Source organism: Gossypium hirsutum, chromosome D06 (genome assembly GCF_007990345.1).
Source record: "Gossypium hirsutum isolate 1008001.06 chromosome D06, Gossypium_hirsutum_v2.1, whole genome shotgun sequence".
Classification (NCBI taxonomy): Eukaryota; Viridiplantae; Streptophyta; class Magnoliopsida; order Malvales; family Malvaceae; genus Gossypium; species Gossypium hirsutum.
Genome location: NC_053442.1, coordinates 1,718,127 through 1,860,756, shown reverse-complemented (window position 1 = coordinate 1,860,756; position 142,630 = coordinate 1,718,127). Strand labels below are relative to the sequence as shown.

At 31.2% G+C, this 142,630-nt stretch overlaps 15 protein-coding genes across 37 annotated transcripts; 10 read left to right on the top strand and 5 right to left on the bottom strand.

The window, feature by feature from the left end:
• Positions 1–7,014: 7,014 nt before the first annotated feature.
• Positions 7,015–8,410, top strand: LOC107941568 (heat stress transcription factor B-4). 2 transcript variants are annotated; one of them, XM_016875134.2, is made up of 2 exons: positions 7,015–7,486; positions 7,588–8,410. In XM_016875134.2, exons 1-2 carry the CDS (start codon positions 7,238–7,240, stop codon positions 8,308–8,310), a joined length of 972 nt encoding a protein of 323 aa, XP_016730623.2. In that variant the 5' UTR covers positions 7,015–7,237; the 3' UTR covers positions 8,311–8,410. The 2 variants fall into 2 exon arrangements, with proteins under 2 accessions (XP_016730623.2, XP_016730624.2); XM_016875135.2 differs by having other exon boundaries at positions 7,050–7,465.
• A 7,995-nt stretch (positions 8,411–16,405) lies between these two features.
• On the top strand, positions 16,406–19,342 carry LOC107944611 (protein ROOT INITIATION DEFECTIVE 3). Its single transcript, XM_016878419.2, has 8 exons — positions 16,406–16,807; positions 16,871–16,984; positions 17,073–17,206; positions 17,293–17,440; positions 17,810–18,009; positions 18,318–18,445; positions 18,655–18,890; positions 19,016–19,342. The coding sequence occupies exons 1-8, from the start codon at positions 16,604–16,606 to the stop codon at positions 19,184–19,186; spliced, it is 1,335 nt and encodes a 444-aa protein (XP_016733908.1). The 5' UTR covers positions 16,406–16,603; the 3' UTR covers positions 19,187–19,342.
• A 14,296-nt stretch (positions 19,343–33,638) lies between these two features.
• On the top strand, positions 33,639–34,565 carry LOC107941575 (transcription factor HEC2). The gene has a single exon (XM_016875142.2). It carries the CDS (start codon positions 33,860–33,862, stop codon positions 34,472–34,474), a length of 615 nt encoding a protein of 204 aa, XP_016730631.2. The 5' UTR covers positions 33,639–33,859; the 3' UTR covers positions 34,475–34,565.
• A 14,099-nt stretch (positions 34,566–48,664) lies between these two features.
• LOC107944685 (uncharacterized) lies at positions 48,665–52,821 on the bottom strand. 16 transcript variants are annotated; one of them, XM_041094951.1, is made up of 8 exons: positions 52,576–52,821; positions 51,686–51,809; positions 51,469–51,558; positions 50,732–51,310; positions 50,263–50,626; positions 49,985–50,066; positions 49,477–49,719; positions 48,665–48,955 (listed from the first exon to the last, which is right to left on the bottom strand). In XM_041094951.1, the coding sequence occupies exons 1-7, from the start codon at positions 52,768–52,770 to the stop codon at positions 49,525–49,527; spliced, it is 1,629 nt and encodes a 542-aa protein (XP_040950885.1). In that variant the 5' UTR covers positions 52,771–52,821; the 3' UTR covers positions 48,665–48,955; positions 49,477–49,524. The 16 variants fall into 16 exon arrangements, with proteins under 16 accessions (XP_040950885.1, XP_016734003.1, XP_040950880.1 ...); XM_016878514.2 differs by having other exon boundaries at positions 50,732–51,382; positions 52,576–52,811; XM_041094946.1 differs by having other exon boundaries at positions 48,665–48,903; positions 50,732–51,382; positions 52,576–52,811.
• A 7,285-nt stretch (positions 52,822–60,106) lies between these two features.
• Positions 60,107–65,573, bottom strand: LOC121218173 (trimethylguanosine synthase). 5 transcript variants are annotated; one of them, XM_041094941.1, is made up of 11 exons: positions 65,333–65,573; positions 65,158–65,212; positions 65,017–65,071; positions 64,778–64,863; positions 63,176–64,116; positions 62,748–62,914; positions 62,436–62,667; positions 62,214–62,349; positions 61,406–61,500; positions 61,179–61,302; positions 60,107–60,687 (listed from the first exon to the last, which is right to left on the bottom strand). In XM_041094941.1, exons 1-11 carry the CDS (start codon positions 65,413–65,415, stop codon positions 60,610–60,612), a joined length of 2,052 nt encoding a protein of 683 aa, XP_040950875.1. In that variant the 5' UTR covers positions 65,416–65,573; the 3' UTR covers positions 60,107–60,609. The 5 variants fall into 5 exon arrangements, with proteins under 5 accessions (XP_040950875.1, XP_040950876.1, XP_040950879.1 ...); XM_041094942.1 differs by having other exon boundaries at positions 61,179–61,263; positions 65,333–65,560; XM_041094944.1 differs by lacking the exon at positions 60,107–60,687 and having other exon boundaries at positions 61,177–61,263; positions 61,406–61,496; positions 65,333–65,561.
• A 2,568-nt stretch (positions 65,574–68,141) lies between these two features.
• LOC107910223 (protein DCL homolog, chloroplastic) lies at positions 68,142–71,209 on the bottom strand. 2 transcript variants are annotated; one of them, XM_016838007.2, is made up of 3 exons: positions 70,686–71,209; positions 70,501–70,615; positions 68,142–68,468 (listed from the first exon to the last, which is right to left on the bottom strand). In XM_016838007.2, the coding sequence occupies exons 1-3, from the start codon at positions 71,048–71,050 to the stop codon at positions 68,295–68,297; spliced, it is 654 nt and encodes a 217-aa protein (XP_016693496.2). In that variant the 5' UTR covers positions 71,051–71,209; the 3' UTR covers positions 68,142–68,294. The 2 variants fall into 2 exon arrangements, with proteins under 2 accessions (XP_016693496.2, XP_016693497.2); XM_016838008.2 differs by lacking the exon at positions 68,142–68,468 and adding an exon at positions 69,217–69,348.
• A 4,416-nt stretch (positions 71,210–75,625) lies between these two features.
• LOC107910224 (serine/threonine-protein kinase tricornered) lies at positions 75,626–80,988 on the top strand. Its single transcript, XM_016838009.2, has 12 exons — positions 75,626–76,554; positions 76,763–76,937; positions 77,105–77,188; positions 77,447–77,688; positions 78,085–78,313; positions 78,423–78,587; positions 78,671–78,802; positions 79,008–79,121; positions 79,215–79,262; positions 79,379–79,457; positions 79,691–79,747; positions 80,496–80,988. Exons 1-12 carry the CDS (start codon positions 76,370–76,372, stop codon positions 80,552–80,554), a joined length of 1,569 nt encoding a protein of 522 aa, XP_016693498.2. The 5' UTR covers positions 75,626–76,369; the 3' UTR covers positions 80,555–80,988.
• A 2,086-nt stretch (positions 80,989–83,074) lies between these two features.
• LOC121218172 (cold-regulated protein 27) lies at positions 83,075–86,168 on the top strand. The gene is made up of 5 exons (XM_041094940.1): positions 83,075–83,320; positions 83,785–83,973; positions 84,914–85,094; positions 85,538–85,650; positions 85,747–86,168. Exons 1-5 carry the CDS (start codon positions 83,210–83,212, stop codon positions 85,756–85,758), a joined length of 606 nt encoding a protein of 201 aa, XP_040950874.1. The 5' UTR covers positions 83,075–83,209; the 3' UTR covers positions 85,759–86,168.
• Positions 86,169–86,976: 808 nt separating this feature from the next.
• Positions 86,977–89,392, top strand: LOC121218171 (coenzyme Q-binding protein COQ10 homolog, mitochondrial). The gene is made up of 4 exons (XM_041094938.1): positions 86,977–87,525; positions 87,795–87,990; positions 88,821–88,952; positions 89,041–89,392. Exons 1-4 carry the CDS (start codon positions 87,209–87,211, stop codon positions 89,161–89,163), a joined length of 768 nt encoding a protein of 255 aa, XP_040950872.1. The 5' UTR covers positions 86,977–87,208; the 3' UTR covers positions 89,164–89,392.
• Positions 89,393–89,684: 292 nt separating this feature from the next.
• Positions 89,685–92,509, top strand: LOC107910227 (sterol carrier protein 2). The gene is made up of 4 exons (XM_041094939.1): positions 89,685–89,972; positions 90,177–90,237; positions 90,711–90,813; positions 92,277–92,509. Exons 1-4 carry the CDS (start codon positions 89,853–89,855, stop codon positions 92,356–92,358), a joined length of 366 nt encoding a protein of 121 aa, XP_040950873.1. The 5' UTR covers positions 89,685–89,852; the 3' UTR covers positions 92,359–92,509.
• A 4,087-nt stretch (positions 92,510–96,596) lies between these two features.
• LOC121218170 (protein CYPRO4) lies at positions 96,597–99,433 on the top strand. Its single transcript, XM_041094937.1, has 2 exons — positions 96,597–98,330; positions 98,887–99,433. Exons 1-2 carry the CDS (start codon positions 96,693–96,695, stop codon positions 99,166–99,168), a joined length of 1,920 nt encoding a protein of 639 aa, XP_040950871.1. The 5' UTR covers positions 96,597–96,692; the 3' UTR covers positions 99,169–99,433.
• Positions 99,434–100,206: 773 nt separating this feature from the next.
• On the bottom strand, positions 100,207–105,379 carry LOC107910229 (protein WEAK CHLOROPLAST MOVEMENT UNDER BLUE LIGHT 1). The gene is made up of 3 exons (XM_041094936.1): positions 105,291–105,379; positions 102,175–103,134; positions 100,207–102,091 (listed from the first exon to the last, which is right to left on the bottom strand). The coding sequence occupies exons 2-3, from the start codon at positions 103,021–103,023 to the stop codon at positions 100,379–100,381; spliced, it is 2,562 nt and encodes an 853-aa protein (XP_040950870.1). The 5' UTR covers positions 103,024–103,134; positions 105,291–105,379; the 3' UTR covers positions 100,207–100,378.
• A 2,275-nt stretch (positions 105,380–107,654) lies between these two features.
• LOC121218169 (UDP-glucuronate:xylan alpha-glucuronosyltransferase 2) lies at positions 107,655–111,221 on the bottom strand. 2 transcript variants are annotated; one of them, XM_041094934.1, is made up of 3 exons: positions 110,992–111,221; positions 109,782–110,388; positions 107,655–108,806 (listed from the first exon to the last, which is right to left on the bottom strand). In XM_041094934.1, exons 1-3 carry the CDS (start codon positions 111,184–111,186, stop codon positions 107,863–107,865), a joined length of 1,746 nt encoding a protein of 581 aa, XP_040950868.1. In that variant the 5' UTR covers positions 111,187–111,221; the 3' UTR covers positions 107,655–107,862. The 2 variants fall into 2 exon arrangements, with proteins under 2 accessions (XP_040950868.1, XP_040950869.1); XM_041094935.1 differs by having other exon boundaries at positions 110,987–111,182.
• A 16,096-nt stretch (positions 111,222–127,317) lies between these two features.
• LOC121218715 (polcalcin Syr v 3) lies at positions 127,318–134,876 on the top strand. The gene is made up of 2 exons (XM_041096403.1): positions 127,318–127,603; positions 134,806–134,876. The coding sequence occupies exons 1-2, from the start codon at positions 127,318–127,320 to the stop codon at positions 134,874–134,876; spliced, it is 357 nt and encodes a 118-aa protein (XP_040952337.1).
• A 1,281-nt stretch (positions 134,877–136,157) lies between these two features.
• On the top strand, positions 136,158–136,851 carry LOC107921954 (calmodulin-like protein 5). The gene has a single exon (XM_016851749.2). It carries the CDS (start codon positions 136,255–136,257, stop codon positions 136,561–136,563), a length of 309 nt encoding a protein of 102 aa, XP_016707238.1. The 5' UTR covers positions 136,158–136,254; the 3' UTR covers positions 136,564–136,851.
• The last annotated feature ends 5,779 nt before the right edge of the window (positions 136,852–142,630 follow it).

Here is a 142,630-nt window from a genome sequence, read left to right as displayed (position 1 = left end):
TTCGGATTTTGCTAGCCTTGGTTGCGCAATATGATCTTGAACTAGTTCAGCTTGATGTGAAGACCGCGTTTTTACACGGTGATTTGGAAGAGGAAATCTATATGACTCAGCCAGATGGATTCAAGGTTGCTGGAAAAGAAAATTGGATTTGCAAACTGACAAAGTCGCTTTATGGATTGAAGCAATCTCCGAGGCAGTGGTACAAGCGATTTGATCAGTTCATGAAAGGGCAAAGGTACACAAGAAGTAAATTTGATCATTGCGTGTATTTTCAGAAGCTACAAGAAGGAACTTTCATATACTTGCTCTTATATGTTGATGATATGCTAATAGCATCTAAGAGCAAAGTTGAGATTGAAAGATTGAAGACTCAACTCAATCTCGAGTTTGAGATGAAAGATCTAGGAGAAGCTAAAAAGATTCTCGGCATGGAAATATGTAGAGATAGAGCTCATGGTAGAGTTAGCTTGTCTCAGAAACAGTATTTGAAGAAAGTACTACAGCAGTTTGGTATGAACGAGTAGACCAAACCTGTAAGTACCCCGTTGGCTTCTCATTTCAAGCTTTCTGCACAACTATCTCCTTCGACGAATACGGAACAAGAATACATGTTGCAAGTTCCGTATTCTAATGCAGTGGGTAGCTTGATGTATGCAATGGTGTGTACAAGACCCGACATTTCACAGGCAGTTAGTATAGTGAGCAGGTATATGCATAATCCTGGAAAAGGACATTGGCAAGCTGTGAAATGGATTCTACGGTATATTCAGAAGACCGTGGATGTTGGATTACTGTTCAAGCAGGATAATACACTTGGTAAAGGTGTTATTGGGTACGTTGATTCTGACTATGCCGGTGATTTGGACAAGCGAAGATCAACCACCGGTTATGTGTTTACACTTGCTGGAGGACCAATAAGTTGGAAGTCTACACTACAGTCTACAGTTGCATTGTCAACCACAGAAGCCGAGTACATGGCTGTAACAGAGGCTGTAAAGGAGGCTGTTTGGTTACAAGGTATGGCTAAAACCTTGGGGTTGGTTCAGGAGCATATTAACGTGTATTGTGATAGTCAAAGTGCTATTCATTTAGCAAAGAATCAAGTCTATCATGCACGTACAAAACATATCGACGTACGATTCCATTTTGTGCGGGAAATTATTGAAAAGGGGAAAATTTGTCTTCAGAAGATCAAGACTGCAGATAATCTCGCAGATATGATGACCAAGGTGGTAACAGCAACCAAGTTCGAACATTGTTTGAACTTGATTAATATCCTGCAAGTTTAACAGTTGAAGAAGGCACTATCAAGTATTGTTGTCAAAAGCAAAAAGAATTGTGTGAAGATAAGATTATCCTAATCAAATCTTCAAGGTGGAGATTATTAGAATATACCCCATACCTTGCCCATACCTTTCCCATACCTACCCATACTTTGGAAAGGTCAAAGTTATGGGCACCAAATATTTATTTAGTGTTGGGCATGGGAAAATAGCAATTTTTGGTCCCTAAGTGAATAGTGACTTTGCAAGGTGGCCCTTGAATCTCAACTATAAATAGGCCAACCATTGCTCATTCTCATCATCCCCACACTTGCCATTCTCTACTTAAGGCAATTGTTCTCTCTCCCTATTTGTAAAGTTTCACTTGTATTTTTGGAGTGAAATATATTTGGTAGTGCCCGAGGACGTAGGCAAGATTTGCCGAACCTCGTTAAAATTCTGGTGTTCTTTACTATTTATTGTTCATATTTTGTGAATTTGATTGTAGTGATTTATTGTGCTATTAAATTACGATAGAGGGATATTCTGGCTAGGAAAGACTTGGTACTTAAGTGATCCTCGTGATCCACCTCTCTTTCCTGGGAATTGAACTTAGTGTGATTTTTTAGTACAATAATTTTACTCTTTCACACGCTTCCGCGCAACAATTTTATTATGGTAGATATAAAAATAATAGAAAAAATATAACTAGCCAAACATTATATTATAGGTAATTCGCAAGTAAATTTATCATTCAACTTTAAAATAAACTTGTTTAAGGGTCAGGTAGTTAGCTTGATTCAGGAGAGATTATTGTGGTTGATATGGTAATATATGTAAATAATATTTATATAAAAAGATTTTGACTGGGTTAGGTTTATTTTAGATAATTAATACCAAAAAAACATGAAACATTAGATGTATTTCCAGTACTGTCACATGTAATTTTTTGTATTTTTTCTGTAGATACAAATTTTTTATATTTTGGTTATATTTACCACTTGCATGAAATTGCATTGGGAAGTACGTAATATAACTAATAAACTATATGATAATAAATAGCAAACAGTCAAAAGAACATGAAAGTCTTATAATTTTCGGTCTTCTGCTATTAAAAAAATGTATGGATTATGATTTTTATTCAATTGGATTTTGTTTTTAGTTTTATATTATGCGTAAATTATGAATTTAATTTATATTTTTTAATATAATAATTTTTTGAATTTTGAAATTGCAATTTTTATTAAGTGGTGGTTGTTAAAGTATGTTATTTTCAAAAAATTTACGCGGTCAATATGTTATTACTTGTGTATTGTCATTTCAATTTACTATTTTCACATAATACTCGTAGAAAAGTCACATCATTAATGGAATGAACAACTACTATTTTGGGTCAATATTGAAATTTCAAAAAGTATAAAGACTAAAATTATTAAATCGAAAAATAGGCGCTAAATCTACAACTTATATATGCATAGTATTAATAATAGAATTTGACCTAACATATGCTTCTTGAGGGGAATTGACTCTTTCGGGAGAAGTCTTAAAAGTGTTGTCCATCAAGCAGTCGATCGGTCCCCCAACAATTGAAGGTATTGTCCCCTGGCAGAGGTTTTGTCTCACATACTTGGTTGAGAGTCAGAGTGCCATGGGCATGTGCTTGAAGGTCTAGCTCACAAAGCCGGGAGCGCCTCAGTTGGTGGACTTACAAGACTCAAGAGAGATGTCAATATAGTTTGTATGAATAATGATGGAACTCAACTAGGTGTGCAGGGACTCAAACAACCAAAACTAAGGTATATAGTGTTGGTAATGCAAAGAAATTGATATATATATTAAATAGTATTTAACAAAGTCAGAATCTGATTGTTTAGATTTTCTAGGAAATTGACTCTGTAAATTTACCGTTTTGCCCTTCAAAAAATAATATAAATAAGAGGTCATCCTCTTTATTTTTGATAGAACACAATAAGAGAAAAACAATCTCTCTTATCCTTCTGTTCTCTAAATTATGGTGTTTTGCAAAATTACACAAGAGGGAAATTCTATCTAGGAGATTGGGTTTTAATCAAGACCATCTGTGACCTCTCCAATCTTTCCTGGAAATTGAACCTAGTGTGGTTTCACTGGTTTTCTTCCAGTTTATTTTTCAATCAGATTTCCGACCAGCTGCTTTTATTTTTTCGGTTTTGATTCCTTTGAGAAGAGCAATAGGAATTGTGTTCCACCTTCTTTATTCAGGTATACGAATGTTGGAGTACTGTGTTAACCTTGGGAGGCGACATCCACTATACGATTATACTAATCAAAGAGAATTTACTTCTAAAACAATGATTCTTTCACAACACAGTGATTGCTTTATTTATTTACACTCAACTTAATTTCATATTTACACTTGTAGTAATATATTTTCAACATATAGGTCACTTACCTTCAACCAAGGTACCCCTTAAACTTGACTCTGTAAAACAAGCCCTACCGAGCACATACTTACAATACACTAATTCTCAACAAAATATTAGAATCAATATCTTCGATTATTAAAAAAACCAATCTAATACTAAAGTATTGACCCATCAAAAGATTCCAAAAGAATCACCCACTAAGTAACAACATTCAAATTATAATTTCACGTTTTTAATTTACCAAGATGAAAATTTGTGCAGTATATTCTTCATTCTCATTAAATGCCTCTTTTAAATTTACATAGTTAAGAACATACCCTGAAATTATCCACCTTTCACCGCTTTTGTGTTTCCTCGGTCTTTGATTAATATCATTAATTTAATTTGAAAACGTACGAATTGTATGAATCTTGAAAAATAAGGAAAAAAAAAACAAGTTATAAAATATTATACATAAAAATAATCATTAATGAGTTGAGTACATTGGTGAAATAATTACTCATCATTTTTTTTTTCTTTTTCTGGCTTTGGACCTACTCTCTTTATTGCCTTATCACAAAAACGAATCCGTCTCTCACACTTTTATAGGATCTCTCACACTCCACTCATTGCCATATAGTTTTCATGCAATCCTTCTTTAAATTTTGACCCTTTGTTTGCAGTAAAAATCCCCCATCACAATGGTAAATTATAAATGTTCGGTGAATATCTTTATAATAAAATTTATTTTTTAATTCTTTTTTAATTAAGTTGATGTTGAATTAATTTACGGTACTAATTCAATTAAAATATTTATAAGTAAAATAGATTATAATGTATATTGTAATTAGTAATTTTTTTTGTATTCTTTATGTCAGTCTTACAGCTTAAGTTTAAGTTTTTATGTCTGTCCCTCTTAATAATGTAATCTTCAAAGTTCGAACTCGCGTTTTCCTTTTGAATATACAATATGTATTACCACTACACTCACTACTAATATCGAATCATAAGAGTTCAAATTTTTAATAGAAAATACTAATTGTGTCGTTGATTGTACTAAAATTTTTTATTAAAAAAATTAACTTTCAACTTATTAAGTATATTAGATTAAATTGAAACTTCGACCAAATACAAAAAGACAAATAATATGTTTTGATCTTGATGAAAATATATATATTTGAAGAGGTGACAATTACAATTAATACATTTGAATGATTATAAAAAAAAAAGCATTTTAAGCCAATGAGAATTAAACCTTAATAACTATATACTCGAAACCTATATACAATTTACATAAAGTGGAAGTTAAATTTGACATTTATTGTAAAATGTAGCATGAAGGTTTTTATACTAAGAGTTAGATTGCATTTTACTCTCTCTACTAAAAAATGAGTAAATTAGTCCTTATACATTAGATCAAAGAAAAAATTTGTCTTTCTGTTAATAATTCTATCCATTTCTATTGCTAAAAATTTATTCTTATATGTCAACATGAGGTACACATGACGTGTCACGTGTAGCTATCTGGTTATTTCATCAATCACGCCATTTTTTAACAATAGAATTTAATGAAAATTTTAACAAAATGACTAATTTTTTCTTTAATTTAATGTACAGAGACTATTTTTTTTAGTAAATGAAACAAAATACAATTTAACTTCTATTACAATAACCTCATACTTTTTTATCTATATTTTTAAAACCTCAATTTTATTATGAGATAAACTTTTTTTGTGTGTGGTAAAAACAAACAAAGATTACATCAAATTAAATTGATCGAAAGCACCCTTAGTTTTATCTTGATTTAGAGCTTCTAAGGCAACATGAGAGACTTCATCATAAGTCTATAAGCCTATCCTCCCACCTAAACTCAACTTAGCCAAACAGTCAACAACTCAATTATATTCTTTGAGAACATGCCGAATCAACCATCACCCTTCCATTCTCATTATTCGATGTACTCTCTTAAACAACGTAATGTCCAACTCCACCAACAAATTATCCCATAAGACTTGAACCACCACTATGAGATAAACTTTTAGGTGCAATAATTGAATCAACTTAGAGACACATAAGCAAAAGAAGAAAAAGAAAAGCCAAATTTAAGATGAAAAAGGCAAAGCAAACAGAAAAAAGAAAAACAATTGCAAGTAACTAGTCAGTAAAGGCAGCAGTGAACAAAGAGCATCTATATTTACATAATATATATGTATATATGTTTTTGAAGTTTGGAATATTACGAAAGCAAAGAGTAATGTTAAGAAGAAGAAGTCGAAAGAGAAAAAAGAAAATGGAAGAAGAAAATTAAAGAATAAGAAGAAATGTCGTCAACGACAACAGCCTTTAAAATCCCATCACGTACTTCCATGTTGTATCCTTTGCCTTTTTTCATATATATACATACACATATATACATATAAACATTATTATATATTAAAATTGTGTTGGCTTCGATGTTATATTAAACGACACAAGGAAAGCTACAAAATGAAAATCAAAAAGGAAATTAAAAAGAAATAAAAAGTGAAGGCTCGTTTGACGTGAAGTGAAAGTGTGAAATGCCCTTTCCTTTCCTTTCCTTTCTTTTCTTTTTTATCATGCTCATGCATTAGAACATTCAAAAGGTTTCTATGGTTGTTACCATATTACCCTAATATACTTTTCCATGTAATCATTAATTTGATTATTTGTTTATTGTGTAATATGTTGTTGATTGAGATGGTAGTAAAATTTCGAAAATTTTATTTTAAATGCTCTAGACTTGAAGTTAGGCTTTGTTTTATGTCAAAAACAATGGTTAACAAGCCATTTTTTTAAAAGCAAATTATGAATTTTTATCTTTGTTAAAGAAGTTCAGCATATCTTTTACTTTACAACCTAATTTTTTAAATGAACATTTTATTTTTTGAAAAATAATTTTTGACAATAATGATGAACATTAATTTTATTTACCATTGAAGTTGAAAAAAGAATTTTCTAACCCGTAAATAAGTAGCTTCTCAAACCAAAATTTGATTTTAAACCGAGATTTTAAACAAGCCAAAATTTTTAACTTTTACCTCTTGAAAAAGTGAATTTCAATGAAATTACATTTTTTTATCCCTGTTAAATCTTCACTTCACAATATCATATCTAAAATGAATATTTATCTTCCCTAAATCACTTTTTGATATCGGTAAACAATATCAAATTCCTCAAGACACTTTTCAACTTCAATAATAAACTAATCCATTGTAAAACTTTTTCATTCTATTTTTTTAACCCTAATGATAAACTGACCTTTAGTTCTAGATGCAGTTGGAGGTAAAAGGAAAGGGCTACATTGTAAATTCAGAAAGGCAGATTGCATGTACCCATCCCCTTATGCCTCACATTTGAAGTGGGTGTGCGCGGGATCTACTGTCAGACCATAAACATAGGAAAAGAGGTGAGTTGTAAGGGTCACGGGTTTGCCTTGAAACCCCTTTTTTTACATTCTCTCTCACTCACTGCATATCCCAGTTTTCACATAATTAAATAGTAACAAAGACAAATCCAAAAAAACCCCCATTAAAATCTCCCCATCACCATCCTCTTCCTCTTGGCTTTTCAATGGCTTTAATGCTTGATAATTGTGAAGGCATATTACTATCACTTGACTCACACAAACCAGTACCAGCTCCATTTTTAACCAAAACTTACCAACTTGTCGACGATCCCACCACCGATCACATTGTTTCATGGGGTGAAGATGATACTACTTTTGTTGTATGGCGGCCACCCGAGTTTGCTCGTGATCTTCTTCCTAATTACTTCAAGCACAATAATTTCTCTAGCTTTGTGAGACAACTCAACACTTACGTAATAACAAAAAAACAAACTCAAACCCCTTTTCTTCTTTCTATGTTTTGTAATGAATCTGAAGTTTTCATTGTTGTTTTTTATTTTTGGTTTTGTTTTAGGGTTTTAGGAAGATTGTACCGGATAGATGGGAATTTGCCAATGAGTACTTCAAGAAAGGTGAAAAACACTTGCTTTGTGAGATCCATAGAAGGAAAACAGCTCAGTCACAAGTGACGGCGGCGTTAAACCACTACAACCACCACCACCGTCATTTACACCCACAGTCACCTATGGTTAATAATACTCATTATGGTTACCTTCCATTTCCAAGCCGAGTTAGCATTTCACCACCTGACTCAGATGAACAAACAACCAACTGGTGTGACTCACCACCACTTTCTTCAACCACCGGCGGTGGAGGAAGCTATAACAACAGCTCGGTTACAGCTTTATCAGAAGACAATGAAAGGTTAAGAAGAAGCAACAATTTACTCATCTCTGAATTAGCACATATGAAAAAGCTTTACAATGATATCATCTACTTTGTTCAAAACCATGTTAAACCAGTCACTCCAAGTAATTCATATTCTCCTTCTTTGCTCCTTTGTGCCCCAAACCAGCACCACTTTGGGTATTATCCAAATAGTCCAACACCCCAAGTTCAAGTCTTAAATGAAGAACCAAACAACAACAAGACAAAGCTCTTCGGTGTCCCTTTACAATCCAAGAAAAGGTTACACCCTGAATATGGTGGTTCAACAGCAGCTAACATGGAGACTCATAAGGCTCGTTTGGTCTTAGAAAAAGATGATATAGGGTTGAATCTTATGCCTTCTACATGATAGCTTCTTTTTAGGTAAAAATATCATCCAACCTGTACTAGTTAAAGATTGCATTTTATCTTTTCTATTTAAAAAATGGATAAGTTAATTTTTATAGCAATTTCATCCTCTCAAAATTTTCATTCATTTGTACTATTAAAAATTAATGTAGTTAATGGAGTAATCAAACAGTGACATGTAATATGTCACGTGTACGTTAGTGTACAAAGATCAATTTTTAACTATAAATATAAATAAATTTTTTAACAAAAAGATCCATTTGTATTTTTATCTAATTGTACAAACCTAAATTACTCAATTTTGAATTAGAAAGAAAATGCAAACTCACTTTGGGGGGGGGGGGAGAGACTATCTTTGTATATAAATTTAGTGCCCCTTCTTCTTCACGCCAACATCAATGCAGGTGATTTGAAGTTCAAAAGGAATCTCAAAACACTTTTATCTTTGATGCTTCTATTTTTCTTTAGTTTCTCATTGGTGCAATTTATTGTTCATGCTCTTGCTTATAGTTCACTCTATTTATGATTCTGATAATATATGTATGTTACAGTTTCATATACATATATACACCTGCATTAATACAGGAGAGAGGGAGAGAGAGAGAAAAAAAAAAGCTGAGGAAGTCTCTGGCTATATAGCCTGCATTCATAGACAACTTCTCAAGGGGTGGTTCGTTTCCATTAATGACTGATAAGTACATCCATGCTTTAATACTAAAGAAAAGATTTCTTAGTTCATGTACTAAAGAAAAGGTCTAATTAGATTTTATCGTGGTAAAAATATCATGGAGATTCTTGTATTAGAAGTTAAATTATAATTTGTTTTTTACTTAAAAATGAATAAATTAATTCTTGTAAATTAGATTAAATAGCAAATTGATCTTTTGTAAATTAGATTATAACTGACGGAATAGTTATACAGTTACACGTGGAGTGTCACATGTACATTATATTGATGTATATAACCAGTTTTTAACAATAGAAATAGATGAAATTTTAATAGAAAGATTAATTTTTTCTTTAATCTAATGTACAGAGACTAATTTACTCATTTTTTAATAGAGGGGACAAAATACAATTCGTCTCCTAATACAAGAGCGTATATTATACTTTTACCGTTATGGATTCAAATTTCACTCTACGACACGGTTAAATGCATAAGACACTTCACGTATTCACTATAACACATAATCTCCATTATTATGATTATGGTTTTGATTTACAAAGTAAAAGGGTGAATTCAAAAAATTCCAAAAGAGTTGAGGTAATCGATGAAAGCGAAATAAAAGAGAGAAAAACAGACTAAAAATGTTGGGTTTGAAATGTTTGTATCAACGGGGCTTCTATACTTCTGAGGACCAGAAAAACCTTTGTCTTTTCCTACTTTAAGTATGTGATCAGTGGGTTCAACACCCATCTTTGGATCCCTCTCTTTTTTCCATTAATTGCAACCTCTCTTTCCTCTTTCTCCTAGGACCCGAAACCCTTCCCAAAAACCACAGTTCTTTTTGGTTAAATTCTTTTTTTGGTCCTTCTAATATGCTCAAATTTAGATTTTAGTTTTTATACTTTACGTTGGCATAATTTGGTCTTGGGTTAATGTAACTTTTAACCCCTGAATTTAGTTACTAGGTCTACTTCGGTACCTATATATTTTTGGTTAAATTATGGTTTAGGTCCCTCCCTTAAATATAGAACTTAATCATTATATTCTGGTATAATTTGGTCTTGGGCTAATGCATGTTTTTACCCTTAAATTTAGCAGCTAGGTTCACTTTAATACCTGTACCTTTTGTTTTCCAATTTGATACTTAAATTTAGTAACTAGATCCACTTTGATACCTGAACTTGAATTTTGTAAAAGTGTAAGGGTGTGGCAGTCTAAAATTGTACCACATCATTACCTAAAAATTTAAATATGTATATAAGCTAAAAAATAAAAAATAAAATTAGATTTTTTAAAGTTTCAAATGATGAGTGTCATATTATCACACTTTTAAAGAACCCAAGTTTAGGGACTAAAATGAATCTAGTTATTAAATTTAGGTACTAAAATGAGTAAAAAAATACATAAACCAAAGTGGATCTGATTACCAAGTTTGAGGGATCAAAAATTATATTAACCCTTTGATCATTAATTTTTATTAACTTCATTAGTCAGTCCATAACTCATTAAAATATTAATCTTGGATTTTTTTTTAAAGCTACACATTTCAATTCATTATGTTGACTTGGATTTTTTCTATATTGAAATATGTATTTTTAAAGAAAATTTTACATCAGCATTTTAAGTGAAATAGTCTAACTTTTTTTTAATTAATTGAACTAACATAAAAGGATAAAATTACACTAAATCAAAATACAGAAATTAAACCTCAATTTTAAGTATAATAGAAGGACCAAAACCAAATTTGACCTTTCTCTTTTTATGTCATTTTACTTTCCACTTTGTCCGAATTCCTATACTAGTAAAGTTTTTAACATAAAGTTTGACTAGCCATTACAACAAGTTCCTCTTTTTCTTTTTTTTTTCATGCAGTTATTAAATTACTTAAGACAGAAAACTATGTGAGACAGTGATGAAAGTATGTAAAAGAAACATCCATTTAAGTCCCCCATGAGAGAGAGACACAAACACATTTATATAAGTATCAATATATAATCAAAATGTGAAGCCAATTATCACACTTTATTGCTTGAGTGGGAATGTGAACGCTGAACCAATTCAATTGTTTGCTGAATTAGCGGATGTGAAGCCTGTTCAAAATGTCACTCCATTAAGTCAACAATATGGAGTTCAAGACTCGTCTACGAAGGTTCTAAGAGCGTCTCTTGAGAGGCAATCGTATGTACATGAGTTTGACTTTAATCTGAATGTTGGATGGGCAAAACAATGTGATTATGGAGGGACATTGACATGGGCCAAAAATCCACATCATTGTCTGACTATGCATAACAACCCTAAATCGAGTCCTTGTTTATAGATACAACCGGAGGTGATTAGTATCAATAAAAATTATCTCGATAATGATGGTCATTCTCATCACGAGGATGAAGATTTTAGTAACCCCGATCTGGATGAGGGCCCATATGATATTGATGATAAAGGCACGAACGAGAGTGAAAATGTACATGCCCCTTTGGTCAGGAACCTAAGTCGTTGCATTGTCATACGCAATGACCTTGGGGCTCACATGTTGAGTGTAAATCCCGATGTGGCGAATGCACTCAAGCTTTCTGAGTACCCAAATATAATATTTTCTTACCGGTTGGCGGCACATTTCGAATCGAAAGAATTGTTCGTAGGTCAACAATTTGCGAACAATAAGGACTACGTATTTGCCATTAAGCGGTATAGCATGAAGGTGTTGGTGGGCTACAAAGTTGTTAAATCTACACTGACATTATATGTTGGGGAGCGTTGGAGGGTGTTGTTGAGGTGATCGGATGGTCACGGGCCCCCCTCCACGCCTTTTATTTTTTTAGATTTTTTTTGTTCCTTTTTTTCCCGATTTCTTTTTCTCCTCTCTTAGTTTTTTCTTAAACTGGTTTTTTTCCATCGTTAATACCAGTTAAAATATTTTCAACCTATTAAATTATTTTTTCACCTATTAAAAAATTTTTAACTTGATTGTAGTAATAGTGAAAAAAACTTTTAACTTGATAGTAGTGATAGTGAAAAAATAATTCACTGAATGGTCAGGATCGTTATTCCATATATTTTGATAGTGAAAATAAATTTTTTTAAACAACAATCGCTCTTTTTTGAGTGAACTAGAAAGGTTTTTTTAATAGTTATCATAATTCTAGTTACATGAATAATGGATCGAAATATGACAATCTCTACTATCATTTTAACTTGTATGATAATGATATTAACTATAGTTCGAATAATCACATGACACATTGGTGGCCATGGGCTCCCCATATTTTCTTTTTTTTTTTCTCAATTTTTTTCTCGATTTCTTTCTCTCTACCCTTCCTTTCATACATCACTTTAATAACTATAATTGATGTCATCCCGAGTCATGTTTTAGCTTTTCTCCACCGTCATAGCCACTTCCTCCATCGCTGATCTTCTTGCCTCCATCTCTGGCACATGTTTTAGACAATGAGGTTAAGGATACTACTTTGATGGAGAAAAAGAATAAATTGATTAAACCTCTTTTTTCATATGATTATGATCTCAAACTTATGAATGAGGTTTATAAAGCATCATCTTATGGTGGCGTTAAACTTAACCACATAACCATCGTCAAGAGGCTTTCCATGCATAAGTTTGAACACTATACTTGAACTTGTGACTAATAACCACTACCAACTAGGAGCCCAAGTTACAAAGTGACATCTTCTAAAGTGATGGTGCACTCCCCACACGATAAATGAAATGTGTGGGTCTCCTAGTGCCACCGTATCACCGTGAACACAAACATACCTTCAAACTATCACAATTTCTCCCTAAAACATCAACATAAATAAATTGTTCTCCCCCAATTTCGAACATATAACACAAAAAAAATTCTCTTTTCTCCGGTTCTATTGAACACTGATCTTTTTTTTTTCTCCCCTACTACTAACCACAAATCTTTCTTCATTTTTTTCTTCTCTTCAACAAAAAAATAATAATTTTCAACAAAAAAACTAAATACTTCAACATATACAGATTTTGTATTGGGGATGGGTTATATATAGTGGGTGGTACCGCCTAATAACGTGGCGACACTAATTAAAATTTTTTTTTAAATTCACCAGTGTCGCTTGACAGACCAACAATACCCTTTAAAAAAATTTATTCCCCTAACAGTCACCAGTACCACCTAACAAATCGGCTACACCAATTAAAAAATATTTTTTTCTTTTTTTCCTTCACCATGAATACCCGTATTTTTTTACAAGTATATCAAAAAATACATACTGATGCCGCTTGACATAGTCACGGCACCAGAAAAAATCATTTTTTTAATCTGATAATTGGATAATGATTAGGGGGAAAAAGAGGGTGGTGTCATCGGTTGGTCAGGGGATACCAACTTCCACTGTAGCAAACGAATCATTCTCGTATATAATATTTCCTTCAGGTCATTTTCGTATTTAATTAATATTTTAAGATTATTTTTATAAAAAAAACATATATAATTCTTACCATATCTTTGTCGTGCCTGTGATTTCTCAAATAAATAAATATTAAAACCCTAACCCTAATAAACCTATTGTTTGACACTATATATATGCCTTTTGTCTCTCATCTAATTTTTCTAATTCTAAAATATGTTAAGGGTATGGCACGTGCCCTAGAAAGTTTCAAACGGAATATATAAAGAGGAATAATATAGAATTAGAAATTTGAATTTATATAAGAAATCAAATTCCTTGAATTTGGATTTAAATTGATGTTATTCAAATTAATTCAATTTCGAAATTGAAAGAATCTATTCCTAAAATCATCTGACCTTAAATTTAATTGATTAGAATATAAAATAATCCGAATTTGACTCAAATTTGAAATTCAAGAGTGAAGTCATAATTTTTTTAGGGGCGAAATTAAATTGTATATTGTTAATAAGGGTTAAAATATAATTTTACCATTTTAAAGTTAATATCTTTATACTTTTTTAAAGGACTAAATCAAAATTTTATCATTTTTGAGCTAAAGTGTAATTTTATCATTTACTAAAATAAAATCTTATAAAATTTAAAGGTCCAAAACTATTTTCTTTTCATTATAAGGGCCAGGGCCCTTGCTAACCCCCTAGTATTGCCCTTGCCGAAATTGATTTGAACTCAAAATAATCTGAAAAAATAAAAATTTGAATTGACCCACTTTAGATTGACTTGACGCAAAATCAATCTAATCCCAATAAATATTAAAATACAAGTACAAATATAAAAAGAAATATAATAAATATAATTATGTTTACATTTTGTATGGGTATTGAAATTATATATATTAGATTATGACAGACCCACAATACAAGTAAAAAAATTATGTAGAATATATATTTATTAAAATGATAAAGCTAAATGTTTAAAACCATGATATCTTAGGTTTAAATCCCACCATATATAAGATTTTATTTATTTTATATAAACGATTTTCAAAATGCAAAAACACTATCGTAATAATATAATTTATTTTGTAAAATTAGTGAACTTTTAGTCATTTCCAAATTAAATTGATATATAATTAATTCGTGACACCAACTCAATTAAAATTTTAAATAATTTTATATATTATGGATCTGCTTTTTTTTTTTAATGTTGCTTAATTGTCATATTGGACCAAAAAATTATTTTCATATTTTGGTTTAAAAGAGAGAAAAAAAAAAGAGAGAGAAATTGACAGAAATTGGATATTATAAAAGAAAAAAAAACATAAATTCCTTTTTTTTCTCCCTCTTCTTATTGTTTTTCTCCTTTTGAAAAATCTTTTTTTTTGTAGAAATAAAAAAACTACACCTAGTAATTAGGAGTAATTAGGAGTGAACAGAAATAATGATCCCTCCATGTAAGGAAATATTAGCATCCTCCTCTAGCAATCGTATAATATACTGTTATACTTAAGTCCTATCATATGCGAGGGTTAATTGCATTATAGCTCCCAAAAGAAGTCCCATTTAGGGTTCACAGCATATTGGGCCGAAAATAGTCGAGGGCAACCCTAGTTTTGATTTTCGAAATCTGGCCCAAAGAAAATAAAAAGGATTAATTGCACTATAGCTCCCCAAATAAGGTCTAGTTTTAAATTGATACTCAACTCCAAAATGTTTTGATTTAATTATTAAAATTTTAGTATTGTATATCAATTAAATCATTCTGTCAATTTACCCATCAACTTGGCCATTAAATTTCAATTTAGATTTGATTTTGAGTATACCGACCTCATGGAAAGCTTGAATCTAATGTATTAAAAAAACATGTCATTAAAATTTAAGAGAGGTATTTTTTTTTTCTTTCAAATATTAGATCTAAGTTGTTTATACTATTAGTATACATTTGGTTTAATGTTGATCCATGTGTTTTAATCTATATTCCATGTAGATCCAAGCTAACATTTACTGTCACATATATGGTTAGGTTGACAGAGAGATATAATTGATACGATATTAATATTTTGAGGATTTAATTAAAATATTTTAAAATTTTAGGATCAATTTAAAATTTAATTACCGATGTGCGATGGAATTAACACAAATTATATAAAATGATTAATTGCAAATGCATTCTCGAACTATGAATTCAATTGTAAATTTAAACTCTAAACTTCAAAACACTCCAATTGAATTCTAAACTAAAATATCCATCCAATCAATGACGTTGTCTTGTTTAAAAATATTTATTAATCTATACGTATTTAAAAACGAACCACACGAAATTCAAGTTATCATAACGTCAAAGCTGATGGTTAGATTCACAAAAAGAATTTGATTAGTACCGTATCTTAGTTTGAAGATTCAATTGAAGTGTTTTGATATTTAAAGACTAATTTAAAATTGGGTAAACTACACTAGTATTCACCCAAATATTAATAGTTTTTTTTAACCCAACTATTCAATTTTGTCTTTTTTGGTCACCAATTAACTAACATGGTAGCTTTTGAAATTGATATAATAGCAACTTTAACCCTCAAAGTTTATACATTGTGCCAATTTAGTCTTGATTCTAAAAAAATCTAACCCTCAAATTTACACACTGTATAATTTGGTATTTTTTTTTTTGCATTTTTTTCTTCTCTGTGACCCTTTCACCTAAAAATCTAACAAAACAAAGTTATCAATTAAATATGACTGAAAATATACAAAAATAAAAAATAAAAAAACTCAAAAATCCAAGATAATAATTTTAATATTTTCTCATTCTTTTAAAACTAACTCTCATTGTAAAAAAACAGTAAAAAAATCGTCATTGTAAAAAAACAGTAAAAAAATTGAATCACACAATATGTAAATGTTAAGGGTTATTTTTTTATAATCAAAATTAAATTAATTAATGGCTAAAAAAAGTTAAATAGTTGAGTGACCATTTTGTAAATTTTTATAGAAGAATAAAAAAATTTTACAATTTAACCTATAATTCGGAGTTCAATGAATTAAAACGATGTCTTTGATCATTAAAGATATAAAGGGAAAAACGATGTCGTTTCCGTTCTGAACATTCTCGCTGTCGCAGTGTCAAGCCTCTCCTTCTCCCCTGTACCTAAAACCCTAAAAGACAAAACAAAACCCTATTATCATTGGTCGTTGTAATGAACCAAAACCCTAAATTGTAAGAACCAAGCGAAGCTTGTCCCAATAACAATGAATGTAGTGATAGCATCATCTTCAATCGACGGCGGCATCGGTTGCTGGGACCTACAGACAGGGGCAGAGCAACTCCGTTACAAAACTTGCGCCTCCCCTCCACACGGCCTCACCACCGTCGGTTGCCGTTTCCTCGCCTGCTCTCAACTTCGTGACCCCTCCGCCACCTCCGGTCACCTCCTTTATTGGTCTTGGTCCAAGGTACGCTCTTTTTAACCACCCAAAAATTTCCCCCTTTTTTTTTGCTTAATTTTTTTTTTACAGCCTCAAGCCCAAGTTAAAAGCTTTCCCGCTGAACCCATTAAACCGCTTATTGCTAATAGCGATGGTACTTACATAGTTGGTGGAGGTTCATCAGGTGATATTTACATTTGGGAGGTATAAACCAATTCAATCCCTTTATTTAATTTTAAGTAATTTATTTGTTAATTAAAGCTTAAACATTTTTGGTTCGTTTTTTGTTTAGGTTGCTACGGGTAGGTTATTGAAGAAATGGCATGCTCATTATAGAGCAATTACATGTTTAGTTTTCTCTGAAGATGATTCACTTCTCATTTCCGGGTCCGAAGATGGATGCGTTCGAGTTTGGTCGCTTTTCATGTACGCCCATACTCGTGTGTATCGTATTTGATTATTGTGGTTACTAATTGCTAATAGTTTGTGCTTTTGATTTGGATGTAAATTAGGATATTCGATGATGTTAGACGGCAGCAGGTTAGTCATCTTTATGAGTATAGTTTTACGGAACATACTCTGCGTGTAACAGATATTGTTATTGGTTATGGCGGAGGGAATGCGATCATCGTGTCGGCTTCCGAGGACCGAACTTGTAAGGTTTGTTCTGTAATATCTTAAGAGATTGGTGATTGGGGTGTTGTTTTGAACTATATGCATTTGAATGAAAAGATAGATACTTTGAATGGCATGTCATTGGCACCACCCAATTTATCTATTTATCGCCTTTTTATCAGTAAATTGTGTTTTTGGATTGGTAATTTTGAAGCTAGAAGTATTCCAAACCAATGTGAGATTAATGGTGAAGGATACGTTGACGCATTTGCTTAGCATGATAGTAATTCGCAATTCTTTTGTTGGTTTTTTGACAAATCTTCCATGCGTGTAATAGAATCTTATTACGGGGAATATCAATTGATTTGTTTTGTAATTACCGGATGTTCCTGATTTAACGTTCACTGCTAGTAGGTATGGAGCTTATCCAAGGGAAGATTATTACGAAACGTTGTGTTTCCTTCCATCATTGATGCAATTGCAATAGACCCTGGTGAACATGTCTTCTATGCTGGCAGCCGAGATGGTAAAATTTATATCGCTGCTCTTAATGCCGAAAGTTCCCCTAGCGACAACTATGGATTGCACATCATCGGTTCACTAACTGATCAAAGGTGTTACTTTGTTTTCTTCAGACTTTATTATTTGTTTATTTGTTTTTGTTTTGCCCATCTTTTCAATACTCCCAAATAATCCCGGGAAAGCCTATGTTGCTTGTTGTTGTTTAACTTCATACTTTCTTTTAGTTCTTAAAGTAGAGGTGCTATGGCTTGTGCTCTTAGCTTCGCACCCTAAAACTAATCCCCTAGATTGAAGATGGACTTTTGAGATACTTCTGATTATGCATCAAAAAAAGGAAAAGTTGCTCGTGTTTGAATAATATCGGTGCCTCTAACAGTTTTACAATCATTTTTTTGGACAGTAAGCCAGTTACATGCTTGGCATATAGTGCTGAAGGAAATTTGCTATTTTCTGGATCAGAGGATGGCATGATTCGAGTTTGGGATGTGAAAACGCAAAACATTACTCGCATGTTCCGACATTCCAAAGGTAAATGTTTCTTGTTTTCCATGAAAGGTACTAATTAGATTGCATACTTCTTGTTTCGGGGATTAACTTCTATGCATGCTCGGTTCATTTTCATATCTTTTTGTTTAGGACAAATCTCATACAAAGAGGCATAAATTCTGTTTCTTCATGTGATGTTCTTTATTATACACACCCGAAGCATGTAACCGATGTGCACTTATTATATTCAGGCCCTGTGAACAATATCGTCATTGTTAGACTCCCATACCCCCTTGGTCGGGCAGAATCAAAATCACAACCTTCCTCAAGAAAGCATGAACTTTCACTCCCACCTCCGCTAGAAAAATACGCAAATTCAAGCGATGAAGACATGGACAACAAGGCTATTGTTATGCTCCCAGATACTATCGACCTCCCTTCATACCTCAGTTCTCAGCTAATCAATGATCACATTAAACAACTTCAGGTTCTCTTTCTTGCTCAATTTTAGTAGTACGAGGCATCGATTTACCATTACCGGCCTGTAATTATCGTGGTTTCGACTCAAAAACCTTGTTTGATAAAACCCTTGTCAACCATTTGTTTTTGCAGCAACAAGGGTCTTCGGCTGTGGCCGAAATGGAAGCGAAGAGACTGAAGGTTGATTGTCAAAGATCAAAGGAGATGTTTCAACAACTGAGAAAAGTTTATGATAACTTACAGGAATTTTGTGTCAATGAGCTCTTAGATGAACAAACAATGGAAGGATCCAAAGGGAATTAACTCAGATACCCCTCAAACCCTTTTCTTTTTACACTTTTTTTCTTCAAATTTTCATTGTTGAATTTCTTTCCAATTATAAACAAGAATCCCATAGCAAATTTTTGTACCTTAATTGTGAAGCATATTCTAGAAAGATTATATGGATTTATGACAGCATGTGCAAATGTTCATATTTATGTTCCTGCCATACAGTCACATTTGGTTGGTCGGAATTTTCATGGCAACAAAAATACAGAAGTGAGTGCACATCATGCAATGTTTGTTTGACTGCAAAGTTATTGTAAACATCCATTTGACACTTATTTGAGCATGCATGCATACATATATTATATCCAACTGTAGATGCGTATATAATCGTTTTCATATTTCATTTGGTACATGAGTTTGGTTATAATGTGCAATTTGATATTTGAGTTAGTATAAAAACATAAGTACTTAATTGGGACAAAAAAAAAATACTCAACTATTAGATTGAACAGCCAAACTAAAATACTTAATTTGAATAAAAAAATTTTGATACCAAATCGAATATTGGGACAAAAAAGAACAAGTCTTCACTTGAGCTGGCCATTAACCTTTATTATTTTCACATTTATTACTTTTGACTCAATTTTTTATATTACAATCTAAATTGCTTTTTATTGGATTGAAAAACTAATTAAACTAGCATAGACGTACTTAACTCACGTAGTCCACTGTTTACTTTATAAAAATTGAAAAAATATTTAGAAATTCAATAAATTTAAAATAAATCATAAATTTTTTTTAAAAAAGGTTATCTACAATCACAATGAATCATGTAACAATTCAATCAACTTCCGTCTAACAAAAAATAATTTAACTAAATTTAAAAAATTGAAAGCTAAAATGATAAAAAAAAAAGTATGAATTTTTTTAATAAACGTTAAAAGACTAGATTATCATTAGGCTGGAAAAAGATCCCATGCAATTGCAGATTTATGATATCCATTAAGCTGTATTTAAATCAAGTGGTAGGTCTGCAAGAATCAAAGCCAACATTTTGATGGGCCCAGCAATGGTGGCATGCAGCAGCCAATATTAGACAAAAATAGGTTCATTGTTTTACTCCTTAATTATGAAAAATAGGTTCCATCACCTACTTCTCAATATTTTCTTTTTCAGGCTTTTTATTCCCTTGATTATTTTATTCTAATAAATAGCATTATCTTTATTTATCCAATAAAATAGCATATCATTTGTTACAAGGAAAATACCGTACAACACTACCAAATACTAATAAGTAGAAGCATTGTTATACATACCCAACAATTAGTCCCCCATAATGTACAAAGTTTATATTGCAGTCAAGTTGAAGGAGCTCCCTTAAGATAAGGTCTCCTCTATGCATCTTTTGTCTCTTTAATATCAACTCATTGAGTTAATCACATCATCCTTATAGGGTAATCATGTAAGGAGAGCCCACATTAAGCTCCTCCTCCAAGTCACAGAAACATTATTAATGGCTTATGGCACCACCACTGTGTGAATCACCTGCATCCTCTTTCATCAAATCTTGCATCAAGAGTTGGCATTGTTTGTGGGAACTCAGATGAGATGTCATGGCTTTACCACACCAAGATATCCTGAGAGCTAATTGTACTGGTATGACCAAAACCAATACTATAAACAAGTGGGACGGGGATACCAGCGCTATCCTGCTCATGGCCAATATACTCATTAGGGTTACCGCAATGGCTACTTGTACAATAGCGCTCATCCTACCCATTAGTAACATTATCAACAAAACTATGTACGTCCCCAACCATTATATTATCAGAACTATCCAAACCAATAAAGCCTTATGTAAGGAACAATTTGCCACCACTCAACCAATAATCCCACCGTACAAAACAACACGCCTACAAGCCAACAATACACAAAGTTACAGGAACAGCTCAGGCTCCTCCAAGAACGTATCCAACAACAATAAGAAACATTCCAAAAGCGATTTCAATAACAAGACAAGATATTATAATAGAATGCTCAGGTAATGCACGAACTTCAATCAATTATGACATCAATGCCAACTAGACTCAAAGATGTGGCGTCCTCAGTAGCAAGGCATTGATGCGATCAAAACGGAAATGGTAAAGCTAGTAAGGAACATGGGTCTCTGAGAATTAAATTAAGCTAGCAAGGTTCTCCCTTAAGACACCACGTAAAGCCCCTTAGAAAAGACATGCGGGTCCCACGAATGGTGAAGTCAGAAGACAGAGAATGGGTCTCATACTCAAATGGACCTTTAGCCCCCCAAAAAAGCTGAAAACCAAGTGGCATCTTCCTTTAAGCTACCTAAAGAGACATATAACGAGATGAAAGACCCTATGGATCGCATCATCCAATACAAGAACCATATGCGTGCCATGGGCACCGATGATGCCCTCAAGTGTAGGATCTTTTCCATAAAATTCTGAGACTACTATACTAGGATATGGATACCTATCACTACCAACAGGATTGAAATGTGGTTTTGGAGAACTGGCACACCAGTTTATGACACATTTCAATTAGCAAATAGTGTGGCAATAAGAAATCCTGTAACCCTATGGTTGTGAAACAAAAGGTTAAAAGGTTAATGAAAGTATGAGACGCTACATTCGTTGGTTCAACACAACCACTATGAGCATCAAGAGCCTAACAAATAAATGGGCAATTCAAGCTTTTATTGCAGGGGTGGGTCATGAGGATTTGAGGTACGTATTGACAAAAAAAACAACCTGAGAAGTTGTCTCACCTCTATGAAAAGGCACATCGATACACCAAAGCGAAGGAGTTGAACTCCTCAAGTCAGGAAATCACGAAAATCGGCTCAAGGCGATTCCACAATAAAAAAGTGTTACAATATGCGGAAAGTCCAATTACGAGATAATTGTAATACATACTTTTACCTTATTTAATTAATAAATGCATTACCATTATTATATCCGGTACATGTTTTTGTGTATTAAATAATTGAATAATAATGTTTTTGGAATAATATAATTATTATTAAATTGTCCTCAGTCAAATATTATTGTGGGCCGGGACAACAATTATATATTGAGACTAATGTATAGTTGATTAATGATAAGGCGTTACCATCAGTATGAGATGACAAGTCCAATGCATGAGTACATATTAGAGAACAATGTACTATATCGAACAGTCATGAGAACACTCTTGAATCATGTGAATGTCACATCACTTATCATAATGATAATGATAAATATGATCTTTAGACTTAAGGGTATCATAGTTCTCATAATATATTTTAACACAGTCAAATTTATTTTGTAACTAGATGTAAAATAAAAGTCGTTGAATATGCTATAAACTATGTAATGGATTGTAAGTGACTAATATAAGAATTATCCCACCTACCTAATGAAAGTTATAACTTAAATCGTATAAAGTAAGACTATATAATATAAAAATGCACTCACAACACGATCATCCGTCATGGTAATTAAAGATTGGAACATGAATTTTTTTTCATTTTTTTTATAATTAATTCACATACAAATTCATTAATAATTTATTCAGCTTACATGCTAATAATTGATCGTCATTGATGTATTGAGAATCATGTAAACGAAAGAGAAGTAGAAGTAGGGACCATATTGAATAAAATAATAAATCTTACTTTTTCTTTCTTTTGCTTCACTGAACTTTGCTGCCTATACAATTCCCGATGAGGGAGCTGGTGAAGTGGGAAGAAGTAAGAAATATTATAAAAATAATAAATGTTATTATATTGTTTTGTTTGTTATGTAGGATTGATATATTGATATATTATATTAAATATAAATTGATAATTAATATAGAAAAATATAAATTCAAATTTTAAAAATAACATTTTCGAAAAAAACAATTATAAACGAATATAAAAAATAAACAAAATTAATATAAAGAAAAGCATTATAAAAAGAGAAAAGAAGAGTTATGTTATGTGGGGAATAGAAGAAGATAAGAGGTATATTTTAATAAAATGTTATAAATGCAAAGTAAAAGAAACCCAACAACAAATTCTTTATCTTTTCTACCCATCTTGTTGCATATAACATGTCTCTTTATTTATGTTTCTTTCTCAATATTAAAGCAAAGGTAATATATATACATATACATATATCATCTAATAATATTTTATTATTTATATTATTACAATTTTGCCTCATGCTTCGTGTTAGGTTGGTTATTTATTTGAGTTAAATTACATAATAAAATTTGAAGGTTAAGATATGTTTTAAGTCCCTGTATACTTCATACGTTTGGAATTTAATTCCCTTAATTTCTTTTTAGGAATTTAGGCTTTACTTGGTAGAATGGAAATAAAATTGGAAGATGAAATTTTGAAGGGGTAGAAAAATATGGAAAAAAAAATAATTTCCTATAAGTGTGCATACTAAGAAAGACTATTGCTTAGTAGAGTTGAAAAGTGAAAGGAAATAAAATAAAACATTAGGACCAATTTTATAAATATTTTGATTTTTATGCATTAAGGTGAAAAATGATCATCTTTCCTATATTTTTTCCTCACTTTTCTTCCCTGCCGAGCACACTCAAAATTTATTTTCTTTCCACTTTTCTACTCATTCATTCAACCCTTCCACTTTTCCACCCAACCAAGCACAAAGGGTCAGCATTCGACCTAATTAAGTAGAGCCGAGTAAAAAAGCTCCGAGTTGATCTAGTTGATGAATCGTATTTTATCATTCTAACTCAAGATATGTTTGTTTCACGGAAAATAACTTACAAAAAATGTTTTATACATTTTCTTTTGTTTGTTTCATGGAAAACAACTTGGTCAACAAAAAATAAGCCAATTTTCTTAAAAAGCGCAAGTCATTTTTCGAAAAAAACTCCTTTATGAGTAATTTTATTTTTATATAAAAATTAACTTGAATCAGCCTAATACTATTATATTAATAATAATTTTTTTATTTAATATTTAAAAATATTATAATATTAAAATAGAATATTATAATATTCAATATTCTTAAATATAAATGATTAAGTGAGTCCCGATGATCTAAGGATAGATGGAAGTATAAACTTGAAAATTAAAATTTTGAAAGTTTTTGGAGAGAAACTTTGCTCAAGAGAACTCTTAGAAAAATTGAATTGCGTCTTTCATTGCTAAATTGAGAGTCTTTCTTTCCTCTTTACAACCTCCTTGTTGGGAATCTAATTCATTACATTAGTATAAATATTTTTTCTCCCCCTACACAATTGCTATTTTCCAAGCTATTATTACAACTGCAAAGAATATATATATTCTCTGAATTACAAAACTTTTGTTGGAAATCTTTACTGTGTATTTTCATCTTTTCTTGAGAGAATTTTTGTAGAGAATGATTACTATTCATCTTCGTATTTTCTTTGCAGGGAATCGTTGCTATTCATCTTCGTGTTTTCTTTGCAAAGAATCATTATTGTTCATCTCCGTCTTTTATCTTCCAAGGAATCTTTACTATTTGACTTTCTTGGACTAGTCCAAAATAGATATATTTATAATTTTGCTCTTTAAATTTATCAATAACGACTTTATCTAATAAGTGAATAGTTTCATATTCCTTTTGAATAGGTAAACTTTTTCTTTTGTTTTTATAACATAACTACAAAAAGACATTTAAAGTTTCAAATGTTGCTTTTTTAGAAATTTGGTTTGTTGGAACTCTTGGAAGAGTCCAATTATCACACATTTGGGGAACATTTTTGTAATGTTCTTATTCATTGATAGTGTTATTGAAGGTTTAATCAAATTCTTGGGAATGATTGGAGGTAAAGCTTGCAAAAAAAGTTAGTTCTCTTAAGGAAAGAAAACATCTTTTTGTTTTCATATTTCTTACACGGAATTCTACTATAAAAAATTCTAAATTACTAAAATTGCCTATAAGGATACTCTATCCTTAACATGCCTAACCTATGACTACTTGGATTGTGTATCAATACTCAGCAATAATAATAATACATTAATAAAGATAGTTAAATCAGAATTCAAAAATATTGAAAACAAATTTGAAATTTTTTAAAACTTAGATTTATTTGTTCCTCGGCTCTAATACCAAGCGAGTCCGAGGATCTGAGCATTATGTTTCTAGAAAGCCAAATAGTAAATATTTTTTAGAAGACAAAAGCATAGATGAATAGTAATGATTCTCTGCAAAGAAAAGATGGAGATGAATAGTAACAATTCTTTGTAAAAAAAAGACGAAGATCAACAGTAACAATTCTCTCCAAAAATTCTCAAAAGAAAAGCAACAGATACACAATAGAGATTCATTGCAAAAGTTTTCTAATTCAAGGAATATATTCTCTACAATTGTAATAATAGTTTGGAAAAAAGAAATTGTATAAGTCGAGAAAAAATATTTGTAATAATGTAAGAGATTAGATTCCCCAACAATGGCATTGTAAAGAGACAAGAGCCCTCTATAAAAGACTCAATTTGACAATAAATGGCACTACTCTATACATGACTCAATTTACCCAACAATTTTCTAGAGCAAAGTTTCTCACAAAAACTTTAAAATTTTTAAGTTTTTGTTTTTAAAATTTGAATTCAAAACAAATCAATTTTTTGTCTTCAAAAATTTAAATTTCAATTTTTTACTTCCATCCATCCTCATATCCTCAAGACTCGTTTGGTATAAGAGTTAATGAGGAATAGATAATTCTAAGTTTTGAAAATCTTCAAATTTATTTTCAATATTTCTGAATTATGATTTAACTGTCTTTATTAATGTGTTATTATTTTTGCTAAGTATTGATGCATAGTTCAGGTGATTATTAATAAAATGGACAATTTATTAATTTATTAATAAAATTGATACCCTAAATATGTATTTTTAATAATATAATTAGTTATTAATAAAATTAATAAAATTTATTATTTTAGTAAAATATTTAATATTAAATTTTTATTTTAATAATAAAGCTTAACAATAACAACTTTAAATTTTAAAAATATTCCTAATATATTATTGAAAAATATTTATGTTAATACTTTAATAATATATATTGAAATTTGTAAATATTTAATAATATTTTTTTAATATAAAATATGAATATTTTAATTATATAAAAATGAGTATTCACTCTCATATAATATTAAGTTTATATATGACATTTATTATTATAAATTAAATTTATATTGTTTAAAGGAAATGCTAATATAATATTTTATAATAAAGATACTTATATTGTGGTTGTTTCACTAAAAACAACTTTTAGAAAATGATTTTAGGAAAACTTACCAATCAACCAAAAATATTTTACATAAAACCATCCAAACATTAGAAAACATCAACTTTTTCCAAAAAATCAACCCATTTTCTATAAATCATTTTCTAGAAGTTGTTTTCAATGACAAACACAGCCTCAATGTGAATTTTTTTTAATAGAGTCGAGTGAAATTAAAAATAAATATTCATGTCAAATTAAAATCTTGTTACAATATAATAAATAATTTCATTTTAGAGCACATAAATTTAAAATCATATATATTTGAAAACTCTTTCAAAGTTCAAAACCAAATAAGAGAAAAAATTAAGTTGTTTTAGTATAATAAACTTGAATTGATAATTTATCTGTTTATATACTCAAATTTATTATTTTGGATTTTTTTAAAATAAATTTTTTATATACTATTTATAATATTTTTTTATAATTTTATAATCTTCTTAAAACTTTTATGAAAATTTGGAATTTTTATAAATATATTTTTTTTAATTTTAGTTGAGAGGGGTCAATTTGCTCATTTTCAAAATTAGCAAAGACCAAAGGGGCATTTATACCAATCTATTATTCAAGGTTTTCGAGTTATTCGAATTGTAAAATTTAACTCGACTTGAAGTCGAAAAATTGGATTACTTATTCGAGTTGATTCGAAAAAACCAAATGACTCGAATAACTCGATTCTGTTAACTTGAAATTTGAAAAAAAAATTAATTTTTTCGAGTCAATTCGAGTTTTGCTCATCCCTACCAAGCACACCCTTAGTCTTTCTATTTTTCGGATTTAAAAATTCAGGTTTAATTGTTACCACTATTAAATTTCCTGGTGAGACATTTTAAAATTTAAAAAAATCACTTGGTAGTCATGTAATAATAAAAATAACATTGAAAATCCTTATTAGAATTTGTTTTCTTAAAAACACTCATTCAAACTTGTCATGATAAAACAATTTTGATTGGAATAGTGTTCTTGAGAAAAAGTTACTTCAGTATTTTGATTGAAATAGTTTGCAATATTAACTACTTAAACTAACTAATGACATTATAAAAGTGGAGAGACCAAATTATGTTAAAAATTAAAATAATAAATTAATATTACATTTCAGCATAGTCTAGGGGCCAAAATTGAAATTTGACCATTGTCTTATAATGTCAAAAAAAATGCAAACCTAATAGAAATAGGAAGTTACATGTCAATCGGCATTCAAATTATATATAACCACAATATTTTAATCGAAAAGTTAACAATATTAACTATTTGAGTTAATTAATAACATTATAAAAATATAGAGACTAAATTATGTTAAAATTAAAGTATAAAAATTAAATTTCAATTTTAAGCATAATAGCTTGACCAAAACTAAAATTTAATCATTTTTCTAAATTTAAAAGAATAGAGAGAAAAAAAATAGATGGCATGGGTGCCCACTTATCAACCGCCAGTAGCAGTGACTAATTCACTCAACGCGGGTAAATGATTGACTATGAAATATGCTCCATTCGCATGCGCAAAAATCAAATCCTCATCCACATGATTAAAGGATGGGGTGAGCGACCACCACACCATACTTCATGGTTGAACTAATTATCCTTTAGTTTTGCTTAACTAATTTAATTCATATATATTGAATAAATAATTTTTTCTCGTATTATTATATTAATAACCAAACGCGTCATATATTCCTTAACGTATACATGGTAAGCATATACATAAAGTTAATATCTTGTACATTGACAATATATTTTTTTATTCTATAAGTAAACTTAAAAAATTAGCATGTCTTATCAACTCTCAATATTACTTATAGAATCTAAAAACTTCACTGACATCCATATATATATATATATATATGTGAGGATACCTTCCCAATAAAAGCTTTATCATGTATGAAATGTTTTAGTAAGCTTTTCAGCTTTTGCATGTGAATAATCAATTAATTACTCAAAAGAAATGTTGTTGAATTTAAGTTTTAAGATACTAATTTTAATAATAAGATTTGTTGTAGTGAATTTTTAATTTTATACATAACAATAAAATAAACTGTTGTTAAATATTAAAATATTAATAATAACTTTAAAATATCGTCATGTATTTTATTTTTCTACTTATTAATCGTTACAACACAGTTTGTTGTTGTGAATTTTTAATAAAATGCGTAATGACAAAACAAATTGTTAAAATGTTAAAATTTTAGCAACAATCTTAAAATACCGTTATTTTAAGCCATAATAATTTAGCTGAAAAAACTTGAGCATCAAACCTGGTTAATCAATCCCAAAAACACCTTAAATAACTCAAGCCCAAAATTAATCTGAAAATTTGTAATCTGATTCAAAATCAACTTACCACTCAATGCATTGAAATATGTTCTACAACATGGTTGTGTCCCTATCGTGTGTGGTTATCGTGTGTTAGTGTAAGTACTAACTGCACATGCACACACTACATCCAAAAAGGGTTGCGAGTAGCAATACAAAATCCAAAGGGTAATATAATACTAAATGAAGATAATAAAAAGAAAAAAGAAAATTGATTAAGATTAAAAACTCGACAATTTTAATATTATGTTAATAGAATTCAACTCGAAATTTTTATATTTATCTAATGTCTACTTCTATACATCATTCAAACCTTTAAATAGTAGGAAATTTATGCTTGAATGTATTCAAATTCATGTCCTATTTATTGTTACAATAGCAAGTAAGTTAATTGAGCTAAAGCTCAATTCAAATTTGAAACCTTTGTTAAATTATTAAAGGGTTAAATAATTTTTTTGGGGCTGAACTTGACAATTACTTTTGTATTACTATCTAAATTTTTTTTATCCAAGTTAATCCTTGAACTTAGTAATTATTCTCACAGTAGGACCTAAATTTTTTTTCCAAGTTAATTTAGGTTCCAATGTGACAGTAATTATCAAATTTCGAGACTAATTTAAATTAAAAAATTCAAGCCTTAATTTAAACCAAAAAAAATTAAATTCGAATATAAAAATAATTGTGAAATTTAACTCTAAATAATAATTTAACGCAAGCATTAAATGTCAAGTTGGTTGATTGATTATTTATATTCTAATTTTACATGAATGAATAAAAAATATATATCAATTTGCTAAGGAAAAACCTGTGAAGTTTTTTTCTCAGAAAAAGCTTTACCAAACTCAAGAAAAAAAATAACATCCAAATCTAAGCTGTACACCATATCCAAAAAATAAAAATAATACAAGAAAAACAATAAATAAAGAAAAAAAATTCTCCAATTTGTTAGTAGCACTTTTGGGGATCATCTCATCGTATATTTTTGTGTGTACATTTAGGAACATTTTTCTATGACAAAAATGTTTCATTTTTGTATGCGAGTTATATATAATACAAATAATTTTATAAAAAAAATTATACTACGAATTAATATGTGATGTATTGATAATGTATATGGTATAATATTAATTTTTTATCGATTGAGTTTTAATTTAGTTAGCATTGATATTATTATCAGTGTTAGAAGACATGAATTTGAGCGCGTTAAAACACATTTATTTCTACATTTAAGAGTTGAGAAGAATTATGAATAGTTTTATATGTAAATATGTTCAACTTCATCGGCTTGCCTTCCTCCAAAAATGGTAAAATATTGTTATAGGTTATGATCATATTTGTTCATTTTGTCATAATGTTTAGAATTATTCAAACTCTCTCCCTAACCTATAAATAGAAAAATAATATACTTCAACGTACTTAAGCCCACGTTCTTTGTATTGATAATAATTTTTATGGCAATCGAATTAAAACTTGACAATTAACTAATATTTTAATTAGACGATGAAATCAATTAAAAAATAAATCATTGATGAAAGACGGCTGGCGAGAGAAACGAAACCTGATCCATCTCGGAAAGCGTTCTCCTTTTTCTCAACGGAGAGAGTGAAAGGAACAGCTGACATTGTTCATTATTTCAAAAGAGAAGATAAAATTAAAGGTCAATTTATGATTTTGGGTCCCTCTATTGTGGTTGAATTTTGAATTTTGTCTCTATACTTTAATTTGATATTGTTAAGGCAGTTTTTGAGCAGTACCAAAGAGTAGTGCTCATTAGTATCTAGTACTGCTTAGCTCAGAAACTTGCCATACTTTGTGTTGGAAAATGTTAGTAACAAAATCATTCTACTATAATCTTTGTTGATAATCTGGATAGATGCATGTCCATCTATGATATCCAAACATATATTGAAGATTGGTTTTGATTAGATTAAGGAAATCGACTTCCCTACTTTGAAGAGATTGGATTGGATTCAAGACCTATGTTAGACTTATTGAAGATATTTTAAGAGTTGATTATCTTGTTATTTTAGTGGAAGATTTATTGTAATTTGATCTAGCATGCTAGCAAATCTCGATTTATTATAAATTAAGGAGATTTGTATAAGTAATGTACTAAACTGAGAGCAATTACTCATGTTCATTGAGGATTGAATGCAAAATCAAGTGTGTCAGAAATAATTTGTTGTACGATGTATTAAGATAGTGAATTATTTCTCTAGGCAAAGCCCTGCAAGCATGGAGAAATCAAATTGTATAAACATATCGAGTGTTCATTGTTTTCTTGCTTTGTTCGTCACTAGTGATTGAAGCAATTGAAATTACTTCTAGCACTACTCAAATTAGCTTGCAAATATCGTGTTAGAACTTTTAGACATAATTTGATCATTAATATTTATAATATCATTAATTAGTCTAAATAATTAGCTATCCCAAATAAATTTCACACAAAAATAATGTTAGCATGATACGATAAAAGTGATGTTTTTAAGAAAAAATCATATCAATATTTTAACAAAATTGATTAATAGTGTTATTTATTTCAACTAACTAATAATATTATAAATATCAAAACATCTCAAATTAAAGTAAATAAATTAAATGGATAAAAATAAATATTTAACAAATAAAAATGGGGAGAAACATATGGGATAATAATACAGGAATGGGCCCTACACCAATGGACCAGCGCCACGTGGGCATCCATCCCCACTGGCACCTTATTACACCCACCACCGTCACAACGGGGTTAATGAAACTCATTAAAAGGAGTCTTGCTCTGTGGGTTTTCTGACATCTGTCATGTGAACTGTTGGTTTTATTATTATTATTAAGTTTCAAAGTGCGGGTTCAATGTTAAATCATTTTACATGTTTAAAAGGAGAATTTAAAGTCGAATCATGGAAATAATTAAGAACGAATTTTGAGATTAAATTTTGATAAATTTACTAAAATTTTAGAAGTTTAATGAGAATTTATTTTAAAAAATTTGAAGGTGTAATTAAAATTTTTAAATTTTTTATAAAATTAATGAATTTTTCTAAATTTTCTTAAAATTTAAAGGGAAAAATCATAATATCCCCAAATTTTGGAAGGCCTTTGCCCATATAACGAAGGAAGGGGGAGTTTGTACTATATACTGATATTGTATTGTTCTGGTCTTAAATCAGTACCAAGTAGACCATATTCCGTTTCGATTAAAATTTTGATAGATTTTGTCAATTTCAATGTGTTTCAATATGTTATAGTCAATATCAATTTATACTAATAGGTATCAACCCATAGTGATTAAAATGAAATTTTAATATTTTAGATCAATTTTTTAATTTTATAATTATATTTAAAATTAAAAGTTATTAAATTATTCAACCTAGTTGTTTAAAGCTTATATATGTATTAAGATAGGAATTTTATATTAAATACCATCATGATCACATGAACATTGATTAGGTTAATATTCCTTACTATACTTTGACAAGTGCAAAACATATTTTCCATATATAGTATATATAATCTAGAGAAAAGGACACAACAATAATATATTGAAAATCTCTAATTTATTGATACAATGATGATTAATTAGAATTAAATTTTTAATTGTGCAGATAAAAGCATGCTTCTTGGTGTTTGATGTTGTCCCATAAATAAAAAGAAAACAAACAAAAATGCTCATGTAAGATTTTTAAAAGAGTGTCAATATATTCACACTAGACATAAAATGATTGATGATATTTTTGAAAATTTTAATTGGATTAAACTCGAAATTATTTCAAATGAATCATTAAAGTATTAATATTTTATCAACATAAAGTGTTTTTGTTAGCTTAATTATTAATTTAAACGTTAACTGTTAGTTTGAATCTAACATGAAACATATTTAAGAACACATTAATATGTGTTGTTTGAGTCTTAATTCAATTGGGTATGAGCATTATCGTCAATACAGGAGGACGTGGGTTCGAGTACGCTGAAACGTATTATCCTCCTATTTATGGGTGGGGAGGAATTATAGGTAATTCTAGACATTGTGTCAAAAAAAGAAAATATGATCCGAACCTATAACGAAATTGTTAAAAAAAACACATTAATATGTGAACGTGTATGTATCTATAACAAACACATCAAATTATAAATGCAATAGGTATGCACAAGGGTTAGCACTAAAAGAAGGTAGGTAGGGGCATTGGCTTTTTTTAAATGAAATTTTTGTGTTTTAACTTTTCTAAAATTTAATATATATATATAAATTAATATGTAAAAAATTACATTTTGGCTCTCATAATTTTTTTAATTTAATTTCGATCCCTCCAAAAGAATTATTAATTTCGCCCTTAGATACACACATATTTAAAATTTGACCCATTTATTTTAATATGTTTCATTTCATATTAAAATAAATGTTGAATGCCCTAGCTACTAGTATAGAAAAACCTAATTTATAGGATACTGATATTTTTTTTATTTCTCAAGGTATCTATCGAAACGAGTTCAGTAATTAATCCTCCGCATTCTGTAAGTCCATTAAGGAGGTTGACGCTGACCGCGTATTTTAAAATTGCTCCATACCCAAGGCCGAGAATTGAACCCTCGACCATTAGTTAAAATAAGAAAGAACACTTACCATCTCACCTAACTCTTGTGATTGATAGGATACTAATATTTGAAAGGACTCAATTAAAACATTAAAGTCTACTATGTCATAGATTTAAATCCTATCATGGGTAATAATAAATTTTCGATAATCTATCAACTGAGTTGGTATCCGATGATGATAGAGATATTTATTTTTAAATAATATTCAACAAGTTGGTGTTATATATAGTCATCCCACTAGATTGATAGCATGTTCCCAATATATCATTATTTTATTCCTTATATTTAATATTTTACGCCTTTGGTATTAATTAAAACTTTTGTATTTATGTTTTTCATTCACTGCAAATTTTCTGATAGAACCCCATAGTCTTATAGTTATACACTCTCCTCTTTTATCTTCCCCATCCCTCTCTGCCTATCAATTTCAAACCTCTGCTTTTAAACACTTACACTCTTTTACTTTCCTCTTCTTTTGGATCAAAATTATAGACTTTTTTTTTCTTTTTGATTTTAACAAAAAAAAGCCATGGAAATTGATCATTTAAAGTCTGCAACAACACAAGACCAGATGGAGACGATGATGATGCAAGCGGAGTATAATATCTACAACGACGTCGTTCAATTACCCCTTGCAAGTCCAAGCACTTTCGTCGAAAACCCACCATTTATCACCGGTTCAACGCCGGGTCAACCACCGTCCACCGCCGTTTGTCCCGGTTTACTGAAGAAGAATTCGATGGGTGCAATGAGGGAAATGATATTCCGAATAGCAGCAATGCAACCGATACATATAGACCCTGAATCCGTCAAACCACCGAAGAGACGGAACGTGAAGATATCTAAAGACCCACAAAGTGTAGCGGCGAGGCACCGGCGAGAAAGGATCAGTGAGAGAATAAGGATATTGCAAAGATTGGTCCCTGGTGGGACAAAAATGGATACCGCTTCAATGTTGGATGAAGCTATTCATTACGTTAAGTTCTTGAAAACACAAGTGCAATCATTGGAAAGAGCTGCCACCGTTGGCGGTGGTGGGATAGGGTTTCCTTTAGGTATGTCAAATGGTGAGAGTTTTTTTAGCATGGGGAAAGGGTTTCAATTGCATCAAAATGATGGTGTTCAACAATTTGGAGATGTTTAGTGTAAAACTTGTATAAAAACTCATAATCTTTTTTCCTAATTAGAGAGTTTTAAATGGAATGTTCAAGGAGGGAACTGATCATTGATTTTCATGTAGTCCATCTTGTGTTGGTATTCAAAGTTGAAATCTATGACTAGATAGCTAAATTCCAAACTTTTCATAAAATTGGTTTGGACTTTCTAACCATGCATCTCTACCGGCAATAATTCAATTTCATGCTCATATTATCATATTCGTTTTATAGTATATGTTGGGAAATTTGTGATTATTTCTTCTAATAATCTCTTCATGTAACTTCATGTGTTGGAGATATTTACCTCAGCTATCTCTATTGTCGTGAACTTCACATCCACTTAAGATTTGCCCCTATTCTCTTAAATCAACGTTCACTACATTGCGCCTGGCATGAGCTAGGTAGCCCTTCTTCCAATCTTGTTTGAATTCCAACACCATTTGCATTCCCATTAACAGCAACACACTGCTCAAAACCAATCTCATTATTACCCTTCTCCCATGAAGCTAGACGATTCATCTTCATCTAAATTTTCTTAATTATACATTCATTATTTAATTGTATCAATCCCATGCTCTTTATCTTTTGAAATTGGGAAGGAATATAAAATTAAAATAATTTAATTATATACATGACAAGTATAATTATATCGAAATATTTAACGGTCGAATCATTAAAATATTAATAAAAATAAAAGAGTGTAAAAGATTGATGAGAGTGAATCCTTACTTTTTGAAATTTACTTTCTTTACCTTTAGTTTTAAGAAATTACTTCATTTATTTATCTTATTTAAAAATTAAATTACAATAATCTGATTATTTTATCAATTGGGCTTGTACAGGTGTAAGTAGAATTTTTGTTTTTTTACAAAATTTTAACTTTCACCGTTAACATGTAGATTGTTTTTGGGGCCAAATCATGACACAATCAATTATTAGGCTTTACTTCAAAATTATCCTTGGCTCAGGGGCAAATTCTATAAGAAATTGTACAAGGATCAAAACTAAACGATAAAATTTTGAGAAATTAAAATATAATTTTATAATGTATTAATTTATCATTTTTATCATATTTGAAGGGACTAAACATAATTTTTTTCATTTTGAGAGGCCAAAGTGTAATTTTATCATAAATTAAAATTTAATTTAATCATATTATAACAAACTTAAATAGTAATTTTCCATTTGAGGGGGACTAAGACCCTTGTCTATTCCCTCAAATTCACCCCTATTCCAACCCGAACAATATTGGTTTTAGACCATAAAATAGATGAATACACCTATGGGTTATACAAAAAGAAGTAAAGAGTAACATTTAGTGCACACTAGGTGTATGTGTTTTATAAATCACCAGTGAATAATAATATCACACCTCATCATTAAATAAGATTTAAAATGCTAACAATTTTATTTAAATATAAATTAATCGTTAAATAGTTTTAACTATTATAAATAAATACTAACAGTTATGGAGGTCAAGAGTTAGGATATTGGGTTTATGGTTTAAGATCCTATGCTAAGGATCAAGGTCTCACACTTAGGTTTTATAGTTATAGCATTTATTTGGGATTATTATTTGATACGTTGACGGTGAAAAATTATAATTTGAAGTAGGGTTGAGAAATAAATAGTACATGCGACAAAATTTCAATCTTATTTGTGAAATTAAATAAAAATTCATTTATTTATAACAAATTATTATTTTTTAATTTTATTTAATGATAAGATGTGATTATCATATTATTATTTATTAATGGTGCGTAGGTTAACAATGCACCGATATCCTCTCTAAAAACAAAATTCATTCAACAAGTGCACTTTCCAAAATTCAAGTTTACATTCTCATCCTTATGAAATCGATTATCGACATTTTTACTTAAAAGAAAATTCTAGATAACCCCTTTTAAGAAAATACCACCTTATATATTTTCAAAAAACTTTCATTTTCCATGAAAATGAAACAAAAATCATCAATGTTTCTTAATTTTTGAAGAGATATACAAAATATATTATATAAGATGACATAATCCCCTTTATATGTACTAAATTTGATTTATACCAATCAATAACCTTATATATTATATAAGGTTTCTTTATCGATTCACTAATTGAATTGGTCTCATTTGACTCATTATAATAAGTTACTTTATAATAATTAGTTATGTTTAAAAAATCGATGTTTCTTTTTCTAAAAACATTGCTAGGTTCCATGTTCAAGATTTTTTTTTTCATTGTTATTTATGTAAAGATATTGGATTTATTTATACTCGATTTAAGTTTAATGTATTGTTTTTTTTATAAAATACCTATTTTTAAGTATAATTTCTCAACTTATAAATAGAAGGAAAACGCACTTAGATGCACCGAACCCATATTCTATTGATTGTTGCAATTATAATGGTGTAAATTAAATAAGGCTTAATCAATTGAATTTAGCGTATTATTAAAAAAATTATAGTTATATATGAGTATAGTTTTTAAATATTTTTGGAATAAAATTAATATATTTATATGAGTTAAAATATATTATAAATCTCTAAACTCTTCGTAAATTTGAAATTTAATGTCTGCATTTTTATTTCTAGAAATTTAGTTCATTTATTTTTTTCAGATTTCAAAATTCAAATCTAACTGTTAACACTGTTAAAAGTTATGCTGTTAAATTCAAGTTCGTTACAACGTCGATTTTTTAATTACATTGCTACCAAATAAAAAATCTTTTGTATTTCAAAATATCATATCTATAAATTTAAAAAAAATTAATAATATTAATAATTGAATCTGAATTTTACTTGTAAAAGGTTTTATGGAAAATGTTTTCTGCATTTTCCTGTGTTTGTTTCACAGAAAACAGCTTGGTCAATAGAAAATGACTTACAGGTCAACGGAAAATAAGCCTTTTTCAGGAAAATAGCTCCTTAATAGATAATTTTACTTTTATATAAAAATTAACTTAAATCAAGTTTAATATTATTATATTGATAATAAATTTTATTTTTATTTTTAAAAATATTTAAAATATTTAAAATATTAATATAAAATATTATATTTTTAATATTATTAAACATACGTATTTAATTATTTATATTTAATCATATAATAAATTATTAATATAATTAATATAATTTATTATTTTTAATAAATTATTTAATATTTAAATTTTATTTCAATAGAAAAATTTAAAAACAATAATTTTAAATAATATTATTCACATATTATTAAAAATATAAATATTAATATTTTAATACTAAATATTTATTACAATTATAAATATATTAATAATAAATGTTTTGTAGCATGAATGTTAAAATATGTCATAAGTCTATATATTCTTCACAAATTTACAATTTAGTTTCTGTACTTTTATTTTCAAGAATTTAGTCCCTCTACTTTCCAGATTTGAAAACCAAGTCCAACTGCTGACATTGTTGATTTATTTTGTCAATTTTGTTAGTGTCACATTTTTAAATAAAAAATACTCAGTTGGTAGTCATGTAACTAAAAAACAATCGTTGCAATGAACCTAAATTTAACAAAATATTTTTAATATATGTAAAAACAATGAAAAATATAAAATTATAGATATAAAATAAACTCAATATAAAATATATTTGTTTAATTGAAAACGACTTTTATGAAATATTTTTAAAGAACCTGCCAAACAAAAGAAAATACTTTACACAAATTCATCCAAACACTAGAAAATATTAACTTTTCTAGAAAAGTAAGTCATTTTTCAAAAATTATTTTCAGTGAAACAAACAGAGCCTTAAAATAATAATAATAATAAACAAAAAACGAAATTCTTAAAAGTAAAAATAAAACACTAAATTCTAAATTTTTAAGAGTGCAGAAATCTATAAAATATTTGAGCGTAAGCGAGATGGTAATGCAAGGCGAATACAGCCACGTGAAAGACTGACAAAGCGGTGGAAAAGGCAACACGTCTTCACGTGATATGCAAATCTACGTGGTCAACTAACTGTCCTACGTGTCACTCTCTCTATATATAGGATATTTAGAAATATATCTTATTATAGGCACATGTTAATAGTATTTCTTAATGTAATTGTTTTTAAATAAAAAATAAAAACTATGTAAATTTAATCTTAATATAAAAAAATTATAATACTAAATACATATTAGTAGTATATATAATATATGTTTTATTATGAAATTTGAAAATATTTTATTAAAATATGCCAATTGCTAAAATAAATCCAAGAAATTTGGATTGAAAATATTATAATAAATAGATATGTAAATGTTTTATTATAAAATTTTATATTACCAAATAAGTTAATTTATGAAAAAACGATTATAATTAACAATAACACAAAAAATAACAAAAAGAATTTTAGTATAAAAAATAATAACAATAAGATTAATTTAAAAGAGTCTTGTTATACCCCGTTTAGGACAAGACACGTGGCAAGCCTATGAGATGTTTAAACAGTAAGTTTGCCAACAATGAGCTCGGAGGATACCTGAACAATGAATGACCTAGCCTTCATTAGGAACATGAAATTTTTCAGTCACCAAACATCACGTGGACTCAACTGTTTTATCCCATCAAAGTCAGAAGGGAGGACAATATTTGCCTTGTCACAGACATTCTCGTTGCATCAAGATGTCCGCCCACGTGCTCTATGGTAATGGCTAGATGGCAAGTCTAACACGTTAACGCTATATTGCACAGGACCCTCGCCTATAAATATCCCCTAGAACGATGAAGATGGGATCGGCCCTGCAAGAATACTAAGCCTATAAATATCCTCTCAAGATTCTCCCAGCTCTTGACCTTCAAACTTTTTCCTCTGTCATTCTCCATACCCTTCGCCTCTCCGCCTTGACTGGGTGAACTGGCCTTCTCAGCAACCATTCTCTTCTCTTCTGCATCCTTCACTTGCTGTGTCCAATATCAACAAGTCTTGTAAATATTTAAGTTATGTTTAAAGTAAATTATCCAATATAATTTTAAAAGGTAAGGAGTAAAAGAGTAATTTATCCAAAGTTAAAAATAAATATTTAAAATGATGAGTGTCATATGTTAAAAAATTGTAATGTGAACTACACTTGTTTATTTAGGACATTGTAATATATAATATATATGATTCATTTCCTTATTGAAATTAGAAATAATAGTATTATTTATAAAAAAATACTTGTATTATTTAAATAAATTGTGAATAAAAATATGAATTTTATATTTTAATTTATTTTAATTTCATTTTATCTTGACTATAATTATAATTTTAAATGATATATATTATCAAATTTATTATTAGTTAACTTATTGTGTGCATAGCATGGATTTAAAATTTAACATAATTATAAAAAAAAATAAAGTTTGTATTGTAATAGCCTGATTTTCAGTGGTGTCAGAAACAGTGGTTTGAGGCCACCAAATTCGGCGAGTAAGCTCGTAAATTTTATTATTTAATATTTATGAATCAAATAGGGTTTTAAAAAGATTTTTGAATTGGTAATTTATATTTTATAATGATTTATTAGGTTCGAGTGGTAAAACCCTAGGTCTGTGGTTTTAGAAAATGAGATATCGAGATCTCATTTCAATAAACCGAGCCATAAATATTTTTATAAATATTTACGGAGTGTCATTAAGGTAGTATTAAAGTTTCGTTGAAAAATTTTAACGTTTCGATAGTTAATTAATTAAAAAGGACTAAATTAAAAATTGTACAAAACTTGCTAATTATAATAATTAAGTGACTAAATAGCTTAATTAATAAATGAGAGAGGACTTAAGAAACAATTATGCCTAAAATAAATGGATGAGGCCGCATATGAAGGAAAAATAATAAAATGAAAGGATTCAATGAATAATTGTAAATTTGTTGAAATTAAAACAAGATTAAAAGGAGAAAAAGACATTTTATCTTGACCTTTCTATTTTTCATTGACGAAAAATCATGGGAGTTTAACTTGGAGGTTCTTCCATTTTATACTCTTGCATGTAAGTTCAATTTAGCCCTGTTTTCAATAATTTTTATGTTTTTAGATCGTTGCAACTCGGTCTAGCTAACCCATACCTTCGATTTTGAAACTGTTAAAGATTTTGAATGTTACCATTGATGAATATATATGATTTTAGATGTTAAATGATGAATTTGAGATATTGGTTGATATTTAAAAGTATTTTGTTAAGTAATTTTGATGAATCCAATTAGGTACTAACTTGTTGAAATAGTAAAAAACACAAGGGTTTGTTGTGAAATTATTGCAAAAATGGGCTCTATTGAATGCCATGAATATTCGGATAGCTTGGATTTGTGTTAAAAATGGTTAATTTGCATGTTTTGGGTTCAGAGACCAAATTGAATAAAAATAAAACTTTAGGGGAAATTTTGTAAAAATATAATAAAATGACCAAATCATATGAAATGAATTGTTTTATTGTCTGAATTAATATTTTTAGTGAAATTATTAATTTAGATTAGGATCGGATGGAAAATCAAAAAATAGATAATTACCAAAATGCCCTTAAATCTTGGTATTTCTGCAATTTAGTCAGGTAAGTTCATATCAACTGTATTCTATATAATTTTGATTAAAGTGAGTGTTAATAGGTGATTATATTGTGATCAAATTAGTGTATATTTGTTAGTCTGCAAGTGAGTGTTAATAGGTGATTATACTTGACTCTCATGAGCTTCCTGATTAACAGCTCTCTTGAGCTTCCCGATATTTGGTTCGCAGGAGCTTCCCGATATACAGCTCATATGAGCTTCCCATTATGTGGCTCGAAAGAGCTTCCCGTTTACAGCTCGTATGAGCATACATGCATATGAATTGATGGATTACAGTTCTGTCACTTCATGTGTACTACCCGAGTATCCAACGATATTCTAAATGGTTCAAAAGGAAATGTTCTGTTACGAGACGATATGAGTTCGATACGAACTAATACAAGTAAATATATGAAATGCATGGAAATGGTGGTACATGATATATGGATATAATGATATGGATGATATATGTTTATGAAGAAACGGTAAGAGAATGATATGTATCATGACATGTATATATGTGAATATCTTTGATATGTTGATACATGGAAATTATGTAAGTTGAGATGAGTAATAAACTCAAGTGTGACATGTTGAGAAAATAAGTTTACCGGTGTTGATTTTATATGAAATATGTTCAAGTACACTAATAATTGTTGTTGTTTGATGCTTAGGCAAGTGTCAAGCTATTGGTTGAGTGGTAATATGTTTATAATATGTTCAATAAGCTAATAAAAAAACACTCCATAAATATGCTCCAAACTTTTTCTAGTTTAGCTTTGAATAGAAGCATGAGAAATCAAAGACATGAGTGCGCAATGTTAGCTAGATTGATGCAAAAGGGTTGGTTGCCTCCTAATTTGAAATATCAATGGTCACTAAACTATTAGTAAGTTTACATTTTGGTCACTCAACTTCAAAAAGTTACAAAATGGTCATTAAACTATTCAAAAATTTTCATTTAAGTCACTTGTTAAAATGGTTGTTCTATTGCCTTTACTGTTCGCACCACTTGCATTGATTGAAAAGCTATCCTTCCTCTTCTCTTATACACTTTAGTTTTTTTTCATGAAGTAGCTTTGAACGTCACAAATCTACAAACTAAAATCTAAATAGCTTTCTTCTTCGATCTTCGACACTGACCGTCAGATCGACTTGAATTTAAAGTATGTTCTTCTTGTCAATGGATACTAATCCATCATATCGACCATTAAATCGTTGCTTGGAGCTCACTAGCCGAACTTATAAAAAAAGTTAACAACCTAGTGATTTAAATAAAAACCTAATAGTTCAGTGACTTAAATGAAAATTTTCAAATAGATCAATAATCATTTTGTAACTTTTTAAAGCTCAAAAACAAAAACGTAAATTTACTAATATTTTAATGACCTTGACTATAATTTATCCAATATCCATTAGGATGATTGGGTTGGTTTTGATATAGGTGAATATGAGTTGAATCAATCTCAATTTTAAAATTTTTAGATCAATTTGAATTAAAATCTTTTCGGGTAACGATGATTTTAGGTTTAAGTCATTTTAAATTTGTATCATTTGGGTGTTTAAGGTCAAATTATCTTGGGTTTAGATTGTTCGGAAGTAGTTCAAGTCATATTTTAATTTTAGGTCATTTTTTAGTTTAAATAAACATGTTCGAGTTATTAACTTTTTATTATTAAATTAAATTCAACTAAATTTTAATTGAGGAATTGAATTTTTGTGTTCATATCAAAATTGTTAGGTTTACTCCTAATGCAAGATCCCAGTGGAATAATAATAAGGGATAAATTTTAAAAGTATACTCGAACTTTGATTCAATATGTAATTTCACATATGAACTTTAATTTGGTGCAATTATATACATGAAATTTTGATCGTGGTTTAAATATATACATGAAACTTTAATTTGTATTCAATCATACACATTTAAAGAAATAAATACATCAACTTATTTTTATATAGGATATATATAATTATTTTTGTATGCAATATATAAACATAAAATAATGATATAACAATAATTGTGTTAATAATTTGTAATAATTGAATCAAAAAAGCGTGTGACATATCCCATTGAGTTCCTACATTTTCGCACCTTGAGTCAACCCTTACCGAATTCAAATTAAATAATAAAAAATAATTTTAAAATTTAAATTTAATTATAAAAATATATTAAATATCAATTAAAAATATTATTTTATTATTATTTAAAATAGTGAAATGAAGGGACAGAACCAACCTGAAAACATATAAGAATTTATGAAACTGAGCCTTGATCTGTCCCACAAATACCTCTGCTCCTAACTATACTGTATTTTTTAAGACAATGGGCTTTTAATAGAGGTGCTCATGGGCCGGGTGGCCCGGCCCGGCCCGACGGTCCGCTCGAAATATGGGAGGGTTTGGGTAAAAATATAGGCTCAAAATATGGGCTTGGGCAAAAAAACGAGGCCCGATTAAAAAACGGGCCGGGCCTCGGGCACAACTTTTTTGGCCCGGGCCCGGCCCGGCCCGAATATAATAAATATTTTTATTTTTTTAATTTTAATTTTAAAATACTTTTAAAATACTTTTTTTTAATTTTTTTAATTTTAAAATACTTTTTTAATTTTTTTTAATTTTAAAATTTTTTTAAAATACTTTTTTTAATTTTTGTTTTAATTTTTAAAATAAATTTTTGGTATTTATTTAAAAAACGGGCCGGGCTTATGAATTTTTTCCCGGGCCGGGCCTGGGCAAAATTCTAGGCCCATATTTCGGGCCGGGCCCGTGCCAAAAATATTTTATGGGCCCGGCCCGGCCCGGCCCAGCCCATGAGCACCTCTAGCTTTTAATATCCTGCAATGAAATATATCTTTGCTATACCAAAAACTTTTAAGATTTTTCTTTTAGTTTGGATTCAATTTTTATAGAAAATGGCTAATTTTATGTGATGTCCCCAAAATTAGGGGTCAAATTTCAAATTAACCCTTAAACTTCAAAACATTCTAATTGAATGATTCAAAACCATCTAGTTGCAACACTTGTATGTTTGAGGCGCATGCCGCAATTAGTTTTGTCTCACTAGTTGACAACTAATGGAAAAGTTAATGGAATGACTAACTGGATGAACTAATTGGAAAGGTGTTGATCATTTAAGGATTTAATTAGAATATTTTAAAATTTTGAGATCAGTTTAAAATTTAACCTATAATTTGAGGATATCCGATGTAATTAGAATTTGTCCTTAAAATGAATTGAATTTTAAATTAAACTTGGATTTTCTATAGGCTATTATTTAGTTTATTTATTATTGAAATTTACGTAGTACATGCCCGATTAGCTAGGATTAGAATCAACTCCATACAAAGCACAACAAGTTAAAAATCAGAATATATCTGACAATGACTCACCCCACGCATTGTGGGATTTAAACCTAAATAATTTTGGGAAAAGCCCACACATGTTATTTGTGTATAGTGAGATTCAAACTTGGACACAAGGGTGAAGCAAAAAAATATGTTGGAGGGTCAAGATTAAATTATATATTTTTATGAGAGTTAAAATACAATTTCATTACTATATTGACTTATATCTTTATAATTTTTTTTAAAAAAAAAAACTAAAGCAACAAATTTACATTTTAGTGGTGGCCAAAGCAATCGCCTCCCTTCCCTTCACCTCTACTTAGATATTCAAAGTTCTAATACTTCAATGTTTATTAAGGGCGAAACTAGGGGTTGGCAGGGGCCTGCCCCCTAAAATAGAAAATTTTCTATTTAGACATTTTGAAATTTTTAAAATTTTAAATTAGTAAAAATAAAATTACACTTTGCCCCCTAGAAATAATAAAAAAAAATTAATTTAATCCTTTAAATATTTAAAGATATAGGTTATGAGAAAAATAAAAGTACATTTTTACTATTGTAAAAATTACAATTTAATTTCGACCCCTAAACAAATTTTCTAGTTTTGCCCTGATATTTATCAACCCTACCAATATCGAAGTATCATTTAAACCAGAATTTTTGTTATTAATATTTCTCCTTTTGTCATCGTGGACATTGTTCAATCTAGGGAGTTATGTATATGAGAAAGAGATATAAAAGAAATATTTTTTAGATGATATAATGAAATATTGCCAACCAAGTTTCAGATGACATTATTTGGTCACGAAAACAAAACATTAAAATATGTCGGTTGGCTGGTCGGATTAGAATTTTAATGAGGAAAAAAGGTCCCCTCCAATGGAACAATAAGGACACAATCTAATCCTTTGGGACAATATTCTTTAACAATTTGTCCTATTTTGAAGGGTGGGATGTATCATGGAAAATTTTGTCCCCAACGGTTGCTTCTAGAGATGTGAAAGCAAAATTTTCGATGGTTAATAACTGAAGATAAGATTGAAAAAGGGATTTGATTTCATCAAAAGGATGATATCGTTGACGATGAATGTTTTTAAAAAAAAATAAATATGTTATAATAAACGTCGACAATGGAACAATTGTAAAGTAATAAGAAAAAAAAATGAAAATACACAGATTTTACGTGAAAACTCTTTTGGAAAAAAACCACAGGTAGAGGAGAAAAAATTCACTAATATTGAAAAACGAATGATATAAAAAGAGTTTCAACTACATCTATTTAAGGGCTGAAAAACTTTGTTCTAATCAAAATCAAATAGAAGAAGAATAGTTCTATACGGATTCAACTTGTGTTGTATGGTCCGTACCGCCAATCGTAACCTCAATCCAGTTTTGTGCTTAATGAGAATATGTGGTGTGCTAAAAATATTTATTTTGGAGAAGTGATATAAGTAAAATTATATCAATTAACCATACAACGTATCGATCACTATAAGCATAATTAATCATTACAAAATATAAATATATATGGTATAAAATTTAAATTAAAATAATTTAAATTTTGTTAAACTAAAATACCTGACCAATAAAATCAATCTTACAGATTGGTGGTCCAAAGGTTATATATATATATCCCTTTTTAGGTGAACACAGGGAATTGTATTTAACTTGGATGAAATGTGTCCATTTTTGTCTTTATATCTTCTTTCCAGAAGGTCTATTCTAAGAATTAATTATGGAGCAACCCCATTTGCTACAAAGTATTTTTTTTATAGAGTTGGTAACTAAAATTATAACTTTTCTTTTAGCAAATTAAATTTGTAATACAGTAAATTGGATCTATACATGCATAGATAATATGAAATTTATCAAAAATAATTCAACCAAGTTGAAAATTTTCAAGCTCAAAAGATTAGTCAATTTGCGGCGAATTTTTGGATGGAATCTATGCAATTATTTGCTGAGATGTCTGCATAACGTTTGAAGTGCTATCTCTTAGCTTTGAAACGCACTTTGAATCACTCAATTTTGAGTTTGGGAACTCAAGTTATGGCTATTTTAGCGAAGACTGCGTGGACAGAATTTTTGGACGGGATTATTATGGGAAATTATGAGTTTCAAACTTCAATTCGAGTTTAAATCATATTGTGTTCGACTTTTAGGCTTAATTTTATTATATGTGCGCACAATATTGAGTTTTAAACTTTTAAGATATTTTTAAATATTTAAAGTTGTGTAAGAGTTTTATGTTTTTTAGTCAATAAGAAAGTTTAGTTTTACTAAACTTACTTCTTATTTAGATTAATCAGGTTTCAATGTACTTAAAGGTTTTATTTTGATGTAATTAACTAATTGATATAAAGATCTTTTCATTATAGATTATAAAGATACCTTGATTGAGATTTCTTTTTTGTTTATTTTATAAGTAGGTTTTCTTCTTGGTTTAAAAGCCGTGGGAGAACTCTTCACCTTCCAATTTACTAGGGTTCGACTTAAAGGATTGGTTAGAGCCATTTGTGGAGCTTGTTGAAAATCATTCTTCAAAAGGTTTCATAGAACATCAATTTGTCATCACCATTGGTTGTTTTTATTGAAACTTTCATTCCATCATCCATCTTATTTTCATTTTCTTCCATTATTTATCATTCAATTTGTCAATGATTATTTCTTAAAAGGTTGATTAGAACTATTAATTGAATTTGTTGAGATTTATGTTTAAAAAAGGTTCAATTAGATACTTATCATGATCAAGCCTCAATATGGCATATGAGATCCAAAAACATTGTGAAGTCCATAGTTTTCACTTTTCACACAATTATAAGATTAAGGTTATATGATTCAAGATTTAAATTATATTTTCAAAATTAAATCGGTGGTTGAATCGATCAAGTCATTATTTTGTCAATTTAACTAGTTCAACCAGTTCATCTAGTTCTATTAAATAAGTCACTCAAAGATTTAAAAAAAATATTGATTCAAATCAATTTTTGTTCGGTCCGTACTGATTTCTGAATCAACTAATCGAATCGCTTTCTCTAGACTAATACCATGATTGGTTCCCTATCAGCCAATTTGGTCCGATTCAAACAACATTGGTTTAAACCTTAAACCCTGTCAAATTAACCAGTTAAGGACAACGAGAATTAACCAATTCTCAATCTTGATCCCCAAGTCCGTCTCCGGTCAAGGCATAATTCTAGGTATCTCATTGAATCTCGTCATCTTCCCCATCTTGCCGTTACTGTGCTTTTTATTCTGCAAGTTACCTCCATTCTCTTTAAATTCCCCCATTGACTTCTACATCAGAACGCACTCGAATTACCAACTCCGACGCTCTCATATAACACACTTTCTTCTGGCAGATTCATCCAAAGTCTAAACCAAACTTCAAAGCCCAAATATCTTGCATCCAACCCAACTCCATCACCATAAGACGTAAAAGAGAAAAATGTTATGGTTTTTATTCAATAATGATTCCAACCCAGATTACAATTTGGGTTCAAAAACATTATGTTTTGAAAATTGTTTATTAGAAATACATATGTTTTGATTTAAAATTAATTCTTGATTATTGAAATTAAAAAAAAAACTACAAAAATAGTCACTTTTATTTGCTTCAAATTACATTTTAATCATTTTAATAACTTACGTTATCGTTTTGTTACGAAGTGGTCACTTTACCATTAAACTCCGTTACCTCCCTAATGACGATCCTATGTGACAGTCCAAATGGATTTTAAGTACCAACTTGGATGTCCTATGTAACAATCCAAATTAAATTTATTTTATTAAAAACCTATTTTCATCCCAACAACTAGACCTTCAAGTTGGCATTTAAAACCTATTAAGACTGCCACGTAGGACTGCCATTAGGAAGGTAACGGAATTTAACGGTAAAATGGCCACTTTGTAACTTTGTAACAAATCGATAACGTAAGTAATTAAAACGTAACATTTCAAACATAAATGATTAATATGTAATCTGAGACAAACAAAAGTGACTATTTTTATAGTTTACCCTTAAAAAATCATCTTTTATCTAAAGATATATTGTATTGGAGACCCACCCTAGAGTTTAATAGCAAATGAACAAATAACGAGAAGGGAAAAAAAACAAACTTTTATAAATTAATTTAATTTCTTTCCATAATTTGAACCGAAAATTTCTCACAAATGAGAAATACAAATAAACTCTAATAGTGAACAGTACGCTCATTTAGGATTTTATGAATACAGATATAGGCCCAAAATGTGGAACATCTAAGTCTTATGTAAAATTACCATGAAATAGATGAGAAAATTTTATATAAAGAAAAAAGATGCTATTTTCATTTCCAAGGCAAGCTGCCATAGTAAGGAAAGAAACTTAAAAGGTTGATTACATGCATACATATACATCATATATATACATGCATGCATACATACATGCATGCATGCATTCAAGGGTTTTTATTAGACATACTTGCAGTAAATCTTGAAGTCCCAGGACATGCACAAACTGCAGTGAACCAATTTAGCTTCAAGTATAATAGTTGCTTCCTGTACAATATTATTCATATATTATCTCCAGGTTGGTCTTTTGTTGTTCAAACTGGTAAGAGATATAAGACAGAAACAATGTAAGCCTAAATCATCATGTGCTTTGTCATTTGTTCGTCATAAGTTCGAAAGTTAAAATGCCAGATAACTAAGACTTGAAGCACTCGTTTACATGGAAGGCTTAAGTTCCGGTTTTAGCACAATTGATTCAGGGAATTACTCTTTAAGAGGTGATATCTAACAAATTTGGAGTTCAAAGCATTAGAACCCCTTTCTTCGAGGCTGCAGGTCTCTAGGGGAAAGCAATCGATTGGTTCGATTAAGAAAACACAAAAACAACTTAATCAGCAAACCTCATACTTTAACCGATTGGCTAACTGACTTAAGTCTTAACTGACCTAACCAAACGGACTTAACATTGTTCAGTTCAGTCACTTGAGACAGTTAAGCCTTATCAAGGGGTGTGCCACACTGAATGTCATGTTAATGCTTTTTTTTGCAAAAACTTTCTACTTGAAAAATGCAAAGCAAAAATTTCAGAAAGAAACAGAGGTTGCGAGCATAACAAGTTACCTTGCATTTCAGGCCCGATTGAACGGGTAAAGATAGCTAACCGAGACATTAGAAAGTAAGGCAGGTGAAGCAATCAGTCAATGAGGTTCCATGGAACGGTATAGCCTTACGGGAGGTCCTTGTAACTTGATGGGACTGATTGGATAACATCGAACTTCTCATTTCTTGGGCTCTCCTCTGAGCTGATCTCAGTTTATTCATTATCTTATCCATTGACGAGGATCTCTTCTTTTCCAGCTTCATCTGAAACACATTGTTGCGTCAGAAATGATGACGATAATAAGTTCTCAGGTCATGCTAGATCTGTTTCTTTTTTGCCACAGATTATTGAGTTGGCAATCAACATCGTTGGTTTTTTAGCAGTTTTACCTTAAAAAAGTATATTCTACTTTAGATAAATGGATCCAAAATGATTCAAGTATCATACAGTTTTTTTTACTTTTTCGTTAAATATCTCCTTTCCAATTACTTCAATTGTAAACGGAGAAGTATTCAAGTAAAAAGCAACCTCTAGTTTCCTTATTGCTGCCTCAGCTTTTGCCTTCTGCAGATTCTCCCATGCAGTGATTTTGGCTTCTTCTCTTTCGTATCTGCAAAAGTGAAAGAAAGACGTCAAAATATGAACATTGATCAAATATGTTCTGTAAGCATTTCAATTTATGTTCTCTGATATTGGTCAACTTTTTGGCACCTAAAGATGAACATTCCGAAAATTCTTTTCATCTAAATAGGCTATGTGCTCCATTAAAGTAATACGTTGGTTATGGTTAGGCAAAACCATCTTACGTAGAAACGCACTTTGCTGTCTCAGTCACATCCCAGGTTGGTGTACGAGTGTCAGCGGCTTTCTTTCTCCAATCATCAACGATTTCTGAGCTCTTCGCAGTGTTTCCAGCTCTATGCTTCTTTGACCACCTAGTCATGGTGACTCTTTCATCTATCTGTACATCTCTCACTTCTGATTTAGAGGCATGGATGCTTTGCAGTTCCATGATAGGTAGAGGAGACGGGGTGGAGAGAGAGAAAGAAGCCGATTCTTTGGTTGATGAGCAAGTGCTACCCTGTGGGCTCATTTGGGTTGCCATGTCTCTTCTTGAAACCGTACGAGAAATATCAGTGGCTGCATCCTTGACCATGTCAAGATTTTCATCTGCATCTTTGATGAAAGTACAGTAGGCTTAGAAATTATCATGATAAGAGCAACTTATGTCTTAATAGAGCGGAGGAATTTTGTATCATAAGGATAGATATGCACCTTGAGAAGGCAATGATGGTGGACTTACGACCTCAGAGCATCCATGCACACTAACAGAACGGGCCATGCAAGGCTCAGTTCGAACAGCAAACCCACCACCATGGCTACGAGAATGAGCTACCAAACCATTTGCTGAAATTATACCGGCTGAAAAAGGAGAACCAGCCATGAAATTCCCCATGTTACCCCCATCAAAGATGTACATCGAAGGCGAATACAAAGAATTGTAAGCAGCCCCAGGAGGACCAAGTGGACCACTCTTTGATTTCGGTCTTCTTTGAGGATGCATGACAGATTGTTTCACACCACTATCCCCTGGACTAAGAATCCACCTTTCAGCATTTTCCCACTTTGAAGGTAAAGTCCTTCCATTGTTACAAGGCAACATCCCAGCAACATTCCCCTGCCTCTTTACACCATTGTTGTGCAATGGTACACGTTCAGAACTCGAACCCTTCTGCATCCCAGCACTCAAGTTATTGTGATGATGATAATTGGGAGTCCCGGGACTAGGAAAGGCACCCGATTTCCGTGTTGAAACAGAGCTTTTCTTCATAGTCCCCAACCGTGGAGACGAAGCTGAGACATTATTTAGATCTAATGAAGTGGGTATTCGTGAAGCTTCAGATCTAATCTTCCTATCCTTACAATCTATATAAAAACAATTCAACAAAAAAATGAAGCTAGAACTATTTAAGGTAAAAGAAACAATTTCAAGAAAGAAACTAAAAGGGTACCTTTAGTAGCAAGAGAGAATGAGTTTCTTGCTGAATCTATGAGTTGATTTTCGTCCTTTACATGAACTGTATCGTTTTCATCTTTTTCAACTAAAAGTGAAAAGGGGAAAAATAAAGGAGTGAATTTTGAAAAACATTTTGTTCTCTTTCGTTGCTTTCAGTTTCAACTTTAAAGAAAAATGGTAACGATAAAAAGGGGAAAAATATTTGCGTGCACCTTTCACTTTCTCTCCTTTTCTGGAGAAACGACTGTGATTAAGGACTGCGTTAGCTTTGTTTGTATTTGAATCTGGTCCACTCAAACTCTCATTTTGATCTCCTCTTTCATGTCCTGCCAAATGCTGCAAACAAAAATAGCATTTCAAACACTATTTCTCTCTTTTTTTGCCCCTTTTTTTCAGGAAAAAAGATTAAAAATCAAATCAAATAATAAAGAAAACAACATGCAAATTAATCAACAATGATCGATCACACAATGCACTCATGCATTACACTGAGAAATTGAATTAAAGAGGAAAAAGAATCAACACTATTCCTCTTTTTTTCCTCCTTTTCCCTTAAAAAAATTTTAGAAACAGATAAAAAAGAGAGAATAAAATAAAATAGCATGCAACTTGATCGACAATGATAGATCACGATGTACATTGTTACTTACGGCTTCCTCTGCTTATGCATTGCACTTAGAAATTGAAATAAAGAAGAAGAAAAATCAACACTATTCCTCTTTTTTCCTCTTTTTCCATTAAAAATGAACAAAAAAAAACTTTAAAAAAATTAAAAATAGCATGCAATTTGATAAACAATGATCGATCACGATGTACACTGTTAGTTACACAGCTTCCTCTACTCATGCATTGCACTGAGAAATTGGAATAAAGAAGCAAAAAAAAAACACTATTCCTCTTTTTTCTCCCTTTTCTCTTAAAAAATTGAAAAAATACTTAAATCAGATTCAAAAAACAGCACGCAAATTGATCAACAATGATCGATCACGATGCACATTGTTAGTTAACAGCTTGCTCTACTTATGCATTGCAATGAAAATTTGAAAGAAACAAGAATGGAAAAAAAATAGAATGATAAGTTGAAATTTTTGAAGAAGTTTACTAAAGAGAGTTCGGAAGCTAGAGAATCATGGTCGTGAGCATCGGAGGCGAAAGAACAGCGATCGACACTAGCTGAAGCTGAAGAGAAGAGGCTGAAATTGGATTCCGGAGTGAATATAACTGAGTCGGGACTCGCATCCCGAGCTCTATAACTTGATCTAATGGTGCTTTGTTCTTGAAACCCTTGCTCCGCCATTTTTTTTTTCTTCTAAGCTTGTTTCTCTTCTTCTTCTTCTTCTTCAAATGTCGCCTATTGTTAATCTGCTTATATGATTTATTTATGGCTTAATTGTGCTCTCAGTGCTTTCCCTTTTTCATCATTTGAAATTTAGTCCTTACTTTTAATTCCGTCTTTAAAATAAATAAAAAATTTGTTCATTTAACCAATTTAAACTCAAGTGGATGTCATGTGAGGAAATATATTATATTGACTTTCATTCTGATCGTACAGCAGAATTTTACAATTTAAATAGAAAATCTTCATATCTGAACTTATTGGTGAAATATCACAAAAATCCCTATATTAAGAGTTGAATTGTACTTTACCTCTTTTATTTAAAAGGTGGGTAAATTAGTTTTAATACATCAGATCAAAAAGCCAACTGATCCTTTTCGTAAAAAAAAAGTCTTTTGTTTTTACGTTAAAACATGGCTTAGCTGATAACATAACTAGACAATTATATATGATGTATAACTAGTTTTTAATAGTAGAAATTGATAGAATTTTTAACAATTTGACCAATTTGTTTTGTGATCTAATGTTCTAATGTACAAGAATTAATTTACTCATTTTTCGAGTACAGGAAACAAAATATAATCCAACTCGTAATATAACCATAATACTATCACATTTACTTATTTAACCTTCTTCACATGCAATATTCGCAATATAATCAAATTTTATTTTAAAAATGTTACATAATTCAATTTAAATTGTATTAAATCATAATCTAAACTTCAAATATGTGAAAGAGAACATGCATTATGGGCGTAATTATTTAGTATTTTTCTTTAATTGTAAGGGTAATATGGACTTTGGGCTTCCTTTTATTGATAAGGAAAAATGGATGGGTGATATTATTATTTATTTATTGCTGTCGTGTTAAAGACAAATTAGTACGAAAAAAAGGGTCCTTCAATAATAATAATAACTAACGGAAAACGGCACCGTTGGAGGAGAATTTCGGTAAAACTATCATGAAGGCTCATATTGTCCCCCTCTATTAAAAGAATAGACAAATTAGCTTCTATACATTAATTTAAAGAGTAAATCAATTTTTTCGGTTAAAAAACTCCATCCATTTGTACGATTAAGAATGAGTGTGGTTGACGGAATAATCAAACAGTGATACGTGGTGTGCCCAGCCCGAAGGCCCGTCTGAAACGTGGGGGGTTGGACAAAAATATAGGCCCGAAAAATAGGGTTGGGCAAAAAAAATAAGGCTCATTTGGAAATTGAGTTGGACCTCGAGCAAGCTTTTTTTTGCCTGAGTTCAACCTAAATTTGCAAAAAAAAAAACTTGTTATTGTTTTGTTGTCATTTCACTATTATATTGCTACTATTTAGTTAATATTGTTTAGATATTATATAACTCTAATTTTATTGTTAATTTTGCTACTATTTTTAAGGCATTTACTTATTAAGTTGCATCTATCTTAGTGTTATTTAAGTATAAAGAATTTTTCTAATTTAGTCTTTATACTTTCATTTCCAGGAATTTATCTCTCAATTTTTTAAATTTTAAAATTCAGATCTAATTTTTAAACTGTTCAAAATATTTTGCTAAATTCAAGTTAATTACAATGCTATTTTTTTAATTACATTGCAACCAAGTGAATATTTTTTTATTTCAAAATGTCATTTAGTCCCTGTACTTTTAAAATTTCAGAATTTAAGTCTAATTATTAACACTAGTAATTTTTTTAAAAATCTAAAAAGTGTAAGGACTAAATTTCAAATTTTTTAAGAATAAAAGTACATTTGGCAGATTTTAACCATAAAAAACTGAGTCATCTTAGTACATCTATTATGAAAAGAATATAATGTTTTTATTTGGACATGAAATAAAATTGAAGGAATTATGGGGTGGTGGTGATCAAATCAAATCACTTTTAATTTTTCCTTTTTTGACAATTTGGTCCCACCCATAAAATGTGGCGTATTACATGGAGCTATCATCTTCTCAATTTCTCGGTTGACATAAGGGGCATTTCAACAGTTTAAAAATAATATTTTTAAATCGACAGTCAAATCGATCAAATTATTTATTCGTAGATTTAATTAATTAGGTTGATTCAATTGATTTGATTGCAAATTATTAAAAATTCAAAAAAATAATAAAAAAGTAAAAAAAAAATCTGAACTAATTTTTTACCTGGTTCAATTGATCTATATCAATTTTCAAGTCAATCGGTTTAAAATTTCTTTCCGAATCGATACCCCGATCAATTTTTGATCCAATTACTCCATCCGACCGATTTCCAATTCAACTAATCTATTTAGCTAATCCGATATACGACCTAAGATGATGAATATCTTAATGGAGTGGAACAATTATCGTAATGATAAAAAAAACCTAAGATGTTTGATTATTAAAATATCAATTTTTTAATGTTAAACTTGTAAAATCATTAGTGGAAAAAATTAAAGATCGTGAAGCCACAATAAATATACGACTTGACTTGAATACCTTGGTACGTTTAATTAGGGGTGAGCAAAATTCAATTCGATTTGAAAAATTTGATAAAAATTTTATATTTTGAATTAAGTAGTTTGAGTTATTTGAGTTAATCAAGTTATTCGGATCAACTCGATTAAAAAATTAAGTTTTTTGATTTAACTCGAATATGAATTACGCAATTTGAGTTATCTGAATAAAAAAAAAAGATAAAACTACGTCGTTTTGATAAATATTTACTTATTAAGTTAAAAGGCAAAACCATTATATTGTTTATGTAGTTAAATAATCTTGTACTTCGTCTACTAGTTAAATAATCGGTCCATGTAAATGCAACATTAAGTATAAATAATAATATTCGTTAGCTCGACTCGACTTGGCTCGAAATTTTTTGATTCGATTCGAAAAAAATTCACATTGAGTTCGATTGCTAAAATAAGATTTGTCAACTCGACTAACTCGAATTTTTTTTACTCGACTCGATAGAATACTTACCCTTATATTCAACCAATTAGAAGTATTTTTTAATATATATAATTTTTTTAAATAAAATTTTTAAGAGTTTTAGTTAAATTATAGAAAATTACAGTAAAATGTGAAGAATTAAAATATATATATATAAACAGTACTAATTTTTTCAAAAATTGTGAAAAACCCCACTAAAAAATTTGAATAGTCAATGTCGATTAACGGTGATCAACGATAAATCAACACCAAGTAACAGTGGTCAAAGTCAACAATAATTTTAAAAAATGTTTAATTATTTTTATTTTTGAATTTATTTTTGAATTTATATATTTTTGAATTTTTCATTTTTTGAGAATTTATATATATATATTTAATTTCAATACATACGAACACCGCGTGTCCAATTATAATTGCTTAAAAGTGTCATGTGTTGAATTCTTATTACTTAAAAATGCCACGTAGTGCGTTCTAATTAGGCCAATACCAATTGGGTTTTTTAACACCATTAGACTATGCTGATTAACAGAATGTCTTTAATACCAATTTAAATTAGTGTTTTTAGATTCGGACCAATAGTCGAACCGATCAAGTCACTAATTTTCAATCTGATTGATTCAAACGTCAATTCGTTTTCAATTAAAAAGCTCATAAAATTTTAAAAAATATATAAAACTCGATTCAATATGTTGAATTACCATATTAATAAATTTTTATCTCAATTCAACTGATTGTTTTTTATTAATTTATTCTCGATCTAATCTAACTAAAAAAAGCAAATGCATGCCAACCATTTATTTTATTTTTCTTCTTAGATTCTCTTTCTAATCTAACAAAGATTTTTTGTGTAGGAAAAGCAATACTCAGAGCTATTTATTACATAAAAAGGACGTATCATAGCACAAACAAATGAAAATTCTCCTTTCACTATCCATTCCCACACCAAAATTTCTACTCCACCCTTTAAATTTAATTATACCCAATTTGTCAACTCAAAACTTTACTGCAAATCATTCCACCTTCTTTTACTTGAATATGTAAAAATAAGATGTATTTCTCGATATTTATAGGTGTCGAGTTAAAAGTATAGTCAAATCATCATAGAATATATATCTTATATATTAGGAGAAAAGTATTGTAATGTGTAAGATCTCAACACTTATAGGTGTCGAGTTTAAAGTGATGCCTTTTGATTGATTTTGTTTGTTGGGTTAAGCGACTCGTGTAATACAAGGAATAGGTTTTTTAGGGCTACTTCGACATTCATTAGTGTGTAGGTTAAAGTATGGTTAGATCACCGTATAATTCATGTTTTGTATGTCAAGAGAAGTATTGCAAAGTACAATGTGCTGAACCTTGATACTCATTGGTGTTGAGTTTATGGTATGTTGACATGGTATTAATTTGTACATTAAATCGAGTTCTTATCTCATCCCATCGAAAATCAAGTCTCACATGTTTCCAAAAAGAACATTTCCCATCGATCATACTTGTTACATCGAAAATAAAATCAATCAACGAGCTGGTGAAGAGGTATGTTGATATTATATTCTTATTCAATGTAAGTGATTATTTTTGTAATAAATATAATTGTATTTATTGCATATATTCGTGGTATTTGAGCGCTATTTTTTATTTAAGGCGCAAATGCCAATCATTTGCTTCCATATTGAGGAGTGACAACATTCTTATTAGGTAAAAGATTTAAGTTAATGTAAGATATATCGAGTGACCCACAAAATCTCAATTGGCTTCACATGATATATTTAAGGGAGCAAGATAAATATTATTCAAACGAGCATAGACAATGGGTTTTGCTGTGAGACCAACTAGCTCAGCATTCCATTTATAGTGAAATTATCTAAGATGGTAATTTCCAGACCTCTTAAAGCATATATGAAATGATTTTTGCTGATGGATCAAGCACTGGACAACTATATATGTATATTGAAAATCTAATTCAGTTGTGAAAGTATTTGGAAGTTTTTAAGTTGATATAATGGGAGGAGAAACGCGTTTCAGTACGTTCAAACCCACATCCTCTTACACTAACAACAATATCAATGCTAATCGAGTTAAGACTCAACCGGCTAGACAACTATATGTATTATGTAATTGACATATGTATAAGTGATAAATGGAATGAAAATGGAGAAGTTAGATTACCAAAATTGAATAAAATGAATGCATTGGTAAGTGGTGAGAAAGTAGCCATGTTTGTGAGGGTTGGGCTCTGTGGGGAAAGTTGGAAGGCAAGGCTTTTAAACTATTTGTTTTTAGTCAGTTTGGTCCTGTTTTTGCAGTAACCCACGTGAGGCTTCACCAATTTCAGAATGCATGCTATTATTATTGGTCAGTGAGGTTAGGTTTTGTTTCATTAAAAACCAATAATGGACCCCCCCAAACCCTTTTTAGCAAGATGCCCATTTTATAACATAAATGCCTCTTTATAACATAACAACAAATTGCATAATAATACCCCACATTTTGACTCAAGCACTTCATACAATTTGCACGTCAAGCACTTCATAATTGATTCTCACACCCATGAGTTCCTTTTATTTTATTTTTAAAAAAATTATAAGAGTAAATTACACCCAAGGTCATTAAACTATTGATAAGTTCACATTTTTTGATCATTCAATTTTAAAAAATTTCCAAATAATCTTTGAATTATTCGAAAATTTTCATTTAACTATCTGAAAGTTTTTATTTAAGTCAATAGGATGTTAAGTTTTTTTTTTCTTATAAGTTTGGTTAGTAAGCTCCAAGCAATGATTCGATGATCAGTACAATGAATCTATACCCCATCAACAAGTAAAAGAATATACCTTAGATCCAAATCAATTTGACAATCAGTGTCAAAGATCGAAGAAAAAAGTTGTTTGAATTTTGGTTAGCAAATTCGTGACGTTTAAAGTTGTTTCATGTAAAGAACTTAATTGTAAAAGAGAAAGAGAGCTTCCAATTGGTGCGGATGGTACAAAGAGAGAAAGTCATACAGCAGAGATTTTAACAGCTTGGTAATTTAAATGAAAACTTCCAGAATAATTCAATGACCAATTTGTAACTTTTTTAAAATTAAGTTATCAACATGTAAAACTTATTAATTATTTAGTGACCCTAGATATAATTTATTCAATAAATTTTTTTAAATCTTTTTAAATTCTTCGAGTGATGATATAGTACAATCTGAATCCGCTAACATGATTACACTTCAAAAACAATAATGACCCAACTCCTCTTTTTGGGCGAATGGCGATTTTATAACATAAAGGAGAGTTTCTAACAACAATTGCACAATAATACCCCACATTTTGACTCAATAATTGATGCATCCATCTCTCACACACGCACTTTCACATGTACTAAATTATGCAACATCCCGAGGGATATGAATGAAAAAAATTGTAAAAATATATTTATAAAAAAATTTTAAGAACTAAACAAAATTATAGTTGAAATGAGGTTTTGAAAATTTTGGTTTAGATTTATTTTAGGTTTAAATTATTTTAATAGATCTTAGGTTAATTTATAATATTATTCAATTACAAATATATTTTTTAAAAAGTTAAACTAATTTGCAAGTCTTTATGCCATTTATTAGAGGTATTTATTTATTATTTTAATTTAACTAAATTAACCGATCAAATTAAAATCGACTTGGTTAACCATTAAAAGTTCCAATTTGATTAACAAAAGAACTTTTACAATATTTCACGAATAGATAAATTTAATTCGGTTAACGAAATTAATCGAAATTTGATCATTTTAACTAGATATATAAAATTATCTATTGAAGAATTACTTGAAGATGTTAATTTTGTTAACTTCAATTAATCGAATCAACTGATTAAACACCCCTACTTTGGAAAATAAGATGATCTTTAGTCTCGGGTTTGGAAGCAATAAAAGTAAAATTCAACATTTTTAAAACACGATAGTTGATAAATTACTTCTTGTTTTTTTTCCTTAAATTACGTTAAAACACGATAAAACATTTTTTAATATTCAATTTTACTGCTAATTATAATATTAACTATTTGCTCGAAAATTAAAACTAAGCTGCTCACATTTTATAGTAGAGGTGAAATTAACTAGGAGATCACTGTATTATAGGGACCGTATCAAATTAGCCCCTCTATTATTAAATGAATCAATTTAACCCCTATACTATTTAATGAAATCTTTTTATTTGAAATTAAATTGCAATTGGAAAAAAAATTCGAGACTTCTTTTTTACAGCAAATGTTAAATATGATACAATTTAAACTTATTTGATTCTTTTTAATAATATAGGGACTAATTTGATGCAATCTCTATAATACAGGGATCTCCTAAGTACTTTAACCTTTTTAAAACAATAATGCAAATGAAACTACTTCTGACTTTGCATCAAAACCACTTACCTTAATGTATTGGAGTACCGTATACACGATTTTCGGCTCTCAGTACAACACCGTGTGCCCTAAAAGTGGCTGAAGAAATGAAGGCCAAGGATGGCCGGTTGTTAAAACCAGCATAAAGAGATGAAAATATCCTAGCCTAATCATAAATCAGATAACTAAGACAGAATGGTCGACACAAGATTGTCAGCTTTCCGATGTTGTCCAAGGCATATAGTCTCTATACATCACCCTATATCTATTCCTTGGTTGACATAAATATACAGCTGTGTAAGTCATAAGGCGACTAACTTGGTGGCCTACATTGTCGGTGAGCTACGTTTTTCATTTTTGTAGAGAGAATATCAAAGCACTAGCATTACTTCCAATATCGACGTAATCAAAATTGGGGTCGAGGCGAAGGGAATCAACAAGCTTATGATCCATAAAAGACTGTCCTCATTCTCCTTCGTCACTTAAAAAGATAGCTGCTGATTTTATTGTCCTTCAAATGCCTTCAAATGCCGTATCCGTGAAGTAAGCAGTTATCCCCTTCAACTTGCCATTCAAAAAGTTTTTCTCAACCTAAGATCAAAGATATTCGCCTTGAGCAACAAGAAACTAAAAGATTGAACAGCCGAAAATAAAGCTAGTGAACGATTACCCGTCTAAACTTTTAATATGATTATATATATAACTTTGCAAAACTAGAATTGGAAAAGAAAACTGGGAATAATATGTAGAAATCCTAATTAAAAACGGATTTGTGTATAAAGCACAAACCGGAAAATTAGTAAGTAGACAACCGAGGCTGTCAAGGATTGAACTTGCTCGCTAGAACAAAGACCTCAATTTTGATGACATCAACTTATCACCTAAAATTTGTGAGCCTGATTTATTCTTGCTACAGATTATCGAGAAAGTTCAACCCTAAGAAACAACTGTAAACCAAACATCATAGCTCTAGTCAACATATCTAATGAACACATCAAGAATCTCCTATCTTACATCCCGTGGTAACCTACTAAGAGTATATATATCGATGAAGAGCACTAATGAATAAAATTTACAGTTACCTCTAATGACCAAGGAGGCTGTGCAGACAGGGACAATTCAGCCAATTGGTTGAGATCTACATTTCTAGGGAGAAACATGACAATTCTGCAGGAAATTTTCTTCGCAACGTTAAACAGGAAATATCTGCGGAAGAGTAATCAAAATGGAATTAAGACAACTATTAAGAGACGCCAAAAACAAAATTTAAATAAATGGGAAACATTTTAGTATCGGAAAATGCAAGTACCCGTCATGTGGCTTCAGCATTGTCTTCAGGTCATATATCTCTACTTTAGCGTAATCAGGACCTCCCCAAGGAGGAGATAAGAAGACAGTGTCTGCCTATGGCACCAGGCACGTGGATGATAAAAGTTATAGAATCAAATAAAAAACCAAAACAAATGCATCGAAAAAGACACCTATCAGCACGAAACAAATACATGGATGTCAACAAGTTTGGTGAATGTACCCAAGAGGTCCCTCTATTATAGGGATTAGATCAAATTTGTCCCTTTATTATTAAATGGATCAATTTAGTCCCTGTACTATTATAAAGAACCAAATAAGGCCAAATTGGAATAGAGAACAATTACCGTTTAGAAAACATCATTTACTGTTTAACAGAAATAATATTTTTAAAGTTTTTATCATTCTGTAAATGAAATCTTTTGGTCAGAATTGAACTGCAATTTAAAAGAATAATTTTAAAGACATTTTTCACACGGTAAATTTTAACTCTATTACAATTTGGACTTATTTGATGCTTTTTAATATTATAGGGATTAAATTCCATTTAATAATAAGACTAATTTGATCTAGTCCCTATAATACAGGGACCTCCCAGGTATTTTAACCCAATAAATTACTAGTCAGCATCTTATTCAAAGTCTAATTATCTCTAATGTATCAAAAACTAAAACGTTGCAAAGGACACCTATTGACATAAAAGTGTCGAGTTCAAACCTTGGGAAAGCATGGTTGGTTTACGGAATGGAATTACTTGCCATATAAAGTAAGAACCAAAACTAAAATATGCAATAAGCTAAAATTGGTACCTTCAATTTAGGTGCTATAGTGAAAAAATCTCCGGTTACAAAGTCTATTTGGTCATTGACGCCATAGACAGTTGCATTCTGATATGCATAATCTATCTTCTTTGGATCAATGTCAATAGCAATAACATGTGCACTCCTGAAGAATCATGTGTTACAAGAAAATAATGGAAAAAAATATCACCAAACCAAGCAAAGGGGAAATAGAGTTTCGATAGTATTCACCTCTGGGCCAATTGAATGGCGTTCCCACCAACTCCGGTAAAAGAGTCGACCACAATGCCACTCCCGCAACGGGATGCATGATGCCTAGCTATAGACTCTGGAGTTACAGAAAACCACCCTTCCTCGTCCATTTTAATACCATCATCAAATCTGGAGAATAGTAGGTATCTCTGACACCAATATTTACCTATAATGGCGGAATGCTCCTCGGACATTCCTTGAAATTGAAGTTCTGTAGAAAGGAACAAAACACAGTGAGTTAAAACGAGTTCATAGATAAAAAGGAAGGAGAACAAAAATTGCTGTATAAACCTTCATCATCCCGAGATAACTTCCTCTGAGATCGTTTTCTTGTTTTCTTTTTCCCTTTCCTAGTCACAGCCTCAAGCTCAGTATCCACCTGACCTTTTGCTAAAGCAACAGTCTCTAGAACAATTTCGTCAGCATCAGATATTGTTTCAGTGGGTGTCTTGGTCACACTGCAAGAAAACTAAGACCTCAGCGACCCAGAATGGAAACAATTAAAGCTAGGACCTATTGATTTTGTATTTATATGGTTAGTTTACATATGCACATAAAACAAATTAGATGCTTCATATCTGCTACGAGAACCAAACTGTTTAAAGCATGTTTCCTCAGCCATTATCATGCAAAAGAAGCAGTGAAATCACAGTTTCAGAAAAACAACTGCAGACCTACACTAAACCTGAAACTTATGTGCGATAAAAGAAGGTAATAACCTGTCAAGATTGTCCTGGACATCTGATATTAATTCTGATGTAAGTTCACCATCACAAAAGTCACTAGTCTCACAATGTTCACCAGCAAGCTCAAAACTCTTGCTTACAGAAGGTATTGTCAAATTAGAAGCAGCAGCAAGTTCGGTCCCGTTTGAAAGCTCATCAGATAACAGCTTCTCTAATCCACCATCATGTACGGATTTCTCAATGGAGTCGATAGCCATTTCATCTGACTTATTATTAAGGTTAGCAAAAACTAGATTTTCCATTCCCGGGGGTGGATCCCACGTGGAAGCTTGAGTTTTGATATTATAAAAGTAGTTCCTCGAGTAGAAAGAGTCCCAATACACCCGCCAATCACCAAAATCACCACCATATGTATGGTCATTACAATCAGAATCAAGCCCTTCTGAATTTGTAGAAAATGACTTGGGAACAAGTAGCTGCTGAGTGCCACTACAAGTACAAACCTTCTCAACCTTTTCGTGCTCCATCGAGCTTCCATCTTCTTTGTTATTACAATGATTGATACCTGGTTCCATTAAGCAATATTCTTGTAAAAGTTCAGCACCTAAACTAGTTGAGCTCACCATATTTATATCATCATCCTTAGACACAACATCACTCTGCCGTGCCAAGTTACATTCCCAAGCATCATTAGTCACAAGGTCAGAAATCCCATCGTTGTTTTGTTCCATCCCAACCAAGCTTGATGAATCTTCTTGCTTATGACCAAGGCATAGGGATCCATCAACACCCACTGCAACATCATGATAAGATGATTCACAAAAAGAACTGCTCGAGTTATCATGAAAAATAGGAGATTCAATCTCCATCTCACTCACTTTGGAAAATTCCATCACTTCTTCAATATCTTTATGACGATTAGAATGCTTTGGACGTGTACCCTTCTTTCTGCTAACAGTCATTTTACTACTTGTCTGCCACAATATTAAAATCATCAATAAGCCTCTATAAAGAAGTACCGACTGTCGTTCTACTTCAAAATAAGGTTCCTCTAATGTTACACAGCAAAACCAATAACCCAATTTCAAATTATTCAAGCACTGCTATTGCAGCAACTCAGAGATTGTGGATTCGAGCACGCTTAACTGCGTAATATCATCAAATTTAATTAGCTTGGGTTTACAGGTAGTTTAGAATTGTCAAAAAAAAAAGAAGTACCGACCATCGTTCTACTTCAAAATAAGGTTCCTCTAATGTTACACAGCAAAACCAAAAACCCAATTTCAAATTATTCAAGCATAGCTATTGCAGCAACTTGGAGGTTGTGGATTCGAGCACACTTAAGTGTGTAGTATCATCAAATTTAATTAGTTTGGGTTTACGGGTAGTTTAGAAAATTGTCAAAAAAGAAGTACTGACCATCGTTCTACTTCAAAAAAAGGGTTCCTCTAATGTTTACACAGGAAACCAATAACCCAAATTTCAAATTATTCAAGCATTGCTATTGCAGCAACTTGGAGATTGTGGATTCTAGCACGATTAAGTACATAATATCATCAAATTTAATTAGTTCAGGTTTACAGGTAATTTAGAAAATCATCAAAAAAGGAAGTACCAGGGGGGCTTTGAATTTACCTGCTTGTTGGTGTGGAAGGAAAGGGGGAGCCCCAAAGCATCCATTTCTTTAGCCAATTCAATATCCTCTACTGAAGTACTGAAATCTGAACTAACATAAGAAGGCATTTGATCAATAAAATTACTGTATATATGCACACCATCATCCCAATTTTCACTACCAATACTTAAAATAAACAAAACTAAATCCAATATAGCTAAGGATAATAAAATTCAAAAATAAATCACAAAACACTTGCCACAGCTCCCATGAGAAATGCTTGAGCAGTTCTTATCATTTTTTGTACATGATTTCTGCATTTAAACAATAACAAACACATTAAAGGGTAACCCTTCCCAAAAAATTCAAACGAAAAAAAAATTAGAGAAAAGAAAATTACAGTGGTGTCGGATAATAAGAAAGAAAATTCCCGAGTCTCCTTAGAACCATAATCCCTGCTTAGTGAACAAGTTGAAGTTAACTAAACTGTTAATCTTTCTACCGAAGTAGAATAAATTTGATCTAATTATTAGCTGAAAAAAAAAGATGGGTAAGAAAGAGGGAGAGAAATAAACCATAAGTGAACTTGAGTGAGCTTAAAGAGAGAACCCAAAGCTTTGATAGCTGGAGCTTCGCATTGGTTTTCGATTGTGTCCATTTTCGATGCCCAAAATCTCCGGCTTTTCTTACACGATGACAGCTTCTCCGGTTGGCTTTGAACTTTTATAGCACGCCGACTACTCCAATTACAATCTTAAAACGATTCTACGCTATTTTAGTTGATAGGGTAAAGTACCTCGTAAGTCCGACTAGATGAAATCAGTTGCATTTAATAATTAACTTAATTTTTATACTTTTAAAAATAAATAAATTAGTTCATACGCTAATATTTTCTGTAAGAATAATATCTTAAAAATATTTTTTATTTAAATTAAAATATTTCATCTATAAAATAAAAAACTTTAAAAAAATTAACTTTTTAAAAAGTAAATATTTTTTTAATTAATAAAAATTTATTTTTATTCTAATTTGACCTTATTTGATTATTTTTAATAATATAAAAATTAAATTAATTAATTTAATAATAAAAAAGATTGATTTAATCACATCCCACCTCTCAAATACATTCACCCCATTTTCAATCTATCAAATAAATTATTAAAAGTTTTATAAAATTATAAAATAGTTATAAAATTTAGTTTAAATCTAAATTTTAAATCTAATTCAATTAATCTGTACCGATTCATGAATCATCAATATTTTCTCTTGTTATGAACTAGTATACTAACCAACATTGAATTATACTTGCCTATTTTGAGCTCTTAATTATTTTCATTTATAGTTTTTTTTTTGTTCTTGCATTTTCTTTTAAGAAATTATTGTTTTGTTGAATATTAGAAACTGAATCTTTACAGACAGAAAAGTGGTCAATTTTATTAATAGTTATTTAATTTTGATGAAATTTACCTTTTGAAATTGTCAAAAATTTATTTCTACACAAGTTAATACGAGTGTATATATTTTTAAAAATATAAATGGCTTGTTAGGGTGATTCGCATTGCAATCATATGCTGCAACAAGAGTCGATCGAGGTCGCAAAAAGCTGTAGAACAAGTTGTAGAGACCGATCTCGAATTGAATAATTTTTAATTAAATTCGATTTAATTTTATTATAAAAATTAACAAATCAAACCCACCTAAATTAAAAATAAACTGAATTCAAAATACCCAATCCTGCACTCAAATGACAAACCAAAATCATCCACCACAGAACAACTCAAGAGTTAATTACTTTTTGGAGCATAAACTTGGGACAATGATTCGCACATTCACATTTGAACTTTTTGTTGAGCTAAATTAATTTCTTTTAAGTTCAGCATTTATTCTTAAGATTTACATTTGATAATTATTCTCAAATTTTCAGTCCAAATTATTCACTAAATTTACAATTGCTTCCACATTGAGATATGACTTTTTTTATCCAATTTTTTTTCAAAGAAATATCGGGAACTAATTTAAACAAAGAAGAAGTCAAATCAATGTGAGAACAATTGACAAGGATTAACTTGGACAAAAGAAATTTAAGACTCAGTGTGAGAATAATTGTCAAATTCAAAAACCAAGATAAAAAAAATTCAAACACTAACGTGAAAACACTTGTCAATTTCAAATCCCAAATAGTGCCTTAACCTAAAACCCAAATATCTTATATCTAAAATGACCTCAACATAAAATGATCTAAATTTGAAATTAATCCAAAAATCTTAAAAATCAAATTGATTTACCCAAATTAACCCAACTCAACATAAAATCAACCGATTCGATATCGAGAGATATAAATTTGAATGCTACTATAAAGCAAATCCCCATAATATCCTCGTAGGGAACTTGGTTACCTATGTCCAATGAGACATCCTCCACAAATAGGGATACCACTAAAATAGATATTACAATTGGGAATCGGTAACCACGTTCTTCGAACAAAATCCTATTTTAAAAACTATGCAAGCAACTGTTTGCTGGTTCGAAGTCTGCGACATCTAAGGGTAAGTTTGGTTCGGTTCGATCATTTTTTTGAATTTTTCAAATCGTCCATGATAATTCGGTTCAGTTCAATTCATTCATATTATTAAGCCACGAAAACTGCAGCCATATAAGAGGTTAGAGAGTCTACTTCTGTCCTCTTCCTTTGCCTTCAATCTAGGCATGTGCATACCAACATAAATCTGCCATCAATGAAGGTCCTCTAACAGAAAATACATTTTCTCATAACAGAAAGATTGATATCTTGACATCAGCTATAAACAATCTAGATTCATTTAAATGACCTAAATAATAAGCAGGTTAAAAATATGCCCCAAGTCTTTATGCTCTTCATATATTAGGAATTTCATCCCTCTACTTTTCAGATTTTAAAATTCAACCCCAATTGTTAACACCATTTCGCTAGTATGACATTTTGAAAAAAAAAATACTCATCTGGTAGCCATGTAACAAAAAGAAATGTTGTAATGAACCTGAATTTAACAAAAAATTTTAATGATGTTAACAATAAGACCTAAATTTCGAAATTTGAAAAGTGGTGAGACTAAATTCCTAATAAAAGTACAAGGACTAAATTCCAAACGTATGAAGAATACAGGGACTTGGAGCATATTTTAACCTAATAAGCACTGCAGAAGTTTGGCAGCCAAAGCAGTATGTGGGTGTGCATTTGTGTGTGTGCTTATGTTTTACTATGAGACAAATAGCATAGCAAAACAACAAACAAAGACTGCAAAATTCTATTCCTTGACAAACCCACATTGGCCTTAGACAAGCTACCAGTAAATTCATTCAGCAGCACTTGTGTATATAATCTTTTTCTCGAAACAATGTCCGGCATTGAATTTTCATGAATTTTCAATAATTGCTTTAATTTCTACAATGTTATCAGCTAATAAATAAGACATATTACAAACAATAAGAACAAAATTCACAAGATCTTCAGGATATAATGACATAAAAGTTGCTGACAAGTTCAGAGTATTACCCTTATCAACTACGTCTACGCCGTCGAAAATGTCTGAGAATGAAGCTGTCTGCATATAGAGGATAGTTTTTTCTAATTAGGCCCTTGATGCATTTCCAATAAGAAAAGTCAACCAGTTCTCCATCTTTTCGAACTATGAACAAACATCTCGAGCCTACAAAGTCGGGATGGTAACCAACCTGTGATTCAAATATGAGAAGCACTGATCATTTACTTAATCAAAACAAGTTAGTCAAACTGGCCATGGTACCACTTAATTTAACTAGTGTAAACCCTAAAATCAAGTTTTAATTAATTAAGAGGCTTCTTTTCCTTTAGCTAATTCACCCCCATTTTTGCATGTCCTTTCATTGGTCTTGCAGTTTAACTCCTCCATCATTCCAATCACCCAGAAGAACAAAAGCCATTAAATTCTATAAAGATGCACATGCTTAAGAAATTCATGTTTGAAAGGTGAATATAAAAAGGCTTTTGGACCACAGTGATCTGTTCAAGTTGCAACGCTATCCATGTTAGTGGTGAGTGGAAAAGCAACTGAGTAAGCCTAAAGAAAGAATGTTGACCGATAATATCAAGTGCAATCCCCTCGGCATAATCCATATCAATGTGGTGAAAGCAATTGTAAATGCACATTTTTACATGTCTGAAAACAAGTAAACAGATGAATATTCTAGCAAACAAATCAACCGGAAAATAACTCAGAAAAAGGACCCAAACATGTCTGATCACGTCGGGTGCACTACATGCGGCACAGCCCACAATCACCTCTAGTGCAAAGGTATCAAAAGTTATATGGACAACAACAGTTTTAGCATGGTTTCATCAAAAAATGCTAAAGCCAAGGAGGAAAAACAATTAGAGAAAACAGTTTTGAAGTTATGAACCATTAACAGAAATGATACTGGAAAAGGAAAGGTTTAGTACCTGTTTTGCCCCTGTACTAAAGTGAAATTCTCACTTTAGCCCTTTTACTATTTTTTGGTCACTTTCCCCCTCTACTTTCATTTCGTCCATCACTTTTGCCCCTTGACCATTTCCGTTAAAAAAAATCCTGTGTGGCTGTTTAAGCCAATCAGATGCGAACATGTGGAGGGCCAAAGTCAGTATTTCACTATAGTACAAGGGTCATGGTGAGAATTTCACTATCCACATAGGCCAAAGTGAGAGATCAAGGGGCAAGCACGTGAACATGTGGGATTTTTTTAACAGAAATGGTCAAGGGGCTAACATGATGAACAGAATGAAAGTAAAGGGGCAAAGTGACCGAAAAAATAGTCAAAGAGCCAAAGTGAGAACTTCACTATAGTACAGAGGCCAAATTAGGTATTAAGCCAAAAGAAAGAGATCAAAAGAACAGGGAAAACTAAAGGAGAACGACTTATCAGTAGAAAATATCAATATCCACGATTCCAGATTCAAGAGTATAAACTCCTAACAATAGATTAGCCTCTAATGTTTCTAACTAAAGCTTGAATTCACAAAAATGTTGTACATCAATTGAGCAGTTAAATACTATTGAACAAGCACAATTGTCCTCTATTTTGCCTACATTTTTTATCTGCTAGCTAAAAAGGCAAAGAGTTCACATCCAACTAACTAACACTAGAATATGCAGTTGTTAAAAAAAACAACACAAAATTTCAGCATCCTCAAAAGAAGAGGAAATACCATAACATACTTAAATTGGCTAAGCTATATTTTCCAAATGCTCTGTTTAGGAACATGAATTTGAAAACTTGGAGTTGGATTTCATTATTATGTAAATGGGAAGAATGAAATGCTTATGTTACGGACAAATTAGTTGGAATTCAATATAATATATATTTGAAAGGTATAAAAGTATAGATTTATCAAATCCAAAAATATTTTAAGAATTTCAAATTCATTACTAGATAAGCATATAACAGAGATGAAATTGAGAAATTATCATGAATGTTACATTTCCAAATAGTTTACTACTCAGTTCACACTATTTTTTAAATCCAAATTCTAAATCTAAAATCCAAGTTTCCAACCTAAAAGTATTGTGTGCAATACATATGCAAGTAATTCAAATGATGTATGATCTTCAAATATATTGAAAGACTTGGAGAAAAAAAAGTATACTATGGCAGACACACGTTTCCAACACTCATCCGAGTGCTTCAAGCTTTCAATAATAATAAATTCCAGAGATCAAAATTCAAAAAAATAAATAAAGAATAAACATACAGTGATGTAATCAATTCCACATCCAATTTTCTTCTCGAACTCTGGATGGTAAGGAAGCAACCTTTCCAAAATCGTCCTTTCATGCTCTGGACTCAATCTATCTCCAGCTCCATATCTAGAACAATCATTCTCTTTTAGAAATTAGATAAAACTAAAATAAAGCCAATAAGAATTAAAACACTTACTTTCCAGAGTGAATAATCATTCTAACAAAGCCGACAAGAGGCACGGTGTCCTCTAAAATCCTATCTTCCCAATCAGTCCATTCACCTCTGTTTCTTTTTCCCTCACTACCTTCCTCTTCTTCCAAAATTCCATCACTGTCCTTCTTCGGCACTGTACTCGGCTTCCTCAAGAAATCGGCGCCATAAGCTTCCTGGCTCCCGATTTTCCCGCCGTCGGACCAGGTCCTCAACGCTTTAAACCGAACTTGAAGAGACGTCGTTTTGAGGAAAGGATAAGATAAGATCACCGGTGAGGAAGAAACGGAGGTAGGCATAGAGGTACGGTGAAAGTAAGGCGGCGGCGGGGGGTTGAGAATCGAAGCCATGGTGAGTTGGGTTCAGTGAGTTAACCGAGTTTCGAAAGTATTGTTGAAGAAAGAAATGGGAGAGTTTAACCGTCACATTATCAAGGTGAAGGAAAAATATGAAGATTGTTTTGCCATTGGAAGGGAAAAAAATCTTAGCTGATAACAAAGGTGAGAGCGCCCTTTTGTCCAGCTAGGCGCGTTTTATTTTTTTTTAATTTGGGCCGGTTATGGCCCGTTAAGGCCCAATCTCTTGTTAGGCTTTTTCACGTTTATGATACTTGTATTATTATTAGTGGTGAAATTACCTAAGAGATATCTGTATTATAAAGATGGTATCAATTTAGTCCCTTTATTATTAAATGGGTCAATTTAACCGCCGTACTATTAAAAAAAATCAAATAAGGCCAAATTGGAATAAATTTTACATTTATTGTTTAACAAATTTAATATTTTAATTTTTTATAGTCTTGTAAATGAAATTTATTGTTTGGAATTAAATTGCAATTGAGAAACATAATTTTTAAGATATTTTTATACAGTAAATGTTAATTTTATTACAATTTAGACTTCTTTGATCTTTTTAATAGTATAAGAGATAAATTAATCCATTTTATCATAAAAGGATTAATTTAATCCTATCCATATAATACAGGACCTCCCAAATACTTTGACATATTATTAGTAGTTCTATGGCACAACTTAAGTTAAAATATATATATTTATAAAAATAATTATATTAAAGCAAAGTAAAATTTTAAGTGAAATAATTAAGTTTAAAAGTTTAAAGTTATGTGCTTCAAGTTAAAGTCCTATCATAACATTATTTTACTAAAAACATTATAAGACAAAAATACATTTATCATAATATTCATTGCTTTATGATAATCAGGGTATTTTAGTCATTTTTAAATTAAGTTGGTGTTCAATTGACTCGTGACATCAACTCATTATGCCACACTCACAATGAGGGTAAAAAAATAGGTAACAAATAAATTTATTAAAAATTCACATAAAAACAAATTGATGTTTTGGTTATAACAATAAAGTTAATTGCTTATTGTGCATACTTTTTTGCATTCAAACTTTACTATGGTCAATTTTTTATTGATTTATTATGTTGAAAAGATAAAAAATATCCTCATAAAATATGACTTAATTTGTATATGAAGGGTATTTTTGTAATTTCATAATTGAATTGATACTTAGTTGACCCGTAAAATTAACTCGATAAAATACTTAAAATAAGTATAAATAGATAATAGATTAGTATTATTTGGTCACATTATAGGAGGATAATGCACTTCAATACACTCAAACTCACATCCTCCTACGTTTACAACAATGCACATGCAAATTGAACTAAACTCAATCGGCATGAGTTTTAAATCTTGTTTAAATTTATTTATAGTTATAAATAATTAGCTTATGTGCATTTAAAATTGTCATAATTTTATTTAATATTAAGTAATTATATGTATTTCTTTTATTTTTATATTTTTCTTTTATCAAAATTTTAAACTCTAACAACTTCTTAATGCTCACATTATAATATATTATATTTATTTTCCATGTGATGTAAATTAAAAATAAAAATATCATATTTTAAACATGAAAATGAGTTGGACTGGACTGAGTTTGAGCTTTGAATATTAAAATCTAACTATGATCTATATATTTTAAATAGACCTAATTTTTTTATCTAAGCCCCTTTTTTGAAATAATAATTTTGTCCAAATACTCTATTTTTTATACACCTTTGAACTTAGACAAATAACTCACCCTTAACAAATCTACTAATCACTTGAATCCTTGTAGATGTGTTGAGGGTAAAATAAGGAAGTAGGAAGAAGACAGTGATTCACACAATGGAGGTGTGCTAAGAGCCGCTTGAGGTAGAGGTTGAACAGAGTAGAGGAATAAAAAGGATAAGAGATTGGAGAGGATGTTTTTGTTGATCTTGTTGTGGTCAGTCCTGAGGGACATGTTAGCCCTGCTAGCTAGGTGACTATGGGATGGATGGATTTGATAAATCAATTGTGATTAAACCAATGTGTACTTGATGAATTTCCACACTTGTTTTATGTGAGGAGGATGTTTAGTACCTATCTTTGGCGAGGTAGGCCAGAGATACTCCACATGTCGATCATGTAAGTGCCGATGAGGATTAAGTCGACAAGGTGTCATTTGTAAGTGAGGTTCAGTGGGTTGATATATGTTAGTATATTGAGTCCCACGACCATGTTTGAATGTGGAGCCCGGTCTCTCTATATGGTAGTCATTGCAGAACATAATAAATAAAATGTTTAAATATGCTAGTTCATCTACATTGATAAAATTTAAGATTTAGTCACTGTATTTAAAAAGTTAAAAATTAAGTCCTCATACATTTTTAATTTAAAAATCTCAATCTAGTCATTAAAATCATAAATATTTTTAGTCAGAATTTGTCAATTTAGAATTTTAATTAGGTTGTCCTCAAATAATATGGCGTATGATTGATAGAAAATAAACATGTTAAACTGACAAATTTTGACAGAAACTACCAATGACAATAATGATTGGACTCAAATTTTCAAATTAAAAAAGTAAGAAGAGCGAATTTTTAGCTTTTACGATACAAGGACAATCTCAATTTTTTTACAAATATAGGGACTAACTATGTATTTTAACGAATATTTATGGAGACCTTTTCAAATAGAATGTGACCAATAACCATAAGAATGTATGTTTTTATTTGACATTAAAACAATTGACGGATCAAATACACCGGTTTCAATGTCCTTTGTTGTCCATTAATGACTAGCTTGAACTCTATATAAGCATCTTCTTTGTTGTCCCTCGTGCAGAAGTGTTTATTGCAAATTTTATTGATCAAAAGGCAAAAACTTAAGGACATTGACACCCATTTAGGGTCTAATCAGCTCGCGTGGAATTCAAATAGTGATAAATTTTGGTTCATGTTCTAATTTGATTCGAGATTTGAAATTTGATATTTGATTCGTATTTAATTCAACATTAATTTTTACGTTGGTTTGAATTCAAACTTAAATTCATTTCTACTTAAGCTATTTTGATATAATAGGGATAAATTTGTAATTTTATAATAGGGATGAAGATAATATTTATATCATAGACGAATTGGATCAATAATCAATCTTTTTTTTTTCGTTTGATTAACTTTTTTTTAGGTAAGGGAAAGTTAAGAGAATTGAATATCCTTTACAAAATGTCAATGTTTTAGTTACTCCAAAATAGGAAAAAAGCTGGTGAAGGTAAATAAACTTTTAACATGTAAACTCTTTATTTTTTTACATAACTATATTATAGAAATGATTATGATAGTAAAAAAAGCACTATATTTAATCATTTCATTTCTTTTTTAATAACCTCATTATAGGTTCGATTATATCTGTTCTTTTTTGATACAATATTTAAAATTATTCATAACCCCTTCTCAACTCATAAATAGAAAGATAATACGTTTTAGCGTATTCAAACCCACATTCCTTACATTAATAACAATGTTCATATTAATCGAGTTAAATTTACTTTACTTTTCATTCTCTTATTAATCTTTTCCTTAACATTATTTTCTTTTTACTTTCATTTATTTCACAATTATTAATCAAAAAATAATAACACTAAAATTTAACCTATTATTTTAACATTAATTTCATAAGAATAGAATATTCTTGAATCTATTGGTAGCCCACAAATTGATTTGGTAATTAATATCTCAAATCCAGTCTAGTGGGTGACTTGTATTTGTTTGTTCCCCATAATTCATGCCAGTTTGAGCGCTAAAATAAATTCCAAAACCATTAATTTAATTTAATTTAAGCATCTAATCAAATTATTAATGCTTACACGATAATTTTACCTTTGATTAAATACTAGAAATTAGGGGGCCCATGTTATGAAACCACGTGGCACGTTTATGTTAAATCAAAGCACCTTTGACGCACGAGACCAGCCCGGACCATGTCAGATTGATGCGTGGCGAGTTAGGCAAAAATTTATCCCTTCATTTCTTTTCACCCGCTTGATCCACGCGCGTCTGCCTCGACCTCCTTTCACCTCCGCTCCACCATAATTATATTTATTATTAGATTAAAATATATAATATAAGCTCTTTATGTTCTCGCTAAATAGGTAATGTATGTTGATTTTTTTAATTGTTTTAATAAGATTGATTTTTCAAGATTTAAAAAAATAAGTCAATTTAAAAAAAAATGAACTAGATGCACTTTCTCGATATGTCCAACTGAGCACGTTTTTCTTGACATGTCAGCAGAAAGCTCGCTCAACTAGACATATTTTCACATGCTCTCTTCAAAATCGACTTATTTTTTAAAATATTAAAAAAATGATTTATTTAACCAATTAAAAAAATTTGACATATATTACCTATTTAACCTTATATTTTTCTCAGATTTAAAATTTAATTTTTAAAAATTTAATTTGTGATTTTTATATTATAAAATTTAAGTTTAATTGTAAATATTTTATTATTTGAAGCTAAAAAACCCCATTGATTTTTGCTTCTAACAAGCTGATGTTTTACCATACTAAAGTGGAAAACATCCTCATACCACCACAATTTGTCAAATTGAAACTTCAAAGAAAAAAAGAGAGTCAAATTGTCAAATTGCCAATTCATTTCACCGTTGAATTAATATCAAAGCGCGTACACATCACGCCTCAGAAAAATCTTATAAACCTCACCGCGACTTTCGTCTTTTTATAGATCTCCGCCGACATGTAGATCGTCGCCACTTCGTAAAATTCATAATATTTTCTGTTCTTTTCTTTCATTTTCTTTTTGGTTTCGGTCTAAAAACGATAAAAAAAGAGAATAAATTAAATTACTTTTCCAGCAATCGGATTTCATGCAATGAAATCGATGGCGTTGAGTACACTCAATCCATGAAAACGAAATTCAAATTCCAAACAGAAGGAAACAATAGCAGTTTTTTTTTTAACCTTGTAATGCAAATCCATTTATAAATTATTTTATTTATAGATTCAGAATATTCTGGCGGGCTGGTGCCAAGGCACTCGTTGAAGAAGCCTTAACGTTTGCCAGTTCATATTTTATAATTATTATTATTTTTAATGTTCTTTGAGTCATTTTCACAAACAACTGACAGGTGACAGCTCTTTAGATCTCTCCTCGATACTGTGACTCCCGATCAAGCTTCATTTAACATTTTTATTATTTTTGTATTTGAAATGCTTTTTAATTGTTATTATTGTTAGTAGTAGAACTTGTTTCTTTTAATTGAAAGTTGAAGCTTGGTATTTGGTGCTTCGATTGGAATTTCGTTGAGGGAAAAAATGGACGGTGGAGATGGGACGGTAAGATTAGGAGCTTTGAATTTGAAAGCAGGTAGAGGCTTAGATTTGGATCCGGATGTCTCCGTTTCTTCGCCGGTAACAAGGCAAAAAGCTGCCGCCGCCAAACAATTCATTGAGAATCATTATAAGAATTACCTGCAAGGATTACAAGAGCGTAAAGAGAGGTAATTCCGAATTATTGTTGCCTTTACAGTATCCATGTGTTGCTATTTTGATTTGATATTTTTGTTGAATTTAGTTGTTTTAGGTAATTATTGAAATTAGGATTTTAATAGGTGGATATGGTTTAGGTTAGATGGAATTTGTTGTGCGTGTTCTTTTGAGAATTTAAAATGTTAGTTCTATTGGATATTCATTGTTGCTCATTGTAAGACGGCGAGCACTGCAAAGGAGGGCTGAGGAAGCTAAGGTTTCAAGTGAAGAACAAGAGGAGATGATGAGGAATTTGGAAAGGAGAGAAACTGAATATATGAGGCTGCAAAGACGTAAAGTAGGAATCGATGATTTTGAACAATTGACTGTAATTGGAAAAGGTGCATTCGGCGAGGTATATTTCAAATGTTTGTTGTATTAAAGCTCTTGATCCTTGATTAACATTTTCAGTGATTTTTTTAACTCATAGGGGATTTTTGAACTTGTTTCCATTCTGCTTTAGAATTCTCTGCAAATGTAGATGGCTTGGCACTTACTACTGTTTCAATGTAACAAATGCAGGTTAGGTTATGTCGTGCTAAAAGTACTGGAGAGATTTTTGCCATGAAAAAATTAAAGAAATCGGAGATGCTTAGTCGTGGACAGGTAACCACCTAAGTGACCTTTTTGATTATATCAATTCTTTGATCATGTGCTTTGATTTTCCTTTGGTACTATGGTATAAATGGATTTAGGCAGCTGGAAAATATTATATTTGACATGGAAAAAATCTTAATTCCATTTGATTTGGAATGGTTAGGCTCTTTATGAGACCAGCTCATAGATTTTCTTGGTGGATCATGATGAAACCAACACATTAAGCTCAAATCATTATCCTTATTTTTCATTTTACTTTGTTTCAAGGTTGAGCATGTTCGTTCTGAGAGAAACTTACTTGCTGAGGTTGATAGCCGATGCATTGTAAAGCTGTTCTATTCTTTTCAAGATTCTGACTTCTTGTACCTTATTATGGAGTATTTACCTGGTGGTGATATCATGACACTACTGATGAGGGAAGATATTCTTTCAGAAGATGTAGCACGTTTCTATGTAGCAGAGAGCATTTTGGCTATTCATTCGATTCATCAACACAATTATATTCATAGGTAATCTGTTTTATTAACATGTTTCTGAGATTACTAAGTGTATGTCTCAATATAGGTTGGTGGCTGGACCTAGATTTTCTTGAATGCATGCAGAGTCTTGACTAATTGCAGAATAAATAGAGGACGACTAGTAAAGGACTTGAAACTAGAAAAGTATCTTTGATGATATTTACTCTTGATCATGTTTTATTAACATGTTTCTAAGATTACTATGGGTGTATGTCTCGATGTGGGTCAGTGGCAGGATGTGGTTTTTCTTGAATGTATGCCAGTGTGTGCACTGTAATCAATGAGAGAGTCTTTACTAATAGTGAAATACATTGACAGACTAAAAAATTACTTGAAACTAGAAAGTCTCTAGATAGATATTAACTATTAATCGTGTTTTTCCTGTAGGGACATTAAACCAGATAACCTGATACTAGATAAGAATGGGCATTTGAAGCTTTCAGATTTTGGCTTGTGTAAACCCCTAGATGACAAGTATTCAACAATTTTGTTGGAAGATGAAAATTTAACTTCTCAGGACACCAATGAGGCTGAAGTCCAGTCAGGATCTGAAAGACCCCCTTGGTTGATGCCAAAAGAACAACTACAACAATGGAAACGGAACCGCCGTGCATTGGTATTATCTTTTGTGAATAACTTTTGTACTTTTTGGATTTCACATTTGTTTCATTTATTAAGCAGGCATGACATTGCATTCCGTACCAGCTAACATCTGGTTAATGCAGGCATATTCAACTGTTGGAACCCTTGATTACATGGCTCCTGAAGTTCTCCTAAAGAAGGGTTATGGAATGGAGTGTGATTGGTGGTCTCTAGGTGCAATCATGTATGAGATGCTCATAGGCTATCCTCCATTTTGTTCTGATGATCCTCGGATAACATGCCGCAAGGTGCTCAGCACCTAGTTTTTGATTCTTAGTTATTTTGTTAGCCTCCTCTGTTCCCTAGATGGTAATCTTTCTCTTTTGGACAGATTGTCAACTGGAGGACTTGCTTGAAATTCCCTGAGGAACCAAAAATATCCCCCGAGGCTAAGGATTTAATATGTCACCTGCTCTGTGATGTTGAAACCCGCCTGGGCACCAGAGGAGTGGAAGAATTGAAGGTAAGTCCTTTGAATGATGCTTTTGCACATCCACGATAAGTACATATTTCTCTCAACAGAAGACTTCTTGCTAGATCTTAATTCGGTACATTGACAAACTAGTTGCGGCCGCTATGCAGTGTTTTACAATCAGATTGTTTACTTTCTCAGGCTGAGCTTGTTAGTATTTTATTTTATTACAAGTTTGAAGTCTTGAAATTATCAGGCACATCCATGGTTCAAAGGTGTTCCTTGGGAAAAGCTATATGAGATTGAAGCTGCATATAAGCCGACAGTCACCGGAGACTTGGACACACAAAATTTTGAGAAGTTTCCTGAAGTGAGTACTTTAAATGCTAAAGAATCTGAGTTACATACACCGTTAAATTTTTTACTGTGAAACTAATTTTACTGCATCTTTGCTCTTTGGTAGATTGATGGCCCTCCTTCCTCAATACCAGAAGTGGGACCTTGGAGGAAGGTAAAGGCCGTTTTTGCTCCAATTTTCATTTTCTTTCTAGTAAAGCTCGTGGTACCACATTATACTAGACCGATTCTGAAACATTTTGATATGTTTTTGTTCATTCAATGATGCAGATGTTGACGTCAAAAGATAACAATTTCATAGGATTTACATTTAAGAAATCTGACGTTGTTAAGTCACTTGAAAGTTCAGGTATGCTATACTTTATAAGCTCTAGTGCTTTATTTTCACTAGAGGCTAAAGTTGCTTCCAGCTTGGGCATATTTTTCTCATTTTACAGATCTAGTGCTCATTAGTTATGGATTTGTTTTTTTTTCTTGTATTTTATTGGACTGTGCATATGTACTATTCTATGATGGCATCATGAGTTTTTCAAATATGTTACTGTTCTGGACCTGGAAATCTAATTTTCATATGCATTGCAGGTACTGACATGAGATCTAACGGACCTTCAAAAGTCCCATCGATCGTTTCCTTGCTAGGTATGATAATATTTATATTCATGAATGATCCATGAATTCACGAGGAAAAAAGCTTTGTATTCTACTTTTGTATTTGTCTTTGGAGAATACTAGGACATTGATGAAATACTCTCCCAAAGACACGGAAAACTATTCTTCGATTTATCATTTTTGAGTATAGCCTATTGCCAATTGATGCAAAGAATGCAAGGAAAAGTACCGTAGAGACTAGACCCTGTACTAAGAGTCAGATTGTATTTTGCTCTCTCTATTCAAAAAATATGCAAATTAGTTCTTGTACGTCAAATCAAAGAGTAAATGGTCTTTTTTGTTAAAAATTTTATCCATTTGTACTGCTGAAAACTGGCATCTTTGATCTTTTTTAATAGGACCAATTTGCTCTTTAATCTAACATACAATGACTAATTTGCTCATTTTTTTAGTAGAAGGAGCGAAATGCAATCCGACTTCTAGTATAGCGCCTCCATGGTACTTTTACCAAAGAATGCATCTTCACAGATTAGTTACCATATATGCCTCAAGTACCATAAAAAACCATCTACTTTGCTCTATTTTGTTTTACAAGGCAGCAATATATCATAATTTAATTTGCCACAAAGTCTTTCTCCATTGCCATAGATTGTATCTGCAAGTGTTTTAAGTCCTCTCCATCTTAAACTTGTCCTGATCAAGAACCATTACCTAATCTTTGCAAAAAGCCGGAAAATACAGACTATATTTGATCATGAATTCCTTTCAACTAATACAGGTCGAATAGATCTTCAAGAAACAGTAATGCCAGAAGGCGAGCAGGAGCAGGAAACTTGAATCCGAGTGCTCTCCATTGTCGGCGTCTGTGAGCATAGGTGATCTTAGTTTCATCTCAGGTGCACACTTTGCAACACCCAAAAAAGGGGTTGAAATATCATATTGAGATTGAATTTTGTCAAGAACTGCTGCTTGGAGACATAAATAAGGTCAGCTAAAAATTTATTCAAATCATCTTTGACCACTATCCTTCTTTTTTCTTTTCTCCAAAAAGATTATGGTTTGTATAAGAGCTATTGTAAAGCCCAAATTATGTTCAATCCATTTTGACTGTAATTTTTCTTTTTACTAGAAATTAATTTTCCTTTCAAACTGTGACCTTTTTTTGTTTATTAAAAATAGTGAAAACACGATTGGTAGCAAGTTTTTTAGTCGTCGTTGAAACAATAGTTGCATCAGTACGAGAGATCGTTTTTGTTGGATGTTAAAACTAATATCGTAAAGTTTTTCTTTATAAGGGTTAATATATAATTTGGTGTTCCAATGTTCAAATTGCTATCTGAAGTTTTTTTTTTTCAATTTGCTGTTTTAAGTTTAATTTTAATGTTTAATTTGGTATCTAAATTAAGAAATATAATATGATCCTTGTACGAGTGCTATAATAAAAAATTGCTTAATTCATGATTAGGGTTTTAAAGTGTACTCACACTTTCCTACTTACTTTTTCTGGGTCCCAGTTTGGTATTTATTTGTTATGGGTTTTTGTACAAATTTTTTAGAGTGGGTTAAAAAAATTGATTTATTAACCAATAAGATAGCACCATGTGGCATTTTTAATAAAAAATATTAGTATGAAGAGACATGAGATTATCTATTTGGATAGTTATATCTATATGAAGAGACATGAGACTTCTAAAAGTTATAAACACTTATTCTTCATTGAAAAGTTATTTAATCGATTCAAAGAACCATTGAAAAAATTTATTTAGCCGATTCAAATAATAATTGTAGTCCCATTAGTATAGCTTGATGTTACAAGACAAGAATGTTCCCAATTAAATATGATATGCTTTTCAATTTAGTACACCATTAAGGAGGACCTCCATCTTGATATAGTTTTAGCTTCAATCTTTCATAATTATCTTAATTATAATCTCATATTTTATTTAAAATATCTAATATTTTAAAATTTAATCTCTCAAAAACTATTTCAAAAGATTCAAGACATAATCAATGCTTATATTTTTTTTTGTCAATTTGACCCTTTTTGTTATTTAAATTTGGTTTCAACCTTATCAGAATATTGACTAAGACTTTAAAATTTTAAACATGGTAGCTCGAATAACAATTCATATATACTTCATATTTTTTTTAAAAATTTTTTAAAATTTTTTTAAAATTATTTTTTGACATGTCATATAAGAAAAAAATAATATCCTGTTAGCATGAAAGTACATGAGAACTGTTATATGAGTTACTACACCAAAATTATCGAAAAATTAATGTTTTAGTCAATATTTTTATCGAAAAATTAATGTTTTAGTCAATATTTTGTTTTACTTTTTTTAAAAAAAAATTAATGGTTAAATTTTAACTCAAAAAAGAATAATGGTCAAATTGATAAAAAAATGTAAACATTAATAACTAAATTTCACATTATACCAAGATTTAATTGCTTAAATCTTTAACTTTGAGAGATATCTAGAATTTTTTGTAGATATATATGATATACATTTGTTTCTTAATTTCGAGATATAACAATACTGAATTGTGATAGTACAAAAAATCTAATGACCCTTCAAGAAATATATTTGTGAGTGCAAAATACTAATTTTAATATTAATTAAACTTTTTACTAAATTTAGTATCTTAGGTTCAATTTTTTAAATGAAGGATGTAAATATTACTTAATATAGAATTTTAAATACATTTATTAATAAAAAATTAACATTATTTAAATTATAAAACTACTAACCTTATCTATAGTATACCCTCCTTTTTTTTCTCACTTGATATTTATGGAGGTGAGATTTTAATATCGGTGGGCGATATTGAATAAAATAAATTTTATTTCGTTCGGTTTTATTATTATATAATTTTTATCCAACATAAATTATTTTTTTATATTTTTATTTAAGTACAAGAATTAAGAAAATATGTTGTGGATTAACACAGACATTGTTGTCAATATAGAATAACGTGAGTTTGAGTACGCTGAAGTGTATTATCTTTCTATTTATAGAGTGGGGAGGGACTATGGTTAGTTCCATTGATATGATATTGATAATTTAAAGATAAAATTAAAATAATTTAAAATGAAGGGCTAATGTAAAATAAGGAGTATAGTTCGAGGATGCCTGATGCAATTAAGTGTTAATATTTTCTTATAAAATAATCTTATCTCTAACTTTCAACTTAATTATAGAAAAGGAGTAGATATTAGTTTAGATATTTTGAAAGCCAATAAATATCTAGGGCCGTATTCGCTAACCCTAAAAGAAATGACGTGGCAAAATGACGGGACCCATGACACGTGTAAAAAGCGATGACAACTGTATCGTTCTTTTTCCCCTTCATATTATCATCATCATCATCTCTTACCTTCCATTCCTTATATTCTCTCTCAAATATTTTCTCTTTTCCTTAAAGAAAAAGAAAATTTTGTCATTTTATTCTATAATCTTCTCAACTCAGTGGATCTTTTTATTTTTTTGCATGGAGGGTTTTAGAGGAATTGAGTCTCGGACGAGTTCAGAAGCTTCTGCCCCTGAGTTGACTCTTCAAAGTTCACCCGAGTTAGCTCACCATGAACAAAATCCAACCTTGGTACCTCCCTTTTCTTCTTATTCTTTTTCATAGATCTTTTTTGTTTATTGATTTATGCATGAATTTCAGTGGTGGGTTTTTTTTTTGGTTTTTTGGTTTAGAGGAAGTAAATTTTGGAAATTTAAGTGATTTATAAGCTAAATTTTGAAAATTTCACACTTTGAATCTTTTTAGATGTTAACTTATTATCTTTTTCAATCATGCATGTCCTTTTTTTTTTAATTTATAACTTTTTTGAGTAGCTTTGATTGTTGTTCTGACAAATTAAAGTAGAGGGTCTATTTTTTCAGTTTAAAGTGGAGGGATGAAATTCAGAATTAGGCCTATTTTATAGTATTGATGCAAGTTGTATATGTGGTTGGCTTTAATGGTGGTCTCTTTAATTTTATGTTTTTTTTATTTAATTGCTTTATACTCTGGTTTTTGGAGTTTACTAATTATGGGTGTTAATGGTAACACAACAGGATTCAATGATGACAGAATCAACCTCTACTGAATGGACGGATGAGAAACATAGTTTATACCTTAAATCCATGGAAGCATCATTTGTTAACCAGTTATATGATTCCATGAGTTTCCTTGACTGTAACTCGAAGGAGAAATCGCCCGGATCGAAATCGTCAAGGAAAACACGTTGTATCTCTTCAGGCCAGGTTTGGAACTGATCTTTGCTTATTGATAATTGTTTTTGACTCTATCGGAAGAAGTCTTTGAAGTATTGGCAGACCCCTTAACTCGTCCTGAATTGTCTGTTGGGCGTTTTGTCTCCCAACTATGCTTGCAGAAGTGTCGTCCGTGTCTTTTGAGTTATGGATTCGCATCCCACCAAGCGCAAACTTGAGTTTCCTTGGTGGGTGAGATGCTCCCACTCCTTGTCCTCAAACGGCATAACGATATTTAGACACTTTGCAAACTTCACTGTGAACAGTTAGGAGATAAAATCCCCATAGGTACTACTAGTCTGGACATGTTGAGGGGTTTGCCAGCTCCTGGTGAACGTCTTGAGAAGTCTTGGAAGTGTTGTTTGTTGGTGTGTGAGGTGATCCCAATCCTGTCCTCAAAGGGCACATACGGCATTTAGACACTCTGCAAACTTCTCTGTGAGTGGAGTTAGGAGACAAAACCTTCTTAAGGACAAATGTGGACTGCTGAGGGGTTGGTCAGCTCCCGGTGGACGTCTTGAGAAGTCTTGGAATTTTTGTTTGTTGCGAGCTGGCAGACCCCTTAACATGTCTGGAATTGTCCCCCATGGAGTTTTGTCTCCCAACTCCGCTCACAGAAAAGTCTGCGAAGCCTCGTTCGTGCATTTTGAGGAATAGGTTCAAATCTCACCAGTTTCCTTGGTGGCTGAGGTGCTCCTACTCCTTGTCCTCAAAGGGCATATATGACATTTAGACACTTTGCAAACTTTTCTGTGAGCAGAGTTACGAAACAAAACCCCTTAGGTGTTGAGGGATTTGTCAGCTCTCAGTGGACGACACTTCGAAGACTTTTTCCGAAAGAGATGGAAATCCCTCAACAATAATGATGGGAGATTGTCTCTATTCCCCATATGCAATCTTGTTTTACTGCTTATTCCGATCTTTATTGCAGTTTAAGGTTCTTCGAGGCGGTAGCTGGAAGAAGATCAATTTTGAAAGACCTGTAGTTCAACTGAATAAAAGATACTGTTCTCATTCTTTCGTGGCAAGTCCTTGGATCCAGCATTTCAGATCCGGGTCTAAGTCTCGTGTTTTAGCCTCCTGTAGTCTTCAAGATAATGCTTCATCCAAAGGTAAAAACAAACAATGTAAATGTGAAGAAAGCAAATTCTTATCTGTTTCTCGAACACTTTTGACACATGCCATTCTCGATATCATGACTTGCTCGAAATTTGACTTTTAAGGTCTATTTCTCCGTGTTTCAGTTGAAGTAATCTTGGTTATCCATCTATTTTACGATAGTATGATTAGTATCCCTCTCTATACAGTTCAAAGTTTAATGCTTATTCGAGCTTACAATCGGTGCAGTTATTCCTTCATACTCGTACGGTATCTCATATCATTCAGCTTTGGATGGGATATTTGGTTTGATACTGAGAATAACTTCGAGTTCTAGGCTTTCGTGTCATTAGGGACTAAGGGCATACATGAATATTCGTTTAGCACGATGTCTACTCATGGTTTTACTTGTTGCACAAGTAATTAAACTCTTAAAAGGTTCGTTGGTTCGTTGCAGAGGTGTCGGATCAGAACTTTGTTGACGAGGAACAGGGTGAAAAGGCTAGAAAAGGATGTAGCAGCCCAAAGAAGCTGAAAACCCCGGTAACCGATGCTTCATGCAATGATCAGGTAAAATTTAATACCATTAATCCTCTATTTACATTAGCCAATAGTCACTTATCTTAGTCCCTAAGCATCAAGGCATTTCTCTCATTTTGTTTTCAGGTTGTTCCATAAGGTGAAACCCACGGAGCATCCACCGGTAAGGCTCCGTTTCGAAGAAGGAAATTTGTAATCACCATCCTAATACCGACAGCAAACCCGACTCCATAGATTTCATTTTTGGTGACATAAGTTAAAATTTGAATGCTAAATATTTTTGTCGATAATGTATGGGACGGTGCCGAGAAAGACGGAGAGATATGGGGGTATAATTAATGTTACTTTTTGTTCTTGTAAAAATAGTAAGTGCGTCATTAGTAGTAGTTTCGGTGGAGGACGTTCGCCGCCGGTCTGCTGATGTTCTTTCTGTTTTTGTATATATATTATTCTCACTTTTTATCTGAGTTATGAACGTGGTGGTATAATATATATACTGTTGTGGTAGTGTAATAATATATATCTACCTTTGCGGGTTTTGATTGGTACAGATAATTCATTCACTGATGAAATGATGAAATAATTAAATAGTTATATATAATACGTGATGGAATGAAAATTTTAACAGAAGGTTTAATTTATTTATTTTTTTGATCTAACGTAAAATAATTATTCAAGGAGTAAAATGTAATCTAACTTTTAGTACAAGAGCTTTTATTGTAATTTCATTTATCATATTGGTAAAAATGCTGAGTGAGCTAAAGATAATTCATTGAAATTTAATCACTTTATTTTTCAGATTTTAAAATTTATGTTTAACTGTAAGTATTATTATTATTTTGTTAAATTAGGAGGATAATGCACTAAAGCGCATTTAAACCTATGTCTTCTTGCATTGATAACATTGTTAATGTTAATTGAATTAAAGACTCAATCAATTATTGTACATTTTTTTTATTTCAAAATGTGATATCAACAATTTAAAAAAAGTTAAAATGTTCTTATCACTTAAAAAAAAGAATTTAGCCCCTATATTTTTATTTTTAGGAATTTAGTCTCTTTATTTTTTAGATTTCAAAATTCAAGCCTAATTTAACACTATTTATTTATTAAATCTGTTCATGTGTGATTTTGAAATTAAAAAAAACTACTCACTTGGTAGCTATGTAATTAAAAAAAGTTGTATGAATTTAACAAAATAAATTAACAATAAAAACAGTTTGACCTAAATTTTGAAATCTAAAAAATAGAGGGACTAAATTCTTAATTTTTGAAAAATACAAAGACTATAGGTATATTTTCACCAAAGAAATTATTAAAATAAAATTTTAAAACTAAAAATAAAAAGAATAAATTTAAAATTAAAAAAATCCTATGATATATGTTAAACAATTCAATGCAATGACAAGCTTAGCGGTGGATGTAGGAACTAGGAACCATGTCCCAGAAATCTGCTTCATTGTTCAAAACAATGAATAACATTACAGTAAACTCCTCCTTCATCTTCTAATTCTATTCCAATTCCTTTGATCTTTTTATCCTTACCAGTTCCCAATTCCCAGAAATCCAAGCACCTAATTCATAACCAATGCCACCATTTTCTTCGACCTCGAAGGCGGTCGGATCCCTAATATCCCGTAGAATTAGGATTACCCATTTCGTTAGAAACGCCAACAACGGTGGTTGTTCCCGGAGCTCCGATCAAATCCGATGTGTTTCAACCATTTCCGGCACCGAAACCCTATCGTCTCACCCGTTACTCGCTTCACCCAAGGAGGATTCTTTTGTACCATCAAACAAAATTTCCGATCGTTACACTCTCCAAAAGAGACGATTTTTAGGTTGCAGCGACGGTGAAGAAGGCGGCGCTTTATCAAAAGTCCACGAGGAAAAGATTATTGTGGGGTAATATAAATTTTATCAAAAATCCTTTTTTTTCTTTTTACAATTTTCAATTATCCTTTAGTGTAAATTATCAGGTCAAGATTAAATTAACATAATGTATAGATGATGAGGGTTAAAGTTGCTATTTTTCCAATATTAAAAGCTGCTAAGTTTTGTAACTTTTCATGGGTGACCAGTCATAATCGACGTGACTGAACTGTCTTGACTGAAAGCCATGGGTTAAGTCAGTTAGAATCGAGTTTTATATGTGACTTATGTTTGATCCTTAGTTACTCGCCGGAGCAGTTATTCGATGTGGTTGCAGCTGTTGATTTATACCATGGATTTGTTCCTTGGTGTCGACGGTCTGATATTGTTAAACAGTATCCCAATGGATCGTTCGATGCTGAATTAGAGATTGGCTTTAAGTTTCTCGTCGAGAGTTATGTTTCTCGTGTGGAATTAAGCAGACCGAAGTTCGTAAAGGTAACTTTAACCCTTGTCATTGCTTGTTTTTGTTCTGTTTTCGGTGATTCAATGACTTGATGATATCAGCTTATCAATGCTTTATCGTATTAAGATGTTGCGTATCGATGCTTGAAAATTTTGCAATGTGCTGAATGTACAGATTCGAAATCCGATAAGCTGTGTTACTTCATATATATCGAAGATGAGTGAGAGAACGAATATATCGTGCATGCTATAGTATATTACAATATGAACTTCAGAAATCCGTGGATACGAGAACTATACACCAGTGACTGTATGAGCGAGTGTGTTTACAGGGACTTTGATTCTAAATTTCGCATTAGGTTGTAACAGAGAGATATAGAACATGAAATGAAGCAATAGGACAGCTGCATGCATCTTCTTTGACTCCCGACCCCGAAATATTAAACAAGAACTGTTTTCCATGACCCAATTTTAGAAAGAAAGCACTGTATTTCTAGTCTAAACTAACTCAAAACCGACTGCATTTGCCATTTCAATCATCTTATAACGAACTTTTTTTTGTTTGTCATGCCATACCTTTGGAGAATGCATATGAGCTCTTCTGAGCTATGTATCTCGGACTTGGGTGTGAGTATCTAACACGGGTATGATTAGATTTTTCTACATTCTTCCATACATTTGGAGGATCTTTAGAGGTCATATCTCTATATCTATGTGTTGGACATAGATACTTCATGAAGAATGAATAGTCCGAGGCTGCTGTTTGTAGTTGTGTCTTATTAAAACCGACATTCTTTTTCGTTGATGAATTTCTTTTTACCCATTTATACTGATGATCTGACCCTGTATGTTGTCCCTTGCAGTCTACTGTATCGGAAAGTACCCTTTTCGATCATTTGATAAACATATGGGAATTCAATCCCGGACCAGTTCTAGGAACTTGCAATCTTCACTTTCTCGTGGACTTTAAGTTCCAGTCACCGCTTTACCGGCAGGTAATGTCCTTATATATTAGCGGGGTCGGTTATCCATGACCATGGTGAACATGTTTAACATCCATTGATCTTTTGATGTCTATAACAGTTGGCATCCATGTTTTTTAAGGAAGTTGTGTCTCGATTGGTCAGCTCATTTAGCGAACGTTGCCGGTTGATATACGGCCCTGCCATTCCGGTCCTCGAAAACTCCTACGGAGAAAGGACATGAACTTTTGTGTTCGGAAAGTAGCCTCGGAAATGCTATAGATGGGGAACTCTAGATTCCAATAATTGATTATATGATTATGAGAATATGATGTGATTATGAGTATAGATATGGGTATACCATGAGTAATTAAATTATCATATATAATAGAAGATTATGTATTAGGAGTCAAATCGTATTTTGTCTTCTCTATTAAAAAAAATACAAATTAATTATTACACATTAGATCAAAGAACAAATTGGCATTTTTGTGTTGTTAAAGAGCAAATGGACAACCCTGAAGCATTTTCTTTATCCTACTCCCTCTCCTTGCACCGACTCTCTATAACTCAAAACTTCTTTCCATTCTCCTCTCTTCCTCCCCGTTAATAACTCGAAATAAATCTAGAAAAAACTCGAATATGTGTCGATTGTCATAAGATCTTTACAAATTTTCATTGAGATATGTGCCAATTGTCATGTAACATCTCCCCACCAGTAAAAAATAAATTTTTGTCAGCTACGGCTAACTACTTTCTTTCCTTATTCGTACATAAAATAAAAACACTGTCGTGCAAGGGGGAAAAAGAAAATCAATGAATCTCAAGTTTTCAACCATAAATAAAGCCAAACCCAAGGCCAATTTGCCATAACCTACACTTGTTGTTGGGGTTCCTTCGTTTAAATCTTTTTGGGAGCAAATAATAACAAAAATGGCTGAGTTGAAATCTGACAATTTGCTTGAGATGATGAAGTTTCATTTGGGTACTGATGCTGGTAAAGAGCTTACTAAGAAGATTGGTCTTGTTTACCAACTCAATATTGCCCCCAAGGTCCATCCTTTTCACTTTTTTTTTTCTTTTTTATAATTTATCCATCATGAGCAGAAGCAAATCATTATCACACACTACTAACATAAAATTCTTATTATTCGATAAAAATTCGATCGTGAAAATAAAAGTAAACACACTTTATCAATAGGCAAATGGGTTGTTGTTGTTGTTTTAATTCAACTTGTTTTTATTTATGAATTTCAGAAATTGGGGGTTGATGAGGTTACTTACGTTGTTGATCTCAAGAAAGGAGATGTTATCAAAGGTTAGCACTTCCCCTTGGGTTGGGTGACAGTATTATTGGAATTTGATCGGTATATCAAGGACAAGTTGAATTGATTTTTAAGTAAATTGTTTAGAATCAGTAAAAAATTAACGGTTGAATTTGTTTATAATTTTTTATTGTTTATTTAATTATTGTTGGACTGGTGGTCGATTCAGTCAAATCGAATATCAATGACTTGATCGATTTGGCTACTAATAAACATTGGATTTTTCAAATCGTCCATAATATTTTGGTTCAAATCGGTTTGGTTTTAGGTTATATTGTATTATTTTTGAGTTTTAGATTTTTAGACTTTATTTAGACAAACATTGTAGTACAGGTCGATTTTCGATTTCTTGATTATGATTTACAGTCGTAAAATTGAAATGTTGATACACTAAGACCCAATATTCTTGTTTTATAAATATAAAATATTGCAATATTTGTTCATGGTATTATCTCTTGAAATTTAGGTGAATATGAAGGGGGAAAGCCTGATGTTATATTTTCATTCAAGGATGATGATTTTCTTAAGATTGCCACTGGGAAGATGAATCCCCAGGTTGCTTTTATGAGGTGCAATCCCTAATCCTTACCCTCTATTATTGTTATTATTTGGTCTAATTATGTCCTGGTCTCTATACTTTTTAGGATTTTTAAAATTTAGCCCTTTTATTTATTTAATTTAAAAATTAAAACCCAATCGATAACAATGTTAATGGGTTTTCGTTAAACTATCCACGTAAGCAAGTTTTAATTATTAAATGTTCACATGTTTTCAAATTTAATGGAAGTTCATTAACAATGTTATCAGTTGAACTTTAAATTTTAAATCTGACAAGTAGAGGGAGATTAAATTCCTAAAATCATAAGTAAAAAGCAATATTTAGCCTCTAAATTTGATAACTTTATTCAACTTAGTCCCTGGACACTATTTTGGTCCGCATTAGTCTCGAGACTTGGCAACTTTTCCCAATTTTGGTCAATGTGATGATGTGACATTGATATTGTGTCACGTTATCACCTAAAAAATTAAGCGATGATTTGACACAATCTTAAAGTAACACATCATTATATGGACCAAAATTGAGAAAAGTTGTCAAGTTTAAGAGCAAATGAAGATGAAGAAAAAGTTTAGGAATTCAGATGGAAAAAGTTGTTAAGTTCAGTAACTAAATGTTCTCTTATCCCAAAGTAAAATGACAATTTTTTATATATAAATAACCTAAAATATTAATTAATTATGAAAATAGGCTGGAGGAAAAATTATATACAAAAATAAAATGTTTGCTAAAATACTCATCGGTGTCACCTGACCAACCGGCGGCACCACCTCCTTCCCCCTAATCATGATCCAATCATCGATGTTTTTTTTTTTAATTTAGGGGTGCCACCTGACATAGTGGTGGCACTAGATTGAAGTATGATTATATAAAACTTTCAGGGACCTGATTGGGTAATTTAAATAATAATTTTATATAATTTTTAATTTTATTAATTTTTTAAAAAATGAGAAGGTTTATTTTTGTTTTTCTTATACTTTTAAGGGATATTTCAATTTAATTTCAAAAGGGGACAGACCTAACATGCAAATAGACCAAAAGTTGAAAACCATTTAATTTGATGCGGGACATACGCGTCACCCTTTTTTTCATCCAATATAAAAAAGAGTAATTATTTCATCAGGTCCCTGAACATTTTATATAATTATGCTTCAGTTCAGTGCTACCACTGTGTCAGGTGGCACCACTAAAAAAATTATTTATTTTTAAACATTGATGATTGAGCCATGATTAGGGGAAAAGGAGGATGGTGTCACCGGTTGGTCAGGTGATACCAACGAATACTATAACAAATAGGTCATTTTTGTATATAATTTTTCCTCCAGCCTATTTAAAAGTCCAAAATGACTAAATTTTAAAAATCTAAACCATAGTAGTAAGGCATAATTAGACATTATTATCATTTGTTTTATTCGGATTTTGGGATTCAATGAAGATTAAGGGGTTGCTTAATCCAAGAGATATTGATGTGTGTAGGGGTTTAATGAAGATTAAGGGGAGCTTGAGTTTAGCTCAGAAATTCACTCCTGATATTTTCCCAAAGCCTGCTAAGATGTGAACTAAGATGAAGCTAAAGTGTGAACCATGAAGGCTTCTATATGTATGAATCTCTTTCATTATCATTGCTTTATATGTACTAATACCATGTGTGAAAGCTTCTATTTTACTAGAATGGTTTGGTCGTAATAATAACCTTTTGTTTTGTTGAACTAAATATGTTTTTGTTGAATTTATTATTATTATTATTATTATTATTTGTCTGATAAAATTCATAATCAAGTAGGGCTGAACTCTTAAATGGGGATAAAATGCTCTCAATATTGTTTTCTTTATTCATAAGATTCGAACTTGAATACTTATTTAAGGGATATCAATTTTTTTACCACATAAATCAATACGTGTTGGCAAAATTATTATTTTTTAGTATAGATTGCTATGGGAACAAGTATAATATTATGAAAACAAAAAATGTATTTGTAGGGTTTTGATTTTTGTATCAATTTAAGAGAGCTGAGTCTTTAGATTAAAATATGTTGTTAGTCTCGCTACTTGAATCAAGTTTTTCTTTCTTTATTTAAAAATTCTAGTTCAATTGTTTTTTATACAATATTCAGAATTATTCATAACCCTTCTCCAACCCTTATATAGGAAGATAAATGCGCTTCAGCGTACTCGAATCTGCATCCTCCTACTTTGACAATAATACTAAAACCCTAATCGAATTGTTGATACCATTAGTATTTTTAATCAAAATTTGTTGCTATTACATCTATGGAAGCACATCAACTTTAGAAGCAAATCGTTATGAACACAATAAGCAAATCTAATATTAGAGTAAACTTTAATGAAAAATGTTAATAGTGTTAACAATAGGACTAACTTTCAAATAATAATAATAATAAAATAACTTTTTGTGTATAAATGTGACACCCCATACCCAACCCAGCCATCAGATACAGATGTGTGATGTCATGTTACATTCCGAAAGCAACTCATACTATTTCAATCCATTATATCAAGTAATTTGGTAATCGATTGCAAACAATTTTCATGAAAATCGCTATTCATTATATTTGTCACTTTAATTTCACTTAACTTTACAATACTTTAAAATTAGTATCATATAAAACTGTTCATCCTTTTCAATTTAAATCCATATAATACTTCAACTTATCAATTAATACTTCATTAATTCATCATATAACAATTACTCACTTAATGTCTCATCAATTTCATTTAAACATCTCTTACATGTTGATCATTCCATCTCTTATGTAAGTTTCTTAGTATTACAACCCTTCTATTATTTTCCTCCTCCAAATCATATGTATGTATGTATGTATGTATGTATGTAATTAACTTTTAATATAGCATGGTTATATGTAACATTAATTATTCTTTCACTAATTACACATATACTCTTAACAAGGTTGTCTACTTGAGTAGTAGTCACTAAATTATTTATATCTTAGCCTACAAAATTCAAAATCAATACCCGCTTGTTATTTTTGAAACTAGACTCAGTGAATTTTTTACTATAAAAATTTCAGAATTTCCAAATAAGCTAATTAATATAGTATTTTATTCAAATCTTCCCTTGTTTTGCTCTTAGACAACTTTGACCATTCTCCATTAAAAATTATTTATCTTTTAGTACAAAATTCGGATAATGTTTCCGTTTGTTTCTTTTGAAAATAGTTTCATTAAGATTTTATATATATAAATTTCATCTCTTAAGTATTTTTTTTCACAATTTTTAATCATTTTTTCAAAGTTAAGAACAGGGGAATCCAAAATCAATATGATCTTGTCTCACTTAAATTTATTTATCTCATAATCTACAAATCCATTGCTTAAACCGTTTCTTCCATACAAAACTAGATTCATTAAGGTTTAATTTATTACTTGGTTCATCATTTAACTCGCCTTTTATAATTTTCGGTGAATTTTAAAAGTTAAACTACTGTTGCTGTCCAAAAATTGTTTTAGTGAAAATATTTACTTTTCCATGATTCTTTGCATTAACTTTCAATTGAATTTATATAATCATTATACTTTTGATGACTATTCAATTAATCTTATAAATTCATATGTTAGTAACATTTTCATGTCTTTACCTTAACATTTCTCGTGACACAAATCATATCGCTCTTTTTCTCATAAAAACTTAATATCTATAATTGTTCGTTCTAAAAATACTTACCATCCATGCTATCTTGATTAAATTCACATATCATACATTCCAATCATAACATACCTGACTCAATTCTTTGAAATACAAATAAAACTAACATGAAAACTTACCTCTTTTATCGAGAATTTCCTTACGTTTGCAATTCTTTTCCCTTTTCTTCTTCAATTCATGACTATCCTTCTATTTTCTTCCAATTTTCTTCACTTTCATCTACTTTTTCTTGCTTCTAAATTGATGATCATACTCTCTAAAATCTCTACTTCATTTTTCTTCTTTGGTGCCTATGAAAATTTCCAAGAAATCTGGAAGAAATGATGGAATTACATGATAATGGATCAAATTTTAAGATATGAAAAACTTTCTCTTCATGTATACGGAACGCATGAAGAAATTTCTTCATTGTTCCGTACAAATATCTCAATTAATTAATTAATATTATAATCAAATAAAAATAAAAAATAAAAATTCTAACCAATCATGTTTTGACATGATTTCTTACCAATTAATATCATGATAATTATCTTCATTGAAAAATGATTGTTTTATCCTTGTAATATCCCAATATTCACTTTCGTATCTTTTCTCATTTTTGGTAAAATTTCAATTTAATCCCTCTTATTTTCCACTTATTCCATGAATTTTCATTATATATTTACTTTTTTAAAAAAAATAAAGAAACATAGAACTTTAAATAGAATAAATTATATCACATTCACGATGTGGAGTGAAAAATTATGTAAAATTATATTTATTGAAAATTATGTAATAACCAAGTTTTAAAAACCATAGCATCCTAAATTCAAATCTCACATTATATGTGAGTTTACGTTTGATTTTATATAAAAATATAAAAACAAAAATAATTTCATAATAATACAATTTAATTTGTAAAATTAATAACGTTTTAGTCATTTTCTAATCGAGTCGATATTCGATTATACTTTTATTAAATTGATTCTAATTATTGGGACATTTATTGTGATAATAGATTGTATTTATAATTATACTTATAAACTCCTTAAAAAAATCATTACCAATGTTACCATTTAGATTTTAGATTTCAAATAAGACAAGTAAAAGAAATCAATTTCTTAAGAATAATAAAGGATGTAATTTTAAATGTTTAAAAAGTATAAGTACCGGAGCAAAATTAAACCTTTTTTAAGCCAAAAAAAAAGGACTCTCATAATTTCGGTTTTCGAAATTGGCGCTCTCACTCTCTCCGTATTTTTTAATTTAAAAATTTTAACCCAATCATTAATTATTATGAATTCAATAAATATATCTAATAATAAATAAATTGAAAAATATCAATAATATTAATAATTGAATTAATTTTTTAAATAAAAATATATTTTTTAATTATATATATATTGACACAAAGCTTCGAATATATTTCAAATAATTCTATTATTCGTAAATTTAAATTTTAGTTTTGTTACTTTTATTTTAGAAAATTTAGTTAAATTATTTTTTAATTTAAAAATATTAATTATTAATACCATTAATTTTTTTATTAAATTCAAGTTTATTACAACATGTTTAAAGAATGAAAACCTTTATTTTACTTATCATTTATGGTGTTACAAAATATTTTTAACGAATAAAAACAATTTGTTACCAATGTTTTTAGAACTAAACCGACAATCAAGCTGATCAAGCCATTATCTGACAAGTTTGATTAAAAAAGGTTAAAAATAGAAAAAAATTGATTCAACCATCAGCTCATCCGATTCATACCTATTCTCGATCCAACTGATTCAATGCCATTCTTCGGATTGATACTTTGACCAGTTCTGAGTCAAACTTGTTCAACTAGTCAATCTAGTTCAAATATCATTATTTTTTAATTTACATTTTCTAAAATTTCAACCAAATAGGTTTCCTTCAATAATTTCCATTTAAAAATTTTTTCTTAAACCAAAATGAGTATAAATAAATTCCTTGAAATAAAAATATACTTGAAGAGGAAAATTAAATTTCAAAAGTTTGAATAGTATCAAGGACTTGGACATAATTAAACCTTTTTTTCAAAACCCTAGTAAACGTGGGAAACGAAAAAAGGCCTCAAATAAAATCAGCGGCTCCCCTAATTTCGAATTTCAAAAATTGGCGCTCATTGTTAACCCCATTTTGCTTCTTCTCATTAGATCCCAGAAAAGGAAACCCCCATTTCCCAAATCCTCTTTTCAGCAACAATGGGTGGCTCTCACAGTCGCGAGGAGCTAATTTCCGACTCCGATGAAGAAGAATACGAAGAAGAAGAAGAAAACTACCAAGATTCCAAAGACGATACGCCGGAGAGATCTTCTTCCGGTCGAAGACCCAAAACGCCGTCGTCTCTCGACGAAGTAGCGGCTAAATTGGAAGCTTTAAAACTCAAATACCCAACATCCAACACCCCAAACCCATCTCTCAAAAATGCCGTGAAGCTTTACCTTCACATCGGCGGCAACACTCCTAAAGCGAAATGGGTTACTTCCGAGAAGTTAACATCTTACGCTTTCATCAAGACGGCGAAGATCGACGGTCAGGATGGAGCGGAAGATGGTGAAGAGAGCGAAAATGAGGAAGAAAGTGGAGATGTTTGGTGGGTTATGAAAGTGGGTAATAAAATTAGAGTGAAAGTTGGGGTTGAAATGCAGTTGAAAAGCTTTGGAGATCAACGTAGGGTTGATTTTGTAGCTAAAGGTGTTTGGGCAATGAAATTTTTTAGTGATGAAGAGTATAAGAGCTTTGTTAGCAAATTTAATGATTGTTCGTTTGAGAATACTTATAAGATGGAATCAAATGATGCTAATAAAGTTAAGGTATATGGGAAAGATTTTATTGGGTGGGCAAATCCCGAAGCAGCTGATGATTCTATTTGGGAAGACGCTGAGGATGCTTTCTCTAAGAGTCCACGGTCAGCGACTCCGGTGAGGGCAAATCAAGATCTAAGAGAGGAGTTCGAAGAGGCCGCGAATGGAGGGATACAAAGCTTGGCTTTAGGGGCATTGGATAATAGTTTCTTGGTTGGTGATTCAGGTATTCAAGTTGTTAAGAATTTCACTCATGGAATTCAAGGTAAAGGTGTTTATGTTAATTTTGATAATGGAAATCAAAGAAGTGGTTTGAATTCGGTGCATTCAACGCCGAGGAAGGCACTTTTAATGAGAGCCGAGACGAACATGTTGCTAATGAGTCCTAAAACCGAAGGGAAGCCTCATACAACAGGGCTTCATCAGCTAGATATCGAGACTGGGAAGATTGTTACTGAATGGAAGTTCGGGAAAGATGGAACTGAAATTACAATGAGGGATATTGCTAATGATAGCAAAGGAGCACAATTGGATCCATCGGGGGCAACATTTTTAGGACTCGACGATAATCGGCTTTGCAGGTGGGATATGCGAGATCGAAACGGGATAGTTCAGAATCTTGCTACTAGTACCCCAGTTTTAAATTGGACACAAGGGCATCAGTTTTCAAGAGGGACTAACTTTCAATGCTTTGCAACAACAGGGGATGGTTCTATTGTTGTAGGGTCACTTGATGGGAAGATTAGGCTATATTCAATCACTTCTATGAGACAGGCAAAGACAGGTTTCCCGGGTCTTGGTTCGCCTATCACTCATGTCGATGTTACCTTCGATGGGAAATGGATATTGGGCACAACTGATACATATTTGATCCTTATCTGCACCCTTTTCACTGATAAGGACGGTAAGACAAAGACTGGGTTTAATGGACGTATGGGGCACAGGGTAGCGGCTCCGAGGTTGTTAAAGTTGACTCCGCTCGATTCACATCTAGCTGGGGTTAATAACAAGTTCCGTAATGCTCAGTTTTCATGGGTAAGCATACATTACCCTGTCATTTATATACTGCCTTATTGCTTGTGCTTTTAGCTGCTTAGCTTCATTTTAATGTCCATGATGTAGATTCGAGTAACTTACCATCTAATTTTGGATCAAGAGCTTAGTTGTTGGTTTTGTATGTAGAGTTATTTGGTTTATTGCTTTGCTCGGATTTGATACTATACGATCCAGCAAATTTAGTTGCATTTTGCTTCCTAGGCTGCTTTAGTCCCTCAAAATTCAATTGCAGTGGTATTCGATCACTGTTCCTTTTGAGTGACATCCCTATCCTTAAAATGTTCAATAGACAAGTTTTTCGGTTTTAAGTTTCGTAGAATTACAGCAATAAACTTGTGATGGATGGCTAGGTGAGAGTGGAAAAGAGTCTCTAAAGACCTCATTGTCGCTTAATAGATAATTGACCAATGTTATTGCTATTGTGCTTGCCGCACGTTTTTCCACTCTGATGATGACTATTCTTTTTGTGGTTTTTCTTAGTTCAATGAATAAAATCTTTAACCATGACCATGTGTGTTACCTTACATAAACGTAGGTCACCGAGAACGGGAAGCAAGAGCGTCATTTGGTTGCAACGGTAGGCAAGTTTAGTGTCATATGGAACTTCCAACAAGTGAAGAACGGGTCTCATGAATGCTACCATAATCAAGAGGGTTTGAAGAGCTGCTATTGTTACAAGATAGTCCTTAAGGATGACTCTATTGTCGACAGTCGTTTCATGCACGATAAGTTTGCAGTCAGTGATTCACCTGAAGCCCCACTGGTTATTGCTACCCCACTAAAGGTCAGCTCATTCAGCATATCCAGCAGGCGCTGATGACATGGTTCATATAAACGCATGCTCTTCCTTTATTTGGTCGCTTTCCAAATGTAATTGAAAAAGTCGAGACTGCAATTTTAGAGCCTTCTAAAATGTTGTTTTCCTTGTTATATTGAAGTGTTGTTTGCAAGTTTTATCTGGATAAAGACTCTTAATGATTTCCTTATTTGCTAGCATTTTCTATTGTGTAACTCCTTATGTTATCAATTGTTACTGTTGTGTTTTAGTTCTAAATTCTAAATGAAGCTGTTATTGATATCAATATTTGTATTTTGCTCTCAATATTTGGGTGTGTTTAGGATTTCTGATTTTTGGTATTGTTCTCGACCGCTGTTGACTTGTAGTGAAGTTGCACACAAGTGCCTTATTATGTCTGTAGGGTATGGGCTCAAACCTTACCACCAAGTGTAAATGTCCACATTTTTTTGACACGATCTGCCTCTGAAGCAATTGATTAGATGTTTCCATTTTGTTGAACTTATTGCTTAAGACATTTGAGTTCTTGTCAAAGTTAGATGACAAAATTCTGGTTGAAGGCAATATTGAACATGTTGGGGGATTTGTCGACTTTGTGCTCATGACTCTTGACGGAGTCGAAATCCCCCAATAGGGGGTGAAATAGGCATGAAACTAGATTGTCCACCATCTATGATAAGTAATTAATTTTACTACTATCAACTTTACTATTACCATTTGAAAGTAAGTGATTTGAGTTTAGTGTTAAGTGATACTAATTTAATTATGAGTTAAGTGGTTTATGTTTTAATTTAAAAATATTATTATATAAAAATAATATGTATTTAAAAAAAAACCTTTAAATCCCAATATTCGGTTTATTGGTCATAGGTGTTTATTCCATATCTCACATTGTTGGTTTGAGTTGTAAGGATTACTTGCTTGTGATGTGTGCATATCCGTAATATATTGCTGTCAAGGGTGCATGAATTGCACCAAAAAAAGGTTAAGATACTTATTTTTTATTGGTATAAACCCAATCCGATTCCGAACTCTGAAAATTTCAAGAAAATAGCAAAATATAGAACCAAATATCTTTATTGATCTCAAACCTTATGGTAAATCAAAATAATCACTAGAATTTACACTGAATGCGTAAACAAAATTTTTAGCAGCTGTGACAAATCCAGTTTAAAAAAAATGGGAGGCGAAATCACAGCAGCAAACATAACAAAGTGGCTTCGTCGATGACCTACGAGGTCTTCGATTTCCTTCGGGACAAAAACATGAATATCTTTGGGATGATTGACTTTCTCTTTTTCTTCGGTTTTGGTTCCGGGGGTGTGTCATTCATATTAGCGGTAGGGCCCACAGGTGGAGGTGCAGGTTCAGTGTCATCAGATTCTTTCTTTTCCTCCGTACTTGGCGGAATGTTTTCTCCGTGGTTTGGTTCCGTATCTGTTTGTTGTTGTTCGTGTTCGGATCTCCAGTTTCTCAACTCCTGCTCTATTTTTAACTTACCTTCGTTGGCCTTATCGGCTCTCTCTGTAGCGATTCTTTGTGCTTCTTTTCTTTCGGCCATCTCTTTGTTTAGTTCTTCTAGCTTTTCCAAGCTTTTCGATTGTGATTTCTTAGCTGCTTCGATTCGAGAATTGACTGCTGCCATCCTCATTTCGATCTTTTCTTCGGCTTCGTATGCACGTTTACTGAGCTGGTAATACTCTTCTAAGGAAACTGTTATCTCTTGGGGCGAATTAGCATTGCCGATGTTTTGAGCCGATTCGTTCACTTGTAATGCTTTAATGGCAGCTAAAACTAACTTCTCCGAAACATTAGCAGCTTCGATTTCCTTTTGAGCGGCAAGTAACCTACTCTCGATAGTACTTGCTCCGGCTTTCGCTTGCTCTGCTTCTTCCTTTGCTTTGATGAACTCTTCACGAGTCATTTGAGCAAGTGACTTTGCCTTCTCAGCCTCTTGTGTAGCCTCCTGTAGTGGTTTTAGCGGTGCAGGTGTCTTCTCTGTCTGTAACAGGGCGGCTTCCGATTGAGTACTGTCCAGCTTAGACTTTTCCTTTTCAAGCTCTGATTTTAATGAATTAGCAGCCGCCTTCAAAGTTTCGACTTCCGCTTTGGCTTTTTTGATATTGTTCTTCATCTCTCCAAGTTCCTTCTTTGCTGAAGCAATTGCAGCTTGCATATCGGTATCAAGTTTTATTTCCGTTGGTAGCTCGTTCGAGTGTCCATCAGTTTTCTCCTTCAGTTTATAAGCAGATAATTCGGCTTTCAAATCAAGTAACAAAGCCGAAGCAGTGTCTAACTTCGATTTCAACTCCTTCGCATAATTCACTTGCTGATTGATTCTCTGCAACTCCTCTTCACCTTGTTTTAAATCCTTCTTCCATTGGAGCGTATCTTGGTCTCGAGCCATAGCTACCGTAATCCGTTTCTCTTCTGCTTCCAAATGAGCAGCATGTGCCGATTCTAATGACTCCTTTGTCGTAATCAGTTCAATCGTTAAGTATTCCACTGTCTTCTCAACCTCTCTCGAAGCGTTAACAGCTTCTTCAGCTCTCTTAGACGCGACATCTCTCTCAACTATCAAAGAAGAATATTCGTTCCGTAGTGCTTCCAAGTTATCGGTAATGGTTGCCAGCTCCACAATCGCTGCTTCATGTCTCGCTTTAGCAACCTCGAGCTGTGTCTTTGCTGCAATGCTAGCCTCATCGGCAATCCCTTGTTCCCTCTCTTCCATCCTTAGCTTGGCAAGTTCAGAATCTTGTTTTGCTTGATCTTCTTCAGTTTGTGCTCTCTCGAGACTCACCTTTAGTTCTTCTATTAATCTCTTCGCGCTGTCTAGCTCCTTTAATACTTTAAACTTCTCCTCTTCTGCTTCATCCAACCGGTTCTTATATTCAGGCATTTCAACGTGTAACTTATCGAGTTCTTGTTCTACAAGCTTACGTCTCTACGACACACAAAAATTCACAATGGTCACTAAAGACAACAAAATCACAATTTCATGATAAACAACATATCTAAAGCTTTTACCTCTATGCTTTGCACTTTATGAGCTTTCCAATCAACGATTCCTCCGAACTTTGAGACAGCTTCCTTAACGGATTCAAAAGGTGCTGCTGTATCGATATGAATTCTATTAAAAGAACCTTGCTTAATGAATCTTGGAGATTCAACAGAAGAATTGATAATCCTTTGATGAGGCAGCATAAGATTTTTGATTTGGGGTACACGATCCTTGGTTTTATCATCTCCTATTTCTGCCTCGTTAGAACAGTCGGCCTCGGGATAAGATAAACCAATTCCATCAAGCAGTGAATGAGAATTCGAAAGAGAATCATCACCTTGGCTCTTCTGTCCATGCAAAATATCAGTGTTGGCCGCAGAATGGGGTTGAGTAGGACTGGTGGGTGATGTCGTGCAGTTACTACTTTTGGAATCAAAGGAAGTATCTCGAACAGATTCAACAGGATGGGGCACGGCAAGCTTACTCGATTTATCTTCATTTGAAGAAGGTGGCAAAATGATGTTATTGCTACTACCATTCATGATATAAGAACTAACAATAGAATTGGTATCTTCAGTATATTGTCGAGATCCAATAGCAATAGGGGGTAAAGCAAGCTCACGGGGCGATACTAAAAGGTCAATATCAGAACCTCCATGCTTCGGACTAGAACCGTGATGAGAAATTATGTTCTCAAGATGATTACGTGAAATTCCAAGAGAACCAGTATTTTGAGTCTTGAAATCTTCCATTAGTCTACCTTGATGATCTGTCTGAGTTTGACCGATGCCAACTGACATAGTTGAATAGTCTTCCGGTCCTTTAGTTGGGCTATGGAAAGGATTTAGGGAAAAAGCTGGTTTAGAATTTTCCATTACTAACAAATGATAGTCAGGTTATTTTGTTCCATTACTGAATTGAAACTGTTGGAGCTTCAACAACTGGTCAGTATTTAGAGAGGACGAAGATGATTCCGAATGAGTTGTCTGAAACCAAGAAAACAGAAACCGTGTAAGCGACACAGAGAAAAAAGAACACGAAAACATCACAGCTTAATCCCATCTTGTTCCTCAGAAATCCTCTGTATGCAAACCAGCAACTATGTGTGAGGTGCTAAGTATTCAAGTAAAGCCAAGCATTATAAATCACACAATATGGAATGCTACAACAATCTCAAACACATTTTGCTAATTCCATCTCCTATCAGCTATAAATGTTTAATTAAGAACCTAGCGTTTAGCCCATTGACCAAGGGTGTTCATCCTATACTCACATTGTGGGATCGAATTGCACGAATTGGACTGTGTGAGTTGTACCCAAAAAAAAAATGTTGAACTAAAGATTCAGTCAGCAAACACTTCATACTAAGCAATGAACCAAAAATTTCAAATAACATTAAGTTTACTCCCTTTTCAGGCTAACTTTCTTTCAAAATTTTCAATAAAAATAGAAACATAGACTCCAAAATTTAACCCAAATCTCTTAAAATGTCAAAAGAATAATCCCATTAAAGATTTTTGCTAGTATTCTCAAATAAAAAGTTTGTTTATTATTATTTTTCTCCAACGAAACATTAATCATAACAAGATTTTTGAGATAATGAGAAAAATTATATAATCTAGAGATTTGCTAATCCTGATAATTCCTGAACAAGAAACAGAGAATTGAATAAGAAATAAAGCAAGTGAAAGTTCACACAGCAGATCAAGGAAGCTAATCTCTTAAATAAGAAGCCATAGTTAATTTGATACTCAATTGTTTTAGCATAGCAAAAATGGAAACTAAATCAAGAAAGCAACCTTAATTACTTAAACCGATGTGGTTTAATTATGTCACTAGTCCCTGTACTCTTTGTAATTTTGAAATTTAATCCCTTTTCTCTTCATTAAATTCCAGTAATTTAGTCTTTTTACTTGTCTGATTTAAAAGTTTTAGAAACTAAAGTCTGATAACATTGTTAATAGACCTTCATGGCATTCTAATATTCAAAGATCTGATTTAAAATTCAAACAAGTAGAGAGAGTATAGAAACTAAAGGTCAAAAGTCTAAAAGGTACAGGGACTGAAGGAAGAATTAGACCAATTAAGGTTATAAAATATAATGTACTCATCCAACTCAACCGCCATTTTTTAAAAAAAATTCTCAGAGCTTTCGCTTCCATTTCCGCGGCACAAAAAAAACCACACGATTTGACAATTCACAATCAATGCATAGATTAATGCAAATAAAGACTAAATGTCAGAAGTCTAAAAATACAGGTGCTGAGAAGAATTAGACGAATTAACATTATAATATATTCATCCAACTCAACCGCCATCAATTTTTTTAAAGGAATAATATATAATTTGGTCCCTGAACGTCTCCATTTGCATGTAGTTGGTGCTTGAACTTGTATTCGTCAACCAAGTTGGTCTCTTTACACTAATACCGTTAGTTTGTTCTGACATAACATTTTTAATAAATTTGATAGTGCCATGTGGCAGCCTCTTAGTATGTCACGTGGTAAACATAATTTATTATTTATATTTATAATTTATGTTTGTCACGTGACACACTGAGAGGCTATTATGTGGCATCACCGGATTGGCTAATAGTGCCATATTAGCACAACTAACAATGTTAGTGTGGTGATACCAACCTAGTGGATGAAATACAAGTTCAAGGACCAACTAGATACAAATGGATAAGTTTAAGGGCCAAATTATATATTAACCCTTTTAAAGAAAAACCTTTCGCAATCTGAATAATTTCCACGGCCAAAAAAAAGCATACACACTGTTTTCCACTTAATTCATAATTAATGCATATATTAAACAAAGATTAATGCAAAAAAATAGACTAAATGTCAAGAGTCTAAAAAGTAGAGGGACCGAATGAAGAATTAGACGAATTAATATTATAATCGACTCATCCAACTCAACCGCCATCAATTTAAAAAAAATATATTCTCAGACCTTTCGCTTTCATCTGAATCATTTCCACGGAAAAAAAAGAACAAAAAAAAAAACACTCGATTTTCCACTTAATTCACGATCAATGCATAGATTAAACAGAGATTAATGCAAATCTAATTAATAAATTCCTTTTTTTTCTTGAAAAAAAAGATAGATAAACGAAAAGAGAAAAAGAAAAAGAACATACCGAGATTCAACAAGAAACAAGGAGAGGAAAATTGGAAAGGAAGCAAATGTTAATGATCTCTGAAAAAATTTTAGGTCACAAAATTAAAGGGAGAAAATAAATGAAAAATAAATTATTATTAATAATATAAAATAAATATATAAAAATAAATTTAAGGGTGGGGAAAATTTAGCGCTAAAATTAGAAAAAGGAAGCAGTAGAGAAAAACGGAGAGAATAACACAACACACGCGCCTACCTCGTTTCTCTCTTTTTTGACCGCTGTCTCTCTCGGCTAAGGCTAAATGCCTTTTACGGCTTAGCTCAGCTCAGCTTGCTTTTTTAAATAATATTTACTTTTTTTTTCTTTTTTAAACCTGTATTTTTAGGTAAATTATAGAGTTAAAATTAAAAAACAGTAGTCACCAAAATAATTATTCAACTATTCAAAAATTTTTTTTGTCACCAACCGTTAGAGATGTTCATGGGCTGGGTCGGGTCGAACCTAAGTATGATATTAATATATTTTATGTTTGCCCAAGCTTAACTCGACCCGAAACATGAGCTTAAAATTTTACTCAAACCTGCTAATATTTATAAAAGACTAACCTAAGTCCATTTTAAGCCTGCCCATATTATTTTTAATTTTTTATAAATATTTATATTATATTATATTAATATTTAATAATTTATATATATTTTATTTATTGAATTTTTTTATATAATCATCTTAATATTATTTTAATGTTTACATTAGAGTAGTATTATATATTTTATATAAGTTTATTCTTTTAATGTGTTCTAAATTATATAATATATAAAAAATAATATAATATAAAGTATTATAAAATTAAAAATGAGCCGAACTGGGCTAAGCCTGAGCCTTGAATGTTCAAGTCTTAGCCCAGCCCACATTTTAAATAGGCTTAATTTTTTCTCAAGCCCATTTTTTGGACTTAATAATTTTACCCAAATCCTTCCAAAATTTAGACGGATGATAGCTCGACCTATGAATAGGTCTACTAATTATTAATGAAAATATGATGTGACAAGTTTTAAAATTTACATAATATCAACTTTAACTCTCAAAATTTGTATATTACATCAATTTAATCTCGTGACATGTTGATACTAATAAAAAATTTACATAATTTGTATCGACTATGCATTATCTAATGTCGGTTTCTATGGGCCCAAAAATACACAAAAATATATATTAGGCTTAGTTAGGTGTACCTACATAAATCCATATAATTCAGTATTAAATATCATATATTCATTTGAGTAATCACCATTATCTCTAAATCTTTGGCATGCACCTAAATAATCAAATTTCATGTGATACACCTTCCACAAGGACAATAATCTTCAGGTGGTTGAGACTAGCAATCAAAGAGAGAAGAGCAGTTAGCTAGTGAAAACAACTTCATTCAAATTTATTTATTAACATTATATTTGGTTTTTGGCAGCAAGTGATTGGAATTATTTTTTCAGGTTTTGGTAATTCGAGTTTGAGATTTAAGTTATTACGAGTTTGGTTGCTTCAAGTTTGGATCGTTTTGGGTGTAGATTATTAGGGTTTGAGTTTTTTTTGAATTTGGATTTGGGTTAAATGATTTTAGGTTGATAACTTTTTTATAGTGAAAATGGACTGAGTCTAATCAAAATTTTAAATTCAGGTTAAAATTAAGTAATATGTTACTATTGTGTCAATCATTAAAACTTTTTAACTTGGCATACTTTAGCCCTTTTAAAATTTGAATTGAAAGGTTATAAGTTAAAACATGGTTAAATTACATTTTGGTTCTTCATAAAATGTAAATTAATTTTAAAAATTATAAAGTTACAATCTTACAATTAAAAGAAGTTACATTTTATTATAATTTAATTTCGGCCTATAAAAGAAAAAATCTTGACTTCATCTTTGCAATGAAAAATTTTCATTATATTAGCTAGAAAATCAAGAATGGATCATACCATAGTATCCTTGATTCGATCATTTTTTGTCAGTACGTTTCGAGAGTAAAAAGTCAATCATATTAAACTATCTGATCCATAATTGAATTTAAAATAAACTCAAACCCTAACGATTTAAATTCAAAATTATTCGAACATGAAGTAATTAGAACCTGAATTTAAACTCATGAGATATGCGATATCAGAATCAGACTATAATGGTGGCCAAAATTTTGGAAAATTTTTATTTTTCCTTAAAAATTTTAGAAAATTTTAAATAGACTCTTTAAAAATCTAAATACTCTCATTAATCTCACAAAAAATTAATTAGACCCCAAATTTATCTTAAAATATTCTCATAAACTCCTAAAATTGTTTTAGATTTTATTAGATCCAAAATTTAATCCAAAGATTCGCACTGAGCAATATGTTATCATGAAGTCAATATTTCATTACAATTTTTGTAACTTGGGATCAAGAATAATGGATCATACCATAACTCGTTTGTTGCAAGATAATATTTGTACATATAATATGGTAAGAGTTATCGACACATAAAATTACAAGCAAAAACATGATATTGTAATATGTTCCCTACACAAGCAAATCAAACCCAAAAAAAGCTTCAAAATTTTTTTCTATTTCATCAAATATTTTCGTCTAGGATCCTTAATATTGATCTTCCAATGCTTATCTTTCAACCCAATTTCTTTAGCTTTCTTCCTATCTGCATCCAATTGCGCTTTTCTTTTCTTCGTTAACCCACAAAACCTCTGCAATTTTTCATCCATGGCGTCGTGAAATTTCCACCATCTTCTATGAGCTACATCACTAGCAAAGATATGGTGATCCTCTCGGTTCCAGTTACAGTCATAATCCCTATAACAAAGCCATGGCTTTAACCCCAAGTAATGAATGGAATAAAGCTTGGGTGGCTCCGCCGCAAAGAGTTGGTTCTTCATCTTTGTTTCCGCCGTGGTGTTAGACCAAAAGTTCTTAAGAAAATTCACTCTCCTCGGCAACCGGTGCCACCATACGAACACTTCGTTAAGGTAACCTTGATCACCGCCATTATACGAAATGATTTCGTCACGTTTGTCCATTAAAACTTTGAAAGTACAATTCGATGGCTCGATTATCATTATGCCGGAATTGAATAACCAAACGTCGTTACCGGTGGCCGTCAATTGAGGGAAATGGAAAAGATGGTCAAGGTTTTTTAACACTGTGATGTCAGCATCGATGAAGATGACTTTTTCGTAATCGGTTAGTTGCCATAGTCGGAACTTGCTATAGTTGTATTCGTTGTAGGTGTGTTTTTGGGCTCGAGGGTTTCGGATTCTTTTGATGAAACGGAGACGCCAACCGGCCAATTCGAGAGCGTGACGTTTCGGTTCGGAGATGGAGTCGTCGAGGAGGAGGATTAAGTCGCGGTTGGTGCCGGATTTTAGGAGGTTTTGGGCTAGGGTTATTGCACCACAAACGTAGGATTCCGAAGAATGTAGTACGGTTGCATACGCTTCACGTTTGGGGTTCGTTGTTGTATGTTTTATCTTGGTCACATCGAGTTCTTCGTGGTTACCTGAAATTTTGATTTATTTTATTGTTATTAAATATGGAATAATTAACTTCGATATAATCCGACTCTATTTGAGTTAATTATAAAAAGTCGACAAATTTAATTTATTCTATCTGTACTTAAAACAACCCAATGATATGAGTTATGACTCAACTTGAATGATCTAAACTCTAATTGATCTAAATCTTGAATGATCTAAACTTAAATATAAAATAATTAAAATTTTTTAAAATCCGAAATAATTATTCACGCATCGCTTGAGTAATATTTTAATCATCGCTTGTCACATCCTTGACCTACTTGTAGAGTTTAAAAAACTCTATAAATAATATATGAAATAATTTTATATTAATATTTATTATTTTTTTAAAAAATAAATTTTAAATAATTTTTTAATCGAGTTAATATGAAATTGACTGGTGAAATTAAATATTGTAACTACTCCATGCCTTACACTTTGTCAATGGCAAGTAAAGTCAATTTTAGAATTGGTATTTGAAGCTTCCTAAGTATATATATCAACATCAATTACCCCAACTACTACTTACATTAATTCAACCCTATCCTTACTTAAAACCCATATTATTTTCTTCATCCTCTCGTTTTCATCGCCCAACTTTTGTCGTTGAACAACTTAGAGGAAAAAAAAAAAATCTCAATTGCTATAATTTTTATGGATAAATTAATATTTAGTCTCTAAACTTGACAACATTTTCTAATTTAGTGCTGGAATTTTTCTTGGTACAAATTAGTCATGGAACTTGACAACTTTTTTTAGTTTTTGTTCATGTGACAACCTGATACTCTCACAGGACTAAAATTGGGAAAAGTTGCCGAGTTTCGGGACTAATGTAGACAAACAAAAATTCAGAGACCAAATTGGAAGAAATTGTCAAGTTTAAGGACTAAATGTTGCATTATCTCTTTTCTAAACACACCATGGGAAATTTGAAAGCTAGCAAAGGATCATCATCATACCTTGGCCCCATAATGGCAAAGCTAACTTGCATGACCCAACAGGTAATCCAGTTTTTTGTTCTAATTTCTCCACATCTGGTTCGTAGTACCACCAATCCCCTTCTTGTTTCACCAAATCATTGCACCTAAACAGCTCCAACATTGGCCTGCATTTGCTCGTGAACACCACTTTGATCTTCTTCTTCTTCCCATTTTTGACTGCCATTTTTGCTGTTATTAGATGAACTTGGAGCCTAAAAACATCCCTAGACCATCCATTAATGGGGTACTTGCATGGTAGCTTAGCTACTATCAAGTCCATGTTAGGGTACTTATCGAAATTTGGCATTGGGAACTCGGGACACTTTGGTACCTCAGATTCTTCCTCTTCATCAATCCATTCAGGGAACAAGTCTTGCCATTTGAGAGCCTCGGGAACTCGATCGAAATGGACTGGGATCGTCTCACCTTGTTTTCTCCATTGGCTAAGATCTTGATCACCTTCAAAGTTCACCATCCCAATCTTCAACCCTCCACCAAATACATCAACAAAACTTGGTACCTCTAACATGGTCAAATTCTTCTTAATTGGCTCCAAAATTTTCTCCATTTTCACCCCTTTTCCCAACTACATACCAAATCAAAAGCATCACACAATATAAACAATTACTCTTATACAACATGATACATACATACATCTTTGACCTATTGATCATGGTGTTCACTCTACAACAGGGGGGCGAAAGCTAAAGGAGCAGATAGTGGCCTTGGCCCCTCTCAAATTGGTAGATTTTTCATTTAGTCCCTTAGAATTTTATGAAATTTTATAATAGTATAATGGTAAAATTGCACTTTGCCTCCCAAGTTATGATTCATCTCTGGCCCTCCTAAAACAATTTTCTGACTTGGCCAGGGAAAAAGCCAGAAAAGTGCTACAAATGGGGCCAAAGATGAATTATAAATTATTGAGAGGGAAAAATATAATTTTACCATTATACTAACATATAATTTTATAAAAAATTAAGGGGTTAAATGAAAATTTTACCATTTTAAGAGGGGGCCAAGGTCATTGCATACCTCCCCTTGCCTTAGTCCCTCGCTTCGCCCCTTATAGCCCATGTCGTGGGTTTCGATTCAAGTTGTAGGGATTACGTGCTTGTGGTGTGTGCGTGGCAGTGATTTGCTCCTACAAGATTATATATATATATGTTATTGAGTTAGCTCACCTTACCTTGTGATGGCACTCACGAAATGAGCATCTAACAAGAGATGCTGCATTTTGGAAATAAAGAGAAGAAGATGGTTGCAATAGAAGAGAAGCATAGATGACTAGAAAGAAAGCAATGAAAACAAGGTTGATCCTAATAACCAAAGCTTTTGATAGTGTTGCTGCCTTCATTATTTTTTGTACACCTAGTTCCACCATGTTTAAACAAAGCAATACTGCCTACCTCAGTGCAAACTCTATATATACATATATGTATATATATGTATCTGCAAGTATGATTATGATGATGATTTTTAAGTTTAAAATAAGGAACAATAATAGATTATATTATTATGATTTGACTAGAAAATTAAAGGGTTTTTTCTTTCTGAGTGGGGTGTAGTGGTTAGAGAGCTTAATGAAGTGTATGTGTACGTGAAACTTTTAGAGTAAAATTTAAATGAAAGTCGGCTATTTTGAGAGTCCTCCATATGTCGTTTCCTTTAGTTTTCATGAGCTTTTTTAACAACAATGCGAACTCAAACTATACTTGAGGCCGATAAATATCTTGACCATCAGATTAACATATTATTTTTCTTTTTTAAACTTTTAATATTATAAAAATTGTCACTTATGTTAATTTCATTAAATAATTTTAATGTAGACATGAGATTTATTTATTTTATATATAATCATTGGCATTTCATGTGTCATCATTCTATTAGAATTTCTTGATACTAATAAAAATTCAATGATGTAATTTGATAAAAATTAAACGATTGTGACACAATAAAGTTTATGTTAAATTAAAGGATGAAAAATGTAAATTTCCCTACACAATTCCTAACTTACCATCATATATTCATATTGGCTAATAATTTCATATATCAGATATAATTTTAATAATCATTTATAAAATATTATTTTTATAATTTAGGATTTATTTAAAAAGCTGCAATATGTGCTTTTTTAATTAATTTTATTTTTCAAATTTACATGCTAATTTTGATTTAATGTATAATGTAATTATTTTTAATTGTACATATTTTATAAACTTTTTATTTTCGTGTTAGATAAATATAATTATTTATGTATACAATATACAAAAAATTAAAATATATTATGTCGATATAACGGTGTCAGTGATTTGTAAAAAAATATATTAAATCAAAATTTCATACATATAATTACACAAAATCATATTACACTAAAATTTACGTGTAATTTTAACATTTATTGGATAAATTTTTTTAGTGAAGTGAATAATTATAATATGAATTTCTTAATTAGGGTAGTTTAAACAGGCCCCCCAACAACTATTTTGGTTGGCCTGTCAACTTCCTACATGAAATGAAGATGTCCCTTTTAGCCGTTAGACAAATATTTTAACTTACACATATATATATATATATATATATATATAATCCATTGGTAAAACTATTATGGAGGCCATTATATTAAAAAAATGAGTAAATTGGTCTTTATACGTAATCATGAGATATATGTGGCATGTCATGTGGAACCGTCTTGTTATTCGTCAACCACGCCAATTTTTAATTTAATGTATAGAGATTCATTTACCTATTTTTTGAATTAAGAGAGCAAAATATAATTCAACTCTTAATATAAAGACTTATATAATACTTTACCTACATATATGCTGATTGACTGGCTCTACCAGCTGCATATGCTTTCGTATTGGCAATTTGTTCCTTTTTATTAAACAATTAAATTATCAATATCATGATTTAATGAATCATTTAGGTTGGCCATCGTTATTCTCATAACTAATCCCTTATTATTTTAAAGATAATTTAATAAACAATCCATAAAAATAAAAAAATTGAAAAAAATTGAGTTCAACTAATGTAGGTGATTATTTAAATATAATATAAAGTATAAAATTCGAATCCCGTGTTGGTCTGATGATCAGGGCATTCATCACCCAAGTGTAACCTAATTTAAATCGTATTAATCACATTACTGTTAAGGCTTTATTTGCAAAGGGTACAATTTTTAATTTTTAAAATATATAATATTTATGTCCCACGGCATATATGTCAGCTTGTTGTTGTTGATAATTACAACACTGGAGTTTGGTGTATGAATGTACATACTCAAATTATTTGGGAAATCAAGATTCCACCATTACTTTATTCTTTGTATAGAAAACAAAAATAGGTTAAAATATATTATAAGTTTTTTGTATTTTTTTTTATAAATTTATATTTAATTTTTATACTTTTATTTTTAATAATTTAATCCTTCTATTTTTTATTTTAAAATTGAGGTTTAATTGTTAATATTTTTAATTTATTTGCTAAATTTGTTGGTGTGATAATTTGAAATAAAAAAAAAATTTGGTAACCATGTGACTAAAAAATAACGTTTGTAGTGGACCTGAATTTAACAAATAGTGTTGATAGTTGGACTTGAATTTTATATATATATTTTTAATATCATATTTGTGTTTTTTTTTCAACATGGTACATGTATTTAATAAAAGTTATACATTTGGTACCCAAGTGTAACAAATATTATTTTTTTAGTGTTTAATTCAGGTTTCAGGGGTCGATTTGATGAAAGATAATTGCTAAATTTATTAGGTTTGAAGTTTCACGATTTAGTGTTAATTGTGAATTTGTTTAACTTGTTAAATATAGTTTGATGGTTATGCTTTTTTTTCCCTTGGACTTTAGAGTTGATTTGATAAAAGTTAATTACTAATATTATTAATAAAATATAGATCTTTATCAAATCAATCCTAAAATCCAAATTAAACACTAATAAACTAACGCAGTTACTTTTAAATACCATAATGTATAGTTTTTTTGTCAAATATATGTATCTTTTCAAATATTATATAAAAAAGTGTGGAACTGAAGTATCGAATAAGATATTAAAAGATGGATGAAATATGTGGTTTGGGGAGGGGATGGGGTGTTATATGTCGGTTTGCATAATTTAAGAGGACTTAAAAGTCGGATTATGTACTTTTTTGCAAACAATGTGTAGAAATAAATGTTGCCATTTCTTCAAACTCTTCCTTAATGTTGAAGAAATACAATTGTGAAGTCTAATTAGTAGTTATGGTATGGCAACCAAAACCGTTGACACACATTGATGCATTTCAACAATTTTTGTCAACGAGGTATTTGCTTTAAGACAATTATCATGACGTCTCGATATATTTTGATTGTCAACCTGATCAGAGTTAGACTTTGATAAATTCCATTTTATGAGAACAATTAATAGATTGTTTGGTAGCAAGTTTATGGGCTTCATCCCAACTCAATACTTGGTGTCATTAATGGGTTTGAAATGTTATTCAAAGCCCATTGAAACCCAATAATTTAGTCTTTGTTTTTTTTGTGTAAGTTCTGAATTTAATCTAAATGTTTAAATTTGGTCAATTTTAGTCTCTATTAAAATTATGAGTTTTTATCATGACTCAAATGGAAGCAATTAAATTATTTGGTTAAATTTTGCTATTAGTCCTGTAGTAGGCCCAAATTGACCCAGGCCCGTGTGGAATAAATAATGGCACACAGCCCAATTTTTACAAAGCCCAAATTAAACCCTAGCCCTAAGCAATAAGGAGCGCCGCAACAAGCCCTCAGCGCCGCAACAGCCCTAGCCTCCAGCGGCCTCTCCAAGTGCAGCACGACTCAGGGCCGACCTCTCCACGAACGCCTGCAAAAACGGACTCAAGAAGTCCAAAGGAGAAAAAACAAGCAAAATATATTATTTTTTTTATATTTTATTTTTTCTTTTCGGCCTATAAAAGGCCATTTAATCTGCAAAATACGGAGGGGTATGAACAGAGAAATAGACAAAGAAATCGAAAAGTAAAACTGAAAGTTCAAAGTTTTTTAAGGTGAATCGGTTCTTTATATGCTTCATTCTTTTTATTTTGTTTTTTTTAAAAAATAATACAAAAAGGGTGAGGGGTTTACCTTCAAAGCTTCGCCGATGAAGCCCACGTTCACCGTGTTCAGATCGGAGGTCCGGCGGAGGGCTGAGGCTTGAGGCGAAGGCGCGTTGCGGCGGCGGCGCGAGGACGCTAGGGTTTAAACCCTAGCAGAGCACCAGAGATTTTTTTTTATATTTTTTCATTATTTTTACCCATTCGGTTTCAACTGATTTTGGAGGGCAAAAATTTGGTTTTAAACAATATTCAAAACGACGCCGTATCGTCCAGGCCCTGACCCGCGCGGTGACCCGACCCGAAGGGGAGGATCCGCGCGCTCTGACGTCCCATGGTCTATTTGCGCAATTGGCCCTTCCTTCTTTGCAACGTTTTTTTAATTCAATCCTTTTTACTTATTTTAGAAATTAGGCCGCTTATTTTATTTTTGTTTCAATTGGGTCCCCCGTTGCACTGCGTTTTGGGAAGGATGGGATAATTTCCCTTTTGGTCCTCCGTTGTCGCGCGCGCGTTCAAGGGGGTCCTTTCTTTTTAAATTTATTCTAAATCTGCCCCATTTTTTTCGTTTTTAATTCAATTTAATCCACTTTAGTTTCTTATCATAATTATGCTATACCCTTATTTTATTTTATTTTATTTATTGTTATTATTATTAACATTATTATTATTATTTCATTCATACATACGCATATTTTATGTATAACATACATGCATATTTAATATTTATTTTAAGCTTTTATACATGCATTCATACATTCCGTTCGCACATTTTTAAAATTTCTTTTTTTTTTATAGTTTTTATTTTTCTTTCACATGCTCATATTTTATACATACTTACACATTCTTTATTTTGTAAATATATATGTATATATAATTTTATATTTTTATTTTATTGATTCACATGTACATATCTTATTTATATTTTATTTATTATTATTTTATCGTCACCAATCCCACATTTAAAATACACTTACATTTTCTACAATATATTTATGTACACATTTTTCTTTAAAATCATTGTAAATATTTTTTATCATTTTGTATACATATTGTACACATACACACAAGCATTTAAATGTACACATATTTTCATGGTTTACCTACATATGTATACTTATACATTTTTATTACGGAAAATATATACACATATGCATGTCTTTATACTTTTATTTTATTTATACAATTTACATATACATTTTAAATTAAAGTATTTGTTCCATGTTGTACCTTAACCCTTTTTAGCATCCATTTTAAAATATATATTTCGATTTTCTCAAAGTATTTAAATCATCCTATTTTATAAATTCCAAAATATTTGGCGTTCATGATTCTCGGGAAAGATTGTGTCCTAACTTACTGGATCGCGATTATTTTTCGATGAATTTAGGAAGCCAAGTATTTGTTTTGCAACAAATTCACAAATTTTAAATAAAAGCTTATTCTCGGGAATTCAGAATGTTGGGTCCTAACTTACTGGTCATGACATTTTCTTCTAGAAATAAGAATTTTCAAAAACAAAAGGCAATATTCAGGTATTTTGAAGATTTAAAAACATTGTGCCCTAACTTACTGGGTGTGGTGTTTTATTTCTTTGAAATAAGAATTGTCTTATTATTTTAATCCATTCATGAAATAAAAAGTTTCCTTTTAAAATCTTTTCAAATTTTCGACGCTAAGGCATTTGAAAAAATCAATTTGGTACCAATTTTGGGCGTTACGAGGGTGCTAATCCTTCCTCGTGCGTAACTGACCCCCAAACCTGTTTTCTCGAATTTCGCAGACCAAAATTATTTTTAAGGTGGGCCGATCACACCTTAATAAAGGATCGGTGGCGACTCCAGTTTTATTTTTTAAAAAAAGTCGACAACTAAATTTTTGTTTTCAAAAAAACGGTTTCGACAAGTCTTATACTATGTATAAAGTTGTAGATTTATTCCATGTTTTTCACTTGAATTATTCTTAGTCCCTATACTTTTTAAATTTCGAACTATCAATTTAGATGCAACTGACAAGCTTTAAATCTATTAACCAACTTTTTTGAGAGGACATTAAACGTGGTAATATGTTTGTCATATTAAAATTTGAAAATAGAAAATCTTAACTTAATAAATTTTAACAACTACCATTTGATTAGGACTTAAATTTTAAAAATGATTAAATTAAAATAGAGAAGCTAAATTCATAACTTACATATAGTACAAGGACTAATAGTAGAATTTAACCATTTTTTAAAAGCACTGATCTCACAATTTAGTACAAAGTACAAATAACCTTATTTAAATTTATTTTGATTTAAATATAAATATATTGATACAAGTATTATGGAAGCCTTGTGCTAGAAGTCAGATTGTATTTTGCTTCTTTTATTCAAAAAAAGGGGGCAATTAGTCTTTGTATGTTAGACCAAAGAGCAAACTAGTCATTTTTGTTAAAAATTCCATCAATTTATACAGTTAAAAAATATGACGTGCCATGTGTACCTCATTCTGTTCTACAGGGACCAATTTTTTAATAGTAGAAATAGATGGGATTTTTAACAAAAAAGGATTAGTTTGCTTTTTGATTTAATGTACAGGGATTAATTTGCTCACTTTTTGAGTACAGGGGACAAAATGCAATCTAACTCCTAATACAAGGGCCTTCATGATACTTTTACCGAATATATTCTTTTTTTTTAAATGTCAATTTTTTAAGGCTGTTTGTGAAATAAATTAATTCACGATGTGAGTGAAAAAAAGATCATGTAACAAATTTATGAAAATTAATATAAAAACCAAATGAGGTTTTGGTTGCAATGGTAAAATTGAGATAGTGAACATTATGCTGTTATAAGTTTAAACCTTATGATTCCCAATTAAGCCTATTTATGGGTCAGGTTACTGGTCCAAATTTGTTCGCCACAAAATTTGGGAGAGTTTGGGAAAAATATTAAGCTTAAAAAAGAACTTGAACAAACAATTATTAGGACCATTTAAAATATAGGTTGAGCTTGGGCTCAGATATTTAAGTCCCAAGCTTAACTTGACCTGGTTCGATTTCTATATTTGTAATATATTATATTATGTAATTTGTAGCACATGAAAATTTAATCTATAGTAACCTATAATTCTAAGGACAAATCTCAAAATTATATATGAACTTTGATTCAATGTGCAACTGGATACATAAACTTAATTTGGTACAATTATATAAATGAAAATTTGATTGTGGTTCAAATGTATACATGAAAATTTAATTATGTTTCAATTATACACATTTGAAGAAATGAATACATCCGTTTATTTTTATATTGGATAAATATAATTATTTGTATATGCAATATATAAACATCAAATGACGCTATATCAAATTGTGTTAATAATTTGTGAGCATTGAATCAAATCAAAATTTTTTGTATAAAATTGTACATAATCAGAGTTCATACATAAAATTACACATTAAATCAAAGTTCATGTATAGTTTTGAGATTTATCCCATAATTCTATAATGTAAACATTTAAAAATGTCAAGTTCTCTATAAATAAACTTTAGTAAATGAAAAATATATAAAATTTTTAACTATTAAATTAAAATTAATACAATTTTTTCAAAAAAATCAAAAAAATAATATGGGTAGCCTAAAATTGACTTAGGTTAATTATTTACAAATATGAGTGGGTTTGGGCAAAATTTTAGGCTTATATTTCAAGCAGGGTTTAGGCAAGCATAAAGTGTGTTAATATCATGCATAAGCCTAACCCGAACCCGAACCCAAACCTAAACTCGATCTAACCTGACCTATGAACACTTCTATTCTCAATATATATTCTAAATTTATCAAAATATAAATTGACATAAACACATTTAACATAATATTTGTTACTCTATCGCTTTTAGTAATTTTATAATTAAATTATAATTGGATTAATGAGTTACACTAATTCAATCACTCTTAATAACAGATACATATAAAGATAAATATATGGTATAGATTATGATTCTTCACCTTCCATGTCTTTAAAGGGCAGAAGCAAAGCTATATACACTTTTGTCTTTAGAAGCCCACTTTTATACTATTTAATTTTTTATTCTGATTATCTTTGCATAAAATATTCTTTCCCTTACCTTTTGGAGCCTACCTGAAAGATTATCACCATCTTCCTGCTTAATTAGCCTAATTAGACTGATTTTTTTAATTACTTCTCTTATTAGTTATAGTAATCTCTTATGCTTAACCCCAATTTTTAGTTTTTAAAAGAGCACTTCTCTCATTAGTTACAGTAATCTCTTATGCTTGAGTATTCAAGATAAGAGTTTCACCGTTGAATTATAATTCGCGAGTCTTTAATCCGTATCATAGATTTTTCGTTCGGTTCTTCTCAATTTTTGTTCAATTCCTTTCATTTTTCATTCATTGTGTTTTGTATTGATTAACTATGACTAAAATTTAAAGCAGTAAATGCGATTTATTCCTCACCCCAACTTCAACCCTATTTTTATATTTTTCGTCTCCAACTCATTTCAAACCCAATTTTCTGAAAGCTTCTAATATTCAAATATAACTCTGAAAAAACACCCTAAAGTCCTATATGACCTGCCTCAATATATTAAATATTTTTTTATACTACATTAATTTAAAAAAAAAGAAACCAAAAAGAACACATATTATAAAATCTTAGAAAAATTTAAAATTTAATTAAAATATATAAAATTAGTTATAAAATTAAAAGAGGGTATTTTGATAAACTTTTTAGGATGAGCTAATGCGAGTTCAATCAAAACTCAATTGGTATGAACATTGTTATCAATGTAAGATGACGTGTGTTCTATGGAGTCAGATTGGGTCTAAACCCGTTGAGTTTTGAGTTGATTTGTCATTCCATATCTAAACTTAGATTATTAATTCTTATACTCTTTTTGTAAGCTCATAATTATTAGTAGTGATTTTTCTTTTTGCAATTATTTTACGGATACTTTCCAAAAAGATAAACGATTGAAATATTTGAAGTGATATTTGAGATGCCAAATGCATCTTGATTCTTGACTATCATAAGGGATGTATAAAGGCAATTAAGAAATATATATGCACCACAATAAGTGGCACTCAAGTTTTCCATACCCGATTGAGTGAATTAAAAGTTATAATGCTTAAGAAATTAATAAAAATATACTGAAAATATGGGAATCGTTTGATTCATGCCTAAATTCACAAGAGAGAATGAAGAACAAATGATTACAATATAGAGAAAAGAATAAAGGGAAGCTATAGCGTATGATCAATTTGCAATAATTTAGAACAAGATACGTATCTTGGTAGCTTTACCGAAAGTATTAATTTGTTAGCTCGGAGGCAAATGACAACCCAACTGTGTTTTTAAGTAGTAAATTTTTTTATACGAATTTTAATTATTCAAAAGAAGCAAATGTTTGCTACAAATTTGATTGGTTGTAGGAAAACAAAGGAGGTCGGAAGGACGGTTCATTCGGTGGATCGAGAGTCACAATAGGTTTTGTGGAGAAGAGAAAGAGGAACAGAGGATGAGTTGTGTCGAAACCTTTTTTTGTGAGAACAGGATCGACTTGGATTTTGAAAATAAAAACGAATATGGGAGTCGCCACCAATCCTTTTTGATGAGGTGTGATCGGGCCACCTCGAAAAATGGTTGTTTTTAATAAACGATTTGATTTTATCAAAACAACGACTTTGATCCACGAAAATCAAAAAACGAGTTTGAGAGTCGGTTATGTACGAGGAAGGATTAACACCCTCATAACGCCCAAAATTGGTACCTAGTTGATTAATTAGTGTTTTAGTGTCGAAGATTGAAAATTTTGAAGAGTTTTTAAAAAATACAATCCTTTGTCAAAATATTGAAGATTTTTCAGAAAAAAGGGCATATTTCATTTTAATCGAGAAAAGAAAATTATATCCCGTAAGTTAGGACACAATGTCTTGAATTCCTGATGCGCGAATAAATGCAAAAAAATTACTTATTTAAAAAGATATTTAATTATCTCGGGTTTAGAAAAAGGATCATGTCCCGTAAGTTAGAACACAATCTTTTGTTAATTTCCAAGATCGTTTAAAAAATTAAGTTTGAAAAGATTTGTGTATTTAGATTTATTGCAAAAATCGAAATCCCGTAAGTTAGGGTACGACCTTCTTGAATCTAAACACGAAATTTTGCCTATTCAAAAGTCACAATTTATGCATTGAATAAAATTAATCTAACACGAAATAGTGGAAATAAAATATGGTGTTAATATACATAACAAAACAAAAATGAATACGATGATGTAAGCATAAATAATACGAGCAACAACAACAACCAAAAAAAATAAATAAAAAGGACAAATCAATTATACATGAAATGATAAGTAAATAAACAAATAGGACTACAATGCTTTTCAAAATAATAATGAACACATAAATAAATAAATATCAAATAAGACAATAATAACAATAATGAAAATAAATAAAATTATAAAAAAATCTATGTATATATATAACAAAGTTTGAAATAAAAAAGATATAAATAAGCAAGTAATAATATCAATATATAATAAGACAAATATATTTGAAGTTTAAATAAATAAACATAAATAATATAATAACAATAACAAATGATAATAATAATCATAATAATATCTAATTTGCTAATATTATTAATAAAATAACTAAAATAATAAAACAAACAGGCTAAATCGAAATTTGAAACAAAATTTGGGGTTTAAAACGCAAATAAACAAAAAAGGGGTCCCCAGGAACCAAAATATAATGCGCTCAAAGAACGGAGGGCTGATTTGGAAAATATCCCAAGCCCTATGCCCAGCGTTTTGACGCAGACTGAAATGAAACGCGCGAAAAATTACACGGCCAAATTTAAGAAAACAAAAGGGACCACATTGCACAATGGCGCGAAAACGAAAGGACCTAGCGTGTAAATATCCCCCCACATGAAAACACGCGGATCCTTTGGCGGGTCGAGTCGCGGTCGCAGTTTTTCTCCTAAACGACGCCGTTTTGGGGCTTCTGAGCACCAGCCAAAACGACGTCGTTTTATCTCCCCTATATAAGTCACTTTTTTTTTAAAAAAAATTCATTTCCCTTCTCACACTTTTAAGAAAACAGAAAACTTCAAATACTCTCCCCTCTCTCCCTCCGGCCACGATCCGGCCTAAGGTTCCGGCGCGCCTCCACCGTAGCTCCGCCACAGGTGGCGGTCGGAGGCGTAAAATCGAACCTTTTGGTCCCTTTTTGAAGCCGGTTGCCTCTAGGACACGGATTCAAGACCAAATCTCGTGAAAAATGATCCCGAACCTAAAAAAAAAGAGAAACCGCCCGTCTTCTCCTCCTTCGGCACGGCACATGTGAGTTTTCTTTTTTCTTTCTTTTCTATTACTTATTATTTAGTATGAAAAATAAAAAAACAAAAATAAAAAATGGATGGAAAAGAAAAAATGAGAATCTAAAAAAAATCACCTTTAAGAAATCTTTTTCTGTTTTTATTTTTCAAATGTTTGTGAAAAAGGGGAACCCGTTACAAACATTCGATCGAGGCTTTTATAGCCGATTTACACAACTTTTTGATTTAGATTTTTTTATTTTTTTTGCTTCGATCTTCTGTTGTTACGTGTTTATTTTCTTCTTGCAGGTGGTTGATGGCGCAAGTGGGGCGGCGACGTGACCCTGGAGTGGCAGACGCGCGGCGATGGCGGCTGGCAGGTCAAGAGTCAGAGGACCCTAGGTGCGGCGCACCTAGGGTTAGGGTTGCTGCATCTTTTTTTCTGAAAATGGGCATTGAGCTTGTGGGTTGTTGGGCTGGGCATTGTAATTGGGCTCGAGTTTTAATTTTATTTAGGGTCTATTGATTGGGTTGCTGGGTTAGGTCTAGGTGGGTTGGTATTTAGGCTTGACAATTGTAATTGGCTGCTATTTTTGTTTTGCTGGTCCATGCTCGGGACAAAATTGGCTTATTACAAGTTGAGTTGAGAGACCGGAGGGAGTTGGAAGTTGGAACTATGTTTGGCTCCATTGACTACATAAAGGTATTTAATGGGAATATTTATAAGCCACATGCCCTCTCTTGGTTGGTTGTTATTACTCATAGTGTAGTGTCGGCCTTCTTGTTAGGTTGGCAATATGATTTTAAGTGACATAGCTGCATGGTATAATTTAGTCCATACATAAAGGTGTAGGTATTGGTTGAGGAGGCTTTTGGCAATGTATGTGTAACAATTCTCCCCTTGGTCGAGGGGGAGATTGTAAAGTGACCTCCCTAAAGACCAAGGGTTTTGGCAAGATATTTGACTCGTGTGGCACAATGCAAGATGGCAAAATTTTGAAAAAAGTAAATTGAATTTCGAGTTTGTACCTACTTACTTAATAGTGGCATGACTTAAGGAAATGTGTGTTCGTCGTTGCCTATACAACGCAATTTATAAACATTATGATGAGATGTAGGGTATGCCCGTGCTTGCAATTAGTCGGAGATATTGTCAAATTAGGAAATTTGTGTTGAGGGTGTGCGAAATGCATGCCAGTGGTATAAAGGAAAAGCCTTGGGTACCTGACTTATTAGAAACCCGTGCTCTTACTAATTTATCTTGAACCCATTTATGGATTTATTCATTTGTGTCGTTTATAGTGTGACTTACCTAAACCCTGAGTAAGTGAATGACCATGTGTGTATAACTCATGCACTTTAATATACTGGGAACTTGTGCTCTTATGGTAGTGGGTTGAAGGTTGGTATGTTGGGTACACGATTTCCAAGTGACATGACTTCAATCACAATAGAGAAACCATAACTCGATTAAAAAAGTAAATGATATCCTCTCATTAACATTGTATGTATTATGAAATTGGAATGTGGCCACAAGTCAATTGTTTGTGACAAATGATTAATCATTACTAGTATGAGTAATGATTATTTTCGTCACTGGAGATACAATGCTAACCATGAGATAAAAATAGATCGGATCTGGTGAATGAATTAACCTAAAGGGATCAAGGATATCCTATGATGGTAATACACATATGATAAGGTTATTAGACAAATGCTTAATAGTTGTAACTTTCATAATGGTATATAGTGGGGAGATCAGCCATGGTACCTTTAGTGTATTTACTTCATAAATAAATAATTTTGTAATTAATAGATGAAGAGTCAAAACTTAACTACAAATTATTTAAGCCCTTATTCTATATGTCCTATCCGTACCTCTGCTAGCTCACTGTAACTTTGAACGCATCGCATAATATGAATTGAGAATAAGTGGAAGAAAACAAAATGAGAAATAAATTGTATGAATTACTATCCATAGTAAAAGATTTTCCAACGTAGTCTTCATTATTGCCGCACTAAACCTACATATGAACTTCTTAAGTGGTTCACCATCTTTTTGTTTGATGGGGAGTGTGTTGGGATTTATAGTAACGTCTTGTTGAGAAGAAAATGATTGAGTAGTTTCCTCATGTTGCACTTTTTGTTGGGGCTAGTAGATTTGGGTTTTGGTTTGCTCACAACTTTTTAATAATTTTCTCATTACGTAGGTTGATTTCTTGTTACTATTGGTATGATTTTTGTTGTGTCAAGAGTTGTTTCTCAAGAATCTTCATTTTTCCTTTCATTTATGTAAATTGTTATGAGATGGTGTTGGGGTTTTAAGAGGTTTATTCCCTAAGAGTAGATTAAGGGTAAGCCTAAGGGAAAATGGATAGGGTTTGTTGATTTGGGTAAGCGATGTAGTACCTAAGTGGCAGATGCTATGTGTATGTCACATAATTGTGTATGTCACATAATAAAGGTAATGAGGATCATAGAGTTTGTATGGGTCATAATGGAGGCTTGCTAACCTTGATTCCCCTCTTTCAAGTTCAAGAAGGAGTTTAATGAGTCCATAAGCTTTTGTAGCCACATACAAACCACAGGTCAAGTCTCACATTTCTCTAAGACCCCACCCTCAAGTAAATTTAGAACCATAGCCATTATACCCTCACACCCTAAGAGGAGTTTGAAGAGTTTGGATGATCCAAAGTTTCGCAATAGCCTGATACTAGACCTCTTTCCGCTTCGAAACCCTAGGCTAAGAAGTTTAGGTATTTCATCCTTGAGGAGTCTGTGTAGCATGACTTGCTCATATCTTTCATGCTTTCTAGGACCATCTCCCTTAAATACCCGGAAGCACTAATCTTTCCATTAAGAAGTTTGAGGAGTTAGCAAACCCCCTCAAGGTTCTCTGTCAATCCCTTTGTCACTTGGAAGTTGGTCCCCAAAGTCTTCGCTACTTTTTCTTCAACTCACTTTGGAGTTTATTGCCTTTAAGGAGTTAGAGGAGCTCAAAAAGCCACCCATTAGGTCTCCCCATTCAGTGTTGGATCCAGAAATACGATTTAGGGGAGCAAACTTATATTAGCATTGTCGACTATATATTTTTACTATTAACTTTCATATATAATTATTCAATAATTAAAGTTTACATATATATTTATGATTTGAAAATTATATTTATATATATTTTAAACCTTAAAAGCGGTTGGTGTTTGTTTTTGAGTTTGGGGGCGGAATTTAAAATTTTAGAGGGTTTAATATAATAAAATTTATTTTAAAAGGGGTGCTATGTAAATTTCTAAAAAGCTAGGGGAGGCCGATGTTCCCATTGCCCTCTTTGCGCTCTTAGGCCACGCCTCGACATAAGTAACCTCGACCCCTCTTCTTTCTTCGTAACAAACTTCGTTTGACCCACTAACACATTGGTCTTGTGTACGAATGCTCTCTGTGTTGCAATCCTCGAACTTTTTCACCCACAACACATCAATTCAAAATACTAAGAATTGTAATTTTATTGTTTGGATAAATAATTGTTTTAAACTAAGTTTATGTTTCATGACATGAAAAAATAATTATAAAAGAAAAATAAATGATATAAAAATATGGAATATGGATATAATTAATTTGTAAAGATTTATAATTTTTTAATAATATAAAATTATAAAATTACATATTATAGTTAAATTTAAATTTTTTAAAAATTGTTAAATAATGATATAAAGGAGAACTAGTTTATAATATTCTTTTTAGTTTTTTCGGGGGAAGGGATAATAACATCAGGGATTTGGAACTTAGTCTTTGAGCTGCTAATAAAGGCCTTAACCACTTGTTGATACATTGAATCAACGAATGTGAAGATGGAAGAGATTCTTGTCCATAAATAAAGAAGAAGAAATTAATCTCCCTAAGATATTTGTAGAATTTTATTATATAGGGTCGAATCCCAAGTCGAATTACTTTTATTATAATTATATAACGGACTCCAGATCAAATTTCAAGTCGGATTTTTTTATTATAATTATATAACACTACTTCTCCCTTATCCCATTCGCTCCCAATTTATAATACTATTTAATAGAAAACGAACAACTTTGTGCAATAATAATAGAGGATCGAATCAGTGCATGATCTCCAAAAATAACCCACTTGTGTTCCTTTCAAGTGCTTTCATTTCACTCAAAAAATTCCTTTGGGATAAAAAGTTTAATACTGAAGAGATAAAAAAAATGCATTGAACTAAGCTTAATTTACATCTTTTTCTTTTCAACCATCATTTTCTCTCAAAAGTTCCCATTGGCTTTTATCTCACTCTTCTACTTTGAATCTACCAGTCCACAATGCAAAATTAACTAAAATTCCTTCAACATTAGTAAAGGATATCAGTCAATGGTCTCAAAGAGCTAAAAATATTGAGAATCACTTCAAAATGATTGTTTTTTTTTTCCGAGATTCGTTTTGGGTCTCCACTAAGTCAATCGATTTAATCGGTTTTTATACTTAATCAACTTAATTAATCATCTTCTTACACTTAAATCGATCAACTTTTATGATCTTAACCAAATTGGTTTAACATCGACATGTTCAGTTGATTAAATTGATTAACCGATTTATATTATATATATATTATATATATATTATATTTAAATAGTTAATATAGAAAAGAGTAGGGGTGAGCCAAAAATTATTTTTATAAGTGGAATTAAGTTATATATTTTTATAAGAGCTAAAATGCAATTTAATCATTGTATTAACTTATATCTTTATAATTTTCAAAGAATTAAATTAAAATTTTATTATTTCTGAGAGGCCAAAATGCAATTTGATCATTTACTAATAATTTTATAAAATTTAAAGAGGGTAAAAGTGTTATTTTCTCATTTTAGGAGGCGCCGCCCTTGTATATAAGTCGATTAAGTTAATTGATTCGATTATGAATTTTAATAACAGATAACCGATAGATAAAAAAAAATACTAAATTAACTGTGCTCTCCCCTACTTTCATTAACTATCAATCTTCTATATATACATAATCTCAGTTAAGCAAAACTAAGGCAACACAAAGCAACTCTTCTTCCCCTACACAATTTTCCTTTCTATTTCACTAAAAACATGCTTAGTATTAAGGATACACCCAAAAATCTCCCGGCTAGTACTTGCCGATGCCTAAGGAAAGGAGGGCCCGTGCCGGTAACCGAACTGAAAGCCATATTCAAGCGTTTCGACACCGATAAAGACGGTCGTCTCAGCAAACATGAGTTGAGGAATGCGTTTGCTAGCTTAGGCTCTCGTCAACCGGGTTGGCGAGCCTGGCGAGGGCTTAAACAAGCTGATAGGAACGGAGATGGGTACATAAGTGACGAGGAGTTGGAAGTTCTCCTTCAGTACGTCTTGAAATGTGGGTATACCACAAAGTAAAATAGAAAATTGCCTTAAGTTTTGGTCATCAATATGTTGGCAACTCTTTATTTTTCTTGTTTTGGAGTTGTTAGTGTTTACGTGTAGCTGTAATTGGAAGATATGAAAAAAATAGAAGAGTAGGCTCCTTTGTAGTGTAATGGTGTATATATATGTAAGTCCAATATGTAGTAATTTAATGTATAATATAGTCATTTTCTCGTTAATTACTTTGGTCTAATTAGGAACGAAGCCAGGAACATAACTTGGGGTGGAAAGATTGAAATAAAATTATAATATTTTGAGGGATGAAAATTAAAAATTTTATTTTAAAAGGGTTTAAATATCAAACCAAGAAACATTTACATTGGCCACCTAAATCCTCCAATATTAATAACTTTTAGGTTAAATTCTGCTATCCATCCTTGTACTATGTAAAACTTGTGGGTTTAATCTATGTACTTTAATTTGGTTATTTTTAGTTTTTATACTTTTCAAATTTTAAAATTTTAGTCCTCATCAAACAACAATTGTTAAATTCATTAAGTCATGCTATTTCCATAATCTAATGTGGCAAACATATTATCACCTGTATAATGCCATATCAACTTATTATTTCCACAAATTGCTTACTAAAAATCCAACTAATGAATTAACCACTACCATTTGTGTTAAGATTGAAATTTCAAAATTTGAAAGCTATGAAGACTCAAAATGATTCAATTGGAGAATGTGAAGTAAATTGACACTGTACGCTTAATATATGACTAATAATTGAATTTAACCAAACTAATTATTAATTTTTCTATGATCAAATTTGATTAAATTTTGTTCAATTCGAGTTCATCGGATAAATTATATATATATATCATATCAAATCTCCACCCCTTTTTAAGATGAGATTCAAGGTATAATAAAAAAAATTATATATATTTTTATATAATGCTTCAAGTAGCTCAACTCTGACTAGTTTTTTTTTTCTCAGTCGATATAAAAATGACAAAGATAGAAAGATGTTGGAAAATACTAACCTCTTTCAAAGACAAAAATATTAAAAAAACTTTTAGAGTAATATTTCACTTTGAAATACACTCGACCTGAGACAATCAACATCATCAACTCAAACCAAAACTAATATGTAACCCATAATAATCATCTTCCAACTTTCAAAAAAACGAAAGGACTCCTTATACCTGCTATTGTCAAGGCATTAGTCATACTATTTCATTACCATTGAACAACTACGAAATAAACTCTACCTAGTTCTTAAAGTGAAAGATATTGTGTGTTTAAGCATATTCACAATAACGATACAAACTAAATTAAAACTCAATGATAATAAAAATTTAAATAAATAATAGTAATATTTAGATTATGAATTTGGAGTAAAAAAAAAGTTCAACAAAATTAAACAATAGGATTTGGAGGAATCTATATACTCATGTTGTCTATGGAAAAGAAGGCCACATGTTCCTTTTGCACGTTAAAATCTTTTGTATTTCTAACTTGATAATATATATGTCGAAAATATTTTTTTTGAAATCGACTTATTATTTAAAAATGAAAATAGGAATCGCCACCAATTCTTTTTTATAAGGTGTGATTGGGTTGCCTTGTAAATTGATCGTTTTAATAAACGGTTTGATTTACTAAAACAAATATTTTTGGTCTACATAATTTAGGAAACAGGTTTGGGAGTCAGTTAGGCATGAGGAATGATTAGCACCCTCGTAACGCCCACAATTGATACCTAGTTGATTAATTAAAGTCTTAGTGCCATGAATTAAAAAATTTGAAAAGAATTTAAAATACGATCCCACTTTGCATAATGTTATTTTTAATTAAAGTCGCTTGAATAAATCAAAACGTATGTAAAAAGCCCTCTTATCTCGAGGTAACAAAAGGGCATATCCCGTATGTTAGGATACGACCTCTCGAATCCTCGAAAATAAACTTGCTCTTTATTTTAATTACTATTTAAATCTCATGTGTTTTAATTTTAAAAGGGATGTCCGGTTATCTAGGTTCAAGGAGAAAGTCGAACCCTATAAGTTAGGGCATGACTTCTCGAATCTCCAAATACAGGACATTTACCTTAATTTTAAAATTTCCTTCCTTAAATAATAACTAATGTGACATTTAAACAATGTGTATTCATTTCATTTGGGGTATAATATAAAAACGGTTAATTATATTTAAGCATAGTAAATAATGTAATGACGATGAAATAATGTAAAATAGCTATACAGGTAGAATATTAAAATGATATATAATAAATAAATAAGGAAATGTTAAGATAATACTAATGTAATTATAGTAATAATAATATCACTAATCGAATCATAATAATAATGAAATAAAAGAGGTAATTCAAAGTAAAAAAAAAACAGAAAATGCATGATTTAAAAAAAAAATCACATGAGAATGCTAAAAAAAAACTAATAAACGAACAAGAACACTCTAAATAAAATAAAATAAAATAAAATAAAATAAAATAAAATAATAAAAGACAATAATAAGTAAAATGTACCCATAAAACATGTATATAATTCAATTCTTCGGTATGTATAAAAAGGAGTAATAAATAAATGAATAAACAAAATAATAATAATAAATAATAAAATAAATAAATAAACAAAGGCTCGGTGAAAATAAAATAAAAATAAAAAATTGAATATAGCCACTAAGTAAATAAATAAAAGAGTTAAACTGATTGAGGGACTTAATCGTAACCCAAATCAAATTAAAAGGATAAATTAAGATGAAGTAAATAAATAAAAGACTAAAATGAAAATCACGAAAACAAGTGAGGACCAAATAAGAAATTATTTTGATTTTTGGACATGCCTCCCTTCTCTAGGAGATCAGCGAACCGAGAACTAAATTGAAGCACACGAAAATCATGTGGTATAATTTATAAAAAATAAAAAAAGAGGGTTAGGACCTAATTGCAAATCGCTTGAAAAGTTGAAGGACTAGTTTTGAATTATACCCTAGTCCAAAAACACGCGGATCCTGAGACCTTGGGTCGGATCTCAGGTCAAAAGGCAAAACGACTCCCTTTTGGGGCTATTGGAATCAGCCCTAAACGTTGTCGTTTTGTAGGGCCTATAAAAACTAATTTTTTTAAAGAATTTTTTGGGTTGGATTTTTAGTTTTGGGTCTGATTTTTTTGTAAATGGGCCGTTTCTGTAATTGGACTTAGACTCTTTATTTATTTTATTAGTTTTTTGGTTTATGGTGGGCCGGGTAAAAATGGCCCGTTACAATATATATATCCAAAAATTAAAATGAATGAAAAAGGATTTAAAAATTGTAGTTTTATGTTGATTGAGTTTTAGTTCGATTGTCATTAGCATTGTTATCAGTATAAAATGACATGGATTTGGACACATTTATCCTTCTATTTAGAAATGAGAGTGGAATTATGAATAATTTTAAGTATGGCATAAAAAAAATAAATTATAATTTTATATAACTAATTGAACGACCAAATCCAACAAAATCTAAGGTTAGCACTTAGCCATACGCAATTAATAATTCACTTAAATCTTTTTCATTGGGGAATAAAGGAAAAGAATATTATATTGGGACAAAAAGCAAATATAGGTTCTAAATTTATTAGGCAAAAAAGTATGGTACATGTCCCATCTTTGATTTTTATATGTTTCAAAACCTTGCAATTTTTTACATTAAACCATGTCTTGCTTTAACTTAAATCTTTAAATACGAATATCGAGAATTCGCATCTTAAAATCAACAGCTTTTTTCGTCGTTGAAGGCCTGCGCTTAGCGTGGAATTAGAATGTGAGAATGTTCTATTAATGGAGATGATTTTGACTGATGATTTTTCGATAATAATTTGATGGAATTGTCCCTAATACATCAACTGTTTATAACTGGAGCTGGAAGATACGTATTCGCCATGTTCCAATAACTCGGAACGAAATTGCAAACCATTTGAACAAATATTCTACCATATAGTTCACAGGATTACATTTATTTGCAAAGCGACCTCCTTCAGCGCAGGGTCTAATGCTGGTTGATTTTAATGTTTCTATGATGTTTTAATTTGGTTGCCATAGTATAATTGCTTAATACTGTCTTTATCTACCAAAAAGAAAATCAACAGCCTTTTTCCAACCGTTATAAAAAAAAATTAGTTTTTCGTTTTTCTAATGTACAATAATATTTTTTACCCCTTTTAAAAGATAACACCAAAATACATTCTAGGATATAATACAAACTTTTTTTTTATCAATTTCTTAAGAAAACCAACTTGGGAAGCTCATTAAATATGAGAAATTATTTTATGAACCCTTCCCACCACATCATTCATGACCTTTTTTCAATTATTTAATGATATTTCAATAGTTTTTTTATGTCATTGACACACAATTTTGATATATTTTTACCTTGAACCATAAACCTCAAATCTAAAACCCTGAACTCTGAATCGTAAACCTTAAACCTGAATCTTAAACCTCGAACCCTGATGGGTTTAGGATTCGAGGGTTTGGGTTCAGGTTCAGGGTTTGAGTTTGAGGTTAAAATTGGGGTTCAAGGTTCAAGTTAGAGTTCTGGAGTTCGAAATTTGGGGTAAAAAATATCAAAATTATGTGTTAATGAGATAAAAAAAATTGCTAAAATATTATTAAATAATTGAAAAGAGACAATAAATTTTATGGTGAGAAGGGTGTTGACACCATTTTTTGATAAAATAGGGTCGACTTGGATTTTGAAAACGAAAACAAAAACAGGAGTCACCACCAATCCTTTTTGATGAGGTGTGATCGGATCACCTCGAAAAGTAGTTGTTTTTAATAAACGATTTGATTTTATTAAAATAACAATTTTTGGTCTACGAAATTCAGAAAAACCAGTTTGAGAGTCGGTTACGTATGAGGAAGGATTAGCCCCCTCACAATGCCCAAAATTGGTACCTAGTTGATTAACTAGTGTCTTAGTGTCGAAGATTGAAAACTTTGAAGAGTTTTAAAAATACGATCCTTTAAAAAAACTCGAATAACATGGGTTGGAATTTAGGATTCTCTCGTTCTGAAAGAATATCACATCCAACACGTTAGGATACAATACTTTAAACCCTCGAAACCAAAGCACCTTATAATTTCCAAAACCCATACTTTGAAATTTTAAGAGGATATTTGGCCATTTAGTCAAACGAGAAATCGAAACTCAGCACGTTAGAGCACGTTTTCTCGAATTTCCAAACGCAAAATATTGCCTTATTTAGAAAATCTTTTTGAATAGTCGCGAGTACAACACTTAAAGGCGTACATTTATTTTGTTTGGGAGTAAATGAAGTGGATTATATTGAACAAAGACGTTGAAATATCCACGATGCAATGACATGAAATAAAATATAATAGCGCACACATGACATTAATACACAAATACCATATTATGCAAGTGAATGCCAATGATATGAAAGCGAATAAACGAATTAAAGTACACACAATGACAATAATCTCACAACATTCATCATTCAAATACAAACATCGATAAATAAAGACTAAGGAATTAAACAATAATTTAAAAAAGTATAAAACAAATTAAAATCAAATAAAATGTAAAAAACAATTCTAAAATGATAGTGATGAGTTAAAAATAGATAATGCAAAACAAGAAATTTAAGGTTAATAATATACAAAACAATTTTAAAAAGGATGATATATATATATAACAAATGATGTGTATATATATATATAAGACTAAGATAAGTAATTTAAGAAAAGAAAAATCTTTGAAAAGAAAAACAAATGAAGCATTTTAAAATAAGTTGCGTTTAAAAAAGGTATATGAAGCAATTTTAAAGTAATAAAACACTTTTAACTAAATAATACATAAAATGAGTTCAAAATAAAAAAAATGGCAATTTAAAGGAAATAGTATAAAACAATTTATAATAGTTAACATGTATAATACATCTTAACAAAAAAATAAAATAAATAATAATAAAAGCAAATCAATATATCATATAAAAAATTTTGGAATGTCATATAGAAAAAGAAATTTAAAATAATATATATAAACAAAAATGGTTTAATATAAATAATAGGTAAAAATAATAATAAAACTGTTTAAATGAAATAATATCTATAAAGAAAAAACTACACAGTTTAAAAAACAAATAAAAATGAAATCAAAACAAACAAGAAAACTAATAATAATAAACAAAAGCAATTTAAAAGAAAAATAAAAAAATAAAAAAATTTAAAGAACTAAGGATGAAACTGGAAACGGACCAGAATCTGGGGGTTGAAACTGTAAATAAATAAGAGGCATTAAGGGCCAAGGTAGAACGCGCTTTAACAATGAGGGACTGATTGGGAAAATAATCCATTCCCTCATGCGCAACGTTCAACGTGGGCCAGATTGGAACGAATGGAAAATCACGCGGCCCAAATAAAAAGACAACAGGGATCAGATTGCAGCACAGAGCGAAAGCGGAGAGACCCTGCGCGCAAATATACCCTTTACCGTAGAAACGCGCAGATCCTGAGGGTGGACGGGCCAGTTTTTGGGTCAGAGCCAAAATGACGTCGTTTTGGCACCTGAACCCTAGTTGCAAAACGGCACGATTTTACTTAGTGTACTTAAGCAAAATTTTTTCATTCCAGCCTCTGTTTTGTTTTTTTCTTTTTTCTTTTTTAAAGTTTCAAAACCTTTCCCCTTTCCTTTTAAACACCCGATCCTTGGGTTTCTTAGCCACTGGCGCACCACTGCCGTGGCCACAAAGACCGGTGGCCGACAATGGAGAAAAAACTTTTAACCTCGGCCTTGGAGCATTCTTGAGGGCCAAACCCCTCAACCCCGAAAAAGAAAAAAAGAAGACCCTTAGTGCCCTTTGGAATCGGTGGCCGTAACGAAGGAGAACCCTCCGCGGGCACGATCACGGCACTCCTCCGGTAAGTCCCCTTCTTTTTTATATTATTTTCATTTATAAAAATAAAAAACAATAATAAAAATAAAAATAAAAAAATAGAAAGATTGAAATAAAAAGAGAATCACCTTAAAAATTTGTTTTTTGTTTTTATTTCTCAAGATTCATAAAGAAAGGAAGAAGTGTTACAGTGCTCGTATTCGGCTTATATAACCGATTTTAAAATCCTTAAACTTCTATTTTTTGTCGTTTGCGATTGTTTCTTGCTGTTGTCCTCTTGCTCTTTATTTCTCTTGCAGGCAACAGTGCGCGTGGAGGAGGCTACGGTGACAGTAGCGGTAGGCTAGTATGGCAGAGGCCTAGGGGCTAAGGGCGGCAGCAGCAAGGCATGCGGCGCTAGAGGCTTGGGGGCTAGGGTTTGCTGTTGCTGGATGGGGTTAATTTTGTGCTGGGGTTATGTTTGTATTTGGGTTTAGGGTTATTAATTGGGCTTGGGTTGTTGTTTGGTTGTAATTGGGTTAGGTCTAGACTAGGTTTGGTTTTGGTCTATTTGGGTTTTAGGCCCCGGGTCAAAATTGGACTTGTCCAGAGGGTCTATAAAATAATTTATCTATAGTTATAATACACACTAGCATACAAGGAACAAAAAGAATGCATGCATTTGGTATGGATATACCTTATCTCCCTATGAAGAGAACCCATTAAACGTGTTGATTTTATTCCATGTTGCTTTCAAGAGCTTTCATTAATTTTATTCAAAAAATTCCTTTTGGATCAAAGTTAATAGTAAGAGATAAAATGTGTATTAAACTAAGCTTAATTTACATCTTTTTTAGTGATCTAAATTATAACTATTTAAACGATCAGATTATTCATACAATTTTGAAGGTTTGTTCAAAATTTATAGGATTTGGATAAAAAAATTAAGTCTAAAAAGAGTTTCGACAATAAAATTAGACCTGTTTAAAATATGGACCAAGTTGGACTCAAACATTCAAAACTTGAGCCGGGTCTAACCTATTTTCTAAGTTTATAATATATTATATTATTTTTATATATTATATTTATAACACATACAAATTAAATCTATAGTAACATGTAAAGTTATAATGTAAACATTAAAAAATTATTAAGTTATCTATATATAAAATTTAATAAATGAAAAATATACAAAAATTTTAAATATTAAATTAAAAATAACATAAATATATATATATTTTTTAAATATGAATGAACTTAAAATATGTTTAGTTTAACTATTTACACATATGGGTAGGCTTGATCAAAATTTTAAACTTATATTTCAAGTTGCGCTTTTACAAACATAATGCAGATTAATATTATGCTTTAGCTCAATTTAAACCTGACCCGACTCAAAAGTTTTTGCAAGTTTGTGGCATACTTTTCTGCTTTGAATTTACTGGTCCATGTTGAAAAATTAATAAAGTTCCTTCAAGATCAGTAAAGGATATGTATGAGTCAAGGGTCTACAAAGGACTAAAGTGATAAATTGAGAATCACTTCAAAAGATTGGCACAACCAGTGTTTATCTATCACCTTTTCCTTCAAGATTCGATCCAAGGGTACAAATGAAAACAACAAAGACATCAAAGGTAGCAACGCAAATCTTATCCTAAATGGAATTAATTAATTCACAAAGCTATCATTAGCAATGCTCCCTATATATATACACTAATCTCATTTACGCCAACTACAGCAAACAAAACTATATTCTCCTCCTACACAAAATGCCTTGCTTCAACCAGTCATCACCTAAGTGTATCCCCAGTGCTTGCCGAAGGAAAACACCAGGCCCTGTGCCGATAATCGAGGCTCAACTGAAAGCTGCATTCAAGAGTTTCGACGTTAACAAAGACGGTCGTCTTAGCAAAGAAGAGTTGAGGGATGCGTTCGCTAGCTTAGGTGCTTATATTCCACGTTGGAGAGCCAGACGAGGGCTTTCTGTAGCTGATGGCAACGGAGATGGATATGTAAGTGATGACGAGTTGGATGATCTTGTTAAATATGCCATGAAATATGGTTATACCATTGGGTAAATGATTAATATTTGATACACTGATTGTGTATAGTTCTATACACATTCAGTTCTTGTAGCTCTAATTTATATAGTGGAAAATAGAAGAGTAGGCTCCTCTGCAGCGTTTGGATGTACATATAATTAAGTCAATATGTAGTAGTTTAATGTATAATAGTAATTTCTCTAAATGTTCCCATAACATGTAGAGGGATGTATTTGCAAGTTTTAGGGCTTCCTCTACTCGTATTAAATCCTTTATTGAGTAGAGCGATGTATTTGTAATTTTTAGGACTCCAGCTTCTCTTCATATATTTCTATCAATAAAGTAAATTATATTATTTGATAGTGTTTTTTATCATTCATACATCTCTACTAATATTAAATATTGTACTTGTTGAATATTGGCAATATCCCACATTAGGAAAAGATAGAAAGGGAGGGGGTTTGGTTTGTTATATATAGAACCCTTCCCCCTTAGGTTTTATCATCCCAAAAAAAATTCTCTTTTGTAATATTTCTAGCGGAAATATTAATTTGGTAGTGTCCGAGGACGTAAGCTAAATTGGTCGAACCTCGTTAAAACTCTGGTATTTTATTTCTTATTTGTTTGCTTATATTTAATAGCTTTATGTTGGTTATATTTATTTAGTTATTATTGCTATAAATATCTAAGTGAGTTCTGTCTAGTTGTTGGGTTTTAAGTGGGACCATTTGTGACCCCTCCAATTTAACTGGGAATTTTCTTAGTATAATTGTTGGCATAATAATTATCTAAATATTTCTGATAATATTGTTATTAATATTATCGTCGCCACTGCAACAATTGGTATCCGAGCCAAGATTTTGTAGTATGCTCTGTGTTTACAGCTTAGTCTGATCTTACACATTAGAATCATTTCCTAAAGCTTGTGGGTATTCCGCATTTGGTGGCTATTAAATAGAAGCTATGGCAAAAATTACAGAAGAAAAACCATCCACATCAACAACCTCCACCTCGTACATTTTGTCGAGGGTTGGAACTGTAAATACAAGATTTGCAGTGGAAATTTTTGATGGAACAGGTCATTTCGGCATGTGGCAAAGTGAGCTTCTAGATGCCCTCTTTCAACAAGGTCTAGATATTTCCATTGAGGAAGAAAAACCAGAAGGGGTTGATGATAAAGAATGGAAGACCATCAACCGATTGGCATGTGGTACAATTCGATCATGTCTTTCCAGAGAACAGAAGTATACATTTAGTAAAGAGACTTCTGCAAGTAAATTGTGGAAAGCATTGGAGGAGAAATTCCTGAAGAAGAACAGTCAAAATAAGTTGCATATGAAGAAAAGACTGTTTCGTTTCAGTTATGTTCCTGGTACCACGATGAACGAGCACATTACCAATTTTAATCAGCTGGTGGCTGATTTGTTGAATTTGGATGTGACTTTTGAAAACGAAGACTTGGCGTTAATGTTGTTGGGGTCGCTTCCAGAGGAGTTTGAGTACCTTGAAAGTACTTTACTTCATGGAAAGTCGGAAGTAACTTTCAATGAAGTAACTGCTGCATTGTATAGCTATGAACTACGCCGAAAGGATAAGTTGAAAGGTTCAAGTGAAGCAGCAGTGGAAGCATTGGTAACAAGAGATCGTCAGGAAAGTCAGTCTAAGGAGAAGAGAAGAAAGTCCAAAGGTCGAGCTGTTGCCAAAGATGAATGTTCCTTTTGCAAAGAAAAAGGACATTGGAAGAAAGATTGTCCAAAATTGAAGAAAAAGGGAAGACTCCGCAAGATGCAAATGTTGCAGAATGCAATAGTGAAGCAGAGTCAGACTTTTCTCTTAGTATGACATCTTCAACATTACATGCAGATGAGTGGATCATGGATTCTAGTTGTTCCTATCATATGTATCCCATTTGGGAATGGTTCTTTGAATTTCAAAAACTAGATGGAGGGGTTGTTTACATGGGTAATGATAACACATGTAAAATAGTCGGGATAGGTTCAATTAAACTGAGGAGTCATGATGGATCTACTAGAATTTTGCGGGATGTACGATATGTCCCAAAGTTGAAGAAAAATCTCATCTCTTTGGGGTCGTTAGAATCTAAAGGCCTAGTTGTGACAATACGAGATGGAGTTCTTAAAGCAACTTCAGGAGCATTGGTGATGTTGAAAGGCATAAGAAAGAACAATCTGTATTACTACCAAGGTAGTACAGTGGTGGGGACAACAGCAGCAGCAATTTCGAGTACCAAGAAGGACGCTGAGGCAACACAGTTGTGGCATATGTGTTTGGGCCATGCTGGTGAAAAATCCTTGCAAACTCTAGCCAAACAAGGATTATTGAAAGGTACAAAGACTTGCAAACTTGAATTTTGCGAGCATTGTGTTCTGAGAAAACAACGAAGGGTGAAATTTGGCACTGGGATTCACAATACTAAAGGTATTCTGGATTATGTGCATTCTGATGTATGGGGACCGTCCAAGACTCCATCACGTGGAGGAAGACGTTATTTTGTCACCTTTATTGATGATTTTTCCAGAAGAGTTTGGGTGTTTCCTATGAAGAACAAAGATGAGGTGCTTGAAGTTTTCCTTAAGTGGAAAACTAAAGTTGAAAATCAGACAGGAAGGAAGATTAAGGTTCTCCGATCAGACAACGGTGGAGAATATAAAAGCGATCTATTCTTGAAGATATGCCAAGATTGTGGCATAGTAAGGCACTTCACCGTAGGTGGAACACCGCAACAGAATGGGGTGGCAGAGCGTATGAATCGAACGCTTGTGGAGAAAGTTCGATGTATGTTATCTAATGCTGGATTAGATAGAAAGTTTTGGGCTGAGGCTGTGACGTACGCTCAACATCTCATCAATCATTTGCCATCATCTGCTATAAATGGCAAGACGCCTTTGGAGAAATGGTATGGAAAACCTGCTACTGATTATGACACCTTGCGTATTTTTGGTTCTATTGCATATTATCATGTGAAAGAATCAAAGTTAGATCCAAGAGCAAAGAAGGCTCTATTCATGGGCTTCAATGCTGGTGTTAAGGGATATCGTTTGTGGTGTCTAGAGGCAAAGAAGACGATAATCAGTAGGGATGTTACCTTTGATGAATCTGCCATGTTGAATAAGGTAAATCCAGAAGGAGTGAGTAGTACTTCGCAGCAGGTGAGGTGTACTCCGCAGCAGGTGGAGTTTGAGCAGAGAGTGGTAATTCCAGCAGAAGGTACCACTAGTGATTCCTCATTGGCAGATGCAGAGTCAGATGAGGAAGAGGTTTCTACCCAAGAACCTCAACAGCAATCAGAGCCAATTGCAGTCAGAAGGCAGAGACGAGAAATTCAGAAACCTGCTCGTTTCACTGACATGGTAGCTTATGCACTTCCAGTTGTTGATAATATTCCATCCACTTACACCGAAGCCATTCAAAGTTTAGAGAATAATAGATGGTTAGGTGCAATGGAAGAGGAAATGCAATCTCTAGAGAAAAACAAGACATGGAAGCTGGCACAACTACCAAAAGGGAAGAAGGCGATTGGTTGCAAATTTGAAGACACTATTGAAGTTTGTGTTATGAGAAGATGTTCGAAGATGTGGAATATCACCAAGGTGGAGATTTGTTGAATATTGGCAATATCCCACATTAGGAAAAGATAGAAAGGGAGGGGGTTTGGTTTGTTATATATAGAACCCTTCCCCCTTAGGTTTTATCATCCCAAAAAAAATTCTCTTTTGTAATATTTCTAGCGGAAATATTAATTTGGTAGTGTCCGAGGACGTAAGCTAAATTGGCCGAACCTCGTTAAAACTCTAGTATTTTATTTCTTATTTGTTTGCTTATATTTAATAGCTTTATGTTGGTTATATTTATTTAGTTATTATTGCTATAAATATCTAAGTGAGTTCTGTCTAGTTGTTGGGTTTTAAGTGGGACCATTTGTGACCACTCCAATTTAACTGGGAATTTTCTTAGTATAATTGTTGGCATAATAATTATCTAAATATTTCTGATAATATTGTTATTAATATTATCGTCGCTTCCGCAACAGTACTGAATTTGGTGTCACGAATCGACTAAGTACCAACTAAGTTGCATAATGATGAATATACCATTACTTTATATAGTAAATTGTATTATTTCAAGGGTGTTTAATGTACAATACTCATTTATCCATATATTCCTATAATATGTAGAAGGATGTATTTGCAAGTTTTAGGGCTTCAACTCTTGCTCATATATCTCTACTAATAAAGTAAATTATATTATTTCGAGAGTGTTTTTTTATCATTCATATATCTCTACTAATATTAAAATTTGTTCTGAATTTGGTGTTACAAGTCGACCGGATATCAACTCAGTTGGATAATGACGAATATATCATTACTTTATAAAATTTATTATATTATTTGGAGAGAAGAAAATAGAAGATTAGGCTCCTCTGCAATGTTTGGATGTATAAGTCAATATGTAGTAGTTTAATGTATTTCAAGTCTTAGGGCATCACTATTGTAACATGCCATTTTTGCCCAGGGTCGAAACCAAATCAAATAAAAAAAAATTAACTGTCTAAATCCTATTACAAAAGAAGCCCAAATGACCCAAAATAAAAGAAAACCCTAACGGCCCAGTGGCCCAAAACACTTAAACATTTTCAGTAAATCAGAAACCCTAGCCCCTTTTCACGCCACAGCCTTGCCACGTTGGCAGGCGTGCCATCTGACACCCCCTCTGCCACCACCGCCGTTGATTTCGCCCTCTGCCACCACCTGCAAAAAAGAGAAAGACGACAAAAAGCAAGAGACGAGGTTAATGAATGAAAACATGAAAAAACAGTAGCAAAATAGAGAAAGAAAAAGAAAAAATTATATGTAAAATCGGCTATAAGAGCCAGACACCATGTATTTTTTTACACACACAAGAGTAATAAAAGAACAGAACTCAAAACTTCAAAAATGTGATTTTTTTCTTTTCTTTTATTTTTCACGAATATATTTTATAAATAAAACATAAATAAATAAAAAGGGGTGGAAAACCTTCCGGGTTCTTCGCGTTTTGCCGCCGTAAGTGGCTGAGGACAGTCATCTCCGATGAAAGATGACATCTTTTGGGCATAGGGGTTTTTGAAACCTAGAAAACCGAAAGGTTCTCTAAGGATTCCGACTATTTTGACGATTTAAAAAAAATAATAACTCCATATCTAGGTTTGGGAGGGTCGAAAGGATAAAGAGGGCTATTTTTTGCGATTTTCAGCCACTGGGAAACAACGGAGCCCGTCGTCGACGACTGGAGGCCGCCGGCCACCGTGGGCCTCGTCGGACCTGATGGCCGGACATGGGAGGGTTGAGGGAAAAATGAGAGAAAGTTGAGGTTTTTTTTTTAAAAAAAGGTAAAAGGATTTTTTTCTAACTTTTTTACTTATATAACCCATGCAATCGGCATCGTTTTGGGATTTCATTTTAGATGCCAAAACAACATCATTTTGACGCGACCCGTGGCCTGACCCAATCCATCCCCTAGGATTAGCATGTTTTCGCCTGGAGGGGATATTTATGCTTTCAGTCCTTCCGCTTTTATGGCTAGTTTCAATTTAGTCCTATTTCTTTTTTCTTTTTTTAAAAATTTTTTTACCCCGCGATGCTGATTTTGTTTTGTTCCAGTCCATCATTAAACGGCGCGTTTTTGGGACTGGAAATAATTTCCCATCTAGTCCCCATCCCTTGGTGCGCATTTTATTTCAGCCCTTCATTCTGCCCTTTCTTTTTATTTTTTTACAATCTATCCTTTAATTTCGACTAAATTGCGGTTTAACCCTTATTTATTTAATTTCAACCCTTTATAGATTTTATATATATTATATTATATTATTTATTATCTTTTACCCTTTTTATACATTTAAAGATTATAATGTTTACATTTTCTTTATTTATGCACTTGTTGACCGTATTATTTTTATTCTTATCATCATTCTTATTACTATTATTTATTTATTTATCCATTTATTTATCTACTTGCTTATTTTTATATATATTTAAAAACAATATTGTTACATTTCTCTATTTGTACATTTTTACTCATTTATTATTATTGTTATTATATTATT

What these genes read in the sequence shown, in the direction of transcription:
- LOC107941568 (XM_016875134.2), top strand. Translation starts at nt 7,238, where the DNA reads ATGGCTTTAATGCTTGATAATTGTGAAGGCATATTACTATCACTTGAC. An exon ending in TGAGACAACTCAACACTTAC is followed by an intron (nt 7,487 to 7,587) that starts GTAATAACAAAA and finishes GTTTTGTTTTAG; the next exon opens with GGTTTTAGGAAGATTGTACC.
- LOC107944611 (XM_016878419.2), top strand. Translation starts at nt 16,604, where the DNA reads ATGAATGTAGTGATAGCATCATCTTCAATCGACGGCGGCATCGGTTGC. An exon ending in CGAGTTTGGTCGCTTTTCAT is followed by an intron (nt 17,207 to 17,292) that starts GTACGCCCATAC and finishes GATGTAAATTAG; the next exon opens with GATATTCGATGATGTTAGAC. An exon ending in GGTTCACTAACTGATCAAAG is followed by an intron (nt 18,010 to 18,317) that starts GTGTTACTTTGT and finishes TTTTTTGGACAG; the next exon opens with TAAGCCAGTTACATGCTTGG.
- LOC107941575 (XM_016875142.2), top strand. Translation starts at nt 33,860, where the DNA reads ATGGAAATTGATCATTTAAAGTCTGCAACAACACAAGACCAGATGGAG.
- LOC107944685 (XM_016878512.2), bottom strand. Translation starts at nt 52,770, where the DNA reads ATGGCGGAGCAAGGGTTTCAAGAACAAAGCACCATTAGATCAAGTTAT. An exon ending in TAGCTTCCGAACTCTCTTTA is followed by an intron (nt 51,810 to 52,575) that starts GTAAACTTCTTC and finishes TTTTGTTTGCAG; the next exon opens with CATTTGGCAGGACATGAAAG. An exon ending in ATTCTCTCTTGCTACTAAAG is followed by an intron (nt 51,383 to 51,468) that starts GTACCCTTTTAG and finishes GTTTTTATATAG; the next exon opens with ATTGTAAGGATAGGAAGATT.
- LOC121218173 (XM_041094941.1), bottom strand. Translation starts at nt 65,415, where the DNA reads ATGGACACAATCGAAAACCAATGCGAAGCTCCAGCTATCAAAGCTTTG. An exon ending in TCTTATTATCCGACACCACT is followed by an intron (nt 65,072 to 65,157) that starts GTAATTTTCTTT and finishes GTTTAAATGCAG; the next exon opens with AAATCATGTACAAAAAATGA. An exon ending in ATGCTGAAGCCACATGACGG is followed by an intron (nt 61,303 to 61,405) that starts GTACTTGCATTT and finishes ACTCTTCCGCAG; the next exon opens with ATATTTCCTGTTTAACGTTG.
- LOC107910223 (XM_016838007.2), bottom strand. Translation starts at nt 71,050, where the DNA reads ATGGCTTCGATTCTCAACCCCCCGCCGCCGCCTTACTTTCACCGTACC. An exon ending in ATGATTATTCACTCTGGAAA is followed by an intron (nt 70,616 to 70,685) that starts GTAAGTGTTTTA and finishes TGATTGTTCTAG; the next exon opens with ATATGGAGCTGGAGATAGAT. An exon ending in GTGGAATTGATTACATCACT is followed by an intron (nt 68,469 to 70,500) that starts GTATGTTTATTC and finishes TTTGAATCACAG; the next exon opens with GTTGGTTACCATCCCGACTT.
- LOC107910224 (XM_016838009.2), top strand. Translation starts at nt 76,370, where the DNA reads ATGGACGGTGGAGATGGGACGGTAAGATTAGGAGCTTTGAATTTGAAA. An exon ending in CTCGGATAACATGCCGCAAG is followed by an intron (nt 78,588 to 78,670) that starts GTGCTCAGCACC and finishes TCTTTTGGACAG; the next exon opens with ATTGTCAACTGGAGGACTTG. An exon ending in GAGGAGTGGAAGAATTGAAG is followed by an intron (nt 78,803 to 79,007) that starts GTAAGTCCTTTG and finishes TGAAATTATCAG; the next exon opens with GCACATCCATGGTTCAAAGG.
- LOC121218172 (XM_041094940.1), top strand. Translation starts at nt 83,210, where the DNA reads ATGGAGGGTTTTAGAGGAATTGAGTCTCGGACGAGTTCAGAAGCTTCT. An exon ending in GTTGTATCTCTTCAGGCCAG is followed by an intron (nt 83,974 to 84,913) that starts GTTTGGAACTGA and finishes TCTTTATTGCAG; the next exon opens with TTTAAGGTTCTTCGAGGCGG. An exon ending in AGATAATGCTTCATCCAAAG is followed by an intron (nt 85,095 to 85,537) that starts GTAAAAACAAAC and finishes GGTTCGTTGCAG; the next exon opens with AGGTGTCGGATCAGAACTTT.
- LOC121218171 (XM_041094938.1), top strand. Translation starts at nt 87,209, where the DNA reads ATGCCACCATTTTCTTCGACCTCGAAGGCGGTCGGATCCCTAATATCC. An exon ending in GAGGAAAAGATTATTGTGGG is followed by an intron (nt 87,526 to 87,794) that starts GTAATATAAATT and finishes TTTGATCCTTAG; the next exon opens with TTACTCGCCGGAGCAGTTAT. An exon ending in AGTCACCGCTTTACCGGCAG is followed by an intron (nt 88,953 to 89,040) that starts GTAATGTCCTTA and finishes TGTCTATAACAG; the next exon opens with TTGGCATCCATGTTTTTTAA.
- LOC107910227 (XM_041094939.1), top strand. Translation starts at nt 89,853, where the DNA reads ATGGCTGAGTTGAAATCTGACAATTTGCTTGAGATGATGAAGTTTCAT. An exon ending in GAAAGGAGATGTTATCAAAG is followed by an intron (nt 90,238 to 90,710) that starts GTTAGCACTTCC and finishes CTTGAAATTTAG; the next exon opens with GTGAATATGAAGGGGGAAAG. An exon ending in CCCCAGGTTGCTTTTATGAG is followed by an intron (nt 90,814 to 92,276) that starts GTGCAATCCCTA and finishes TGATGTGTGTAG; the next exon opens with GGGTTTAATGAAGATTAAGG.
- LOC121218170 (XM_041094937.1), top strand. Translation starts at nt 96,693, where the DNA reads ATGGGTGGCTCTCACAGTCGCGAGGAGCTAATTTCCGACTCCGATGAA. An exon ending in GTAATGCTCAGTTTTCATGG is followed by an intron (nt 98,331 to 98,886) that starts GTAAGCATACAT and finishes ACATAAACGTAG; the next exon opens with GTCACCGAGAACGGGAAGCA.
- LOC107910229 (XM_041094936.1), bottom strand. Translation starts at nt 103,023, where the DNA reads ATGGAAAATTCTAAACCAGCTTTTTCCCTAAATCCTTTCCATAGCCCA. An exon ending in ATAAAGTGCAAAGCATAGAG is followed by an intron (nt 102,092 to 102,174) that starts GTAAAAGCTTTA and finishes TGTGTGTCGTAG; the next exon opens with AGACGTAAGCTTGTAGAACA.
- LOC121218169 (XM_041094934.1), bottom strand. Translation starts at nt 111,186, where the DNA reads ATGGTGGAACTAGGTGTACAAAAAATAATGAAGGCAGCAACACTATCA. An exon ending in TTCGTGAGTGCCATCACAAG is followed by an intron (nt 110,389 to 110,991) that starts GTAAGGTGAGCT and finishes TTTGGTATGTAG; the next exon opens with TTGGGAAAAGGGGTGAAAAT. An exon ending in TTTGCCATTATGGGGCCAAG is followed by an intron (nt 108,807 to 109,781) that starts GTATGATGATGA and finishes TCAAAATTTCAG; the next exon opens with GTAACCACGAAGAACTCGAT.
- LOC121218715 (XM_041096403.1), top strand. Translation starts at nt 127,318, where the DNA reads ATGCTTAGTATTAAGGATACACCCAAAAATCTCCCGGCTAGTACTTGC. An exon ending in CCTTCAGTACGTCTTGAAAT is followed by an intron (nt 127,604 to 134,805) that starts GTGGGTATACCA and finishes TTTCTCTTGCAG; the next exon opens with GCAACAGTGCGCGTGGAGGA.
- LOC107921954 (XM_016851749.2), top strand. Translation starts at nt 136,255, where the DNA reads ATGCCTTGCTTCAACCAGTCATCACCTAAGTGTATCCCCAGTGCTTGC.